Source organism: Haliotis cracherodii, unplaced genomic scaffold, assembly GCF_022045235.1.
Source record: "Haliotis cracherodii isolate W230 unplaced genomic scaffold, xgHalCrac1.p SCAF_1, whole genome shotgun sequence".
NCBI lineage: Eukaryota > Metazoa > Mollusca > Gastropoda > Lepetellida > Haliotidae > Haliotis > Haliotis cracherodii.
Genome location: NW_027266264.1, coordinates 64850169 through 64988237, shown reverse-complemented (window position 1 = coordinate 64988237; position 138069 = coordinate 64850169). Strand labels below are relative to the sequence as shown.

The 138069-nt window shown below is 39.4% G+C and overlaps 2 protein-coding genes across 6 annotated transcripts in view; one reads left to right on the top strand and one right to left on the bottom strand.

Annotated features, from left to right (window-relative positions):
• Positions 1-46700: 46700 nt before the first annotated feature.
• On the bottom strand, positions 46701-127097 carry LOC139457661 (sodium/potassium/calcium exchanger 2-like). Of its 4 annotated transcripts, XM_071239049.1 has the most exons (9): positions 127027-127097; positions 126095-126146; positions 77690-78650; positions 66025-66130; positions 59828-60168; positions 59146-59280; positions 51585-51704; positions 51209-51345; positions 46701-50104 (listed from the first exon to the last, which is right to left on the bottom strand). In XM_071239049.1, the coding sequence occupies exons 3-9, from the start codon at positions 78491-78493 to the stop codon at positions 49855-49857; spliced, it is 1893 nt and encodes a 630-aa protein (XP_071095150.1). In that variant the 5' UTR covers positions 78494-78650; positions 126095-126146; positions 127027-127097; the 3' UTR covers positions 46701-49854. The 4 variants fall into 4 exon arrangements, with proteins under 4 accessions (XP_071095150.1, XP_071095214.1, XP_071095345.1 ...); XM_071239113.1 differs by lacking the exons at positions 126095-126146; positions 127027-127097 and adding an exon at positions 102307-102492; XM_071239244.1 differs by lacking the exons at positions 126095-126146; positions 127027-127097 and adding an exon at positions 102189-102267.
• A 1932-nt stretch (positions 127098-129029) lies between these two features.
• Positions 129030-138069, top strand: part of LOC139467349 (integrator complex subunit 14-like) — a 26812-nt gene continuing 17772 nt past the window's right edge. For both annotated transcript variants that reach the window (XM_071248929.1, XM_071248928.1), the window contains exon 1: positions 129030-129128. The gene's annotated coding sequence lies outside the window, so the exon portion shown is untranslated. The remainder of the gene's footprint in view (positions 129129-138069) is intronic.

Sequence of the window (138069 nt, the reverse complement as noted above, 5' to 3'; positions counted from 1 at the left end):
TGCATGTTACATATAATTGCCATTTTTATTCTGGTTACAAATATACTCAAAGTTCATTGAAATATAATTCCTGCATGTTTTTTTCTTCCATATATACACCGAATGAAGGCGTAATGTTCGAGACAGGGAGGCCTAATGTTCGAGACAGGGACGCGTAATGTTCGAGACAAGGAGGCCTAATTTGCGAGACAGGGACGCGTAATGTTCGAGAGAGGGAGGCCTAATGTGCGAGACAGGGAGGCCTAATGTGCGAGACAGGGACGCGTAATGTTCGATACAGGGACGCCTAATGTTCGAGACAGGGACGCCTAATGTTCGATACAGGGACGCGTAATGTTCGAGACAGGGAGGTCTAATGTGCGAGACAGGGACGCCTAATGTTCGTGACAGGGACGCGTAATGTTCGAGACAGGGACGCGTAATTTTCGATACAGGGACGCGTAATGTTCGAGACAGGGAGGTCTAATGTGCGAGACAGGGACGCCTAATGTTCGTGACAGGGACGCGTAATGTTCGAGACAGGAAGGCCTAATGTTCGAGACAGAAAGGCCTAATGTTGTGGACAGGGACCCATAATGTTCAGTACCGGGAGATGTAATGTTCAAGAGCGGGAGGCGTAATGTTCGAGACCGGTACACAGAATGTCCGAGACCGGAAAGCATAATGTTTCAGACCGAGACGTGTAATGTTCAATACCGGGACGCATTATGGTCGAGGCCGAGACGCCTAGTGTTCTCTGTCCGGTCGCTAACGATGATTTGTTTAGAATAGTAGTCTTTATATTTGTCTGCAAGGGTGAGTGAGTGGATCGATAGCCTTATTCCGCAGTTAATAACTGAACTATGCTAGATTAGGTCGACAAGTATACATGACATACATGGGGTTTGTTTTGACCATGTACATGTATGTCGTCACTCGGTGTGAAACGACGCTGATTCTGTCGAGTTCATGTAGGAACCAGAATGTGCACAGCTCAACAGGAACTAGTATGTCTTACCTATAAAGGTGAAGTGATGTTGTACATGCAGTGGACGGAGGGAGAGTTTGCTATGACGCAGTAGTTGCAATATTGCTAAAAGCGGCATTAAACCTTACTGGTATATTCCTGTTTTATTCATTTGAATGAAATAGAGGATACAACTTAATACAATCTACGCACTTTCGGTTCAAATGCATTTTTGTTCTGTACATTAGTGTACCTATGGGGGCGACCGGGTAGCCTAGTGGTTAAAGCGTTCGCTCGTCACGCCGAAGACCCGTGTTCGATTCCCGACATGGGGACAATGTGTGAAGCCCATTTCTTGTGTACAGAGTTGCGTCCCTTTTATACAAGGAACTGGTTCTCGGTTCCCCACGAATGAGCCTTGGTCTGGCAGCAACATACGTGAGCTCGTAGGTTTAACCAAAGTGGCCGACGTCAGTACGATCTGTCTCATCTATGTCTGTCCCTAAACATTTAACTGGAACGCAGAGATATAACTAAGAGACTGTTCAATATGTTATCCGTTAGATCCGCGAAGATCCAGTGTAGAATAGGTCTTAAGCAACCCATGCCTGCCGTAAAAGGCGACTATGCTTGTCGTAAGAGGCGACTAATGGGATCGGGTGGTCAGGCTCGCTGACTTGGTTCATGCAAGTCATCGTATCCCAATTGCGTGGATCGATGCCCATGTTGTCAATCACTGGATTGTCAGGTCCAGACTCGATCATTTACAGAAAGCCGTCTTATAGCCGTACTATTGCTGAGTGCGGCGTTAAACAACAACAAAAAAACAAGCAAACAAAATCTAAAACAAAATGGTATCACAACAGCACTCTCACTCACTTTAAATCGATGTGTGGGTTTGAGCTGATATTCGTGTCGCTTAGAATATACAAGGGACTAAGCTGACTTCGTAACCCATCAACCTATCACCGTAAAATATCGCATAATATTTACGTTCATCATCCACCACAAAAACATGAGTATGGAGAAGGTTGAAGAAATATTGAAAAATGGACCCGGTTTACGTCATCTGTGCCACACTTCCGCCATGATCGATGGCTTTCTTTATACTTCATTTCTTAAAAATGTTCTCTTGCATAATTCAACACAGAGATTCTTTGAACACGATTTACAGTTTTGGGCTCTAAGTAATTCAACAAAACGCAATCCTCCATGGAGACAAACATGTATATACTGACTCTTCCCGAGGCAAGCGTGTCCACTAGCCCATATCAAATCATAGTTTCTACTGTGGAAACAAGACTTTGATTAAAAGGCTAGTGGACGCTCTATATACTTAAGAAATAAAGTTGCTCTAACCCCATGTGTTGCCCTGAACTATTATAGTTAAAACACGAGGACCCTATAATAATTCAGGGCAAAACTGGGATGTTGTTTTATTTAAAAAGGTTACATAATCCGTTCAGTGAAGTGTTATCCATAAGCGGGTGGAGCATTAAGTAGGATTTGTAAATTTAAGCTTTATATTAATTTGCTTCAATTTATTCACATGAATCGAAACATACCACAAGTGCACTATGGTGCCAAGCTGAGTAATGTGGACAAAGCCGAAGTTCAATGCTGCTGATTATTGTGAGTTGAGACGTTTATGTTTCTGCCGTACAAGTTGCAACGTGTTCGAATCTCCAGAAATGACGTCCTCGTGGTTTATTCTCCCTGAGGGGCGGTCGGGTAGCCTGGAGGTTAAAGCGTTCGCTCGTCACGCCCAAGACCCGGTTTCGATTCCCGACATGGGTACAATGTGTGAAGCCCATTTCTGGTGTCCCCTGAATATTGCTGGAACATTGCTACAAGCGGCGTAAACCATACTCACTCACTCATTATTCTCCCTGCAGTGTTTTATTGTACGAAAAACAACTCCCACTCGTCGTTTATTTCTTAGATAAACCACCCTTCGTTCTTCATTGTTCTTAGCGATTTATCGCGTAGCTATCTTACATTGCAGGGTAAAGTACAGTCGGCGCCTTGTAACAACACGTCTCGTTGTTCAGGAATAAAGGTTTATTACTGGAAGTACAAAATGGCCCTGGCTCTCACTCGGGACCTTTTCACTGTGTGCTGCTGTTGATGTTTGCCTTTCTCGGAAAAATACACTCCTCTGAATGGCCTAGCTGCCTTGACTAAATATACCACGATGAAGATCTATCATTGCGTAAAACATGTTAAGGGATACTAATAGTTATACATTTACGTAATTTTTACCAGCGGAAGTTTTCTGTGCAGAATGCATGTTGTCACTAACTAAAACGGGTTAAGTTGTATCAGAGATATTAACATTGTCAGCTTCCCGTAGGAGGAAAAATAATAATTTGTTAGTTTTTTTGTTGTTCAACACCGCACTCAGCAATATTCCAGCTATATGACGGCGGTCTGAAATAATCCAATCTGGACCAGGCAATCCAGTGATTGATATCATGAGCATGGGATACGATGACATGCATCAACCAAGTCAGCGAGCCTGACCACCCGATCCCATTAATCGCCTTTTACGACAAGCATAGTCGCCTTTTACGGCAAGCATGGGTTGCTGAAGACCTATTGCGCACCGGATCTTCACGGGTCACCCTCTTAGTTTGTGTAATGACCGCTCGTTTCTCGGTTCTCTCATCCCATTTGTCGGACGACCCCATCATCCGACAGACCAGTCTGGTATGACCAGTGTAACTGCCTGGTCTTACATGTACCTTCTAATTAATGAGCTGCTCCCAACTGTGGGCAGAGTAAGCTACTACAACTCGTTAATGATACAGATTAACCAGATTATGATTGTGTTTATAAGTTGCGTTTGCGTTTCGGATTGCGTGTATTTTATTAGCAAAGATTTATAGTAGTTTTCCCACTGCTTCAGAACATAGAATATTCGGTGAAGATTAATAAAAATATTTTAACCGTTGAGTTTGTTTTGAAATATTTTCATTACTATACAAAATTTGAACTCATTTAGTAGATTAAGCTTCTCCATAACCTGAGTATAATCTCATTGTACTATAGGTACCGTACTATATCACATGAAGTCAAAGTCAGTGAGGTATCACCACCATGGCTGGTACACGCAGAGTTGAGTACATTGAATCTCAGAGAGGAACCCCACAAGTATTCTTTGATGGGTTCACCTCCTCTAAGAACTGAACCAGAGACAAGACCACGCACTATATATGTATCACCAAGACATACCGATGGAAACGTTCCACTGTTGGGGACTTCCTTAAAGATGCCTCGGACCACTGCCATTCCATCTACCCGTAAAAGTCCGGTTTCCACCGTTGCCGACCTAGGCTGGGTTGCTGGGCTCGATCGTAGCGCCGCCAGTGGCTATTACGAGTTATGTCCCTTCTATATTCCTCCTATTGACCATTCAGATGCCACCTCTGATATCACTTGCATTTGATTCAAAACAAAATGGCAGCGCCTACTGAAGACGTTCTGATCGATAATCAAGATCTAAAGTGCATCCAATCACGTGAACGCCTTGACTTTTATATTCAGTTAACTCCCTTGCCTCAGGAAAATGCTGCCATCTACATAGAGATCCGATTCATGTCAAGTTTGTCAGTACTTTGAGGAAACGGACTAGGGAAGACACCCGTCCATGCTATCTATAATGCAGAAGTAGGCCGCCAGTCTCCAGAGGACGTTCCACATATTCCTTCCTTCCACAGCTTGAAGAGTTCCCTGTATCGACATCGCCGTACAACAATACCTGTCCTGCCACAGACCAGAGCTGATGTTCACCTTGAGGGGCTGTGGACCACTAGCAGGGATGGCAGAAGATGGATGCGACACCTGAGGTGGCAAGGTCCGAAGATTTCAACGATTACATGGTGACAACATGGGTTGTCGACGAGGCCCGTTTCCGACTCTCCCTATGCAATTTCTGGTAAATACTTCAAAATGTGTGATTATGATATCACACATGTATGTTCATTCTTTATATTTTGTATATAGTGTATTTTTAATGATGCGATAATCTTATGAAAAATGATAACATTTCTGATGTATATAAGTGTTAACAGTGAAATATGTTCCACATTTAAGTTGAATTAATATATCCTGTAAATAATTCAAAATATGTGATTTCTGGTGAATATTGCAAAATGTGTGATTTCTGGTATGATTTGATAATTAAAAGTGCTCAATAAATCTATCCTGTAAATTCCTCAAAATGTGTGTTTTCTGATCTGTTCTTTAATGAAAGGTAAACAGGTATCTATTGCTTGACTAATCCTTGTATGAGATGTCTGACAACAGGGGCGTCTGACAATTGGGAGGTTACCGCGTGAACAACCACTTGACTGTCGGTCGTTATCACCTTTTGGGCAAACAAGTTGATTAACCTATTCATTGTGTAATGTATGTTCGTTTACACCACTTGACTCTTAAGAGGTCAATATATCCGTTTGTGCAAACAAGGTAATTAACATATTTATATAGGCCAGTAACCTCATTAAGTATGTGTTACAGAAGTCATTGTTGACCGACCCTCGGCTGGACAGCCATGTTACACCTTTTAGCTAAGCATCTTAGAATAGCGGATACATCACTGACTATCATGGGGAATAATACATACATGCAAACAAACAAAGAAAGAATTTGCAACAGAACAATATATTGATGTCAATGAAACATAATTTCATCATGACGGTGTCAATACATGGTGTCTGTGAACGTCATCTCAGGGACCGCTCCGTTGTCTAGTGGTAGAGTGTTCGCTCGGAGGGCAAAAAGTGTGGGATTCGAGGCGACTAACGGGATCGGGTGGTCAGGCTCGCTGACGGCTGAAGCATGTCATCGTATCCCAATTACGTGGATCGATGCTCAAGGCATCAACCACTGCATTGTCTGTTCCAGATTCGATTATTTACAGACCGCCGTCATATATCTGAGTTCGGCGTAAACCACAAACAAACAAACAAAACCAAGGGACTGTGGGAATGTTCTGTTTTCCAATGACGTGATAATTACAACGTGAGGACGTGAATTGCCCTGATGTAAAGTGACGTGACGTCCATGGGTCTGAAGGAACGGGAGGGCGGATAATTTACGGAACGGACACGGTACCATACTCCTGCCAAATTGCCGTCGATGGCCATTAGAGGGGTCCTGTGATGTAATCCCCTCACAATTACGCTCCCACTGCCGAATGCAGAACGTTGAACAACATACGATTCAACGTAACGTACCACCCCACGTTGATAAACACGCTGACGGCTATTCCTGCTGTCAAGATGAAACTTGGACTCATATCATATGTGAAGTGGACTAACCTCTCAGTCCTGTAACTTGAACGTAACTTTTCTTGACCACGTCATGTGTTGAATTCGATGCAGCAAAATCTGGACGTACAGCTTGACATTGTGATCGGATGTTATACTCACGTAATATAGATTCCTCACAGTCCTTCGCTGAGAAAAAGTCTAGTATTGAATTCTAATAACTTAAGTTAATTAGTAACAACGGCTAAAAGGTTAGTAAACAGCGAATTGAAACATTCAAACACATTTAACATGTTTAATAAAGTGCTTATCCTCAAGCTATAAGTCAAACACGGATGACATGTATAATGTCTTTGATTTGTTTGTTTTGCAATATTCCAGCTATATGACGGCAGTCTGTAAATAATCGAGTCTACACAAGACAATCATGTGATTAACATCATGGGCATCGATCCACGAAATTGGGATACAATAACATGCATAAACCAAGCCAGCGAGTCTGGCCACCCGATCCCGGTAGTCGCCTCTTACAAGCATAGTCACCTTTTACGACAAGAGTGGGTTGGTGAAGACCTGTTCTACCCCGGATCTTCACGGGTCACGGGTCTTTGAAAGGCATTTAGAAGTGACACACATAAGGAAGAGAACGTGAAGATGACATCCATATATTCTCTTCCTGACAAGTATAATATGCATGTATATCATCTTCCCGAGGCAAGAGAGTTAACTGACTTTAAAAGTCCAGTTTCCACCCTTGCCGAACTTGGCAGGAATTACTGGGCTCGATCGTAGCGCCATCAGTGGCTATTACCATTTATGTCCCTTCTAAGCCTCTCCTATGGACCAATCAGATTCCACCTCTCGTATCACTTGCGTTTGTATCACACAAAATGGTGGCGCCGAGTCAGGACGATCTGATCGATAATCAAGATCTATATTGTGATAAAACAGGTCTTACATCGCGAAATGCACCAAAATCACGTGAGCACCCTGATTAAAACATGAAAAGATTTGGAAAGTATCTGCTGACAACGAGTTGGCGGTGCACATGTTTGCAAATCCTGAAATCGACCGAAATCTGCACGGCAGTTTACGAACCGGATTTCGATTTCGGTGCGCAATTTTGATTGGACTATGCATAGACTCGTTAGTCCAGCCGAAATGTAACTCCATAATACCAGCCTAGTTCGGCAAGGGTGGAAACTGGACTTTTATAGTCAGTTAACTCCCTTGCCTCGGGAAGATGGTATATTGAAATGAGATGTTCAACTGAGACTCACAGACACTTGATAACACCTACTCAAAAAGAAATATTAACATGATTGTACACATAAAGTAAGAGCATGGTGACTTGGAAACCCGTGAAGATCCTGGTTGGAACAGGTCTTCAGCAACCCATGCTTGCCGTAAAAGGTGAATATGCTTGTCGCAAGAGACGACTAATGGGATCGGGTGGTCAAAGCTTGCTGACTTGGTTGATGCATGTCATCGTATCCCAATTGATTGGATCGATGCTCGTGAGGTCAATCACTAGGTTGTCTGGTCCAGATTCGATTCATTACAGAGTGCGGCGTTAAACAACAAACAAACAAACAAACACGGTGACTTGGACAATTAACACTTGTGACGACAACAGTTTCCCGAGCAAAGGTATTAGCGTGACTGACTGTAAATCAAGAGGTTGCAAGTTCGAATCCCACCGAGGTTTAACATTCTCGTGTTCATCAATGTGTTGTTACTGTTTGCCGAACAGTATTTCTTGCCTTTAAGAGGCGACTATACTTATCGTAATAGGCGACTAACGGGATCAGGTGGTCAGGTTCGCTGACTTGGTTGATGCATGTCATCGTATCCCATGCTCATGATATCAATCACTGGATTGCCTGGTCCAGATTGGATTATTTCAGACCGCCGTCATATAGCTGGAATATTGCTGAGTGCGGTGTTGAACAACAAAAAAACTAACAAATTATTATTTTTCCTCCTACGGGAAGCTGACAATGTTAATATCTCTGATACAACTTAACCCGTTTTAGTTAGTGACAACATGCATTCTGCACAGAAAACTTCCGCTGGTAAAAATTACGTAAATGTTTAACTATTAGTATCCCTTAACATGTTTTACGCAATGATAGATCTTCATCGTGGTATATTTAGTCAAGGCAGCTAGGCCATTCAGAGGAGTGTATTTTTCTTAACTGACCTGAGTGTTCTATCCATGACAACCGAAACATAAATATTGTCATTGAGTGCGTGTGTCTGTTAAGTCATTTATACATGAAGGATCTAGCTAAACACCACTCAGTAAAACTACCCAGAATCAATATGCTTTTAGATCAAACATTTTCCATTACTCTACACCTTTCACAATGAATAAATATTAAACTCACAATTTCAATCTTTAAGCATATTTTGTTAGCCGTTTCATGTCAAAGCACACGTTTGTTTAGTCATCCCCAAGATTCAGAGTAAATGGAATATCCATATGCAGATGTAGAACGCACGTTTTTCATGTCACGGTGTTTATTCTGTTATTTGAATGTTTGCTGTCGATTTTGCTTAAGGCAAACATGGAAATGGAGTAAGATGTAAGATGATTTCATAATGAGATAACGAGGCTTCTTACAGATCGAGTAACTGGTTCCCGCAGCAGAATACGTAAACGCCTGTATGGACGCGATAGGGTCACTTCAGTCAGTATGTGCGTGTCAGACTCTAATCACTTCAGTGCATATAGTCTATGCATGCAGGAAACTTTGTATTAAAAATAGTTATTATTCCTCGAGGACGTCGTTGTAGATGTAAGAAGTAGTAGTCGTAGAAGTAGTAGTCGTAGAAGTAGTAGTAGTAGCATTTGTGGTATATATAGCTGTAGTAGCACCAGCAGCAGTAGTAGTAGTATTAGTTAAAGCAGCAGCATCCACAACAGTAGTAGTAGCAACAGTAGTAGTAGTAGTAGTCGTCGTCGTCGTCGTCGTCGTCGTCGTCGTAGTAGTAGTAGTAGTAGTAGTAGTAATAATAATAATAATAATAGGTTTAGCATGCACAACAGCAGTAGTTGCAGAATCAGTAGTAGCAGTAGTAGTAGTAGTAGCAGCAGCGGTCGTAGGAGTAGTGGTAGTAGCAGTAGTTAATAGTCGTAGCAGCAGTAGTAGTAGTAGTAGTAATAGTAGCAGCAGGCGTAGGAGTAGTGGTAGTAGCAGTAGTTAATAGTCGTAGCAGAAGTAGTAGTAGTAGTAGTAGTAATAGTAGCAGCAGGCGTAGGAGTAGTGGTAGTAGCAGTAGTTAATAGTAGTAGCAGTTGTACTAGCAGTAGTAGCAGTAGTAGTAGTAGTAGTAGCAGAAGTAGTAGTAGCAGTAGTTACTAGTAGTAGCAGTTGTACTAGTAGTAGTAGTAGTAGTAGTAGTAGTAGTAGTAGCAGCAGCAGCAGTAGTAGTAGTAGTAGTAGTAGTAGTAGTAGTAGCAGCAGCAGCAGTAGTAGTAGAAGTAGTAGTAGCGGCAGCAACAACAGCATTAGTAGTAAAATACGTAGTAGTTGTAGCTGTAGTAGTTGCTGGTGAAAAGCCCCAATGATACGTGTCTCAGATGTTTACCACTTTGGTGAAACTAATGAGCAAGGGTATGACAAACCCCGACACATAATCGACCATCGTGTTTCTGGTACGACTAAGGGACGCAACTCTCCACGGAGAATTACGACGCCTTGATACCCAGGTCACATAAACATTTTCTCACGTAAGTAATTCTGCACATATGTAACTATAGCTACGTGTGTATATGTAAATTTACTATGTGTTTACATGAACAATGACAAAGGTGTGTGGAATAAAGTATATAAATAATGTACGACATACATATTTATCAGTCTGTTCACGCCTCTCAACATGAGTGAGTGAATATGGTTTTACGCCGCTTTTAGCAATATTCCAGCAATATCACGGCGGGGGACACCAGAAATGGGCTTCACACATTGTACCCATGTCGGGATTCGAACCCGGGTCTTGGGCGTGACGAGCGAACACTTTAACCACTAGGCTAGCCGACCGCCCCTCCTCTCAACATGAGAAATGTCGAATGAGAAAAGAGTTACAACATCAGTCTTCGCAACATGAGCTTAATTTAATCTGTAAACAACGTTTTGACTCCATGAAACCCAAAGAAAACTTTGTCCGCCCAGCTCAGGATGTCTGCATAAAAGTTGGTAGTGCTGTACACAAAATAGCGTCAACTTCCGAAAACAGAACCGCTGCCACTTTGTTGGTGTTGGCAAATCAACAGATACATTAATTAGATCATCCCCTGGCGTTAGCATAACAGTTCACATGACAACATAGCACATACAGTGCAAATGTGCACATGTGTAAATTTACATTTGCACCTGCTCCAGACATTTGCCACTGGTGTAAATACATATACACACTTCGGAAAACGCGTTTGTGATAAGTATACTGACGTGTGTATATTTACAGACGTATGCAAATATATACACATATAGAGGTGCATGTGAACAGGGTAATATAGAAGACTGGGTCACCCATGCCTTGTTTGTGCACGGAGTCTCAGTCTCAGTCTCTGATGGCTAGTGAGGTGAGGTGAGGTGAAATTGGGTTTAACGTCGCGTCCAAGATTATTGCACTTATATAGCGACGTGCATGCACGTATGTTTGCGTGTGTATGTGGCTGCTTGTACTAGTCCGGACTGATGCCGATTTATCTAGCTCACTGAGATACCATGACGCAGTTTAACATGAATACCCAACACAGCCACAGTATACTGACTCCGAGCCGACCAGTCCTTGTTTTAGCCCCTTAATGCCGACCAGTCCTTGTTTTAGCCCCTTAATGCCGACCAGTCCTTGTTTTAGCCCCTTAATGCCGACCAGTCCTTGTTTTAGCCCCTTAATGCCGACCAGTCCTTGTTTTAGCCCCTTAATGCCGACCAGTCCTTGTTTTAGCCCCTTAATGCCGACCAGTCCTTGTTGTAGCCCCTTAATGCCGACCAGTCCTTGTTTTAGCCCCTTAATGCCGACCAGTCCTTGTTTTAGCCCCTTAATGCCGACCAGTCCTTGTTTTAGCCCCTTAATGCCGAGCGCCAGACAGGGTAACAACAACTACAATCTTTAAACGTCTTTTTTGTATGACGCGGCCGGGGATCGAACCCCGGACCTTCCGCTCTCCGGGCGGACGCTCTACCTCAAGTTCACGGGGGCGGTCTAATGGCTAGTCGTAATTGGATGCTATAGTAGAAGATGGCATGGTAAACCACATTAGGCACACATATGCTTTCAATGCGCGTGTGAAATGTTCGGGGGATACAAGTAGCAAGATCACTCTAGAAAATTGCACTGACATTAACACATACTGTATATTAACACAACTTCATGACGTGGCCAGTGTACGCTGTCCCATCGCATCTATATCTAAATGTTTAATAAAAAGGCCCTGATTGACGAGAAGAAGACAAGCCATTACATATACGGCTGCGTAGACAGATAAACAATGTGGCACTAATTACTTGGCCTAATGACAGGGTGGTGGTCACGAGTGCTGGAACGCTGTATTCATCTTGGTGCGCGATCGAGGCACTCTACCTTTGCCATCGATAATTGCCAAGTGTCCTGGTGGTCCTGGCCCGAGTGACAGAGTGTTAATAACCTGTCAGTCACAACGACGTGTCCTTATATGGATATGAACAATGCCCTTCATGAAACACATTGAGCGAGATATTAACCGGTGTCCCCAAGTGCAGAAACGCATCATGATAATTCGAACATACATTTGTCGTTCCCAAAGCGTATACTAACACTGTGTTCTGTGTTCTGTGTTCTTTGGATGTAGTGCGTCAGATCGCGGGGTCCATGATTGCCCGAGCTCACACATAAAGTGCACACACAGGTTCAAAGTACAAACGAATACGCCCCACAATTAACAGAGCAGAGGTAACTAGTTCTTTGTCATGTATGGTGTAAACTGTCATCTAAGTGCAGCCTGGTGTGGAGTCATCCCATAGATGACATCCTTAGCTTAGTCATGTGGACAAGGCGTCCGGCCTCAGATAAGAAGGTCCGTGGTTCGAATCCCAGCATGGGACTCGGAAACTTTACGGCCATTACACTGGCGCCGAACGTACAGGGCTGAACACGTTTATAGCAAATTTGATCAAAATTCGTCTAAGTAGCCTACGGTGCGGCCCGGGACGTTCCTTCTGTTGACGGGGGAGTATGTTGCAGGGCGTGGAGTCATCCAATAGATGACATCCTTATCTTGTCAGCTTGCAGACTGGGTTATCCTCTTTGGTTATGTGGACAGTGCGTCCGACCTCAGATAAGAAGGTCTGTGGTTCTAATCCAATCACGGGACTGGGACATTTTATGAATGCTTCATAAGGAACACGAACTATTCTGTAAAAATATTCACGGACTTTCTAGACCCACATCTTCCGTAGTCCGAAGTTCCTACCCGTGAAGATTTGGGTTAGAATAGGTCTTCAGCAACCCATGCTTGTCGTAAGAGGCGATAACGGGATCGGGTGGTCAGGCTCGCTGACTTCGTCATCGTATCACTGGATTGTCTGGTCCAGACTCAAACTCATTAAAATCAGATCTTAGTTCTCTCGGTAACATCACTGCTATATTACAATAATCTTGAAATTTGCCCTCTTACCCCAAATGTAGTTTATATCTTTGCTTATGTCTTTGGGAATGCCTTTACGACTGACCAGATTTCCCAGATGAATTTACCTTTTTCTATTTTTAATCGGATTGGTTCGAGATTGCAGACAAACGGAAAAACACCAAACTTCCAACTTACACTCCTACTAGTATATCAGTTACTTATAGTTGAAATGAAATAGAAATTCAAATTGATAAACAAAGAAAATAATTTAGTTAGTGTGAGAGTATTCGGCATCGCGGAAGTCATCACTTAGTAAACATAACGGTCAGTCGGTTGCGAGTTCAACTCCAAGCATGGTTATGACCACCTATCACTGTGGGGAGTTTTGACTTGTGTCAATTTTAAGAGCTCCGCGAATGGGCTGTCGCTGTGAGAAGCTTGTTTCCGACGGCCACATCACTTACCTCCTGACGTAACAGATATTGATGCGCACATTCAAGGAAAACTTGGCAGTTTATGTGCAAGCCTCGCATGAGAAAAGCCGTTTTTCCAATTAATTTGACCAAACAAGCTAATTAACAGGAAATTTGTAAACACTATCAAAATAAACTCCTTGGTGAAAACAATATTGTGGATAATTACTTATTTAATACTCTTCTCATGTCACGTGAACGTTTCCCAAGCAACGCGTGTGGAATAACACAACAATGATTGTTGCGTAATATTTATTGGTGGCATATCGGCAGAGTGCCTGACATCATATATCGGCAGAGTATCTGACGTCACATATAGGCAGAGTATCTGACATCACATATCGGCAGAGTATCTGACATCACATATCGGCAGATTATCTGACATCACATATCGGCAGATTATCTGACGTTACATAGCGGCAGAGTATTTGACGTCACATATCGGCAGAGTATCTGACATCACATATCGGCAGAGTATCTGAAATCACATATCGGCAGAGTATCTGACATCACATATCGGCAGAGCATCTGACAACACATATCGGCAGAGTATCTGACATCACATATCGGCAGAGTATCTGACATCACATATCGGCAGAGTGCCTGACGTCACATATCGGCAGATTATCTGACGTCACATATCGGCAGAGTATCTGACATCACATATCGGCAGAGTATCTGACATCACATATCGGCAGAGTATCTCACGTCACATATCGGCAGAGTATCTCACGTCACATATCGGCAGAGTATCTCACATCACATATCGGCAGAGTATCTCACGTCACATATCGGCAGATTATCTGACATCACATATCGGCAGAGTATCTGACATCACATATCGGCAGAGTATCTCACGTCACATATCGGCAGAGTATCTCACGTCACATATCGGCAGAGTATCTCACATCACATATCGGCAGAGTATCTCACGTCACATATCGGCAGAGTATCTGACATCACATATCGGCAGAGTATCTGACATCACATATCGGCAGAGTATCTCACGACACATATCGGCAGAGTATCTGACAACACATATCGGCAGAGTATCTCACGTCACATATCGGCAGAGTATCTCACGTCACATATCGGCAGAGTATCTCACATCACATATCGGCAGAGTATCTCACATCACATATCGGCAGAGTATCTCACATCACATATCGGCAGAGTATCTGACGTCACATATCGGCAGAGTATCTCACATCACATATCGGCAGAGTGTCTGACATCACATATCGGCAGAGTATCTCACATCACATATCGGCAGAGTATCTGACGTCACATATCGGCAGAGTATCTCACGTCACATATCGGCAGAGTATCTGACATCACATATCGGCAGAGTATCAAATAACACGGTCACTTAAAATGTCACCACAATGAACATATTGACACAACCATTCAAACACTTTCTACGTATACAAGCCTGATGTAACGTTAGCATGGGGTATATGCAAGCATTGGAACGGAATAAGATGTAACTGTCAGGCTAAGTAAGAATCAAGTCATTTGCAAACACAACTCTAGAGGTCAAGAGTTTTCAGCTTATTGTCTACTGAGTGAGTGGGGTTTAATTCTGGAGTTCGGTTATATTGCGGCGCGCAGACTTATCGGTTAGACCATCCATATTTTTATGTGTTTCTCATCTCCAACCTCAAGGAGCAAGAGAGCGATGGAGCGAAAAAAACGCCCCCAAGCCAACCTGGTTTATTTTTCATTATTGCGTATATTTTATAATTTAGAGCCCTTGGTAATAGTCTTTAAATAAATGTATGATCTAGATCTAGTCGCTTTGCTTCAAAAACGAATTGTTAATAAATAAAGCTGAATAAATATATTTTTTAATGAATGTGCAATGCTGTAGGAGGTTTTTGTTATCACACGGGGCACACCGCCTATACTGCAAACTTACATATTTATAACAAATTATGTCTGACGAGACCAGATCATAAAGACTGAATAACTGGCAAAATATTCAAACAAATTGGTAAAGAACGAAAACAAATCTGCATCTGACTAGATTAGTGTACGAGTTCTGTCCTGCGGAATTCTGCGCCATTCTTCTTGTAACGCTTTGGCCAGTTGTGGGAGTGTCTGCGGCGTGTTCTGACGTTGACGTACACGTGGATCGAGTTCATCCCAGAGAAGTTCGATTGGGTTGAGGTCTGGAGATCTCGACGACCAGGGCAGGGCTTTGATGGTGGCATTATGAAGGTAGTTTACCGTGACGAGCTGTGTGCGGTGGAGCGTTGTCCTGTTGAAACAGCTCCCCCTTGCGGTCAATGATGGGAAGAAAGTGTGGTTGAAGAATTTGATTCATGTAGCAATTTGCTGTCAAATTTCCTTTAACCGCAACCAAGTCAGATCTCGTGGTGTAGGACATGGCATGGCATGGCTCTGAATCTCGGCATTTTCGAACTTGAAAAATGTTGACAATTGAATGACAAATTATTTGCTTATGCTTGCCTTTTTATAGCTACTACCAAGAGTTACGAATGCCTTAAATTGCACGTGCATTTTGCTTTACTGTTTCCTCCGTGACATTTTTGAACAAGTGTGAAAACAATGCTGTTTTCAGACATTGCAAATCGACAATGGCTGCGTTTTGACGAACTGTTTGTCGAATATCAGGACACCAACATTTTCCAATAACATATCTCCAATTTACACACAGGAATATTCGTGAATATATTCAATGAACTACATACCACCTCTACGTTTCCTTTTTCGAAGGGGGTGGTCGGGGAGCCTAGTGGTTAAAGCATTCGCTCGTCACGCTGTAGACCCGGGTTCGATTCCCGACATGGGTACAGTGTGTGAAGCCCATTTCTGGTGTCCCCCGCCGTGATACTGCTGGAATAGTGCTAAAGGCGGTGTAAAATCAAACTCACTCACTCACTCACTCACTATTCTCCCTGCAGTGTTTTTATTGTATGATAAACAACCTCGAGGTAAGTTATTTTCCTCTTGTCTGGTGTCTTCCGAACAGGCTCCATTTTGTTAGTTAGTTTGTTTGTTTGTTTAAGTTCTTTGATACATTATTTATATGATATTATAATAACTTGGAGACGCTCCAGTTATGACCAATAAGATGAAAATTCCCTGGACTATATTCTTGGTATTGGGTCTGTGTAGATAATTGAATTTATCAGATAGTGGGTATGTTTCTCGGCAGGTTAAGGCCAACGTGAAAAACGACATCCGTTGGTGTCATATGCAAATATCAAAGGTCAAGTAGGGACTACTTTCAATGTTTACAAAGGAACCATTCGTGACCAACTCGTGTTATTCCGGGACAAGCCGAATAGCGACTCGTGCCCCTCTCGTGGCCGTTTTGCGACTTGGTTCCGTCTAAGAGCAAACAGGCATAGGTAAAAGAATATATAGTTGACTTTTTACGTAATAATTCACGAATATTTCCCCCACTTAAAACATATTCCACATGCTATTTGAAATACATCGGGACTTACAGTATTATACAGTATGATTTGAACACATTTAACTGTATCTTTGGTACATTTTTAAATGCTAGATATATGTAAAATGAAAAATTATTTCTGAGTAATTCTTTTACTGCAGTACTTGAAGTCATACGTGCATGTGTGGCCGAGTTGGGTTTAACGCTGCTATAAATGTATTTGGGAAGCATGACGTGGGAAGAAAGTCCGAAGTGATGCAGGTCTTATATGTTTACCATTTTGCGCAACCCCAGAGCCAGAGTTTGGTGCTGGCAACTTCGCAAGGAACAATCAGAGCGAATCTGGTATTCCAACATATGACCATAGGTTTCTGATACGCCTGGGGAACGCAACCCTGGTCAGCTTGGCTTGGCCCTTAAAGCTCAACAAAGAGACACGTGACCACACTCGCTCATATGTGATAAATCCTCGTCACTCTCATTCCAATATGAAATCCGTTCTGCATGGACGCTAAGTAATCAATTTATTAAAGTAATAGCTTCTCTCGGGCGAATCATTCAAAGCAAACTCTTCGACTCCTTGTATAAAATTAAATCTATATTGCTTTGCCAAATCTCTTTTTCATATATGATAAACAATTCGACTCCTTGTATTAATGTCATATATACCGACTGTAGTTAGTGCACAGAGGTTTACTAATGGCAATGTAATATATTTCATTACAGTATCAACAAAAGCTACATTTATAAAGAACCAGGAACATCGGCCTTTCTTCCATCCATGATTTATAGTGTCGGTGTATATATAGACTATATTTCATTGTGTGCGAGCGCCTATATCCCACGTGGGGTATTAATGTAGGTCCTACATATCGATTTCCTCTGAATTAGCAAAGTAACACTGTTCTCAGTCTGAAAGATACATGTTTAATTTCCTGTCTCCTGAGATTGTACTGGGGCCCTTAGACTTCCATCACATTCCGTGTCCATTGACATCAGGGAAAGGAATGGTTTAATTATTGTAATGAGTTTACTGATTAGTGACGATGTTAATTTGGCAACGACAAACAGAAAACAACAGCGGAATATTTTGTCACTCCAGAAGTATAAATTCTTAACTTTTGAAACCCCTCTAGCCCGGAAACCCCTCTATTCAGGCAATTACTGTCCGGGAAAAGCTACGTAATCCTGTTTCGTTAAGCTGGACAAGGTTAATCGGGGCGTCCAGGTTAACGAGGTTAAGTAGTTTTTTTTCATACGCAGTGTTAGTATCGTCAACTTTGGTTACAGTGAAAATATTTAAACAGTTTAGAACTTTGATTTGATTCGTTCGTTTGTAGGAAGTCTTCACGCTGGTGTAGGAATTCAGCTATGTTTGTGTGTAGGAAGTCATTACGTTGGTGTAGGAATTCAGCGGATATGTTCGGATGTAGGCCGTTTTCACGCTGGTATAAGAATTTAGGGGATGTGTCCGTGTGTAGGAAGTCATTACGCAGGTGTAGGAATTCAGCCGATATGTTCGGGTACAAAAAGTCTTCATGCTGGTATAGGAATTCAGGGGATATGTTCGTACATAGGAAGCCTTCACGCTGATATAGGAATTCAGGGGATATGTTCGTACATAGGAAGTGTTTACGCTGCCGTAGGAATTCAGGGGGGTGTTCGTACATAGGAAGTCTTCACGCTGGTTTTAGGAATTGAGGGGATATGTTCGTACATAGGAAGTGTTTACGCAGGCATAGGAATTCAGGGGATATGTTCGTACATAGGAAGTCTTCACGCTGGCATAGGAATTCAGCGGATATGTTGGGGTACAGAAAATCTTCAGGCTGGTAACGATGTGTCTGCCATCTCAAATTTTGAATTATGAATATGAATTTAGCCGTTAATAAAGAAAATCACAATGAAAATACTTCATCTCACACATGATATTGCTTGCAATTTCTTGACCATTGTTGGTATTAAGCGCAAAGTCCCCTTTAATGAAGTAAGCGTTGTTTGTTTGTTTGTGTGCGTGTTATCTAACGCCGCACAATACCATAGAGACTGACACTTAATCCCAATTTATTCCCTTTACACGCCATGTAGCAGGCACTGGGGACTTACTGCCGGACCCGGAATCTCCGCATGGTGTCGTAGGAAAATTGGGTCGGATAAAGGTTGTCATAGTTTGTTTATTGTTTAACGTTGCGCTCAGCAATATTCCAGCTTTATGACGGCAGTCTGTAAATAATCTAGTCTGGACCAGACAATCCAGCGATTGACATCATAAGCATGGATCCACGCAGTTGGGATACGATAACATGCATCAACCAATTCAGCGAGTCTGACCACCCGATCCCGATAGTCGCCTCTTACGACAAGTATGGATTTGCTGAAGACCTATTCTAACCCGGATCTTCACGTGTATAATATAGTAATTGGCTAGGCAGGACCTCATATATCTTTTTATGCAGTGTTTATTTGAGAAAGAATGAGGCATTTGTAACAAAAACGTCAAAAATGTCATATTCAATAACGTTATCTACATAAACGACATAGTGTCAATAAAGTTTTCAACATGTCTTCTATATATTGATTCCAAATTGAAATACGAATTGGGATTTTTACAAACAATTTTTTAGAACGAAAGTTTGTTGGTTGTTCCATCATTACAAAATGCTGTCTCTATGAATCGTTACACTCCTGGTGACCTGCGAAGATCCGGGGTAGAATAGGCCGTAAAAGGCGACTATCCATGTCGTAAGAGACGACGAACGGGATCGGCTGGTCAGACTCGCTGACTTGGTTGATGCATGTCATCGACCCCAATTGCGTGGGTCGATGCTCATGAGGTGAATCACTGGACTGTCCGGTCCAGACTCGATTATTTTACAGACCGACGTCATATAGCTGGACTACTGATGAATGCGGCGTTAAACAATAAACAAAACATTCGGATCCTGATATAAGTTACGAAAGAAAGTTGGACAATGGGATGCCCATGTCGCTCTGGAAATAGCTAGCGGCCCGCCTTACATGACTTATCTCATTCACCAACCGTTCCACATCTAATATATTGGTAGGATGTAATTTACAAAGGATCTGCTCATGTTACAACGGAAATGTATAAGAACCATTGTGGTTTGCGGCTATACGGCTCTCAAGGTAATCATGATCCGTGATGAGCTGCTCTTTCAATCAAGACACTAGACGTATATAACCACCATGGTGTCACTGGATCCTACAAACGCCAAGGGCACTCACTATATTCACTGTAGCGCCCGTGATAGCCACGTGCGAGGGCAGACATCCACTGATTCCAGTTTGTGTATGTCTTTACTGATTTCCCAACATTTACCTCCGCCAGTTATCACCAAACAAAGGTAATCTAATACCATTTCAGTTGAAAATCACACCAATTTCTAGTTAGCAAAAAGATGTAACCGCTATGGTAATATCAACACCGTGTAGCATGCGCGCAGTTGCCCTTATTAAGTCAGCAGATTAATTATGCTATGCTATGCTATGCGTTAATGTCGCCGTGAGTCAAACGGGAAGGCCATTTTGGCAACTCCACAAAGACTCTAAGGAATAACGACATGGAGAATTTGACTACATGTGGTTGCAGAAAAAGTATTCTGTTTGTTCAAGAAATGAGGAATAATTGATCTAGACGTCACCCCGGAACCGATCTGTACGGCGGTTGAAATGAATTGTTCGCATCAGTGGATGGGTGTTGGGAAATGTGTTTACCACAAGCTCTGTATCCAAGGCTGATGACCATTCGCTACGCAAAACATCTAAAAGCTTTTACAAATTTACTTTCAAATCGATATCGGCAGAAGTAGCTTCGGTAAACACGTAAACCATATCGCGCCACAATGGCCGTCGGCATCGTATTTGTTCCACAGCAATTATTTGCCCTTTTCGGCCAATCAGGGAACCGCTCTCACTGATGAAACAAGAGGGGAAGGTCGACTCATTTACCGTTTCTTGTTCTGTGCGGTGCCAGTAATTACCTGACATAAAATGGCCCACTTTCAATTCTCCGTTTTAAATGCATGCTATACGTGTTGGCGGTTTTTTTTGTTGCCTCACTGACACATTTAATCCCGCCACTTAATTTGCTGTTATTGTTAATTGCAAAGTGGAATGGAATTGTACATAGCCGTGTGAACTCTGTGATGGTTGCAGGTTTCTCCTGTAAAGCGTGTTGGGTTCCCCTGGGAGGCATTATAACGCATGACAATTACAAAAACGTATTTTCTCGTTGTGTGTTGTGAGGCTAAATTGCATAGCAAGGACGAATAAAAAACTGGATTTTAAATTGTTGGGGTTGATTTGAATTATTAGCGGTTGAACAGATTCGTAAAAGCTTAAATGTGTTGGGAATAAATGTCCAAATTTAACGCTAGTTTTAAACATATTCAGGTAAATCATGTGAGGATGAATTTGATTCCGGCTATCTGGTGTACACGTATATAGTACGGGGCGACATGGCAGGGAAATACTTTATAGCAATAGCCTCGAGAAATGTCTCAAGATAGAGACTAACATGGGTTACATTTGGGGTTCACCCTGTACAGGCAACACACACACACACACACACACAGAGAGAGAGAGAGAGAGAGAGAGAGAGAGAGAGAGAGAGAGAGAGAGAGACAGAGAGAGACAGAGACAGAGAGAGACAGAGAGAGACGTGCGCAAGTGTACATGAGTACTCTTGGTAGGACAGACACGACACATACAGGTAGACGGGCGACGGAAAGGTATGCAGGGACAAATATACGTACGTACGCACGAACAGGTACTGTCAAACGTGCGTCATGGAGGGAGCGAGGGACAGATATACGCACTACGCACAAACGGGCACTGTCAAACGTGCGGAGAAGGGAGGGAGCGAGAGACAGATATACGCACGTACGTACACGCATGTGCGCACAAACGGGTACTGTAACACGTGCGGACATGGAGGGAGCGAGAGACAGGTACACGCATGTGCGCACAAACGGGTACTGTCACGCGTGCGTCATGGAGGGGAGCGAGAGACAGATATACGCACGTACGTACACGCATGTGCACACAGACAGTTACTGTAACATGTGCGGATCTGGCTCCAGGAGCGAGAGACAGATACAAGCATGTGCGCACAAACGGGTACTGTAGCACGTGCGGACCTGGAGGGAGAGGTGGGGGAATTTCACAGTTTGAATCGCAAGCCCGAACAGCCAGATGCAAAGACATGTATGGAAACAGGCATGTGAGTGGCAAGGTAGCCATACACGCGAATAGGTAGATGAATACACACGGCGGGGACACGGTAAGCAGTTGCAGTGAGTGAGTTAACGCCGCTTGAACAGTTTTCCAGTTAAATCACGACATGTCAGCTTAATGTGGGAGGAAAACCCTCAGTGATGTAGGTCTCACTTTGGTGACACCAATGAGCACGGGTATGGTGCTAACAAACCTAGAGACATAATCTTGGCGAACCGGGATTTGAATCCGAGGTAGGTGAATATACAACGCAGACACACAGGTAAACATGCACTGAGTGAGTCGACAAAGAAATACCCGACCGTGTGTGTAAACGTACATCAATGAGTAGACAGGTAGGTAAACGGATCGGGCACGTAGGTAAGTATACACGTAGGAGCAGGCAGGTAAATAGACAACGCGGAGACATAGGTAAATATACACTAACGAGCAGGCAGGTGAATAGACAACGCGGACACACAGGTAAATATGCACTAACGAGCAGGCAGGTAAATAGACAACGCGGACACACAGGTAAACATGCACTAACGGGCAGGCGGGTGAATAGACAACGCAGACACACAGGTAAACATGCACTAACGAGCAGACAGGTAAATAGACAACGCGGACACACAGGTAAGCATACACTAACGAGCAGGCTGGTAAATAGACAACGCGGACCACTGGTTAACATACACCCACAAGTAGGCAGGTAAATAGACAACGCGGACACACAGGTAAATTTACACCCACGAGAAGCCAGGTGAATAACAACGCGGACACACAGGTAAACATACACTAACGAGCAGGCTGGTAAATAGACAACGCGGACCACTGGTTAACATACACCCACAAGTAGGCAGGTAAATAGACAACGCGGACACACAGGTAAACATACACTAACGAGCAGGCTGGTAAATAGACAACGCGGACCACTGGTAAACATACACCCACAAGTAGGCAGGTAAATAGACAACGCGGACACACAGGTAAACATAAACCCACGAGCAGGCAGGTAAATAGACAACGCGGACACACAGGTAAATTTACACCCACGAGAAGCCAGGTGAATAACAACGCGGAAACACAGGTAAACATACACTAACGAGCAGGCTGGTAAATAGACAACGCGGACCACTGGTTAACATACACCCACAAGTAGGCAGGTAAATAGACAACGCGGACACACAGGTAAATTTACACCCACGAGAAACCAGGTGAATAACAACGCGGAAACACAGGTAAACATACACTTTCGAGTAAGCAGCGAATAACAACTTGGCCACACAGGTAAACATACACCCACGAAAAGGCAGGTAAATAGATAACGCGGACTCACAGGTAAACATACACCAACGAGTAGGCATGTGGATATTTCGAGTGAGCAGACAAGTAATTGTATGTACGTATTTAGGTAAACGTGTACATGGTAGAATTTTAGGTGGTAGATACACGGTTTGTAAACCAAATTGAGTTAAAGTCATATCCCACCATAAGCACAATGTCCATTTGTCGCCAAATATTTCGGTTACAACACACATAGTGCTTATGAAACACAAAGAAACCACCTACGATTTTGTCAAAGTAATGCCTGCTCAAGCATACGGTATTCGGTTTACGGAAATCGGATTAAGGAACAACGGCACAATGAATACATTAGCTGTGATTCCAGATCTGCAGTTGTGAGTCAATGCGACTGTATACAATATTCAGGGTAAATGTGTCCATGATGTGGAACACCCCGAATAGTCTGCGTGGCTCCGTGCCAGGGGTTTCAGTACACCTCGGAATGGTCGATAGGCACTGAGACCATTTGCAAGGTTTTACTGCACGCTGACTCTGGAGATCAATATAGGGCTGAAACAGCCCTGTTAATAAACTGCGTAACACGGGCAAGTTTCTATAGACACCAGAGTAAATAGGCATAGATAGGTGCAGTACGAAGAGCGGAGAAACTTCTCCAGTCTATAAACACATAAAGATGATCCTACCAAAAAGGGTAGACTCAAACTGGCATCACATGTCGTACATTTACATGGTCTTCACTGTACACTCCCAGGCAAAAGAAAGTTACCATTTGAAAATTGTATTTGAGCAAAGATTTACTAACGTTAGGCTGAAAAAAAGCCTCTTGCGTATGATGCGTGTGATATCAACTGATATTCATTTCACACTTACCATCGAATAACAATGTCTAGTTTGTTTCACTTTTACCATCTTCCCGAGGCAAGGGCGTTAACTGACTTTACAAGTCGAGTTTCCACCCTTGCCGAACTAGCCTGGAATTCCTGAACTCAATCGTAGCGCCACCAGTGGCTATTACGAGTTATGCCTCTCCCATAAGGACCAATCAGATTCCACCTTTGGTATCACATGCATTTGCTTCAAACAAAATGGTGGCGCCCAGTCAAGACGATCTGATCGATAATCAAGATCTATTTTGTGATAAAACGATTCTTACTTCGCGAAGTACATCAAATCATGTGAGCACCTTGATTAAAAACATGAAAAGGTTTGGAAAATATCTGTTGACAACGAGTTGGCGATGCACATACTTTGCAAATCTTGCAATCGACCGAACTCTGCATGACAATTTAGGAACCGGATTTCGATTTCGGTGCTCGATTTTGATTGGACTATGCATAGACTCGTTAGTCCAGCCAAAATGTAACTCCATTATCCCAGCCTAGTTCGGCAAGGGTGGAAACTGGACTTTTATAGTCAGTTAACTCTCTTGCCTCGGAAAGATGACTTTTACCCACCATCAAACAAACATGACTGTATACTTTCTTTTGGTCGCCAGTTTATGCGTAGTTATAGTCTACCACAACAACTAACATACTACATACATGGAACAAAGGGTGGCCCAGTGGTCTAAGGTGCCATAATCCGCTCTTTAAGGCTTGCCAGATTCGTGGGTTCGAATCCGGGTCGCCCTGATTATGTTGCCAGCCATTACACCAATGCTCGTGGATTTAAAAAAAGTGGAAAATGCACATTAAAATCTAAATTATTTTCTTCCCACGCCAAACTGACACGTCAGAAATAAATGCCGGGGAAAGTATACACCCATGTTTGATGGTGGCTAAAAATGAAACAAACTATGGTGATGTATTTGATACGGGTATCATGGTGCTTGTTTTGGAACTTAAGTTTGTAGTGTTTCGGCGATTTTTTCCAGCCCAGTAACGTTTTGATAACGTTTGTAATGTTTTGGTCAAATGCAATTTTCAAGTGTATACTTTCTTTTGTTAAGGGTTGGAACTAACAGGTCTGGACCAACGTTGTTCGAACTCAATGTTCTTGAATAACGGAGTTGGAACTAGCGGGTCAGGACTATAGCGGTTCGAACTAAAGGGTCTTGACTAACGGAGTTGGAACTAGCGGGTCTGGACTATCGTGGTTCGAACTAAAGGGTCTGGACTAGGGGTTCAAACAAGCGTGTCTGGACTAACGGGGTTAGAATTAACGAAGCTAGGTTGTATGTATTGATACAAGAAGCAAAGCATATTTAACATGAGGTGCGTGAGTATGGCTTTAAGACACAATTCAAACAGTATCGCAGCAACACCCGTTATTGCCATATGGGATGTTGATCTTTCACGGCTTGGCGCTACCATTCGTTTACTTCGAATTCAATATGGAGACAAGATCACATATTGCATGTGTTTCTAGATGTGTTATACCCACTCCGACTCGACGCATCCTCTGTGCAGACCTAAATCTATTACTATTATCCATTTTGTTAAAAATACAATAATAAAATCCTTAAGAATCACATGTGTCATCACGATTTCACGCGCTCTACATTGTTGACTTTATGTTCTGACCATTGTGGGAAACTAGAGTCAGCAGCGATGGCATACATATAGATCACTAAACATGTCTCGGTTAGATACCGTTTTTATTAAAAACAGTGTATTTCCAAACGTTACATACGCTTTGAAATACACGAGTTGTAACCCTGTAATAAAAAAAGTATCCAAAGGAGACGACTGAATTAATTTATTTATGACTCGCCTAAACTTTGCACTTTATCTAAAATCAACTTTGAAAGAAGACGCCGCTTCTATAATGGTGGCGTATGAATACATCCGTAGCTGATGAGTCGACCGTAGACTCCTCTCAAAGCCTAATCTGACATTAAAGTGCGCAGCTTTCTCCAAGATCGATAATAAGAAACAATAAAGTACCAGTAAAAGATCTAATATGAAATAACATATAGTCAACATGACATGACTTTGTATGTCGATTGTCTCGCGGGCTAGTCTAGTTTAAAGCTTGATTCTAAACTGTTCAGATCTCAGCGACGTCGTGCACAAGATCATAATTATGTATTATCGGTTTAGTGCGTGCAGCTTATCTCCCCTTGAATCTGAAAAATGGAAGAGTGGTGCGGACGTTTTAGCTCGGTATATAAACGCAGGTTGAATTGATTTGCGCAGCGCCTATGTTTTTAAGCTTTAAAGTAGAGAGGAGAATACGAGATCCGGAGTTCATGTTTTAAGATTTATGGCAATTTTCATGTCAGTTTTAAAATTAATGTCCATTAAGTCATTGAACAACAAATCAGTAATCAATTTTGTAATTTTTCCTCGAATGTCGTTATCGTTGTAGTAACAACAATATGATGACACTTGAAATTAGTTTCAGTCAAACACAAATTAATGTTTGTCAAGCGTTTCAAAGATCGCCGTCTTCATGCCCCCTATGTAATTGTTTCTTGCAAATAAATTTCAGTCCAATGATTAATCTGTCAGTATAAATACAGTTTCTATAGGGACGCATGGCTGCAGATTTATAACAAAATTACGTCCTGATTGATAATGCTGATATCCGGAGTCAGTTGAAAGATCTAGCGTTCGTTGAATGTTAATCATATGACCTGTGCCTATACCGGATGTATAGCCCGTGACCTACCAATGACCTTTGTTACATTCCGAGAACATGGTTACGCATGAAAGTACTAAAAAAAGAACGAGAATCTGTACTTTACAAAGAAAGTGTTATCCCAAATATATCAAAATAGTATGTTACATTTGACCACTTTCTGAAAGGCATTGTGTGTTCATAGCTTTCGGCCATAGGAGCCGTGTCAGTTTATACTTGTCAGAGGGGTACACAAAGTACTTTACCCAGAAAGAGTTCTCCCAAATATAACATGAGTTGTTAAATAGAGCTTGTAATTACAATTTAAATAAATCAACAGTTTCTACTCGGATTGGCCAAATCTAAACAAGCAAATTTAGCCAAGAATTAGAACTTAAGCTTCAGGTATATCGATAATCTGTTATCTAGAACTTAAGCTTCAGGCATATCGATAACCTGTTATCTAGAACTTAAGCGTCAGGCCTATCGATAACCTGTTACCTAGAACTTAAGCTTCAGGCATATCGATAACCTGTTATCTAGAACTTAAGCTTCAGGCATATCGATAACCTGTTATCTAGAACTTAAGCGTCAGGTCTATCGCTAACCTGTTATCTAGAACTTAAGCTTCAGGTATATCGATAACCTGTTATCTAGAACTTAAGCGTCAGGTCTATCGCTAACCTGTTATCTAGAACGTAAGCTTCAGGCATATCGATAACCTGTTATCTAGAACTTAAGCGTCAGGTCTATCGATAACCTGTTACCTAGAACTTAAGCTTCAGGCATATCGATAAGCTGTTATCTAGAACTTAAGCGTCTATCGATAATCTGTTATCGTGCTATAATGGTCAAATAGCCATTACACACGGACCCCTCCATCTGTCCTTTGATGCAGGAAACGTCACTAAACAAAACGACGTTGGCGAAGCCACGGATGATGTGAACGACACCACTACAGCCGTTGTAGTCAGTAGATGGAATAACACCAGCGTAGGAACTTTTTGTTCGGATTCCGACAGGTCGGACGGTTATGCCCAGTCTGTGCAGATATGGGACGTGGGCTAGAATTTGGTGTTGCAGTGGACGTTGAAGTGAATGTCCTGTTTCCAAGGTGAATAACCCGGATTTAGCGAGTCTGGGCTGCTGCGGCGTTGTGGAGTCTCCCTCATCTTGGACGATCTCTAGTGGCGCCATGTTGCCGACCTCGTGCCCAAATTTGGTAAACGTTCTCTGGTCAACGTTCGAATACCAGATCAAAGATTGCCAATAGCGCTAACTGATTTCGTTTAGTTTATGATTCTTGACAACGGCATTCATATGTGTACATATGTCTGGACGCAGGTAGGACATTTCAGTCAATGTCAACTCATAAAAACTGTCTGAGTGTCTGCTGTCTGGCCTCCCCCCCCCCCCCCCCACTCTCTCTCTCTCTCTCTCTCTCTCTCTCTCTCTCTCTCTCTCTCTCTCTCCCGCTCTCTCTCTCCCTCTCTCTTTCTCACACCCCTCTTTTTCTTTCTCTCTTTGTGATGATCTGAAGAAAACTGTTTTATGTTACTCGATGTAGGTCAGTCGTTGAACCATTGACGTACAGCCGGCTATTTCTACAACTGGGCAATACTTATAGAAATCAATTATACAGCAGAACACGATTCCGTCCGTTCTAATATCCAGCCTTTCGGGTTTGAGGCTATATGGGTTCTGGGAACTTCAGGTACAGGGGACGGAGAAGGATATTACCAGCGAAGGCTTATTGGTCTGTCGAGGTAATCACACGGCGTCACCTTGGGCAAAGGATATACATGCAGTCGGACAATGTACCATAGCCCTCTCTGACCTTTACATTTTTCTTTTGTGCTTCGGGGTTTAACAATAATCCACAAACTGGACACATGTCAAGTGTAGATCGATAATTTAGTTGCCAAATAATCATAGTCACTTACACAAAGCTGACAACTTGTCCCCGTTCCTGAACTCCGACGTCGACCTTATCAACCCCTGTGAACTGTAAAAACGAGCGGTGAAGATCCGGGTTAGAATAGGTCTTCAGCAACCCATGCTTGCCGTAAGAGCTGACTAACGGGATCGGGTGGTCAGACTCGCTGACAACGTTGATGCATGTCATTGTATCCAATCTGCGTGGATCGATGCTCATGATATCAACTACTGAATTGTCTGGTCCAGACTTGATTATTTACAGACTGCCGTCATTTGGCTAGAATATTGCAACGTGCAACGTTAACAAACTATAAAAACCTTTATCCGACCCAATTTTCCTCCGACACCATGCGGAGATTGCGGGTCCGACAGTATGTCCACAGTGCTGATACATGGCGTGTAAAGAGAATCAATGGGGATTAAGTGTCAGTCTCTATGGGGATAAGGCAGCCAGGCTCTATTGAGATTAGGTGGTATGTTGCTATGGGGATTAGGCGGTCAGGCTCTACTGGGATTAGGTGGTCTGTTGCTATGGGGATTAGGTGGTCTGTTGCTATGGGGATTAGGTGGTCTGTTGCTATGGGGATTAGGCGGTCAGGCTCTACTGGGATTAGATGGTCTGTTGCTATGAGGATTAGGCGGCCAGGCTCTATTGGGATTAGGTGGTCTGTTGCTATGAGGATTGGGCGGTCAGGCTCTATTGGGATTAGGTGGTATGTTGCTATGGGGCTTAGACGGTCAGGCTCTATTGGGATTAGGTGGTCTGTTGCTATGGGGATTAGGCGGTCAGACTGTATTGGGATTAGGTGGTCTGTTGCCATGGGGATTAGGCGGTCAGGCTGTATTGGGATAAGGTGGTCTGTTGCTATGGGGATTAGGCGGTCAGGCTGTATTGGGATTGGGTGGTCTGTTGCTATGGGGATTAGGCGGTCAGGCTCTATTGGGATTAGGTGGTCTGTTGCTATGAGGATTGGGCGGTCAGGCTCTATTGGGATTAGGTGGTCTGTTGCTATGGGGCTTAGACGGTCAGGCTCTATTGGGATTAGGTGGTCTGTTGCTATGGGGATTAGGCGGTCAGGCTGTATTGGGATTAGGTGGTCTGTTGCCATGGGGATTAGGCGGTCAGGCTGTATTGGGATAAGGTGGTCTGTTGCTATGGGGATTAGGCGGTCAGGCTGTATTGGGATTGGGTGGTCTGTTGCTATGGGGATTAGGCGGTCATGCTCTATTGGGATTAAGCAGTTATTCTGTAGTGGAGAAATCATGAGAATATGTTGCTTCTACGTTCGGAATCAACGGATTCGAGTGATGTCTCCGATTTTAACCATGCCATGGTTGATATGTAATATCTGTAATTTTGCTTTATGACCAATAGTTGCGTCAGGTGTACTTGTTAAAGACGCAGGTTCAGAATGGTCGGTGAGATCCAGTATCAACAGCAAGATCAATAGCGTGACGTCATCATAATGGTTTAACCATTGATAAGCCACGCACACTCTCGCGGCAAACGTATACGTAGTTTGCAAGAAAATGCTTCCATGTTCTAAAACATGTCAATACAATGAAGGTGTTAGCATTACATATGGAATAGTGAGTGCATGAAAACAACATGATTATAATTTTCGTTTCTGTCACGGCGTGTTAGATGACGAAGGAAACCCCGGAAGTTATCACTTTTTGTGAAACCCACGACCAGGGGTCATAATCCGTCGAACCCACAATCAGCGATCACATTTGCACAGCGGCTTGCAGCGCCTGAGGCCATTGGGTCGCCCGTTACTGTCGTACCAAGAACTGTTATTAACAAGTACATCGTGTTTATACGTATTACTGTAACAATAATGGGGATCCTCTCTGGCATGTAATAGATCAAAACAAACACCAGTACCATTTAATACTTCCTGGTTTGGGTGTCAGTGACATACATACCGTGGCTTTTGTTTATTGTTTATATTATTTAACGCATCGGGGACATTCAAGCTATTTCATAATGGTTTGTGAATAGTCGAGCGTGGTCCAGATTAACCAATGATAAATATGATAAGTAGGGCAATACTCAGTCCGTGAACAATGGCATGCCATCAGTCTAGTTTTTACGAACCAATTTAGACGTCGCAGTGTGTTTTCTTTATTTTCTGTTTATTTGTACTAAAACAATAAATGTTCCCATAACGCATATTCCAGGTTAAGCTGACTGGGTTCCTGATTACCATGTTACATTTGCATGCCGACTGTGTCAAAATACAATCACTGGATACCATGTGAAGACACTGTACAATGGAGCGTGTCCGCTTCCTTGCCGACAGCTTGCGTTGGCTTACCACGTTGCCGATAGTGGGGAACGACATGTCGAGGTGGTCGTCCGGTAGGTGTCGCGACAGCCGTCTAGTGAGCCAACTCGCCTCCAGGGGGCGAGCCTTCATCAATACTATATTAAACCGCTATAAATATTACATCGTAGTTAACAGTGAGTCAGACGAAGGTCGAATGAACTGCAACAGAACAGACTTTGGTATTCATTTACCGTCGTCATTATTGTTTTTAGCTCAATTTTGTAGTGATGATTTGGTTAACTTTCTGGAGTTTTATGGTGCGGAAGTGTAAATGGGCAACGCATGGCCTAGCCAAATTGTTCCAATAAAACATTCATGTCAAACTTGACGCGGCATCTTTTTAAACTTATTTTAGAACCGATAAGCGTTGGTCATACTGAGATTTTTTGTGAAAAGGGATTATTGGGTTTGTCATAAAGGTGAATAATTGACATGCCTTTGCATGTATTTGTGACGGGTGCTACGGGAGGGGCAGGATACGGTCCACTGTTCGCAAACACCTGGTATCATCACTTTTTGATTGTGATTCATAAACACATGCCTATGCTATAGCCGGAATGACAAACAGACTGCTTTATTGAGATTTCTTATAATTGTGCACATGTTTTGTCGCTTTTTATATAGAACGTTTTATGGGAACTTTCCTATCATTTTAACATTTGCAAATCTGTTATCCAAGTTGATTCCCTAGGGAAGTGTACATTAGAGAGAGGGAGACAACGTTTTTCATGATCAAATCATCTCGGCATCCTATCATTCACCTGATAAAGGAGTAAGCATACACTCCGAAAACATGTGTTCCTCATAATAAAGAAGTTGACATCCATTAATACTCGGGGCGGTCGGGTAGCCTAGTGGTTAAAGCGTTCGTTCGTCACGCCGAAGACCCGGGTTCGATTCCCGACATGGGTACAATGCGTGAAGCCCATTTCTGGTGTCCCCCGCCGTGATATTGCTGGAATATTGCTAAAAGCGGCGTAAAACCAAACTCACTCACTCACTCACTCACTCACTCCATTTATACTCTCGTGTGTGTGTCACGTCTAATAGTCAGACGCTCTTGGCATGACTTAGAAGCGTGTGGTAGTGTAGTCTACAAAGACTCATAGACATGTGCTACTGATATTACCCATTTCTCTCAGTTTGTGTGGAAAGATCTGTTTCGGCCTCGGACTTCGTCGCGAACAGTTGCTAACATGAATGTGAGTACAATGCAGCTGGGGTCGATGCTCATAATATCAGTCACTGGATTGTCTGGTCTAGACTTGATTATTTTACAGACCGCCGTCATATAACTAGAATATTGCTTAGCGCGGCGTTAAACAACAAACAAACAAACAAACAAAAATGCAGCTGATGTAGGGGGTGGAATGCAGTCAATTGCTCTACCTTTCTTAGAGAATAAGTCTTTGTGTGCCTCATCAACTCATCAGTATCAATGGCATCAGTATCAACTGTTCGAATCAAAATCCTATCATGATAGACATGTGCAAAAAGAGTATTGTGGCAGTGTCTTCATCTGAACATGGATGCAGATCATTGACAGCATCTGACCCTTTGTAACATAGCATCTGTTTACTGTAAGAGTGTATAGTTTGTTTATCCCCACATTCTAATGAAATAACTTGTTCAGCCAAGAACTTAAACAGTTCTGCATGGTTCTCGTCAATTCTCAGATACGCCCTACATATACATGAACAGAGGAGAAGTGTTCAACAAACATTCTGAAGACAGGTCCAGTCACTTTGTTATGTGTTTGAGGATATGGTTAACTCATCTCCGTAGGAACGCCGTAAGCTATTGGTGTTAGAATGAATGACATCGTTGCAAATACTACCGTAGACACAATTCAGGCAGAACAATGTGGAGCAAGACAGTTCAACAACTTTGAAAAGGAAAATCTCCATCAGAAAACTTGGGGCCTTTATGAAACAAAGAACAAACTTTCATCAAGGAGTCACTACTAAAACCAAACAAGTAACCTACCGTCAGTCCACCATACGTCTAAACGTTTGGCAGACTACATTCTGGCAATAAAAGCGATCTCACAACATGTTTAGAAACACTTTCTACAAGGACAAATACTCGCCCAGAGATTATGCCCCTACTCTTAGATACTGAACACGCCAAGACCTAGTAGGACAGGGATGAATTTTGAAGATTATTCAAAAGACAACATTACCACAAGCATCTGAGTCACTTCTGAGGGCTTCTGAGATGTAGTTGTAAGTCTGAGAGGGGATGCAGAGCAAGATGTGACTGTGCTGTGGCACATGTAATTGTTACACCGGTTTGCAAATGTGGTGGCAACTGTGGTAACATTTGATTGTCCATAACCAACCCAAACCATTAACCATTTAAAGCATATTTTAATGAAAACAAATTTTGTTCTTTAAATACTCTGTGGTTGTCATTGATTCACTATATGAGTATACAATATTTCGTTTCTTTGATGATTAATGTTTTACGTTTTCAGTCATCCCTGGAACCATGTCGTTGTCGTTGTGGCAATAGCTTCGTACACTAATCACTAATATACGGAGTATTGTTCTTTCATTTCTTTTGAATATATTATAAATTGATTTCATAGTAAGGCTTAAACAATTATTTGCCTGCCTATCCTAAACCAGAGAGAACGATAGATAACTCCACTCCACTCCAACGGACAAATGTATCAGAGAAGGTAATGTTTAATCATTAGTGTCCAAAGAAGGATTTTAATTAACGGTGGTAACCATAATTTGTTCCAAGCACCTACGGTATTGGGTAATAACATCAACAGTTTAAATCATCAGTCCCAAGCACGAGAATCTGATGACACACAAGTTCAGTAGCGTGTATGGTCACCATATGCGTTGACAACTGCCACACAACGCCTCCGCATGGACCTTGTGATGCTTGTGAACACATAATTGGGAAGACGACGCAATTGTTGCTGCAAAATGGTGCCAAGATCATGCAAATTCTGTGGTTGGTTCTGGAGAGTGCGCAGACTTCTGCCAAGGGCATCCCAGACAAATCGATGGGATTGAGGTCGGGAGACCTTGACGGCCAGTCCATGACGTTGACTCCCGCATTCTGAAAAAAAATTGGCATTGTCGTGTTGGAAGATCAAACCGGGTCCATGTGCTGCCATAAAAGGCAGAAGTTCTGGTGCCAGTACCTGGTCGCGGTAAGCAGCAGCTGGGCGTAACGTTCATGACGGCGCCTCCACACCCACGCCCTACCATCAGCAAATCGAAGTTTAAATCGGGATTCATCACTGAAGACGACTTGATTCCAATTCCTCTGAGTCCATCGTAAGTGTCGCTGTGCCCACAATTGACGTTGACGTCTGTGTAATTGAGTCGTAATTGAGTCAGAATCGGCCCGCAGTATGGCCGTCGTGCTTGAAGGTGAGCAGTTCTCAGACGGTTTCGAACAGTTTGCGCACTCAGTCTACCCCTAAACAGTTCATTTCTGGTTGATGTAGCCGTCAAAAATCGGTTACGGAGGTGACAAGACAATCTGACGATCCTCTGCATGTGACGTCACACGTGGTCGACCTGGCCGAGGGCGACCAGAGGTAGTATCCGTTTGCTGCAGACGCGTCTGTAAATCATAAACAGTCCGTCGACTACAACCCATCGTCCTTGCGACTTCAGCTACGGACGTTCCCGTCTGCAACATGCCGATGGCACGTTCACGTTGCACATTTGAAAGACGTGGCATGACAAATGGCCGTAAAGACTTTTGTTTTCTTGTGTTTTTCTTTTTTTGTTAATGACTGCTAACAAGTATGGCTGAAAACACGTGCGGTATTATGGCCACGTGACCAGTTGCACGTGAAAAACCACTTTTGCCACTATAGTGCTGTGCACATGATTTTGATCGATTCACCTGCACAAAAACGGGTGTTATCTGAAGACAATACGTGGCCATTAGTAACGCGAGTGGTCACGAACACCCAAACAGATCTCGGGAACAGGCCTGGCCAATCATAGGCAAGTAATCAATGTACCTTTGTCGAAGCCTTGAACAATGACTCATAATAACGTCTGAAGCATTAACTGTTAAGAAAGTTAAATAGTTTATAATGTAACGGGCATATTAAACCACGGTTCCCTGTGGATGGTTCTGTAACTGCCAACTGATCAATTATAAACAAGGTTGAACCTTGGTGTATATAATTTGGCTTCCAACTTCGGTACAACGGGGAGAATATGATTCGTTAGTGTCGCATTGCTTTATACATAATAGTTAATGGCATATAATCAAGAACGTCTTTGATGAGAAATTAATGGTTCTCCAAAACATTGTTTGTTGTTGCGTAAAGAAAATCTTTAAACACTGCTGGCAAAACGCCAAATGGTCCATAACGGTGCCGCCTGCTGCTTTATGCATTGCATGTATTTCCGGTTGGTACAGACTCCCGCGGCTTGAAGCAGGCTAGAGTATCTCGATTACCAAACACTTGTCGTTAAGTGCTACTGAAGTTTGGGATCAGGTGACCATCGTGACTGGTGAGCAAGCAAGCAAGGTTTTATGCAGCTGTTATTCCTAGTCCAGGAGTATCGGAGCGGTGGACACCAGAAATGGGCTTCACACTTTGTCCTCGTAGGGAGAATTGTACAGAGTTGCGTTCCCTATCGTTACACAGGTGCTCATGTAGTACGGCGTACCGCAACGCGTTGTATAGAGTAGCGTCCCCTATCGTTACACGGGTGCTCATGTAGTACGACGTACCGCAACGCGTTGTACAGAGTTGCGTCACTTACATGTTGCACGGATAACCAGTGGTATGACGCAACTCGTTCAAATTCTCCGAGATTATGATCCTTGATTTGCCAACACCATACCTATTCCCCCCCCCCCCCCCCCCCCCCCCACACACACACACAGTCCATACAATAAATTTTATGGTGTCTGCTCCACCTTACAATGACATGTTCCCTGGGCGATATGTACCTCATGAAAATAGCTTCAGTTAGGGGAAATTACGTCACTCTCTACCGCCTCCGTGGTCTAATGGTAGAGCGTCCGCCCGGAGAGCGGAAGGTCCGGGGTTCGATCCCCAGCCGCGTCATACCAAAAGACGTTAAAAGATGGTACTTGTTGTTACCCTGTCTGGCGCTCGGCATTAAGGGGCTAAAACAAGGACTGGTCGGCTCAGAGTCAGTATAGTGTGTCTGAGTGGGGTATTCATGTTAAACTGCGGCATGGTATCTCAGTGTGCTAGCACTATAAATCGGCATCAGTCCGGACTAGTACAAGCAGCCACACACACACACACACACACACACACATACACGTGCATGCACGTCGCTATATAAGTGCAATAATCTTGGATGCGACGTTAAACCCCATTTCACCTCACCTCACCTCACCTACGTCACTCTCTCAGCAACCGCCCACAGAATTCCTCTTGCACACGAGTGTAAATTATTGGAAGGCTATTTTAAGTGTCGGGGCATTCAAATCGGACACCAACCAAAGCCATTCGTGACCAACTCGTGTTATTCCGGGACAAGCCGAATAGCAGGTTACGGAAAGGGGCGAGTGGTGACGAAATCAAACGAAGCCACAGTACGAACTGATTCCAGGGGTTTTATCATTGTGGACTGGAGACTGAATAATCTACTGGATAATCGAAGATGCATAATGACATGCAGGGGGTACATTCTGTTTTCCTTCAGAGTTTTAAGTAAGGAGATGAAGCAGCAATTGGCTGTGCAGAATTGGGTCACAACGCGCCAGAAACCTGTCATCGTTGGTTCGAATCCCAGATAGGCCCTGATTATGATTTCATGACGTTTTCCGGCACCATACCCGTGCTCGTGGATTTCACCAAATCTGTAAACGCCTAAGACCTGCATCACTTGGGAATTTCATCACACATCAAGCTGACAATCTGTTCAATGCTGTTCAAAGCGGCGTTAAACCCAACTAATTAACTCACAATTAATGTGAAGAAAGCCAAACTTACTACAATAATGGCCAACATTTGTTAAACTCAAAGATACTCAGGGTACATTATAGTGCGGATATCAATATAGCAACACATGCTATATAGAGCATCTACTGGTATTTGTTCCCGTCTGCAAGGACGTATCACATTATCAACATCCTTCATCGTAATCAAGAAGTCCACAGAATAAATACTGGTACAATATGCCCTTGACTAGACGTGGGAAATGCTAGCAGCAATATTGTGTCAGGAATACATGTGTTCGATATCGGCATACCTACGACAAAGGCGGAAATGCTGTCGTGGGATTCTGGGTTAGAATTGGTACTTGCAACCGTTGCTGGTCGTTAGAGGAGATGGGGAGGTCAGGCTCGATGGCCTGGTTGATTGCATGTCATCATACCCCGACGGCATGAGGTTTTGTTCATAATATCAATCACTGGATTTATCTGGGCCAGCCTCGATTATTTACAGGCTATTCCCTATGCAGATGTGGAATAGAGCTAGCTTGAGTTGGCTAGACTTGCTTTTGTATGCATTTCTAGATTATGTTTTTTTCATAAAATAAATATATTCCACGGTCATGGTGCAGGACTAGACCAGCATATACACGTATTGCTGAGACCCCCAGCCCCTGAACCACACCATTTTCCTTTCCGCCCAACCTTTACTCCACCGGATGTCCCACGGGTTCTGAATCTGCCATCTCACTGGGGCTCCTTTACATATATAGAGTTGCGGTTTTCTCTCAACATTATTAATTTTCAGAGACCAAGTGTTAGTCAAGTTGTTTGGGGCCTATTCTAACCAGGAATCCACAGGTGCAAAGTACGTATTTAAATGGAAACATTCCATACATGGCCCAATGCACGTGAGGGCCAAACAAGCTCCGATGTTCATACAGTTTGGCCCTCACTCTATGAAGGTTCATACTCCAATGAACTCACACAAAGTGGACAGTTCACACAAACATGGCCCAATGGACTTACCTGTTCATAATCACTGCCAAAGTGCGTCTTATTAATACCCTACCACCATGACCTTTCATACGCGGTTACAAGCTTGTGCTTTCTTTTATTAATAGAAACAGGGCAATTACTCTGGGAATGTATATTACAGCCTGGCATGGCATGATGACGCTTTAACATCGACTTCAGAGGACAGACGAACTCTCTACTGTACAATAATTACATTCAATATATCACAAATGCTATCGCGCCCACTCCTCTAAATGGTCTGACGGCGACTGTCTTTCAAGTCTTGATAGGTATACCTGAAATAAATGTGTATGTCATTTCTTACTGTCCGGCCCGGGAGACTCATAGTCATACGACACATGTGGTTCGCGGAAACGGCTTTGAAAATACCCAGCCAAACCTGCTTCCATACTTTCTGCTTTACTTTACTTTACTGCTTGGGTAAAGGATGTTCGGAAGAGCACTGATTGACATATGTTTCCTGTCATGCGTCCTGAACATTGATATATGGCTGACTGACTGACTGAGTATGGTTTTACGCCGCTTTTAGCAATTTTCCAGCAATATCACGGCGGGGGACACCAGAAATGGGCTTCACACATTGTACCCATGTCGGGAATCGAACCCGGGTCTTCGGCGTGACGAGCGAACGCTTTAACCACTAGGCTACCCGACCGCCCCCATTGATATAAGGAAAGTTAATACAGTAAACTTTGTTTATTACGAACAGGCTTATAACGAACTGACCGATATAACGAACCTATTTTTAGTCCCGACTATTCGTTGTAAAAATGCTGTATAGATGATTATAACGAACTGGGTTATTACGAACTAAAATTAGTGGTCCCTTTGAGTTCGTTATAACCATAGTTTACTTGTTTACTTGTAAGATATATACAGATAATTAACGTAGATTTTGTTTTCTTGTTGTTTACATACTTGTTTGATTTGTGTATGTAAAGTAGTTCAACGGTTAAATTACGTTTATATTGATCTTAAAGTGAGTGAGTGAGTTTCACAAGAAAGCCCAAAGTGATGCAGGTTTAGACTTTTACCTCTTCCCATGAACCCCCTCTTCTGGCTGACAAGCGTCAAAACATAATCAGAGGGAAATTTGTGATTCGAACGAGGTGAGCATGTTTCGGTCATGCAATGCTGCACAGCAATTTGCCGCTCCTGAGACTGGGTGCCCTGTACCTTCAAATGGTGTTACGGTAGACATGTTGAGATTTCAATCCTAATGATGCCCGATGCAATTCCCTATTTTGGCTTGCAGTATGTTCCTGTTTGTTCAGGTGAACATTGGGGGGTTGGGATAGCCTAGTGGTCAAAACATTCGCTTGTCATGCTGGGTTTGACCTGGGTCACTCACTCACTTACTCAGGCGAACATTTGACTTGCCTTTGCATGTGTTTGTGATGGGTGCCACCGTTTAGGCAGGATTGCTCACCTTTTGGAAACACCTGGTGTCTTCAATGATTGATAGTGATACAGAAACATGTGTTTATTACATAGTCGAATTTGTTCCATACCCTATGCCTTTAGCAGAGTTTTGTCATGATTATTGTAAGTGTTTTGGGTTTTTTATTCCTTTCGTTGGTTTAAGGAAATTAGGTTCGGGTGCACTGGGTCATAACATGTTCAGTTGACGACGTTAAAACACCAACTTGTCTGCACATCCAAATGTATCAAGTCCACAGTATGATTATACAGACAAGGCACTAGCTTCAACATCTAGACTTCAACTGAAAATGAACAACTGAGTATGGTGTACACACAGTACAAAATGTGACACGTTCCATGGATTACAAAACATTGGAAACTATGGTTTCCAAGACAGTACATTTCTGGAAATTCCACCCTAGGGGACCGACCATGTGATATACTGGAGGAGCCTGGGACTTTGTATCAAGATTAGATATTTGTTCAGCTACAACTACAAAAACGGATATATTTTGCAAAACTATGAGCCTGAATTCTTTAAGAAAAACACCCTGCAATAATATAATTTTTGTGTCAGCCAATATTTTTGTTAGCAGCCTGAAGCATTATTATTTTTTTCAAGAATTTTTGGGGACACCCCTTTTATCAAATTGTTGGTACCTTAACAGTAAACTCTGCTACCATACATTGTAATACTTCAAAGCTCATATACTCCATATTCCGACATCACATTAACATGAATGTCAGCTTCTATATCCTTGGTACTCTGGTTAAAAAAGCACATGAGTATACATAGCTTTAGACTTTTATTCAAACAAGAAATATGTATTATGTACATTATAAGCGCAACAACAATGAATAAATATATCTATACATGTATAGCCTCTGGTGGAGGTCTGCTTCTAGACCACACACAGAGACAGTGTGACATACATCATATCGTTGGGACGGAAGGTTTACTCTGTCAACGTGCAAAAACTTGGAAAAAGGACAACTAGAATAAATGCAAAACACATTCATCATTTCCCATATGGACGGAGAATCCTGCTTGAACACCAAGATGAACTTTGGGATGATGAATGTGTTGATTAACATCAACTGGTAATATGGGGGATCTAGAAAGTAGATTGGGACAAACAGAAGAAACAGACGACTTGATAAACCAAAACCTGCAGATTGATGCAGAGACATAAGATGTTAATCATAGTTAATATGCAAACAACTGTGTTCAACAAAGATTACAGGTTCAACTACATGGGATTACCACAAAGTGTCAGGGACGGTTTGGCAAACATCATTGATGGCTAACAGATACCTTCTGTCTATTAATTACATCTGTTTCTCTGAACACATAAGAACATTGCAGCAAGAGGGTAGGTAGATTTGAAACCTGGATGTATTATACTTGTTTAATAGGAACGTTACTGATTTCAAAATGAAATTATGTTTTGAAAAGGTTAGGCAAAATAAGCACAGATTTGACATCAAAATGTGGATAGAGTTGAATTCACATTTTCTTGTACAAGTTTTACAAACACTGACAATTCCAACATCTGATTGAGTTTCTTCTCCAAATGTTTTCTTCTATTGGGCGAAAGAAAGTAATGCATGTGCTTCAGCTAACATCACTCTCCAGAAGGTAGGTTAAGAAAGTACTGTACCTTTGGAAGTAAATGTTATCAGAAGGACAAGTACTTGCTTTGCTTACCTCATCAACACAAATGTTAAAAGTGTGGAAAGTTTGAAACAGGTGATCGAATGGTTGTTTTTATCCTGTGAGAACTAGATGTGATACGTGGAATGGTTGAGGAGAGGTACAGTTGGAGGAAGTGGTTGTTTTTATCCTGTGAGAACTAGATGTGATACGTGGAATGGTTGAGGGGAGGTACAGTTGGAGGAAGTGGTTGTTTTTATCCTGTGAGAACTAGATGTGATATGTGGAATGGTTGAGGAGAGGTACAGTCGGAGGAAGTGGTTGTTTTTATCCTGTGAGAACTAGATGTGATATGTGGAATGGTTGAGGGGAGGTACAGTCGGAGGAAGTGGTTGTTTTTATCCTGTGAGAACTAGATGTGATACATGGAAAGGTTGAGGGGAGGTACAGTCGGAGGAAGTGGTTGTTTTTATCCTGTGAGAACTAGATGTGATACGTGGAATGGTTGAGGGGAGGTACAGTCGGAGGAAGTGGTTGTTTTTATCCTGTGAGAACTAGATGTGATACGTGGAATGGTTGAGGAGAGGTACAGTTGGAGGAAGTGGTTGTTTTTATCCTGTGAGAACTAGATGTGATACGTGGAATGGTTGAGGGGAGGTACAGTCGGAGGAAGTGGTTGTTTTTATCCTGTGAGAACTAGATGTGATACGTGGAATGGTTGAGGAGAGGTACAGTCAGAGGAAATGAGAAGATATAAGTCTAAGGCACAATCACATTCACCACAAGTTGACACACACAGTTGGGTGAAGTATCTAGGATGGGTTCTAATGTCACAAGTTGACAGACACAGAGTAAGGTGAAGTTTCTAGACTGGAGTCTAATGTATAAAAAGGTAATTGTTGCACTTATTTTCAAAACTAGAAGTACTAGAAGAAACAAAAACAATACTTGCAAACAACCTCTTACTACCCTTCTCTGACAATTCTGTAACCACTAAAATGCACTCACTATAGATATTGAGGTGGCATTTTAACTTTGCTAGAACATTTGGGCGTTTATAGTAATATTTGAAACATCTGATTCTCTTCTATTATAATTGGAAAAGACTCTGACAACCAGTCTTATAACGATTCAGACAAAAACACAGAGTGACACTTGACATGCAATTATGGCGGGAGATTTAATAAAGAAAAGTGATAAAGTAAAATGATAAAATATGACATATGGTAAGTATATTATTGACTCCAAGATCAAGAATGTGCAACATGCAATGATAATTGTAAACATGATTAGTTGTCAAGGAAATATTTGCAAAATATACAATCAGAATAATGGCTACAATGTGAAGCAACTGCAATTTGTTTGGTAAAAATAGATTTTGTAGAATATCATGTTTAAACATGTCGTCATGGTAACACATTGAGATCACAAGAAAAGTGTATAACCAAGAGGCAAATTAAAAGTATGTAGGCCACTGACATCTTTAGTATACCAAGAGGAATGCATGTGAGATCAAACACATAAACTAGACAATATGAGTAGAAAAATAAGTGTGTTCTACCAGAGAGAAATATGGAATTTACACAGGCACAATAATAAGATGATTTACACAAGCAGTCTAAATATGCTACTTACAAATTCATACTTTTACTTACAATGCCACTTTTATGATGTGAAGAAACAAAAGAGTTCTTGTCAAAGCACAACTATTTACATTGTCTCCTTGTCTATTTCAAAAGACAATCAAATCAATTACATATGTTACATATTGGCAATTTGATATGTGTAGATTAAGACCTGTCCAATCATTTGGGATTAACTATCTTAAACCAGCAAAAACAGTTTCTCTGACAACATTCACAACCATAACTTTATACATACTTGCATCACAGATTGTTTTTTTTCCAAGAAGACTGAATAAAAAGATGTCTACATAAGGTTACATGAAATAGATTATTTTGTTTGAAAAAATAGATTTAAAATTGAATAGGGGATATACATGGCTTTCGTATCTAAAGATTAGATACATTTGTAAGATAAGACAAGACAGAGAATTGATGAATTGCATATTCAGTTCCTGTGTTCCTAGCTGTTAGTATACATGAGCAAAACTACATGCCCAATTATGTGTGAGCTGCTATGACTGTAAAATGGGATACAGAATTTTAAATGCACTGATTTTAAGTGAAGTGAAACATATGGGATGGGCTAAATCTTTGATGTCATAACGAACATACACTCTGGAATGTGTACCGGTATACATGATACGCACCCACTGAGAACTAACAGAAATACAAGAGTGAGTGAGTGATTTGGGTTTAACGCCGCTTTTAACAGTATTCCAGTTATATCACAGCGTGTCAGCTTAATGTGGGAGGAAAGCCCGAAGTGATGCAGGTCTCAGATGTTTACCACTTCGGTGAAACCCACGAGCACGGGTATGGTGCTGACAAACCTAGAAACATAATTGGGGCGAACCGGGATTCGAACCCACAATCATAAGTTTCTGGGGTGCCCAAGGGACGCAACTCTGCACAGCGAATCGGGGCGCCTTAGACGACTGGGCCAAGAAATACAAGAAGGACTTATGAAAAGTTATTGTCACACATATTCAAACCATTAAACTAGCCAATTATCTACAGTATTTACAGTTGATATCAAAATTGACACTCCAATAATTTAATCGGAATCTGCATGATGTATCTATACAACATTTTACAGCGAATTTCTTTTCATTCAGAATGGAGGACTAATTACTATAAGATCTAGTCATACTAATATTATATCATACTGCTGTGGAATCGTCATTTTTAACTTATTTCAAGTGTAAAATAAATCTTATCTAGATGTTCTCTCTGGAGTTTAAAAATAGAATGGAATACATCAGTATTCTATCAAACGATGAGTAGGATATTCAAAATATATGTAAATTGATTTTGGCAAGTGAAATCATTGCAGAGGCGGTAAAGCTTCCAGACCATACACTTATCTTAAATCTTAAAACGAATAGGTGTGTGCGTGCTGCAGTCTGATTGGTTGACAAATGTTGTTAAATGGGGTTTGAAACCTGATAATCTGAGCTAGTCACTGTGTAGGAGTACTTTTCATGGGTATCATGTGTCAATTATGAAAACGCACTTCTAGGCATGTGAGCAAGTCGACTGCTCCCTTCCATTAATGTTGGGTTTGATTAAGTCATGTCCAAACACAATAAATTCCAACTTAGTTGATTTTTGCTTGCCCTCTGCCACGATGTATTCATTTGTCACGGAAGCATACATCATCCTCTGTATCATGATGTCATAGTGTTCAGTAATGTAACCATATATGTCTAACAGCTATTTGAGTACACACAGAAAGAGTGCAGGAGAAAGTATTGATGACAACATCATGTGTCTTGAGAAAATACAGGTTTTATTGAGAATTCCATGCCTGGAAATGAAAAAATGAAAAATATAATTTCCGGGCATTGAATACTCAAAAATGCCTCAAAAATCTCAAAACATGATGTTGATCTCCTCAGTCATTAGGACATTTTAGTAACATTTTAAATCAAACTTTCTTGCTACCATGTTTTAGTAAATATGCACGCTGGTTAAATTTTATTGTCAGTGATCGATTTAGTTGAAACATTGATAAAGACTTTTTTGATGATACTGCTGCATTTCTGGTAGTATATCCGTTGTATACACATTATCATCAGTACACTTATGAAGATTAAATACAGATTTATTTAGAAGTGTGTCAGTGGGCTCTTATTGGAGCGGGGTGCTTAATGTGGCATATCCTACATGAATTCCATACAATATTCACTTCTTCCCAGCTTTGCTGCAACATAACACTACGCTCGACTGACTGCTGCTGTTTTTAGGATAAAGAGTTACTATTAACTATTCAGTATTCCTAATGTCATAGTTGAAACTGAAAAAGATAAAAACGATAATCTTCAGAATTATTTTTCTAGGACTGTGTGACCTTTAGGAATAGGACGGCCGTATCATTTATTATACATGTCAGCCAACTAGTATTGTTATGAGGCACTCATTCAAACGCTGTTTCCAAGACATCAACACCACAAGCCACTCAGGTCAATAGCATGATGAATGTTTTTAAAGCTAACAGTCTGAAAGGAATTTGGCAAATATTATAAGTAGTTTGAAATAATGTTCCATGTTTATTAAATAACTTAAATGTTATTTCTTATTTGAATCATTTAAAAAATTCTTGAAATCAATTCCAATAGCCTCTGTGTCTTAACTTGTGAGACACAGAAACTCATGATGTCGAAGACTGGCAGACCGAACATATGATTCTGTGTCCTTTATGGAATGTTCTATCTCATTGAAATCAGATCTAATTTCTCGCTTCCACTGACCCATGAAGATGCGGGATAGAATAGGTCTTCAGCAACCCATGTTTGCCTTAAATGGTGACTATACTTGTCGTCAGAGGCGACTAAGGGGATCGGGTGGTCAGGCTCGCTGACTTGGATGATGCATGTCATTGATCCCAATTGCATGGATCAATGCTCATGATATTAATCACTGGATTGTCTGGTCGAGACTCGATTATTTACAGAACGCCGCCATATAGATGGAACATTGCTGAGTGCTGCGTTAAACAACAAACCAACCAACCAACTCACTTCCACTAAACAAAGATCTGCGGACATCTCATCACGGGTTACATCAGAACGAGCCTTCGCAAACTTTGACTTACCACTGGAATGACTAACAAGAAGCCTACATCAGCCAATTAGAAAGCAGCTTTCTCGATTTACGACACTCGTTTCAACCTGGTGACTTCCATTACAGACTACGCTTGAAAAATATGTTGACATAGTTCTCGATTAAAATTTGAAAGCTGAACAAATGAACATTCCGGAATGTCTAATTTATGGTTGAGATTTTATGGCAGTGCTTCCCACATACTGTGCAACGCCACTTCCGTTCAATGTTCATCCCATGACAGCGAGGGATAGGCGATAATTTGGATGGAATCGGTTGTACGGGCCTTAATTGTTGTTCGGAATATCCCATGTTAACGTTTTCGAGGTTGCATGATTAGAAAACACATTCCGACTGTCACTTTCATGATCTGGTAAGCGATGCTTTGATTGGCCGGATGAAAGGTCGTTCTGACGTGACCCGTAATGGGATGTCCTCAGATCTTTGTTTAGCGATAGCGAGAACTAAGATCTGATTTTAATGAGATTGTGGAATGTTAGAACATTGAAAACAGTATTTCAGTACAATAATCTCTCAGATGTAAAACATTGTAAACATTTGTAGTGATGAATACAGGGACTATATAGTGTATAGAAGTGTACAGACTGTCAGTTGGCAGTATTTGTTTGTTTATCTGGTGATTGCAGCGGGACCTATCTGAGACTTTGTGTCAACTTCAGCAATTTTTCAACAATGTAGGGGACCGGTCATTTATCATAGGGTTGGGTGGGTCAGAGGGAATCAGGGTAGGGGTGGGTGGGTCAGATGGAATCAGGGTAGGGGTGGGTGGGTCAGAGGGAATCAGGGTAGGGGTGGGTGGGTCAGAGGGAATCAGGGTAGGGGTGGGTGGGTCAGAAACAATCAGGGTAGGGGTGGGTGGGTCAGAGGGAATCAGGGTAGGGGTGGGTGGGTCAGAAAGAATCAGGGTAGGGGTGGGTGGGTCAGAAACAATCAGGTTAGGGGTGGGTGGGTCAGAAACAATCAGGGTAGGGGTGGATGGGTCAGAGGGAATCAGGGTGGGATGGGTGGGTCAGAAACAATCACGGTAGGGGTGAGTTGGTCAGAAATAATCAGGGTAGGGGTGGGTGGGTCAGAGGGAATCAGGGTAGGGGTGGGCGGGTCAGCGGGAATCAGGGTAGGGGTGGGTAGGTCAGAGGGAATCAGGGTAGGGGTGGGTGGGTCAGAAGGAATCAGGGTAGGGGTGGGTGGGTAAAAGGGAATCAGAGTAGCGTCATGACAAAATATGACAGTCCCTATGGGAGGGTCATAAAATACATATTCATAATGCTTTTACATTTGTCTTTTCAGAGAGGGTCATCCAGAAATATGTTAATATGATGAACGTTAAGGAGGGCCATTATTTTCTGTACATTACATTTATAAAAAATCTCTGCCCCTTATTGTGAGAACAAGTAATTAGATAATGTTGTCTACTTGTGTTTATCACAGGGTATTGTTAACACAGTGACTAGTTGGTCTGCATTTACTACAGGGTACAGACTGACTTAGGTTGAAATGTACAAAGTTGAAAGACAATAAACGATCTGCAAGACTTCCAATGGACCATGCTGATCTCTTGAAGAAACCGACTGCATGAAACCACAAACACAAACTGATCATTAGAAAACATTGACAAAACGTATCACAGATGCTACCTATACAGTACTCATTACTGTGTTGAATTGACCAATACAAATATTCCTTGTATTTTGTTTGGACATACTTAAAGAATGTACTTTACTTATATTCATATTGATATAACTGTTCTTTATTGCAAGTCTCCATGACAAAAGTCAACTGCCATAATATGTCTGTCATACTCCTGTTGAATACAAAGACTTTGGTGATAAAATATGCTTTCTCTTATCACAGAATAAGACATTAAATATTTATATGATAACAATAAACAAATCTTATGAAACAGATTAAAAACAAGTATTCAAACATTTGGTCATGGGGAAATGGCAAAAACATATTTCTGTCATCTCATAAAATTCAAACTATACAGGAAAATATTCAACAAAAAAGATTGCTCACCATCTTGCTGTTTGTATGGTTGCCATAGCAACAAGGTAATTATCAAAGTCTTATGTACATGTACATACTTGCATGTTCACACCAGATGTGGCCAATCCGTACCATCCTGTCTTGAATAAAGCACTACATGTATATGAGATAGTTATATGGGTGAACCTATATACAATGGTGGCACCCATTAACATGGCTAGTCTCTATAGGCACGGATGTAGACTGAATGGATGTTGGACAATGCCAAACATACTTCCTTTGCATCAGTCTGTTGTGAGATAACAATCCTTTGAAAGATTTATTATATCAGATAATTGTTTGTCCCTCCTCGTGAGAGTTTGTTATACTGTCCACCCTAATGGACATTCTACTGAGTTTCGCCAACACTGTCTGTGACTGACACCTCTCTCACCAACACCGTCTCTCATTGAAACTGTTCCTGATTGACACCGTCTCTCATTGAAACTGTTCCTGATTGACACCGTCTCTCATTGAAACTGTTCCTGATTGACACCGTCTCTCATTGAAACTGTTCCTGATTGACACCGTCTCTCATTGAAACTGTTCCTGATTGACACCGTCTCTCACTGAAACTGTTCCTGATTGACACTGTCTCTCATTGAAACTGTTTCTGATTGACACCGTCTCTCACCAACATCGGCTGTCATGGACAGTCTCTCACCTACACCGTCTCTCATTGAAACTGTTCCTGATTGACACCGTCTCTCATTGAAACTGTTCCTGATTGACACCGTCTCTCATTGAAACTGTTCCTGATTGACACTGTCTCTCATTGAAACTGTTCCTGATTGACACCGTCTCTCATTGAAACTGTTTCTGATTGACACCGTCTCTCACCAACATCGGCTGTCACGGACAGTCTCTCACCTACACCGTCTCTCATTGAAACTGTTCCTCACCAACATCGTCTCTCATGGACAGTTTCTCACCTACACTGTCTCTCATATGGACAGTCTCTTACCCACACCGACTCTCTCACTGAAAATGTCCTTTAAGGACATTATTCCGTTTGACACAGTTTCAGTCTCTCATGGACAGTGTCTCTCATGGACACTCTCTGGCATCTCTCTCCCATGGACATTGTCTCTTCGACACCATCTCTCATGGACATTGTCTCTTTGACACCATCTCTCATGGACACTGTCTCTCACTGGCATCTCTCTCTCATAGACATTGTTTCTCATGAACACCATCTCTCATGGACACTGTCATCTCTCTTTTAATGGACATTGTTTCTCATTGACACCATCTCTCATGGACATCACTCTCTTCTTGTCAATCAGTGTCCATGCAGAGTGCTACATCTAGCTTGCCAGACTGGCTGGAACAATTTTCCAAAAGGTTCCTCTTTTCTGCTTCATGAAAAAGTTAATCTCAGAAATGCTGAACCTTCCATTTTTTCAATATTGAGGTACTCTTCCAAACACTGTCAGGCACCATGGAGGTTTCATATGTAGTAAGGCATCACCCAGTCACAACACTGATGCAGGTTAATCACCACAGAGGAGAACTAGCAATGAAGCAAAAGGTCAGCTTGAATGCTCAGCAGGCTGGGTCAACTCAACTGGCAGCTGGTCAACACATCTTTAATATACCACATGCAGGAACAGAGTCTTCATCCCATATCACATTTGAATGCAGGCAGCTCCACAGAAAGCATCAGTGGGAGCAAGCAGATGACCCAGTGTTCAGTTGTCAGGCTTTCTCCTATGTATTCCTCTTAGTCTACAGATTAGGAATAGGAGAGTAGCTCAAACTCTCTGCTGTTGGCAGGTATATAGGAATAAGAAATTAATTCAATCAATATTTATGTTATTTGGTCTTCAGATCTTCTTATATCTGTTCCTACAATAAAACAATATCAAAACAAAAAAAACAAGTCAATCCAACTCTGCCAGAAAGTCCATGACAAGATCTGGTACCATGTGGCTGGCATTCGGGATCGGGCTATTATTTTGTATCCGGGCACGTGATAATGCCGATCTCCAGTAGGACACTGAGGGTGATGAAGACGATGTAGAGTAAAAACATGATACCGCCCAGTGTCCGGCTCATCTTCCACTTGCTGACAGCGATGGTGACAATGACAGCCAGCAGCATGATGAACAAGAGGACTATAGAACACAACAGGCCCTTGCTGCTGACGTTGATGGCAGCACCATTTTGGGTAGCACTCCAAAGCAACCAGGGAATTGGCAATCTGAAATGAAATATACTTGTTCTTAATTCACGTTAACCTCATTGAAACATGCGAGAGAGTTGTTTCCCTTTGTCATGTGACCTCGGAACTAATACTTCTGCCCTTTCAGAAAATACTGCATGAGGGTAAATCTTTGACAGTATTTGGCTACCCAAATTCTTCAACCAAGCAGTGTATACAGTGACAGGGGTCACTGGAGGCACTTGAGCTCTTATATTTATTTGTATGTTGTTTAACGCTGCACTCAGCAACACCTATATGATGGCGGTCTGTGAATATTCAACTCTGGACCAGACAATCCAGTGATTGATACTGTGAGCAACAATCCATGCTGTCAGGGTACGATGACATGCAATCAACCAATTCATCGAGTCTAACCACCTAATCCATTAGGTCGACTCTTACAACTAGCATAGGCTGCTAGGTCCTTGTCTAAACTGGAATCCTAACAGGGGGTCACTCTTGTAAAAGCACCAACAGTGTGAGTGATCAGTAAATGTTATTGATAGTGTATTGTAGCATCAATGTTAACTGATATTCTTACTTGTCAATGACAACTGTGATGTAACAAATGTCATATTTGGGATAATACTTTCTGAATAAAGTACAGATTCTCGTACTCCCATCCGGGATTCGAACCCACACTGCCAGAGAGAGGCACCTAATTGCCAGCACACAAAGTCAGCGATCTAACCCACTCAGCCACCGAGGCTTCCACAAAAATGAAAGTCCGACAACTGGTAGTCTACATCACATACTTTGTGTACCCCTCTGTCAAGTGTAAATTTGGTGCGGCTCCCATGGCTGAAAACTATGAACACAATGCCATTTAGAAGGAAAATTTATATCTGGCATTATGTGTTGACAACTGTGATGTAAACTATAATGAGATGAATCTTTGAACCTCTGACCATCAATCATCCTGCAAGGACATCCTACATCTGTTGCAAAGAATCAATACTCAATATCTCAAACACGATAACCTAAAAAATAAAACTTTTGGGGATGGATGGTACACTCCAGAAAACAAAGATCAGACCAGAAACAAACTGTGGATTACATGCAAAATCTATCCAAACATCTGTGTGATGAGAGGGAACCTACCCCACAGTGATGTCAAAGATGTTACTCCCGACAGAACTTGAAACGGCCATGTCACCATACCCCTTCTTGGCAACGATGACGCTAGTGATGAGATCCGGGATGCTGGTGCCAGCTGCCAGAAAGGTTAGTCCCATCACCTGCACAGAGGGACAAATTCAGGTCAAAGTCAAACAAATTGATACCATAGTTCTAATGCCAAAGAAAGATATTGTCAAGGTCAAGGCAAGCATCTTCACGCTCAGCCGAAAGAAGAGATCGCACATAGTGATTTTGGTTGTCTGAAGTTTAGGCTTAAAGCATGTTATTATAAGTCATATTTCCCTGTTGTGTTTTGAGAGACAGCCATGAAGCTAATATTCCCAATGTGTCTGCCTACCTCTGGCTCGATGCCGGCTGTAGTTCCAGTCTCACTGGCCCACCACACCATCAAGTAAGAGAAGATTGCGATCGACAAAATACTCCCAATAAACGTGCACAAAAACCACTTCTTCTTTTCCTGAAAGTAAAGGCATATATCATATAATAGTCTCTAAAGGTCTGCTAAAATGCAGTAATTCACTAGTTATATTCACTTCATTAATTCACTGGTTATATTCACTTCATTAATTCACTGGGTATAGAGAAATTTCAGTAATTCACTGGGTATATTCACTTCATTAATTCACTGGGTATATTCACTTCATTAATTCACTGGGTATATTCACGTCAGTAATTCACTAGGTATATTCACTTCAGTAATTCACTGGGTATATTCACTTCAGTAATTCACTGGGTATATTCACTTCATTAATTCACTGGGTATAGAGATGCTCCAATAATTCACTGGGTATATTCACTTCAGTAATTCACTGGGTATAGAGACACTTCAGTTATTCACTGGGTATAGAGACACTTCAGTTATTCACTGGGTATAGAGACACTTCACTAATTCACTGGGTATATTCACTTCAGTAATTCACTGGGTATAGAGACACTTCAGTTATTCACTGGGTATAGAGACACTTCAGTTATTCACTGGGTATAGAGACACTTCAGTAATTCACTGGGTATATTCACTTCAGGAATTCACTGGGTATATGCACTTCAGTAATTCACTGGGTATATTCACTTTATCAATTCACAAAGTATAGAGGCACTTCAGTAATTCACTTGGTATATTCACTTCCGTGCTGTTTTAGACGTAATCAATATGTGCATAGGATCATAATGATTGGGGGAATAGACGACGTTGTGATTCGATCTAATTGACCCTGACAAACACAGCCTTGATTATTAAGCTGTATGACGTCTCCATTCTCATACACCCTGGAACCATTCAGCTCTTTTTTGAGTTTGGTTGAAATGACTAAAAAATAGACGTCTAACCGACTTATTCTGTTCTTAATTGATACAAGAGGCATTATAAAATAATAGATAACTTGACTTTTGCATGCCACCTCAAAGACAAAAGATTTCTCTTACCTGTCTTATAGTACAGACCAAATCAAATTTTCCAGATAAAAGTTATTTATGAAAGTTTTCTGATTTGATTATATACTAAACCAAATAATTTAGGGATAATGAATGTTTTGGGGGATATTTGTAGAAAAATGTCTTCTCAGTCTTCAATACAAATATTCATGATCCCTAACAGGGATTCATGGTTCGATATATATATTGAAAATTTGCTCAGACATGGCAATTTTGAATATAGATCTATGTCAAATTTACATTCAGATGAGGCATATTGACTAATTGTTAGTTCCAATCTGACAAGCAGGAGTTATGCTCTGTTAGTTGATACTGTGTTGATGACATCACTTCTGACACAAAGCTGTGAATGGGTCCAGGGTATTTATCCAACAGAATGGAGATATATAACCCTGGATGACCAAGGATGTGACAAGAAAATTTCTCATGTATATACAAAATTTAAAGCCCTTGATTTCAACTGCCACTGCTTAATGACTTCAGTTGAATCTAGAAGTGTTCCCTTAAATTTGATCCAGTGTCTCAAAAGTGCTTTACAAGGCAACAACACGGTCCTCTGGAGTGGAAATAAACAAAAGACAACAAAGTCTACCCTACTTTGCTACTTCATGAAATTGACATGATTGATACTCTATGAATTCATTGCAGTCATGACAAAAGCTTAAGTGATTATTTCTTGAATATATATGAGCAAATACCTATATTGATTACTTATGACAGCACAGTCCCACCAACTATACTTGAGAAATGCCATTGTCGGCCATATTGCTGTGTCAGCTTCAGTAGACACACACAAGCCCCATTATTGATCTGGTATTGATCGATTTATTTCAAAATGGCCTTAGTTTCCATATCACCAATTCAATACATAGTTAACAATGTCGCGATATATGTTCAGGACCGGTCTGATGACTGATTAATTCTGTTATATACACTGGGAGGTGGTCTATATTTTCTATTTCATCTCAAGGTTGTTGTTCTTTTCATCAAAATGGGTGATCTTATGTAAGCACCAAGAGTTATGTAACAACAGTTATGTAAAAGGAAATATTCATGATCTTGATTATTTGAATAATACTGCTTGGTGGTAACCATGTATTTGAAGTCTGTAACAAAAACAAACCATTAGGATTCCCTTGTTCCAAACAAACTAATAGTGGAGGAGTGAGTGAGTGACTATGGTTTTACGCCGCTTTTAGCAATATTCCAGCAATATCACGGCGGGGGACACCGGAAATGGGCTTCACACATTGTACCCATGTCGGGAATAGAACCCGGGTCTTCGGCATGACGAGTGAATGCTTTAACCACTAGGCTACCTGACCGCCCCAATAATGGAGGAAATGTAGGCAAGAGCGTCCGAGGCAAGAGCGTCCACTAGTCTTGTTTCCACCCTTGCCACATCAAGCCCACTTTCCTGAGCTAAATATGATTAAACTATCGCACATATCAGTAGTCCAATCAGAGAATGTTTAACAAAATCAACATCCATGACTGGTACCCTTTCGTATGAAACTGATTTACCGCTGCTGTCTTTGATGACAAATCTCTTTCATCTTTTACACCCTCCAATGATTACCTATGTTTTTGTGTCAGGGATGAAATCGCAAATATATTCGGTATCTGATCAACTGGGTTGTTGCTATGGTAGTCGCCATCTTTGTGAAGCTATACGAGATATGAACAGCGATCTGATTGGATATCACATTTTCATTACAAGGGGCACAACTCATGATCTATGTGAGGTGGCGCCAGGGTCGAAAAGTGGCCTTGATGTGGCAAGGGTACAAACTAGGCTTTGATTAAGGCTAGTGGACACACTTGCCGCGGGAAGATGGACTAAACCAGGTGGCACTCATATATGTAACTATTAACTATACTGGCAGTCGTATATCCTATAGTTATGGCAGATTTAATTTTAGATATTGTATTTAGATCACCAACATTGATACTGGTCTTTCTAACTAAATCTGACACGCTTCCACAAACAGTACCACTGCCAGTGTGACTGCATGACATACCGTATTTTCTTGAGTATAGTGCGCACCCATGTATAATGCGCACCCCCCTCTAGCGGGTTCAATATTTTGGAAAAAAAGAAATTTGAATATTATGCGCAGAAAAAATTTACACCGTACCCTTTCAGCGAAGTCCGGCAAACGAACGGGTGCTGAGAAACTTCGTCAGTACAAATTCGAAATTTGAGATAAAAAATCACCAGACATGTTTATTTACCGTTTAAATAGTATTTATAGTTCTGCTAGGCATTGTTTTATATCTAGGGATTAAGATTACCTTGTGTATTTTCTCGTAAACTAAGCCGGAAACAGCAATCAGCTGTACACACGTTTTCTTGGAATCGACCGGTGATTCGGTCAAGACACACCCAGTGATATAACTTTATAGGATTTTTAATGCAAGGATCGGCAACAATTGTATCTGAAACTATTTTATTTATCAGGAATAATATATTCCATTATTTTCTTAATTATATGCAGCCTTTACTAAACATATTTAAAATAATAATAACCCTAAGCGAAGCAGCTGATCGCTATTCCCAGGTATTATTTTTTACATGGAACATGTCTGACCAGTCACCGTCAAGGCTCACGCGCACGTGAGCACGTGAGCGCGAGAATTTCATGTTGACATAGAATCGTCAAACAAAAACAAATATGACTTTTAACGAGTCAAAGTATGTCATTTATGATATATGTATCCATTCTCTGTCAACTAAAGTTCGTTTCAAGGCGTCAATAGCGGTATTCTGACCGTGGTTGCTGTTAATAACGGTGAGTTGTGCGATCTTCCGATCGCTTCACACACGATTTCGCCGAAATTAATAAAAACAATATTATAAGGAATTTTGAATAAAATTAATGAAGTAAGTTACAAACATAAGTCCAGAAATACAAAGAACACTTTTATAGACAGACAGTGTAATTACATAATTATTTTGCGTACTTCAGTATGGATTTGTTGACATGGTATTTCCGGTGTTTCGTGCTCACGGTACGTAATGTCTTTCCATGGGAGGAAAAAACATCCAAACTCATAATTCGTGTATAATGCGCACCCCCTTCTACACAGCTGTGTTTTTCCGAAAAAAAGTGCGCACTATACTCAAGAAAATACGGTATTATATATAAAATGTTGACATGCTCCGGGTGAATATACAAATAAATAACAAGTTTGATTTTTCAATATCAGGCATCACTAGTGCATGTTTTCTATAGTTAAATCAAGCCCTGACACACCATCATGAATACTCTCACATATCAAAGATAAACAGAAACCTTGCCCCCTAGGATTTGACTGAATTTCCTATTATTTGTTTATTTGTTGTTTAATGCTGCACTCTGCAATATTCCAGCTGTATGACAGCAGTCTGTAAATAATCGAGTCTGGACCAGACAATCCAGTGACTGACATGAGCATCTGCCCACGCAATTGGGACACAAAGACATGCATCAACCAAGTCAGCGAGTCTGACCACCCGATCCTGTTAGTCGCCTTTTACGTCAAGCATAGTTGCCTTTTACGTCAAGCATGGGTTGCTGAAGACCTATTCTAACCCGGGCCTTCATGGGTCTAAGGTAATAGACACATATATATATATACTATATGCTCATTTTTGCCACTTTTGCACAACAGTTTAACACATAACACACCAAAATTCAATTATTGCAGTGCACCATAATTGTAATGTACTAGTTAAACTGCACACACAATTCCCCCACAGTGACTTCTCTTTCTCTTCAAGTAATGTAACAATGTGCGAACAAACTTTAAACGGCATCCTACACAACAGACCTTTTATAAACATAACAAAACATCATAAAAATATACAGCCACCTGAATCCAAAGGAATGAAGCCATATGTTACAAAGGTCAAAATGTCTTGATCAATATATTCAGTGGGATCCATGAATTATGGAGGGCCTAGACAGAATGCTGGCAGCCATCAGTGTGTATCTAATTCCTAAGTTTAATATTATAGTGATGAGTTCACATTTCCCAGCCCATCTGGTAATATCCAGGGTGCCATTGTACACAGTGATCTTAGCGCTAAGGTGATGGTAACTTCCATACCTTAACATAGACTTGTGACAGTCATAGTGCTAAGGTTGTTTTGAACAGCGGCACCCAGTTATGGAGTTTTTGTTGTTTGAAGTTTTGAAAAGGTTGACAAATGGAGAACCTCACCAGCCAGTTATCAAGTATATCAACACCACTTCATAAAAGTTTGAATTTCCAAAGCTTGTTGAGGAGTTTTAAACCTTTGTAGCCAAGTGTTGATATATTTGATCTCAAAAGTCACGAAAGTAAGATTCTATTTATCATACAAAGTCATGCTTCCTATTTTTTTTAGTTAGTAAACAGTAAAAACCAATGTCTTGGTGCAATAAGTACAGTTTACCAGCTTCAGTGGCAAAGGTCATGTCATTTGATTGTGAGTCATACTAAAAAATGATGCAATCTCACTAAAATCAGACCGTAGTTCTCGCTACCGCTGAACAAAGATCTGAGGACATCCCATTAGTGGTCACGTCAGAACGACCTTTCATCCGACCAATCAGAGCGTCGCTTACCAGATCATGAAAGTGACAGTTGGAATGTGATTTCTAATCATGCAGTCTCGACAACGTTAAAACGGGGTATTCCGAACGATAGTTACAGGCTTAACGACTGAATCTATACAATCTAGACCATATATTAGTCATTCTAGAATGTGCTTTTGTTCAGGTTTCAAATTTTTAAGCGAGAATTTGTCAAAATATGTTTGGGAGCGTAGAGGCCAATTTGAAATTAGTGCCGTAAAGCACGAGAAAGCTGCCTTCTGATTGGCTAATGTCGACTTCTTGTCAGTAGTTCCATTGGTCGGTCAGAGTTTGCAAAAGGTCCGTTTGACGTGACCCGTAATGGGATGTCCTCAGATCTTTGTTTAGCGGCAGCAAGAACTAAGATCTGATTTTAATGAGATTGAAAAATGATGTCACAATGGTCTGCAAAGCATCGTGATGCAATTTCATTGTAGAGATATCTCCCAGGAAATATTGCTCGGTCTCACACAAGAATTATCTCCTGTGGAAACCAGATTTGGGTGATAAAGTTACCAAACCTAAAGACACATAGAACTAACAGAAGCTTCGACTCAATAATCTTACACACTCTGTACATTGCATTACACGTTCATATATAAATATCTCATGAGGCCACAACTTTAAAATTTTATGTTTCATGCATTTATTCCAGCTTTTCCATACAATAGGTAGAAACAAAATTAAAATAAATAGTTATGTCAATCATTTATTTATTTATACGAAGGTCATTCTGCCGTGGAGTAAACACTGCAGCTGGCTTCTTGAATCACTGATAGTGATGTAGACATGGAATTTATATGTAACAATTTCTATTGTATAAGAGCGTCTATATTACTGAGTGGAAGACAATAGAAATTAATATTTTTATGTTTAATTCATTTCTTTTCCAGCTGCTTTACAGTAGGGGCGGCAGGCCCTTGAAAACAAAAAATAAAACTGGTGTGGCCTAAAGGCACCGATGACAATTTCCAGTGCTCAAACTATCCAAAGGTCTCCCATGTCAGAATTGAGGCAACACATCTATCAGTTCATTCTCTGGGCAACTAGTTTTCTGCAATGATAGTAGACACAATCATGACACAGTTTATCCTCACTGTGCCAGCTGCTTTTGGGGGGATTATCGGACAGAGCTTGAAAGTATGTTTGAGGGCGGTGTGAAAGGTATTAACGCCCGTTAATCTGTTAGGGACTGTCCGTGAACTGTTCTCGTTGGGGATAGCAGATGAATTTGAGACTTGAAGTGTGTTCACTCAATTAACAACTAAATTATTGCTTTATTGTTAGTTTGTTGTTTAACGCCGCACTCAGCAATATTCCAGCTATATGATGGCGGGCTGTAAATAATTGAGTCTGGACCAGACATTCCAGTTGATGCATCAACCAAGACAGCAAGCTTGACCACCCGATCCCATGAGTTGCCTCTAATGACAAGCATTGATACGTCTTACTGCAAGCATGGATTGCTGAAGAACTAACCAGTATCTTTACAGGACTAGTATCAATGCAAAAAGTTATATACATATTAAAGAAAAATCAATGGATTTTTTACATATATTGTATGGATGCGCTGTATGTAAATAAAAACCAAAAATATCAACATCTTTTTCAATGTGTTTTCCAATATATATCTATGTCCACATCAATGGATTTTTTACATATATTGTATAGATGCGCTGTATGTAAATAAATACCAAAAATATCAACATCTTTTTCCCAGTGTTACCCAGTATATAGCTATGTCCATATCTATATCTTGAGATGACTCCTGCAGTCTACTATTGTCTAAGAACTAAGTGAGGAGACTCACATGACACAGAAGTGTTGACAATACTTGATGACATTCAGTATTTGTTTGCATCTCACCTTTCGTCTGACATCAGGCAGAAATAACCACAGTGGGAACACAATGGGCGCCAGGAAAATGTAGGTGCAACGTTTACGACAAGTGTCTGGCCAGCTCATGTCAAGCGGCTCTTCTTCCTCCTCCCATCCTGGGGTCTGTAAGAGCAGATAACTCTGAATCATCATAATGTACAAGGGAGAAAACTCTAAAAAAGGAAACATAACTCTGTACAGATTATACTAAGCTTACCAACAGTTCCCTTCAAATGTTAATCTAATATTTATAAAAGTAAACAAGGAGAGTAGGAACTGACCATCTAATATTTAGAAGGGAGTGGAAGGGGGAACATGATTTATGTTCAGTAAAACAATTCTCAGCAACATCTAGTCTGTCTTACAGACCCTGATACTGATATATATCAAACACAGACCGTGCAAGTCTATAATGTTTGGCAAGTCTAGATTACAGCAGTATCTGAAAATGAAGAGAGTCTCTGGGCTCCCTCTTATCATATTTTTACTAAGATAATTGAAAAACTATTTTTTTCTGTACGATATGTTCATTTCAGAGACTAGATGTTAGTCTTGGTAACCTCCAACCCGTCCAATATTTCTGTTTATGTATATTGTATTAAATCCAGCCCCAGCCCCTAGAATATGAAATGGTGGTCAGTCCATGGTAGCAATGTAGCAAGTACCTTACCTCCGATTTTGAATCATTACTACTTTGTGCCTCATCTTCGCCTTCCTGTTTTCCATCGACAGCAACGTTGACATCTCGTCGGGTCACTTTACCATTCTGATCTGGTTCCTGGTCCACCATTGTTAAGGCAGTTTCCTGACTCACACAAGGGCTACCTTTTCTTAATGACCCTGTAGACTCGTAAGCAGGTGACACCTTGCCATTTGAGATGACATTAACTTGCATATTGTTGTCCTGGTCCACATTGCCGTTCTGCTTGGCACCATCTTTGGAATCCATGTTGATCATAAGCTGTAGGCTAGCCATTGCATGCAGAGCCACTGCTTTGTCTTGTACTTTCTCTGCAAACAAAGTTGGGTGTGGTTTCACAACTGGGACATCTAATCTTATTTACAATTTTATATAAGTCACCATTTTGTTCATCAGCGTGACGAGCAACCGCTTTAGCCACTTGTACTTCATATACATATACCTTAAGGTTTGCGTTGCTGTGAAAGGGACCCGTGAAGATCCGGGTTAGAATAGGTCTTCAGCAACCCATGCTTGCTGTTAAAGCGACTATGCTTGTCGTAAGAGGCAACTAACAGGATCAGGTGGTCAGACTCGCTGACTTGATTGATGCATGTCATCGTATCCCAATTGGATCCATGCTCATGATGAGAATCACTGGATTGTCTGGTCCAGGCTCAATTATGTACAGACAGCCGTCATATAGCTGAAATATTGCTGAGTGCGGCGTTAAACAACAAACAGACAGAGACATTTTCTAGCTCCAAGTTTATACAATGTTTTGGTATCATGCATAGAATGCTTGTCAGTATAAATATTCCTCTCCGGACACAACCAATGGGTTGACAGTGATCTACACATTCTGAACACCCAATCATATGCCTATGACAATCACAGAGAGTATGTGAAAATCAAGAAATCTAATACCCCTGCCTTAGCCCTGGCTCCATAGATCTCTCCTGTTTACACCCACTGCCTGTCATAGTCCATTAGACAGCAGGTCAATTTCGGCCAGATTTTTCAAGGAAATACAAGACATTTGTGATGCCAAAGTTTCTCTAATACTTGCTTTGAACCAGGGCCCTGTTCCACAAACTGATCTTTGCGCTGAGACGATCGTAACTCCCATACATAAACTTACGACAATCGTAGCGCTAAGGTAAATTTGTGGCAAGGGATCCAGATCTGTTTGTTTATAGTCTTATGGTCCTGTTGGTGTCAAACCCTGGTAAAGGTGAGATACTCTGGAGTGCTGACCACCTGTTACTGACCTGCTGACAGTTTAATTACAAAACAAGATCCTTCACAATGGGGACACTATTGCACTGGAGTAGTCAGCAGTCAGCTCCCATATCTTATTTAATTGACACAGTGAAATAAATGTCACAACTTAATATGAAAATAAAAGAAGACACTAAACTGATTAATACATTTACATCATCTAAATTTCCCATTTGGTACTAGAGACAAATCCCCCATGCCACGGTTCTTAAAAAGATAAATTCCACACACATATATTTGACAATAAAATATGATGTGCAAATAATAATTTTGAAGATGCCTAACCATTATTTTTGATGATGGAAAACCTATCCTTTCACATCTTCTTGTTGATTTAAACCAACAGCTTCTCCTTCATATTGACAACACTACTAAAATCCAGTATCTTCCTGAGCATTAAGATAATCATCTTAATGATAAGGAAATTATTGGAGGTCTTTCCATGCATTTCCATCTTTCACAAATAAATTAACGACCTTGCTGATGAGGTTATCTACTATTCCTAATTACAGGTCCAGAGTATGTTCCTCTGATTGGCAGTCTGAATGCTGCAGTAATTCCTTGAATTTCAGGTAATAATTGCTATTCTCTAGGCATACATTAGAGCACATTGTCAGTCTCAAGGTTCTCAGCACGATCCTCATCAGTCCGGCTTAGTGTACTGGCTGACGTCTCCAGATTGCAATTCATTAACGTGTCAATAAAGATTTCCACAAGGACCTCTTTTGATTATACAATTGGTTGCCTGTGCTTGCTCAAAAGTTGTTTGATCAGGGATACAACATTCAAGGCCACTGTAAAACTTTCAAAATGTTTTATGGTAGACATGTGAAGGACATTTCCAAATTTGACAAATCAGTGACAAAAATATTTCCAATGCAATTACCTATTTTGACTTGTACCATATGTTATCAGGTGAACAATTGACTTGCCTTTGCATGTGTTTGTGATGGGTGACACCGGTGGGGCAGGATACGCTCACCTTTTCGCGAACACCTGGTATTCTCATTATTTAATAGTGATTCATAAACACATGCTTATGATATAGTCGGAATAGTACAATTGACTCTGCTTTTTCTCAGAGATTTCTTATGATTATGGAACAGGTTTTATCACTTTTATTTAGATAAAGTCATCAGAACACTCCCATACACAACAGTTTGAGCCAGGCAGTGATAACAAAATCATACCAGCAGACATCCGTAGGGTTCCCAAACAACACAGTACATCAAGCCACAGATAGGTTGGTGGACATTAAAAAACTAATGACTGTGAGACCAATCAGAGAAGACCCCTATGCACCATTACAGATCTGTCAAACGAGTACTGTGTGTTAATCTTCATTTGGTTTATGATATTGATGGTATCTGGATGGTAATAAGATCTATCTGGTGATCAGGTGACTGTGGAGGACAAGATTACATAGTGGCGAGTGAGATGGGCCCCCTGATGGTCAATAGGACAGGTGAGTCTAATACGTTAACGAGCCAAAGTATGGCATTTAATTACAAAAGGAATTTCTTATTGTGTTGGTTTACTGGAAGATGAACGCTTTGAACTGTGTGAGTTAAAATCACGTAAAAACGCCTGAACTGACAAATAAGTTGGCTTCACACATTGTACCAATATGGGGGATTGGACCCGTGTCTTCGTGTCCTCCTGTCTTCGGCCTGACGAGCAAACGCTTTAACCAGTAGGCTACCCTACTGTCCTTGCATCGAGAGGGTTAATGTAAATAAGTGATTCAATGAAACCTTGTGTGAAAAAGAAATGTTTTTTTATTGCCCAATTTTGCCGATCCTCAAAATCGTGGTAATTAAGCTGAGGAGACAACAGAGAAATGTTCAACTCGGGCATTCCCAATTAAAAGTAGTTCCGATAAAAAAATGTGTAAAAGTTTATACTTTGTAAACGTCACTCTTTGAAGTTTGTTGAAAAATGAATGGGTCGTGTGAGCGGCAAAGGAACCAATCACATCACCGAAATCCCTTACACTTACAAATAAAAATTAATGATATTTTAAGAAGATGAATCTATTGAACATGTAAGGATAAGAGTTTATGGATGAACAACTTCTTAATTACAATTAAGAGCGACATTTCGGTGTAGGTTCTAACATCGTTGTCAAGCAAGTGATACCGAAATGTCGCTCTTACTTGCAATAAAGAAGTTGTTCATCCATAAATTCTTATCCTTACTTAGTACTCCAACTTCTAAATGCCTATCAAGCTATTGAATATGCACAGTTTACCAGTAAACAATGACATGTATGGAATTACCCAACGTTTTAACAAAATCCGTGGAATTGCAAAGGTCATCACAGACTATGCTGAGTCACAAGTACACACTTACTAGCTAAAGGGATCCCTACCCACTTTTGAGACAACATGGAGGGGGAGGCAGAAGATGAATCTATTGAATCTGCACAGTTTACCAGTACCAGGCACCACAAACAGCTTGCAAACTTGCATAGTTGGAACCATTAGGATCAAACAAATTCATAGTATCAAATATGATTCTGTGTTGTGGTTTGCTGTGTTCACAAAGTTTGACGGGTGATCAATCAAACCATACAGGCCACATACAACTGTACCCTAATATTCAGCATTCAGGTACACAGCTATTTGACCTTTCACACCCAATGGGATTTGTTTCGGCAGACAATCGAGACTGATTACTCTCTGGTGTTGACGTTTTATATTTCTCAATAAATTCATCAATCTAAAAAAATCAGACCTTAGTTCTCGCTACCGCTAAACAAAGATCTGAAGACATCCCATTAGGGGTCACATCAGAACGACCTTTCATCAGACCAATCAGAGCGTCGCTTACCAGATCATGAAAGTGACAGTCGGAATGTGATTTCCAATCATGCAACCTCGAAAACTTTAACACGGGGTATTCAAAACGATAGTTACAGGTTTAACGACTGAATCCATATGATCTAGACCATCTATTACCCATTCCAGAATGTTCTTTTATTTAGGTTATAAATTTGTAATCGAGAATTTGTCAAAATATGTTTTGATGCGTAGTCGCCAATTTGAAATTAGTGCCGTAAATCTGTTTGCGAAAAACACAGACCCAAGTTTCCCCCGAACTGCCCAGATATCCCCTGACAACCGACCAGGAATCAGGCATCCACTGACAACAGACCATCAGTCACGCTTGCCTCAGAACATAACCTGCATGGAGCCAGGAGCATATGACTTCCATTGATCCTGTAAATCTCTCAGTTAAAACTTTCGCACAAGTAGGATCCATATCAATATATCTTAACAACTGTAGTTTCAACCTTGACTCGTTCAATATATAGTTTCATAACACCCCAGCCAGGGGCATTGACACTGTGGCAGTTGGAGCCCTTCTCCAGGCCAGGATCAATGAATACAGCTGTATCTACATTTATGCCGAGACAGCAATAGAGGGAGGCTGGATTATCTGCAGAGCTTATATACATAGATATAATGGTGCCCTTCCTGGCCTACAAGTCAATGACCTTTGGGAATTTAATGCTTTTTCTTCGATGAGCTCGATAAATTTTTAGGGTAAATCTCAGATTTGAATCAGTTCTTGTTAACTAATATTGCTGGAGAAGAAAACCAATTAATAATTTTATACTCTCATACTGATAACTTGACATATCAAAACTATGCGTAAAAGCAATAGCAGACAAAGGTCAAACTATCCATGCACTGCAGTAGTTGATGACAAGTCAGAATAGCTGACATCAATGCCATGATAAACTGAAAAATGATAATGATAGACTAATGCAGTGATTATATACTCTTCTCATATTTCTTAAAATAAACCTTGTTTTAACAGACATGTGAGTATCCATTCAGAATTAGACAATAATCAGAGATACTGTCCTCATTTCACCAACAACTGCAGAATGATAATGAATAATAAATTCCGATATTTTTCAAAACATGGGGGTAACAAATCTGTGGATTCGCAAAAATTGAAATGTAAAAATCAACAACAGGGATTTACTCCTCTGACCAGAAAAAAAAGTTACATGTTTAAAAAAACATTTACTGTCGTTATCAGTATAAATTATTTGAAATACTATAATGAAAACCTGTTGAAAATTTATATTAAACTCTACCACCCCAACTTTATTTTGTAAATAATATTTTTTCCACCTTATTAACATTGAGGAAATACCAAAATATATTTAATATTGGAATTTTCTATTTAATTTTTTTTTTAACCTACCAATCTGAATTTGTGGGCCAAAAATCAGCATACCAATAGTTGTAAAATGTCTGGCTTAAAAGGGAATCCATTGCAACAGTTATATCACATTCAGAAGTTCAACAGGCCCGACTTTTTTAATCTAAATTTACAGATGTTTTGTTGTACTCATCAGAAGTCGGACAAAACGAAATAAAAACATTTAAATTAATATTTTTTTGGTTCCTTAAAAAATATGGAAATGTTTCCATGTATGCAGTGTCAGATATGTGAAGCTTGTCTTGTGATGTTACCTATTTGAGTTAAAGCTATCATGTACAATTTGTCTGTAGTGAACAAATGCTCGTTTGCGGTGAACAACTAGGTTTGCTTTCAGAGGGGAAATGGGCTTTACATACATATTTTTTCACTTTTCATCTCTTATGGTCCTTGGTAATCCAATTTCTTTTAAATGGCTGACCCAGGGATTCTGGGTTAGTAGAATTCCCTATCAACCTATGCTGGTCGCGAGAAGAGACTTAACGTACAAGGTGGTCAGGTTTGGTGACTTGGTTGGATCATTGCTCACAATATCAATCACTGGATTGTATGGCCCAGATTTGATTATTTACAGGAAACAGACAAAAAGTTAAAACAAAGCTAAGTGTGGTATTAAATTTTGTTAAAAAAATACAAACGTCCATCTTCGAGATAAATGAATGCCTTACCAGGTCCGAGAGGGTCAATTGTATGAATCATCAGTTGCAGGACGCCATGGCGGAAGCGACTGCTTCCTGCATGAAGAATCGGCAAACTGCATCGCCGCTCACCTTTCTGGAAAGCAAACAAACAGAACATACAGTCAGCGAGTGAGTGAATTTGAAGTATCATCTTCCCCAGGTCTCCAGTCACAGGACAGGGTGTGACACCGCCCTTCAGGATAGGTTGAAGTGATCCAGGTTCCTGATATTGATATCAGTTTCTTGGGTCCATAAAACATGACATTGCCCTCCTGAATGGTCAATAACTGATAATCATACAAGGCTGTACACAGCTGGTTGAGATTACAACCCCAAACAATAAGTCATATCATTCAAGTCATTATTGACTAACAGACATGTGCACAATTATATATATACCTTATTCGACGTAATAAGCGTCGAGGGCACTTTCAAAATTAGAAATAGGGGGCTCTTATTAGAATATTATTTTGGTGAAAATAAAACAGAGTTGAAAGATCATAAATTTCGTGGTTTATGCTCACAGCCTGAAATGGTTATATACGACAGATATATTTTTCCAGAATTTAATTGGCCATGATTGAGGGTGCATATAACACACGAGTGCGTATTATACACGAATAAATAAGTCTTGTGTATATTGATCAATCGGAAGGGGTGCTGATTGGGATTATTCACTAGCCAATATATAAGCAAAAATAGCCGTGGGCGCTTTTTAGAGCAGGGCGCTTATTATGTCGAAAACGGTGTATATATATTTTGATACATTGGGATATTTAAAAAGAGAGGCTGAGAGATCTGACTATGAAAAGATGGATCGGGTACATCCTACAAACATCTGACATCAATGTTTCCAATGGTTTTGCAGGACAGATTGGCATACAGTTTGTATTCTTCACTACTACCTTCAGAGGCAGCGGCCTTATTGATATTTTAAAAAACCCGAATCTACTTAGCTGTGTCCCTGGACATTAAGAACATTGATATGTTCAGTTGTCATGAAGAGAAAGAGTTTTAATTTCAGTGTAACAATGGATGGACGAAAACTCATGACATAAGCACAAGTTGATGTTTGTTTGTTTGTTTGTTGTTTAACGCCGCACTCAGCAATATTCCAGCTGTATGACGGCAGTCTGTAAAAAATCAAGTCTGGACCAGACAATCCAGTCATTGACGTCATGAGCATCGATCCATGCAGTTGGAATACGATGTAATGCATCAACCAAGTCAGTGAGCCTGACCACCCGATCCCGTTAGTCACCTCTCACGACAAGCATAATCGCCTTTTATGGCAAACATGGGTTGCTGAAGACCTATTCTACCCCGGATCTTCACGGGTCATGATAATGCGACAGTGTCAAGGGAACTAAAATGAATAGTAATTGTCATGGACAGATGGACAATGGATGGAAATCCATGACACAAGGTCACTTGGACGATGTGAAGGTGAGCTGATAAAACTGATGGAATATTCATTAATAGAAATAACAGGCGTTCAAAATATCAGCCAAGTAATGGGGCAATTTTAATAAGCATAATCATTTTCAGTTTCTGGAAATCATTAAAAAAATATATATATTGTACTGACATGATGGCAGAAATTCAAAATATATTATGGCCATCTGAACCTGAGTTTCCAGCAAGTCCTTTTCAGCCTGTTTGATTTGCAGGTCCTACTGAAGGAAGTGATACACATATCTCTGTAATATAATGAGAGATAATCCTGAATTCCTGGCTATCTCACAGCTGATGTTTGCACAATATCTGTCTTGGTTTCTATGGCAACAATGAACAATGCTTATTAGGGGTGTAGTGTGATTGATGTAGGTATCAATGCAGGGGTCCGGAAAATTTAAAATCCCAATCGGACATTTACATTTATGCCACGCCCCCTTCAAACAGCGTGTTTTAGTACGACTTTTTACACACAAATTACAAGTTGTTACGTATTCATAATATGATGAATTATGAATTGTTTCAATTTAAATTGTTTAAATCACCGGACAATTAATAACAAATAATATCATTTTAGATATATATGGAAAACATTCGTTTGTTTCTGTTATAATAACGATCTGTCAACGTTGTGAACGGTCTAATTAATATTCATGAGTCTGCTAGAGTGTACGCGTTGTAACATTTGGATCAAGACTATTATCCCATATTTGGTTATCACGTGACCTCACGGGAAAAGTTTGTTTCTTTAAACTAAAGATTATTTAAAACAAGACAGATAATATAATCCTAAATCCTAAACTATCGTTGATAGCAGTAGTTATTTGAATACTTTTTCATCTGTACTTAATTATTGACCATAAATTTTTTTGTTATCGATCGTCACAGAAAGCAAAATGGCGGTCAATCAAGATTCAATATACGACTAGCTACTGAAAACAATAAAATCTGCAAATCCTCGTTGTATGTCAACCAAGTGAAAGTCGTTAGCCACGACTTACAAAATGATCATTCAGACTTTGAGGGTTTGGCAGATCCGCTCGACTGATCTGCATCGGTCGACTGGCTGTCGTCACGCTTTCGCTTCTTGACTGAGGTTACGTATCGTAGCATTGTGAGGATAATGAGGTACATCGATGATGCAAGGTATTTATGTACAGTTGTAAATACATTTTACTCAAATTAACAAGATGTTCTCAGTAATAAATCCTCGATTAATCAGTGTCAACTCAGTTTATTGCCTATTACAGTGATTGACCGATTGGACTATCATTCTAGGTACGATGTATTTACAGCAATCAAAACAAACAAAGCTTGTCAGTGTAGATAATCTTCATTGTGTTACAACTGCAGACAGAAATTGCTCAGTCCTAACTGTTGATCATGTCCGGTCAAAATTTAAGAATGTCCGGACAATACTTTTTAAAATGTCCGGACAGAAAAATTTAAATGTCCGGTAAGCAATATTTTAGACCGGACATTTGAGATTCCCAATCGGACATGTCCGGCGCATATGACGGTTTCCGGACCCCTGTATCAATGTATTGCAGTTATCCATGGCCAAATGGCAATACACCAATAACCCATAAACCGTATGTATGACAGTTGCCACGAGTTGAGCTACCATCAGGTGTTAAATGTGTATATGAAAATAATGAAAATCAGCACCTCTAGTAATATATGGTCAAGAAGCACTGTACTATTTGTTTTCATCCTTGGCCAAGGTCAGTCTTGATACTCCTGGGGCAGTTGTGTAGTCTAGTGGTTAATGATTGTGGGTTAAAATCCCAGTTCGCCAAGATTATGTTTCTAGGTTTGTTAGCACCATACCTGTGCTTGTGGGTTTCACCGAAGAGGTAAACGTCTGAGACCTGCATAACTTCAGGCTTTCCTCTCACATTAAGCTGACATGCCGTGATATAACTGGAATACTGTTAAAAGCTGTGTAACACCCAACTCACTCACTACAATGCTCCAGAAAGATTCTTAATACACTTTAAAGCATCTTGTTATCAGTCTGCTTGTCTTCAACAATAACAAATAAAAACTGTGAACGTTTCCTTACTTACAGCCCAACATCTGCACACCTGAGTACATGGCATCTTCCCAAGGCAAGGGAGTTAACTGACCATAAAAGTCCAGTTTCCATCGAAGCCTAAATAGGCTGGACTATAGGTTTAGGCATAGTCCAATTAAAATCGCGTAACAAAATCGACATCGGGTTCGTAAACTGCCGTGCAGATTTCGGTCAGATTTGCAAAGCATGTGTTCCAACAATATAGTGTCACCATATATATTCCAAAATCTCTTCACGTTTTCATCAAGGTGCTCACATGATTTGATGCACTTCACGAAGTAAGACCCGTTTCGTTACAATAAAGATCTTGATTATCGATCAGATCGTCTTGACTGGGCGCCACCATTTTGTTGGAAGTAAATGAAAGCAATATGAGAGGTGGAATCTGATTGGTCAATAGGACGGACATAGAAGGGACATAACTTGTAATAGCCACTGATGTCGCAACGATCGAGCCCAGAAATTCCAGCCTAGTTCAGCAAGGGTGAAACTGGACTTTTACAGTCAGTTAACTCCCTTGCATCAGGTAGAGATGACCATTAGGACCGCCATTTTTCCATTAAAGACACTTTTAGCAGAGAGGTTGACATGAAGTAATTGTATCACATGCATCAAAGCCCAGACATATAGGTGCATTTAAACTACCTCATTCCTTCCCAATCAAGCAGCATCCGTCTATACTAAGCCCTTTTTTAACTACCCAATTGCAACCAATTTCATTTGCAATTTGTAGAGCTTCATGCCATCGATTGTCCAACTACCTGTGGGTGGGAATACGGAGCACTCATGGCAGCACTGAAAACAATGGTATTTTCTACCAAGACTGGTTGCATTATTTAAAGTCTTTTTATCGATGATTTCGGCCTTACCAGGCAGCAACTAAGACTCTTTTTTGCTGTCATGGCAATTTCAAGCCTTTGCCAAACAACTCAATATGAAAGACAAAAAAACTTTCTTTGAACTACTGGGAGGCATGTCAATATTATAATGATGTAATATTGAACATTATGTTTACGGAGCACCTCACTGTGTCATATCATGCCACTGATCAATAGTTCTGGAGAAATTAATATGTTTTCTAGATAAATAATTGTTGCTGCCTGGCAAGAAGCTTGGATGGACCGCCTCCGTGGTCTAATGGTAGAGCGTCTGAGTGGAGAGTGGAAGGTCCGGGGTTCGATCCCCGGCCGCGTCATATCAAAAGATGTTAAAATATGGTACTTGTTGTTACCCTGTCTGGCGCTCGGCATTAAGGGGCTAAAACAAGGAATGGTTGGCTCGGAGTCAGTATACTGTGTCTGAGTGGGGTATTCATGTTAAACTGCCGCATGGTATCTCAGTGAACTGGCACTATAAATCGGCATCAGTCCGTATAGTACAAGCAGCCACACACACACACACGTGCATGCACGTCGCTATATAAGTGCAATAATCTTGGACACGATGTTAAACTTCATTTCACCTCACCAGAAGCTTAGATCTTGGCCTTTTACATGGAACAGCAATACCCTGCTTTTTCTCGGCCAAAGATTAGTTTAATTAAGACTGACTTCAACATTTTTTATAAATGTATAAACGTAAAAAAGGTGTGCACATTGTGTACACGAAGTGAGCACACTGTTTTTCACATTTATAACTCCATAAACTTTAAAACATTTTGAAGTCCATTATTACACCGTTAACACATAAACACTGGAGACAACAATACAAAATCATTCAGTGCAATAAAGCAGCACAAGTCCCGCCCATTGTATGATCAGCCTCACAGGAAACAATAGTCCGCTTGAGGACCTGGCCTAAATGTCTTATGGTTTATGCCACATATACTGTTACAATATGATTTTTAAAATAAAAAATTAACCGAAAATGAGAAACTAAAGAAATGAAGAACCTTGTAAAAGTGTCCAGAGCAATTGCTGTGAGTATTCCATTAATGTTGCAAAGTGAAAATAAAAAATATAATAAAAAAATCAACAGCAGAGAATAAAAGCCTTGATTTTCCATCGAAACAGATTTCATTGGGCGGAAAAGGCAGAACCGTGAAAATTATATGAATGGATTACAGAAAATCAGTGATGACGCCAGGTGTTCACGTCTGGCCCTCATGGCAGCACACGCCACTAACACAATTTATATTAAAAAAATATTTTGTGTTGCCTGACCATAATGCTATGTTCAGTTGAACACATACTTACTTCTAACCCATACTTGTTATAAATTATCTTTAATTGAACTGGAATAGTTCAAGATTCTTTTTGATCATACAGTTCCACTAAACTGTGTGGCATTTTTAGAAGTTAATAAGTAACAGTAAACATAAACTTCTTTATTCTGTTATGATCAGACAATTGTTGTTATTGTTAATCCCTTTCATAGATAATCTTATGTTGTCTTTGTTAATCCTTATTAGATGCATATAACCATGTACTGTGCTGTGTGCTTGACATTATAAAGACCTATACAGAAACATTGCCTTGTCATTGAATAAAGAAGTTAAAATTGTCATCCATACAATATCTTGTTTTTACAATTCTTCTGAACAAAACACAAGAAATGATGTCAAGAAACCTTTTACATCTGTATCTCTGAATACTGCAAATAAGCACGAAACATAGAGCGGGCTAAAAAGAAAATCATTCTGTCATTAATCAGTATTTAGTGTCCACTCCATCAACAATCAGATGAATGTCCTCCAGAGTGCTGCTATCAAACAAGGGAGCTGCTATCACAGTGCTTTGTTTCTCATTAATGCCCCTGCAGTATCCTGTCAGACAAGCCTGATACCCTGGGACCTAAGGTGTGACTGTGCACTAACGAGAAAATGGAGTTTATTGACTGAGTGTAGATTTGGGTGGGCTGGAATCCTCAGGAAATAAATGAATTAACTCACCTAATAAAAGGATACATCTGGTCCTTATTACGGCATGTTGTCCTAGAGTCTCAGGGGACGGGGATATTTTACACAGCACTAGATATAATGATTGATGCTTGATAATGTAATATGGCAAGAAATGGAATTTGTTATTTTTCACATTGACATAATTTGTGTGTCATTGGTACCATCATGAAATGAGTGTGTGCCACAATTGAAATGGTTGACAAACATTGTTAGATTTCAAGGGAATACAGGGTATCTGTTGCATGGAAAAGTTGAACTATTGTTCCTGACGTTATTTTCCGAATAACACCTGAAAAACGGAAAACACAAAACGTTTACCTCCCAATTCTTACTGCGTATTTTTTTATTTTGGTTTGTTGTTTAACGCCGCACTCAGCAATATTCCAGCTATATGACGGCGGTTTGTAAATAATGTCTGGACCAGACAATCGTGATTAATATCATGAGCATCGATCCACGCATTTGGGATTGATGACATGCATGAACCAAGTCAGCGAGCCTGACCACCCAATCCTGTTCAAATAAGTCACCTTTTACAACAAGCATAGTCACTTTTTATGGCAAGCATGGGTTGCTGAAGACCTATTCTACCCCAGAATGTTCATGGGTCTCTTACTGTGTATACCACATAAGTCTAAAAGTTAAAATGAAGAACATTTGTTCATTGTGTTAAATTTCATTTGGTTTAACATTGTCTTGCTTGTCAGTTTAGCAAAGGATGTTAGTAAGATGTTAACATGCTAAGTCTTTGTAGAACGGTATGAAACAGAGAAAAAAGACAAGCTATGAACAATTCTGGTGGCACGAGATCAAGCCAACAATTCATCATCTTCACAATGTCGTTTATGACAAAGCAAAAGTTAACATCACCCACTTTAACATATGTTGCCATGGTTACACGTTATTAAAAAAATCAATGCCATTTACTGGAAATTGAGATAAATAATTATCCTGCCTGGCCTGAATACTGACTGGGCACTGAACGACCCTGGTGACACATGTGAAGGTGACCTCTAAGTGCGACGGTAGAAACTGTTGTTGTCATTATATGGTTACCGATGGTTGTTGGTATCCAAGTTCACTTACCATTTAGTACAATCAATACTTTCCACTTGATCAAAGATTTGTGTTGTTTAGTCTCCTCGGTCGGGAAATTGATCCAATGTAATGACGTGACTATATACTGTTCTCCTCATATAAGCAGTAGAGATCTTAAGGAAGAACCCTGGATGCCTGGGTTGTGTCCAGTTACGAAGGAACAAACTTGTGTTTTTGATCATGCTGGTCAGCTTTTGAATGTATGATACTAATGGCAACATGATGTTACACAAAGTACAAATTTCCCATTTGTCTGAGTTGATTGTTAAAGAAATGCATATTTTCCCATTCATCTGCAAAAAGTTTGAATTTTTTTATTAATAAATTTTGAATTCATGACCATGATAAAAAAAGGGAATATAGTCTGGTGATTGTTATTATTCCATTGATCCACAACTGAAGTCTTTCACCCTGTTTACAAGTGAGACATATTGTCTAACTACTGCACTTGCTAATACCTCCATGATGTCCCGTAGTGTCTTCCTTTCTCTCTTTTAAAAAAAAATTATTTTAACAATTTTGTAATTATAATTATGATATAATACTGGTAAAAAAAAAAAGAATATAATTTATTTTCAAGCAATGACAACTGCAAACTTTGAAGCAAGTGTTCTCTTGATGTAGGGACCAATGGAAGATCTGAGGTAGAATAGGTCTTCAGCAACCCATGCTTGTCGTGAAAGGTGACTATGCTTGTCGTAAGAGGCGACTAATGGGATCGGGTGGTCAGGCTTGCTGACTTGGTTGATGCGTGTCATCATATCCCAATTGCGTGGATCGATGCTCATGATGTCAATCACTGGATTGTCTGGTCCAGACTCGATTATTTACAGACTGCCATCCTATAGCTGGAATATTGCTGAGTGCGGCGTTAAACAACAAACAATCAATCAATCTTGATGTAGGAAGGAATTGACCAATTCCTGTTGCTATGTAAGTCTCAGAAACTGTTGTGTAAAGGATTTTGAGTCCCAGGATGAAAACAGGGTGTCAGGGGGACCAGTGCTGACCTCTGTGACCTTTTTTGTCTGCATGTTGTTAAGCGCTGCACTCAGCAATATTCCAGCTATGTAACCTCCTTGAGGTCAACAGGCTAACAACATGTGGCAAACTTCTGGAGCCTTTCATTGTTGGAAACAAGATTATGATCAATGAAAATCAAACATGGCCAGTCTGAACTTCAACCCGACCTACATCTATGCATCATTTGCATTTCTTTACAACTGCATGTGTATGGGAAGCATTGGTTTTTATCATGAAAAGAAATTTGAATGGACTTGGTGCCTGTGAACCCACTACCTTCAGGTGGTGTCAGACCATGTCAAAGTGATGAGAATTGGCCATTTTTAGGGTGCAGTATCGAAGTTCAAAATGTTGCCATTCTTAGCAGGACATGCTTACCCTTTCATTGTGAACACTTTGTCATCACAGATTTTCAGTGATCTATTAATATAATTTGCACTGCTATTTTGTCTTTTACACCTTGTAGAATCTGTTTTGGCAGAAAATCAAGACCAGCTTTACTCTAATGTTGACAATTTATATAGACTTGGTATAGCAACATATTCTCCATGTTCTCTGTTTAGATCGTGAGGTAAGAAACCAATGACATCAAATTTTGACAATCTATCTGTTCACATCATAAATATGATGCAAGGCATAGAGAGCCAGAAACCAGTCCATTCACATGTCGATGCTTCTTTGCAGCATGAGGCACATGTATATGAAACTTTTTAGGAAGCAGATATTGCTGAGAGGAGTTCTGGTTACAGTGTAGTCTGTCTTACAGACCCTGATACAAATATATATCAAATACAGCCCATGAAAGTCTATAATGTTTGGCAAGTCTAGATTACTGCATGAAGAGAGTCACTGGGCTCCCTTTTATTATATTTTTATTAAGATAACTGAACAACTGTTTTTTTCGGTACGATATGTTCACTTCAGAGACTAGATGTTAGTCTAGTTACACTAGTGTACACACAAAACTACAAAGATATGACGGGTTTCAGTTGTAAGTGTCTGCAGGAAATGTATTTAGTACTGAATTAAACATACTTCCAAGTCATACCCCCGTAATAAGAACCAAGGGTACAGAAGCTCACCTGTATTAGATGGCATGGTATGATTTTTGTAATGTGAGTGAGAGAGTTGGGTTTAACCAGTATTAATTACAGTTATATCACGGTGTGTCAGCTTATTGTGGGAGGAAAGCCCAAAGTAATGCAGGTCTCAGATGTTTACCAGTTCAGTGAAACCCACAGGCACCGGTATGGTGCTGACAAACCTAGAAACATAACTGGAGCGAACTGGGATTTTAACCCACAATCATAGGTTTCTGGCATGCCCAAGGAACGCAACTATGCACAGCGAATTGCGGTGCCTTAGACACCTAGGCCACCCGTGCCCCCAATTTGGAAAGCCCAACATTAGAATCCAATAATCTTGTTCTGCAGGACTACGTTCTGTAATATATTTTCTTAGTGATAACATTTCTTTTCTGAACTACCATTGGAAGCTGATCCATACTACAGTCACAGTTCAGACAACTTTGAATAAAACAGTTTCAACCAAGAGAACTATTGAGGACTGGGTGGTATTAAAGTGTATCTTTGAACACACAATGCCATGTAGAAAGTGGTCAAATGTAACAAATGTTCTATTTGGGATAACACTTTCTTAGTAAAGTATAGATTCTCATACTTTTTGGGGGTTGAGTCCCGTCCTGGATTCAAACCCACACTGCCAGAGTGAGGCACCTATTTGCCAGCACTCAAAGTCAGTGGCCTAACCCACTCAGCCACCAAGGCCTCCACAAAAATGAAAGTCCGACAACTGGTTGTCTGGATCACATACTTTGTGTAACTTGCCTGATATTTGACATTGTATCAAAACAGCATGGAAAGTTGTTCATGCTATCACCCACTAGTCTGCCTTTGACATGCTGTATTCGCTGTAAGAAGCGCTTAGAAAACTTATTAATGAGGTGTTTACTAAAACAATACACAAGTTAAATTTGTTTTCAGTGACTGAGCAGTTATGAACATACGTAGTTCAAACAGTGATGAAAGTAAAAACATTTTTCCATAACAGTTACTGGGCAATTATATGCTTGTTCTGTACTGTTTTCTGTGATATACCCAAGGAAGATGGAAGTCTCATGTAAATGTTTGGCCTTATAAGAGCGCCTATAAAGATTGCTCACAGACTGGTCAATAAGTTGTTCAGGGACGCTGACTGGAGCAGGGTTTTTAATGCTGCGATTACGGTAGTTAGAACATTGCTGATAGCATTCCAAGACATATTTAAGCTCATCCCAAACTGCAAAAATAAACAAACAGCACTAATCAAGTACTTCTTGATAACCTGATATGGTTCGTTTATGAACTGACTTGAAAATTGAAATGTGAAAAAACTAACAAATGAGTAAAATATTTTTTTAAAAACCCAAAAGATCATTTACTTTTGTCATCAGTTTAAAATACCATTATCCAGTTGGATATTTTACTAACTTCACACAACAAATCATGACAAATTGTGACCGATGTACGTCCCTATTCCTCCTTCCCCTACTCTTTTTTCCCCTACTAATTATTTGTTTGTTTTATTTTTCGACCTACCAATTATTTTCTGAATTTTGGGACCAAACAAACTTACAGTAACGCCTCCACCCCCATTTCAGTCTGACCTTATTGTAATATGAAAAATTATTCAAATTTGAATTATAAAGCTGCATATTTTCTTCTGATCAATTCCTGACTATTGCTGCAGTTTAAGGATTAAGCTTAATTTTTCATAAACTTATGGTTTGGGTTGACATTTTCATCTGTCAGTCATATCACAACTTTAATCGCTTGAAAAAGGTCAATATGTCACATAATTAACAATTGACAAGTAACACAATAATAAAAGAATATGTTATCTTATACCTACAGGTATTTTGCCAATTTCATTTTTGGCACTGAAAATAGTGCTTGTGTTGAATTTCGTATTGTTTACAATACAACAATCATATAATGAAAATAGCTTTGAGGAACTGGTGTCTGATCCTATACCCTAGACATGGAACCAAGATGTCTGCAAGTAATGGTTTGACTACAGAACAAGAAGGTATTCCTACTCACCTGTTTGAGTAAAGTGTCTGTGCTTGCAACCTTGTTCATGGACGTCTTCTTTGTACAGCCTTTGACAAATCGCTCAATGTTTTCGTTGAATTTCATGAAAATCACATAGGCAAGATATAAGAAAAACAAAATCAGTGCCTCCCACCATTCAATTACTTCGTTCGAAAAAAATCCAATTAACACAACAAGGTCGATACTATAGAAAGTGACATCTCGAAACAAAGGCCACCAAGTCAACACTAACAGTTGTTTACTAAACACTGCACACATCCCAATAACAAAAAGAATATTAAAAACAGCAGATCCCACTATAGTTCCAATACCGACATTACTCTTTGCCAGAAAAACACCGATAATGCTTGTGAAGAATTCTGGAGCACTTCCACCTGCCGCCATAAATGTTGCTCCAGCCACGTCTTCAGAGATGTCATACTTCTCTATAATGACTCCCAAAGCAGGCACAAAGAATTCATCACAGACAATAGCAAGTGCCACAAACATGTACACCATTCCAAACACATGGAGGATAACGGCACCCTGGCGCATCTGTTCCAACGTAAACAGTGAGGGCGGGTATATTCCTTCATCCGTTGTCGAGTTATCCGACAACAGATGTCGATGAATAAAAGGATGGTTGGTATCAGAGTAAGGAATCGGTACGTCATACTTGGGGAAAGACTGAGGATTCCGGACGGACACATAGTTAACTGACAAAAAGCCAATGGCGAAGACGCCGAGGAGAAACACAAGACGATACCCACGGGTCCGCCGCGACATGTACTTCTTCAGTTGAAGAAACGACATGGCTTTTGTTCTATACTTGTAGTTACGGTCCTATGGTTTTCAATCTGATCTGCTTCATCTGAGATGAGTGTCGAGAAAATGTTCTTGAAAACAATGTACCATCGCTTCAACCCTGGCGGTCTCACAATCTCGGGTCATTAATCACTTGTCTTGAAATCTAGAAAAAACAAAATATATTGTTAATTCAACTGATTATTTGAAATGAAATGGTAATATTTTCAAAGTATTCCATGAAAAATAAAACAAATAGTATTTCCCATATTCAATTCATCAAGAAAATATATTCAAATGACATAATACAACATGAATTGAAACAAGATTATCCAAAACCATTTTTAAAAATTCAAAATAAAATCATCAAAATTAGACAAATCTTGCTGAAGACAGACAAAAAGAAATTACTCATTAAAGACCCTGTGAAACACAAGGTATTAGAATACCCTAGGTTACAGTCACAACAAGGTTGAAATACTCCATTCCAAAATCCCTATGACAATCCACCATCTTGAGAAGCTGTTCCATGCTTGTAGTGCATACTCAGCACACCGATACATGACAATATCCAACGCTGGATTGTCAACATTCAAGGACATATCCAGAACCACTGACATAGATCCTCCACGTAATTGCCGAAACGAACATGTCCAACAGTCAGTATAACACAACCAAATTTGGCCACAAAACACACTAACCATAAGTACCATCATCGTATCCATTGCTGTCATCGTGTTGGCAGGTGAAGCAATAACTCACATGAAATTCAATACCTTTGCCATCAATTAGCAGTCAATCATTACAGACATTCTGATTGGCAGAACGAAATGTGATGAAACTGACGTTCATTGGATGATATTAATGTTGCATCTGGTGACATAAACAAGCATAGAGGTGTTAATGAAGAAATATTCTTGTGCAAGTCCCATGGTAACAGGAGTATACACAAGACTTGTATTTAGAAGGATTGAGGCCATGCTTGTCACATGAAGGCTGGCACACCTTGAATGTCAACGGTGGTATATTGATTGAAAACTGTTGTCACCATGGTTGCTCCCTGGCTCTGCTCATAAATAAACAAGTACAGTCTAAGATATAGATATCTCCACCAAGTTCTACTTTGGGTTGTTGCAGAACCATTTAACCAATATTTAAAAACGTATTAATCTGATTTAAAGTTTGAATTCTCATAACCAATCTTGAAAGTTCATAGTTCTCAGGAATTCTTAGATTCAAGATATATTTTTGCTTCAAAATAAACCATAAGGCATTTTATTGATGTTCCTACTTGAAGGTAAGAGAAAAGTGTTTATTGAGATGTGCTTAGTTTCTAAATAAATATGTCATTGAAACTTAATATATTTTCTTATTGTTTTTTTTTTTATCAGAAACTAATAAAAATCAGAATAAACCCATTAAAACATTTTTGGACTGAATAAAATATTCTTTGATGAGTTCAACTGAAAGTCTTTAACCATCCTACAAGGCAATCAAGTTGATTTCATATTTATAATATCTTGTGCATCAAGAAAATAATAATATTTTTTGTCTTTAATTTCGTATCAAGTTCAGAAAAATGTTAATATTTATCTAAAGCACTGAACAATTTGACTGTCAGTTATGTAGTTTTAGATAACTTAAATTCAAATGTTTATCGCATGAAAGGCATGAAGTGAATTTGGATTTTGAGGACCAGAAAAAATATTCTGTTGAAAAGGGTTGTCCAATTTAAACGTTACACTTTCATGAAACTATTTTACTGTTTATCATAGTGTGTACTTGAGTATAAATGGTTTTGTGTGTTTGTTATTTAACGCCACACTCAACCTGGTCTTAGTCCAACTGGTTCCAATCAAAACCCCTGATATGAATGCAAGTTAAAATACAAAAGTTATTTTTAAGCCCAAGATTAATATTAACACACTCATAAAGAAAGATTTAATGTTTTTGCACTGATAACTGAAAATAACCCATTCCCAAAGAGCGTCAGTGTCCAAATGGTTAACAAGGAAATTCCACGAAAATGAAAATATAACATGTTCTGAAGTTGCAAAACGCACAAACTAACCACTTTTTTTAAACACACAAAAAAGATTTCATGGCGAAATTTTGGTTTTGCAGAAACAGTGGATGTGTTTGGTTTAATGTCGTTTTGAACAATATTTCAGTTATATCTACTTCAGTCTGGGTGCTTGGGTAAGCCTAGTGGTTAAAGCCTTCGCTCGTCATGCCAAAGACCCGGGTTCGATTCCTGACATGGGTACAATGTGTGAAACCCATTTCTGGTGTCCCCTGTCGTGATATTGCTGGAATATTGCTAAAAGCGGCGTAAAACCTTACTCACTCACTCAATCACTCACTCACTCACATCAGTCCTTGATCTATGGGGCTTTTGTTACAAAATGTGGTTAACCACATATACAGTTACAAATCTATCTCCAGAGGTTCAGGACAGTTTGTCAAAAACGGAAGCAAATACCATCTGAAGTTTACTGAGAAAACAGTAGGACTGGGACGATACAGCAACTGTGCGATCCGATGCGTATCACGATACTTGCATGTTCACTTATCTGTGGTGTGTAAGCCATCTTTTTCATAGACAGGATGACCAAATACCTGGCACACTGATGATTTACAGTTGGCAGTGTCAGGTATGGTAAATTGGATGAAAATATGTATGTTTTCACTACTCATTTTCACTAGTAGTTAGTGTTTGTTGTTACAATTTTTCAAGAAAACATTTAAGGTAAGATTTGATACTTTTTACTTAGTGAGCGACTGTGATCAATAATTGTATCGGGAAGTAAAAAATCGTGATCCACCGATACATTGGTGTATCGTCCAAATGCTGGAAAATAGTATGTCAAATGTTGGGTAAGAGTTGGGGGCAAGAGTTGGGGCAAGAGTTGGGGCAAGAGATGGGGGCAAGAGCTAGGCATGCTCACTGGCACCAATTGTGCTCCCCTTCTTGCTGATCTGTTTCTTAACGCATATGAATTGGAATTTCTGCTTGGATCGGCAAAGTCAAAACAAGGTAATTTGACCGAGAAGTTTAACTTAAGCTTGAATCAAGTATATCAGTATCTGATATCGTTCAATGACCAACGAATTGCCAGTTCCCTTCCTCTGATGTACCCCCCTGAACTAGAAATAAAAGACACGAGTGATACCACCTGATCAGTTTAATATTTAGATCTATCCATAACGATTCAGAGTGACAAAACACTCTCCACAAGACTGTGTGACAAGAGGGATGACTTCAACTTTCCAATAGTCAACCATCCCTCTATGTCGAGCAATATTCCAACAGCTCCAGCCTTTGGTGTTTACATTTCACAACTTTTGAGGTACAATCAAGCATACTCTGTTTTTCAAAGAGCTTCATACAAAGCCTCAGTAAAACTTTCAAAAACATTTCCCAATTTCACGCATCCGTGACAAAAATGATGTCCGATGCAATTCCCTATTTTAACTTGTACCAATCTGTTCCCATGTTTTTTCAGGTAAACAACTGACTTGCCCTTTGCATGTGTTTGTGATGGTTGACACCAGTGGGACAGGATAAATTCATCTTTCCTGGTATAGGGTATAAGGTTCCTGGTATAATCACTATTTGATAGTGATTCATACGCACATGTTCATGATTCAGTCAGAATAGTACTTTCAACTCTGCTTTTAGCAGAGATTTCCCGTTGCTATGGAAAGGGTTTTGTCACTGTTATTTGTATCTTGGCATGTCAGATGGATGTGGGAGGACAGCACGAGGTGATGCAGGTCGTAGTCAGACATACAGGATGCGTTTCCTTATAGTTGTCATAGCAACTGATTTACGACAACCATTTTCTGAATGGACATTTAATTCCAAAGGCTAATTACCATGGAGCCATGCCATCTATATGCACTGAAACACTTCACTGCCGTTATCTATAAGATGCTAATCCCAATTGTTGATCCCCATTGCATTGTACATCGACTGTCTGCCATCATGAACACGATGTGCAAGTATGTCACTGATGAATTACTGTTGTTCATATTTATGACTTACTAAATGTCAGGTGACCTTGGCTATATAAGCCTTGGTCCAGAGATGAAAATCAAAGAGAGAGGGAGGAAGAGTGATAAGAAAGGCTTAGGGTTAGGCTGGGTGCTCTGGGGCACCAAGACAACAACCACTACCACTGACCTGACCTGACCTGCTGACCTGGCAGCGGTCGGTCACCTTTTCACAATTTGATAATGTTGATAGTGAAGTGTCGAAGTTTTACTAAAGCATCAATGGTTCTTGTTTCTATTTCCTTATCCTAGGGCTTGTTGCCCTAAACACAAGAAAAATATTAATTGTAGTCATTTAAGAATTGACTTTCACCGAGTTTATTGGAGGATGAACTTTCACAGAGTTTGGATCAAACTACAAGGCATTGGATATATATGTAATACCTGTAATATTCACTTGCAAATGGTGTGCCAAAATTAGATGATACTTTGCTACAGTACCAGAATCATAAAACTAAAAATCCAGCACTCATATGAATGTAAGTTTGGCAGTATTTTCACAGATAATGCTGATTACAGACAATTTCAAAGAAGGATATTAAAAAAAACATCTTGTGATTTCCTATTACAAACTTGTCAAGCGACAAAATACCACTCGTGTATCAGCACAGTTACCATTGGTTTACATTGGCAATGGGTGATAGCAACTTTCTCTATAATTTAGGAAACTTTCTCGATAATTTAGCATACCAGTAACGACCCATAGTTGCATCAGTTTAACTTGTTTAAATTTTGATCAGAATCGCCAGTGGATTCTTGGCTCCGAATCATCAACGGCATTACGTCATCATAATGGTTTAACAATAAAAAAATCGTTGTAAACACACTGGTATAAACCCACAGTGCAGGTTCCTGAGCGTCATAATTCTATTCAAAGAAAATAATAATTCCATATTGAAAATATAATTGGACCTGAATAATCACTGCAATTGATGGATACAGTTTGCACAAAGAACAGGCCACATGTGCCTGACAACATCAAATTTATAATCAACCCGACCAAGGTGGGGCTAAAATAACATGTTAATGCGCATTTAAGCCAGTTGTCAAGGCACCAACTTCCTAAGGAGAATAGACGAAGAGAATCTATACCACTTATCTACAATCTAAAACAGTATTGCTGCAATTACTTCAAGGGGGAATAGTCCAACATGATCAGCAGGGATTTGGGTGATTAGGGTGAGTAAATATTTGATGTCCTCCTCTTTGTTTCAACGTTCAGGGAGTGTGCAAATCTAATCAAATAATTCAGTAATAAGTGCTGGTTGAGGAAGACAGGTAATTAGTAAGTGAGACAAATGAAGCATAGAATCTTGTTTGTTCCATGCAATTGGAAATCTTGCCTAAGGCTGAGTCAGTAATTAGTCTCTACACTTCCCCGTGTGAATGTGTGTGGGTGTGACATATACCTGGCACTCCATTCTGTTTATTTCAGATTGATTAGATCATTTTTGGACAAAGTTGAAGTTTTTTTTCTTAGTGTCCTCCATTATCCAGTGTATCATATCGCCATCAATTAACCCATTCACTGCCATTCAAATTGTTCAGGAAGTGATGTTATCAGATTCATCTCTCTGAGGGGGCACAGGTGGTCACATCAGTCGTCTAAGGTGCCGCAGTTCATTGTGCAGAGTGGTGTGATCGCATCCCTTGGGAACACTAGGAACCCTAAGATTGTGGATTTGAATCTCGGTTCATCATGATTGTGTTTTTAGGTTTGTCAGCACCATACCCATGCTCGTAAATTTCACAATCGTGGTAAATGTCTGAGACCTGCATCACTTCAGGCTTTCCACCAACATGAAACTGAAGTGATATATCTGAAATACTGTTCAAAGCAGTCATTCACTCGCTCACTCACTCTTTTAAGCAACTTCCCACAGTACCTCTCACAAATGGGTTTGAAATCAACAATCAGACAAAATAACACTTTTGAAAGTAAGGATGGCCTCATACATTTTTAATGTGAAAGAGAAGACTTAACTTTACACTGGAAAATATAACTTACTAATATTCAGACAGGGAGATGAAGATTCTCATGTTGTCCAGCATTCAAAACAGTATTTACCATAATGTGAGAGTGAGTGAGTGAGTTGGGTTTAACGCCGCTTTTAACAGTATTCCAGTTATATCACGGCGTGTCAGCTTAATGTGGGAGGAAAGCCCGAAAGTGATGCAGGTCTCAGACGTTTACCACTTCGGTGAAAACCATGAGCACGGGTATGGTACTGACAAACCTAGAAACATAATCGTGGGGAACCGGGATTCAAACCCGCAGAGACCATTATTTTTAAGGAACAGAGAGTTACAAGGATATTCCCCTACGTAAAACACATCTCTACTCTTACACTTTGACAAAACATTACAAAGAGCCATAAAACATGCCTTGATCATCTCATGACGGAGCACATGCAACAGCGGCAGAGAACACAAACAACTCTCCATTCCCTAAAAATAATGGCGCCTTCAAACAACAGAATGACATCCCAGATGTGTTTTAATTATGAAACATTGACAGTTAGTCCTGAACACTGCCAACAAAATACAAATGAAAAGAAAACCACTAAAAAAATCAAACTTTTTGCATGGTGAACATAATGTTGTCAAACAAAGGCATATCGCAGAGAGTCTACCCACCGGCAGAGGCAGAAATATCCCAGTGTTGACACTGTTGCACAGGACATTTTCACATAACAGTGATTGAATCACTGCACCAGCACATGTACATAGCTATCAATCATAACCAACCACCATCAATACCCTGATAGAAGCACTGTAGGACCTCACTGACTGGCAGACAGGATATTGGAGTAGAGTGAGGAAGGAAATTAGCAATCATCACCAGAGAAAGAAGGAGATGGCTGTTTATCCACACCCACTGCGAAACACATAGAATTGTTGTCAGTGGGACTACACAGCTGCTGATGACAGGTGATGGTGTGCCATGGTAACAATGTATCACCTGTACTTCAAAATAACAAATCCATGTTAAGTAACTGACATCACATCTCTGGCAAGAGGCCAACAAGTTGGTACTATTAGAACTTTCAAACTTACACAATGGTATCTTTTGGCAAAGAACTGATATGAGTTGTAAATTTGATGTATAATGTGCATGCATGATCATGTTTTTGTATGTATTTCGGGGCGGAGGCCTTTAACTGAATAAAACTGTCTGTCTGTTTGAATTTTGTTATCTGAATTGATATCACTGTAGCTCTGACATGAAGAACTGATATCAGTATATGAACTGATATCTACACAGCCTATGTGCAGAACTGATACTAATGTATGAAATTAGTGGAAACTGACTAGAGGGCCTGGGGTTTTAAAATTTGTTCCTGACAAGAATTGTCATCCCTTCGCTCGGCGTAAATACTCACTCACTCACTCACTCACTCAATTACAGTAGGGAAAAACCCCTTTGTTGTTTTAATTAATCGTACAAGTTTGGGCATGTAGACCTTTGGGAGATAAACACTGTTTGCATTGTAAGGAATCAACCATTTAATATTCTGGGTGGGACATATCTAATAGACTAAATATAAATATTAATGTTAAGGGTGGGGCATATCTAATAGACAAAATATAAATATAAATATTCTGGGTGGGACATATCTAATGGACAAAATATAAACATAAATAATCTGGGTGGGATATATCTAATAGACAAAATATAAACATAAATATTCTGGGTGGGACATATCTAATAGACAAAATATAAATATGAATAATCTGGGTGGGATATATCTAATAGACTAAATATAAATATAAATATTCTGGGTGGGACATATCTAATAGACAAAATATAAATATAAATAATCTGGGTGGGACATATCTAATAGACTAAATATAAATATAAATATTCTAGGTGGGACATATCTAATGGACAAAATATAAATATAAATAATCTGGGTGGGATATGTCTAATAGACTAAATATAAATATAAATATTCTGGGTGGGACATATCTAACAGGCTAAATATAAATATAAATATTCTAGGTGGGACATATCTAATGGACAAAATATAAATATAAATATTCTGGGTGGGACATATCTAATGGACAAAATATAAACATAAATAATCTGGGTGGGACATATCTAATAGACTAAATATAAATATAAATATTCTGGGTGGAATACGTCTAATAGACTAAATATAAATATAAATATTCTGGGTGGGACATATCTAATAGACTAAATATAAATATAAATATTCTGGGTGGGACATATCTAATAGACTAAATATAAATATAAATATTCTGGGTGGGACATATCTAATGGACTAAATATAAATATAAATAATCTGGGTGGGATATGTCTAATAGACTAAATATAAATATAAATAATCTGGGTGGGATATATCTAATAGACAAAATATATATATTCTGGGTGGGATATGTCTAAAAGACTAAATATAAATATAAATATTCTGGGGGGGACATATCTAATAGACTAAATATAAACATAAATAATCTGGGTGGGACATATCTAATAGACTAAATATAAATATAAATATTCTGGGTGGGACATATCTAATATACTAAATATAAATATAAATATTCTGGGTGGGACATATCTAATAGACTAAATATAGATATAAATATTCTGGGTGGGATATGTCTAATAGAATAAATATAAATATAAATATTCTGGGTGGGATATGTCTAATAGACTAAATATAAATATAAATATTCTGGGTGGGACATATCTAATAGACTAAATATAAATATAAATATTCTGGGTGGGACATATCTAATAGACTAAATATAAATATAAATATTCTGGGTGGGACATATCTAATGGACTAAATATAAATATAAATAATCTGGGTGGGATATGTCTAATAGACTAAATATAAATATAAATAAACTGGGTGGGATATATCTAATAGACAAAATATAAATATTCTGGGTGGGATATGTCTAATAGAATAAATATAAATATAAATATTCTGGGTGGGATATGTCTAATAGACTAAATATAAATATAAATATTCTGGGTGGGACATATCTAATAGACTAAATATAAATATAAATATTCTGGGTGGGACATATCTAATAGACTAAATATAAATATAAATATTCTGGGGGGGACATATCTAATAGACTAAATATAAACATAAATAATCTGGGTGGGACATATCTAATAGACTAAATATAAATATAAATATTCTGGGTGGGACATATCTAATATACTAAATATAAATATAAATATTCTGGGTGGGACATATCTAATAGACTAAATATAGATATAAATATTCTGGGTGGGATATGTCTAATAGAATAAATATAAATATAAATATTCTGGGTGGGATATGTCTAATAGACTAAATATAAATATAAATATTCTGAGTGGAATACATCTAATAGACTAAATATAAATATAAATATTCTGGGTGGGACATATCTAATAGACTAAATATAAATATAAATAATCTGGGTTGGACATATCTAATAGACTAAATATAAATATAAATATTCTGGGTGGGACATATTTAATAGACTAAATATAAACATAAATAATTTGGGTGGGACATATCTAATAGACTAAATATAAATATAAATATTCTGGGTGGGATATATCTAATAGACAAAATATGAATATAAATATACTGGGTGGGATATGTCTAATAGACTAAATATAAATATAAATATTCTGGGTGGAATACGTCTAATAGACTAAATATAAATATAAATATTCTGGGTGGGACATATCTAATAGACTAAATATAAATATAAATATTCTGGGTGGGACATATCTAATAGACTAAATATAAATATAAATATTCTGGGTGGGACATATCTAACAGACTAAATATAAATATAAATATTCTGGGTGGGACATATCTAATGGACAAAATATAAATATAAATAATCTGGGTGGGATATGTCTAATAGACTAAATATAAATATAAATATTCTGGGTGGAATATATCAGATAGACAAAATATAAATATAAATATTCTGGGTTGGTTATGCATGTCTAATAGACTAAATATAAATATAAATATTTTGGGTGGAATGCGTCTAATAGACTAAATATAAATATAAATATTCTGGGTGGGACATATCTAATGGACAAAATATAAATATAAATAATCTGGGTGGGACATATCTAATGGACAAAATATAAATATAAATAATCTGGGTGGGATATATCTAATAGACAAAATATAAATATTCTGGGTGGGATATGTCTAAAAGACTAAATATAGATATAAATATTCTGGGTGGGATATGTCTAATAGAATAAATATAAATATTAATGTTAAGGGTGGGATATGTCTAATAGACTAAATATATGTATTAATGTTAAGGATGGGGCATATCTAATGTACAAAATATAAATATCAATATTCTGCATGGGGTATATCTAATAGACTAAATATAAATATCAATATTCTGGATGGGATATATCTAATAGACAAAATATATATGTAAAAATTCTGGGTGGGATATATCTAATAGACAAAATATCTTCTTTTTCAAGATATGTTTCAAGACATAAAATTCCTGTGAAAGGTTGAGCCACATATTTATAGATTTTTTCACCAAACCTCATTGATTCATTTCCACATTACAGACATAGTAAAATATTTAATTACAAAATGATAATCAATCACAACAATGGATCAATTAAAAAAATATCGCCATTATATCTGAACAAGATACTTAAGATGACATTAAAAAAGTCATCTATCATAATGGTATTTTTGCAGCCACAACTTTGATCAGCACTCAATGCTACACTTTAATGCTCAGCCTTGTGTTACAACTGCCAGAAAACAGCACCTATAACGCAGGTACCATGGTTATACAGGATGTCATCCATTTGGGAAGTTTTAACCAAACACTGCCGCCTCAGGTTATAAGGTGTATTGCCTCCCTTGCTAAGCTGTATGGCAGCTTTATCCTGATTGGTACTAATTAAGCTATTCAAAGCAACTTACCTTCACAATAAGGTCATAATTTGTGTGATTTAAATACATAAAGATGAAAAAAGTATGCCAAACTTACAAATATCTAAAAAATTCAAGCAACGCTTGTTTTAGCCTATTTTAATCGTACTCTGAGCCACAGATTATCAAGGTATATTCTGGAAAGGATAAATGTGTATTATTGTATCAAGCTTAAGTCAAAACATTTTTGATACTATTCATTAGTGTTTATACATATTACTGATGTGCAAAGGTCGTTAAGTCCTTGACATAATGAACCATTAACGCTTTGAGTTTTTCTTTTTCCAGCATAATATTTGCATGTAAATGTATCATTACAGAACATCTACACATCCAACCTCATGAAAATCAGATTTGGACTCCGATATCACACCCAATGACAGCTCAATGGGAGGTCGTGTCAGGTGAGCTTCCTATCAGCAACTCTGCATTGAAGCTTCTATAGTCTTGGTATGAGCGAATAATGGACAATCATATCTGATTTCTGTATTTTGAAAACAAATAAAAATGCAAGTTCTGAATGCAAACAATAAAGCTGTATTGTATTGTGGATGGTGTGTACATCCTTGGATGGGACGGGTAACTCAGGTACTCGTGTCGGGTGGGTAATGAGTAGGACCTGGGTACCCACATGACTACCCGGACCCGCGGTTAGTCATGTGATATATTGTTTCATGACAAAAATTCACTATGTAACTACATGGTTACACGACAATTTTAAGTTTCTAATGTTCGCATTTCTTCATGACTATGAACACGTTCCTTCTGACTTATGTATGTTTGAACATAGCTAGAACTTCAGTCAACTTCAGTGTATGCATGACCACATCGTTTTATACGTGTATCTAAATACATTCTGCCAGGGCTACAGTCAAACTATTCCCAATCGTATATTATGTACCTATCTCTTGACACCAACAGCAGGTAACCGGGTAGGGTCAGGTAAAAGGGGTGTGGGGTACCCGGGTAGTAAATTTGGACTCGTCCCAGCCGTAGGATATCTTGTCATTTCTGATCGCCATTGCAACACCACTCAAAAGGCACGGATTATCAAGGGTATATCTGTGGCCGGTTGCCTTTGCTATTACCGATCAAAATGTCTGAATGCTCCTTTACCCCTATGAATTTAGAATGGGCAGCCAATGTTCATTCAGGGTTTGTTGACCTGACCCGACCTTCTATGAGGGTGGTGATAGATCCTCACACAGATAGTTATATTATCAGAATCAAACATTTGAAGGAGACTGCTCACATTCCAGTAAGCTCAGACATCTTTGTGAGGAACAAAAGATATATAATGTCTGTTTAATTTTTAATTATTCGCCCCTCACAAACCAAGAATTTCACAAAAATCTTAAAAACATGACCAGCGTGTTCTAAGAGCCGTTAATTCTAGTTTGACCATTACAGTATGATAGTTCATAATTATTTTACAAACATTTGAACGGCAACATAAATACTGCTTAAACCCTCTCACAGCACAAGACTGCTTCATGTACAGTGTATTACCCATGGCCAAAGAAGGGATATGACAAGATGTCCTCCTGTACTGGAGGTCTGGGCAATGGGTTGAGGTACCTACCCTCTATGGCAGTTTATGTGTAGGATAAAGCACGTCCAAGGGTTTTTATGATATTTAAAACCCGCATCCACGTGATAAAACCGAGGGATGTTAGCCCCTAAGTTTTGTCCCAAAGAGAAGTGTTTTATCTAACCTTTAAACTAAAAAAAAGAAACCCAAAACAACATTTTATGTTCAAACATACTTTCCATGAACCTTAGGAAAGAGGCGTAAAATATCTGTTTCTGGTGTATCGTAGTTGAAAAATACATTCTTAATAGCATTGTGATTTAACAGCGCCTAGTGGTACACTCATTGGGCTACAGATATGAAGATTACATGTTTGATCCTTGGGAATATAAAGAAAACATTTTTCATTTGATTTTACATTTCATTACATTGTGTTCAAATACAAAATATATTTCTCACAAGAAACATTCATATGTTACAATGTAAATGGAAGCTGTATTAATAAAATCCCTGGGGATAATATAACAAATTACATAGCACATATGCCAAGGATATCCTATTATAACATCTCTGTTTGTGAGATTTAACCCGACTGGAGAACAATAGGATGACGTCACTGGAGGTTTATAAGTATGAGTAAGCTTGGGGAACATGAACTGATATCAAGGGAACATGAACTGATATCGAGGGAACATGAACTGATATCGAGGGTACATGAACTGATATCAAGGGAACATGAACTGATATCGAAGGTATATGAACTGATATCGAAGGTACATGATCTGATATCGAGGGTACATGATCTGATATCGAGGGTACCAGGGTTAGAAATTGGCACTAGTCCTGTAGTCCTTGCCAAACTACCCAATAGTAAATGTATCCTAAGGACTAGTAGAAATTTGCCATTGTTTAGGGTTTTTCTATATGTTATCATTATAAGGACTAGTGGACTGAAACTGTTAGTTTCTACAGCTGGGGTACATGAACTGATATCAAGGGTACATGAACTGATATCAAGGGTACATGAACTGATATCGAGGGTACATGAACCCATGTTACTCGAGGGGCTGGTGGACAATAAATTTATCTTTTGCACACCTTATTATATTGCACTCAGGTACCGTATTCGACAAAATAAGCGCCCAGGGTGCTCTAAAAATTAGGGGGGCTCTTAGTAGAATATTTTTTTGAGTTGAAAGATTGTAAATTTTGTGGTTTATGCTGACAGCCTGAAATGTTTACATACAACAGATATATTTTTCCAGGATTTAATTGCCCATAATTAAGGGTGCATATAACATAGGAGTGCGTATTATACACAAATAAATAAGTCTTGTGTACATTAATCAATTCGAAGGGGTGCTAACTGAGATTGTTTACTAGCCAATATATTAGCAAATATCGCCGTGGGCGCTTATTAGAGCAGGGCGCTTATTACATCGAATACGGTATGTCTTATGCATGCATTGGTTCAAATAGGTAGGAATACCACAGTCAGACATTTTTCAACTTTGTTCATTTTTCACATTCATAAAAAAAAAACAGACAACATAAAACAAACTATGAACTATTCCCCGAGATCAATTTCATTCGAAAAATATTGTAAACTTCCAGAGAATGTTGTCTTACATCATTAATTCAGTATACGATTAGACCTATGAAATGTAGCGGGGCACATTGAAATAATATGAATGGGTCAGCCAATCAGAATCCAGCATCCAGTGTGAGGTAAGATAATGTCCCATACCTGTAACTACACATTGTAAAAGATTCCATGAATCAGAGAAGATTATCCTCAAATGAATTTGACAGTTTAGGGATTTGAATAAAACTTTCCAGGATTTCCAACTGTCCAGTCCCGTTTAGTAATGTCTAGATATTGTTGTCAAAGCACGACCTGTTTGTGACCAGTGCCCCCTGAAGACCTGGTGTCATCACTTTTTGATAGTGATTCACAAACACATGCTCATGACTGACTGACTGACTGAGTATGGTTTTACGCCGCTTTTAGCAATATTCCAGCAATATCACGGCGGGGGACACCAGAAATGGGCTTCACGCATTGTACCCATGTCGGGAATCGAACCCGGGTCTTCGGCGTGACGAGCGAACGCTTTAACCACTAGGCTACCCGACCGCCCCACATGCTCATGATACATTCGGAATGGTACAATGGACAGATTGCCTATGGTTATTGAAATGTTTGTCGCTTTATTTATACTTTATTCAAATAGGAAATGATGGAACCATTAACCAGGGATACATAAGATCAGGGGGAGGTCAACTGAACAGCGCCATGACGTCAGCCCATTACAGCGTTACTCAAAGGGGTTCTTTATAACAGGACAAAGCACTATTGGAGCCTTTGATCCTTAGCGAAGCATCTTAGAATGTACATTCCATTATGATAGGAGCACTTACTAACTATTTCGCCAACCTCTCACGGTACAATTGAGGTCCATATGGAAATCTTTCACAGTGTTAACAGTGTTGCATAAAGGTAAAATCATTCAACTTTTTTAACACAAATGAATAAACCTTTGTCTGTATTCTAAAGAAACATCACAATTTCTATGTAAGGTGCTAACTTACTAACAAATAAAACAAAAAACATGCATATTTGTGCAGTGAACACAAATACCTAACAACAGATGTCCCAACTACAATGTGAAGATATAGTGTGAGATTATGAATCATTTGTCTGATCAAATCTTACAAATGTCAGCAAATTAAAAATTCCTATTTTCTAAGGCTAAACAGTCACACCCTTAGATCTGTCAACAAATCATATATTTCATTAAAGACTTGACTGTAATGACAGACGAGTCGGAGAGATAAATAACATGAATGTGACTGTGAGAGAAGATATATATCAATTCCAGATTACTTTCTGTAAACATCAATAACAATTCCATGAATCTTATATTAATACAGAAAATATCATACAATACAATATAATGAAACATATTTACAAAACCAACAACCATCACTGATGTGTTTCTGAAATTTGAAAAACTTGGATGCTTTCATATTTTAAAGATAATCTGTCATGCCATATATGCCACTAAAAAGAAATTAAAGTACACCCAATCCTTTCATATCAATATAGATAACTTGTCATATCATGTCAGATTAGCTATAATACAATCTCATTAAAATCAGATCTTAGTTCTCGCTACCGCTAAACAAAGATCTGAAGACATCCCATTAGGGGTCACGTCAGAACAAACTTTCATCCAACTAATCAGAGCTTCGCTTACCAGATTATGAAAGTGACAGTCGGAATGTGATCATGCAACCTCGAAAACTTTAACAAGGGGTATTCTGAACGATGGTTAAGGGTTAAACAACAGAATCCATACACTCTCGACCATCTATTAGCTATTCCAGAATGTTCTTTTGTTCAGGTTTCAAATTTGTAATCGAGAATTTGTCAAACCAGCGTTAGAAATTGGCACTAGTCCTGTAGTCCTTACCAAACTGCCCAATAGTAAAGGTACCCTAAGGACTAGTAGAAATTGGCCCATTTTAAGGGTTTTGCTATATGTTATCATTAAAAGGACTAGTGGACAAAAAATGTTAGTTTCTAACCCTGCAAACTATGTTTCAAAGGGTAGTGGCCAATTTGAAATTAGTGCCGTAAAGCACGAAAAAGCTCCCTTCTGATTAGTCAATCCATTTGCCGGTCAAAGTTCGCGCAAGGTCAGTCTGAAGTGACCCGTAATGGGATGTCCTCAGATCTTTGTTTAGCGGAAGCGAGAACTAAGATTTGATTTTAATGAGATTGGCTATAAAAATATGAAAGAACTGGGTGTTCTTCAACGTCTTTTGAGTAGTATATAAAATTGAAAATGAAACTACCCTCTTATAGTAAAGGAGTAACACCCTCACAGATGAAAATATAATTTTGAATGTTTTAAGGGATATTAATTTGGAAATTGGTTTTGAAATCTGTTTATTCTCTTTACACAAGGTCAGACCAAATTAGTTTCACGTTTTCTTTGTCATTTGACCCAATGATGGAGACAAAATATAGAACATCATAAAAACTACTTCAAGGTTAATTTCCTAAAAATGCCTTTTTGAAAATAAAAGTTTTGTAACAACAATAAAATCACAATAAGAATCTAAAACATTATATGTTCAATCAAACATTTTTGTTATTCAAATCAAATTTTATAATTTGATTAATCATTGGAATAATGTCCCTCCAATGAAGTCGAACATATACACTACAACTAATTTCCATAAAAAATTCAAAGCCTTCATACTGCATTGTTCAAAGACAACATATTCATGACTCACTATCAAGTATTTACACAGAAATATTGACCAATAAACATAAAACACACCAGGGAATAATGACAGCATAAACACGCACTGAAACGTTTCAATTAATGTCAAGTACCCACAAAACACACACATATCAGGACCATATTTCCACTCCAGCAGTGAAAGGACACTTGATAACTTGAGAAAACATTATAAAACCTTGATCAGCGGCGGTACTAAGAACCAACATAAATATGTGTTTCACGGGTACAGCTATTCAGCACTGTGACGGAGCATAAAACACCACAAGACCAGGGTTATTATGCTCAAGTGTTAATGTAATCGATTCTCATCACCAAATCCTGGCTTTGTGGCTGCACCGTGTTATGTAGGTAATGAACATACTGCATACCGACCATACAGGGATTAAGGCCAGAGCTTCATGTGCGAAACAACATCAGATCCGCAGTAAATGGCTTTCTTGGACATTGATTGGCTGAGATCTTATTCTAATGTTTGAATAATAAATAGGCTGGCTGGAGTTTGTCATGTGAGCCAATTACTCAGAGAGCCCTTGAACAGGCCCCTGTAACACACAGGCCAGGTGAAGTAGGAGTTATTACTTCGGCCATAAAAATGAGAGTCATTATTCGTTATGATTCTTGCTGCTGCCAAAACAGTCAAGGGAATATAAGAATCTTATCTGTATCCGATCAATTTTGTAGAGAAACGGTAATATACTTGCAGGAAATTAAATGTAAACTTTTCAGGTGGGATTGTGCCAATGGTTGGGAGAAAACAATTTCAACAACTCGGATCGGGCGCAATATTATTTAGTGAACTAAACTACATAAACTATGTACTAGTTTAATAATAGTGGGATGCTGATGCAAGGCGATACATCACTTTGGCAAAGTGTGCAGCATGAAATGTAATAAATGATAATACGTAAGAAACTCCCCATACAACAAACAAGGAGTATAAGACATGTATATGATGTACCTCGGCAAAGTAAAAAGAGGCAAACGTGGCATCAGGTGCAGACGCACGGCAGTTAAACACCTTGACAAACTTTACAGAGCATGAAATATGATGGATTGATAATACATGAATAACTTTCCATACAGCAAACATGGAATGCATGACTTGTGCATGGTGTATCAAGCCAAATGAAAATGAGACAAACATGACACGAGGCAATCAAAACCCAATTTTTGGGCAGAGTAGAAAGGCTACTGTGGCTGCTGAAAAACTCTCTAAGTTCCTGCTGCGTGTGCAACATCCCCCCCAACCCCTGACCGGAACACATAACATTTACCTTCACTCATGGGCAAGGAAGTGCCAATCAATCCATTTTTGTCTTCTTCCTTTTTTCAAAAACAAGAGCATATCTGTCATCCAAGCCAAAATCGGTTTATCTAGTTAAGATTGTTGACTGACCATTTTGTTTTGAAGAATGTAAGTGAGTGACCTTGGATTAATGCTGTTTCGAACTGTATCTGAACAAAATCATAGCTTCGAGTATTTCTGAGAAATTTATATCATGGAGGTAAGAAAAAAGGTAGATATATAAAGGGCACCTAACCAGCAGGTAAGGAATTAAATGACATTTTTAACAATACAGTTTTCCCTAAAAATGATACAGGATAAGTAAGTTGGAAGGTTAGGGATGAGCACAATAGGAGTTGAATTCTTCCATGCGATTCATCAACAAAGTAATTACGTCCGTGGCACGATCATGTATGCTGCTTAGTGGTGTAGGACTTGCACTTCAGTTGATTAACTATTATTATGATATTAATTTGACATTCATTTATATTTTGTTGCCATGCAACATATTTTCACTAATTTCTAACTGACTTTTGATATTATGAGGCCATATCGTTTTTTTGTATTCCAAGTTCAATTCTTTGTATAAATGCAGACAATATGAAGTTAAAATGTGCACAATGCAATGCAAAGTTGTCTTACATCCTTTATTATACTGTCATCCAACGTTTGAATTTATGCCAGTACTGACGATGTTTTTTTTACCATGTATTTCAACATAGTGTCTTCTTATGAATATTGATATCTTGCTACAATGTCATTTCAATAAGTAGTTTTAACGATATGTACATTAGCAATCATAAAACTGCCACTTAATGTTACACCACACCACAGACCTAAATAATTTAGGTCCTTGGCCTCACAAAGTACATATCTGCAGTTACTTCAAATGAAGTCATAAAGACACATATAAATTCATTGATGTCAATATATAAATATTCCAATAAAGAGAAAACTTTGTAAGTAAAGCACTATCAAATCCTATAATGTTTTTTGTCAACAAGATATGTTTACAAAAACAAAACAAATTCCTTAAATCCAAGAAAAGGGGAATAAAAGGAAGATTATCCAGTAACAGTCTGAGATCATAGAGTAAAAGGTAGATCATCCAGTAACAGTCTGAGATCACAGAGTAAAAGGTAGATCATCCAGTAACAGTCTGAGATCACAGAGTAAAAGCTAGATCATCCAGTAACAGTCTGAGATCATAGAGTAAAAGGTAGATCATCTAGTAACAGTCTGAGATCACAGAATAAAAGGAAGATTATCCAGTAACAGTCTGAGATCACAGAATAAAAGGAAGATTATCCAGTAACAGTCTGAGATCACAGAGTAAAAGGTAGATTATCCAGTAACAGTCTGAGATCACAGAGTAAAAGGTAGATTATCCAGTAACAGTCTGAGATCATAGAGTAAAAGGTATATCATCCAGTAACAGTCTGAGATCACAGAGTAAAAGGTAGATTATCCAGTAACAGTCTGAGATCATAGAGTAAAAGGTAGATTATCCAGTAACAGTCTGAGGTCACAGAGTAAAAGGTAGATTATCCAGTAACAGTCTGAGATCACAGAGTAAAAGGTAGATTATCCAGTAACAGTCTGAGATCACAGAGTAATAGGTAGATTATCCAGTAACAGTCTGAGATCACAGAGTAAAAGGTAGATTATCCAGTAACAGTCTGAGATCACAGAGTAATAGGTAGATTATCCAGTAACAGTCTGAGATCACAGAGCATATAAGTCCTGACCCAGTGACGGTCTGTCTATGTTACCCACCTGGGATGGGGGAATGCCCAGCAGCAGCAGCAGCAGCATGGACTACAAGAGGGACGGCACGCACTGTGGCCATAAGTATGCTCCATTAGTTGTCCTCCACAACACTACACAGAGTGCTGCAGATACCGTGAAGAGATCATATTGGACGTGATAAGATTTACCAACCAGTATTGATTTCCAAGTCAATCTTCTTTCCTTTTTTCAACAATTGCTTTTGTATCACGACAGAGAGCAACCAGAGGGTGAATGACTCCTGCCTTTGACGTCACACACTCCATACATAAGGATTTTGATTGTTTGTTTGTTGTTTAACGCACTCAGCAATATTCCAGCTATATGACGGCGGTCTGTAAATAATTGAGTCTGGACCAGACAATGCAGTGATTGATATCACGAGCATTGATCAACACAGTTTGGATACAATGACATGCATCAACCAAGTCAGCGAGCCTGACCACCCGATCCCGTAAGTCGCCTCTTGCGACAAGCATGGGTTGCTGAAGACCTATTCTAACCCGGATGAAATTATGAACAGAATCAGGTAATAATGTGTGCTGTTGCTTGTACTGTAGATCATAGATAACCATGTATATTTTTGTTTTGTAACTACTTAATGCGTTCAGTTTAATAAAGAGTTAACACAAAATTATTTCTTTCATAAAGTTCAAATTAATCTGTTGGCAATTTTTCATTTGCACAGTCATACATGTCATTTCATAAGAAGATAATCATGATAATAGGAACTAACAAGTTGTGTTTTTAAAAAAATCTGTATGAAGGATAATTACATTTATATTGTATACAAACAAATCATTCTAGTGAGTGAGTGAGTGAGTGAGTATGGTTTTGACACCGCTTTTAGCAATATTCCAGCAATATCACGGCGGGGGACACCAGAAATGGGCTTCCCACATTGTACCCATTTCGGGAATCGAACCCTAGTCTTCAGCGTGACAAGCGAACGCTTTAACCACTAAGCTACCCGACTGCCCCCAAATAATTCTATAACTAATATGTATTGAAAAAGTTAACAGCAGCTTTTGAAGAAATAATAATCAATGCTTTCCTATCGGTGTTTGCTGTTTGCTATTTATTTATTACAATATATTTTCTATACATATTAAACAGTAATCATGATCTTCCAACAATGAACATACCTGGACATAGAGATTTAGTTAGATTCTACAAGAAAGAAGGAAACTCATTATGGTCAAGGTAATGCCCTTTTTTAAATTGCAAACTATTTTTTTCAAATTTTCAAGGTTAAGTATTAACGAAAGAATGATCACCGCATCACCATGTATCACTCAAATGCAAAAAAAAGTTATGGCCAAAAGAAGACTGTTACAAAAATGATGCAAAACAGATGAAGGGGATTTGTCATCTATCCAAGAAACAGGTTATAAAGAAACAATAACTAGAGATTCTGTACTCTCGTCTTGCTAGGATATGCTATGAAGACATTCTATTATCAAGTCTTTTTGTCCATAATTCACACAGGAAACATTGCTATATTAATTCGGTCCAAGGGCATACAGTTAGATACCTGTTTCATATATTGTGAGGGGCGGTCGGGTAGCCTAGTGGTTAGAGCGTTCAATTGTCATGCCGAAGACCCGGGTTCGATTCCCGACATGGGTACAATGTGTGAAGCCCATTTCTGGTGTCCCCCGTCATGATATTGCTGGAATATTGCTAAAAGCGGCGTTAAACCATACTCACTCACTCACTCACTCATATATTGTGACTGGACACCATACAAAATACCTGAACTATTGTTGTGGGGTCTTGAGAAAAAAAACATTTTATCAAATAATTACTTAATCCTGCAGGATACAACATACCACAGACTGATGCCATCCGTGCAAAATAGTGAATAATAAGCAAACCATCTATATTTACAAGATCTATTGTTACCCTTCATTAAACCTGCCTCTATGTAGAGGTTTCATATTTTTCTTTGTAACATTTAAAAAAAGATGTGTTTGATGCTGTTATAGCATAGGGGAAAGCATTTGTCTTTGCTTACATTCCGCAAATTACCTTTTCGACGTAATAAGCGCCCCGTTCTAATAAGCAGCCCACGGCGATATTTGCTAATATATTGGCTAATGAACAATCCAAATTAGCACCCCTTCCGATTGATCAATGTACACAAGACTTATCTATTCGTGTATAATACGCACTCGTGTGTTATATGCACCCTTAATTATGGGCAATTAAATTCTGGAAAATATATGTCGTATATAAACAGTTCAGGCTGTCAGCATTTTACATCGAATACAGTATTGCAAGTTTTAGATTATCCTGTTCATTATCCTGATTTCCTATCTTTCTTTCAGAGATAAATGTAAGATTCTCAAATATATTAGAATAAATAAAACAAATGGTGTCTAAAAACTCTTATGTTTGATACCTTAACAGATTGAACAATCATACAGACGAACATAATCTTTCAACATTGAGTTATTGTTATAGATAGTTATTGGCTATCCCTAACAACAACCTCAGTTGTTAAGGAACCAGTACCTACAGGAGGAGCTGAAATGTATGGAAGGTTTACATAAACATAGGGAGTAGTGAATAAAATAGGTTTAAATCTAGATACGTATAACATGTGGATTTAATGTGTAACGTATAAGTAAGTTTGTGAGATTAGAGAAAAATTAACAGAGAATATTGTCTCTTAGATTTTTTATTTTAAGACGTTTTCCCACTTATATATGGCAAACATTTACAATGATAGGTGCTGAAATACTTGCCCAGGGAACTAGGTCTGGTTTTTGTTGTTGTACATTTGTCTTATTGCACAATACAAATCTGGTGTTGAGCAGTGGGCTAACTAATACTACCCATGCATCTGATGTTATTCATCATGCAAACGCATGCACGCACTCATGCACACACTCACATACGCACTGACGTACACACTCACGCACGCACACACACTAGCCATGCGAGTCCATAACAACTATTGTTTATCACAAGCAATTGTGGGATCTCAATATCACGAAAGTTACAGCTGACTTTTCTTTATTTGCAGATATTTCTCTGAAAAATTCTGGTCAGTACCGGTACATGGGCCAAAAAAAGCAAAATGTAAAAAGACAATTCAGATTAATTATTTAATTAATTTTTTTTTAAAGTTATATGAACAGTTTTATATAGGTTTGTTGATCTTAATATATTGTACCCCAAAAGTATTGTGGTGATCATATCAATTTTCATTCACCAAAATTAAGATCAAGACTGCTTTTGGATGCTGTTTCCACTTTTCAACATTTTAGGGTTAGTGGAAAGCATGATCCAGTTTTTTTAAAATCAATTCCTTACAATCATTAAATCTGTCTCATCTCAACATCATGTCACAAAGTTTAAACAGCACATGCTTACAAAGCTTGAAAGAAGAATTTAAACTGAAGACAGTTACACAACTGGGTTCTCCAAAATCAACTGGGACATTAAAAGTCATAAAACATGGCCCAACAGTTCCCACTGTGGCAGATTTTAGACAAGGAACTGTTCCAGTTATTAATCCACATTCCTAAAAATAGAACTATTCATAACAACAAAACATGAAAAGGAAGAGTTGGAATAACTCATTCTGCAGGAAATCAAATAATGAAATTCTGTGGAAATGATTAAATAATATTTAGTCCATAAAAACTCATTCCAAGGGATTAAAAAATATAAATGTCACAAGATCATAGTAAATGTCAGGAACATAGTAAGGCACTATTTCAAATTCCGAAACCACGGAGATCCTGATTAAACCTACCTGCAGGTAGCATTGTCAACAATACGGACAGCTGTGCGTACGTATTCCCTGAATCCACGGCTCTGTACACTGACCCGAGTACCTCCGCCACTGTTTACATGACAAGAATAATACTTACATCAGTAAGTCTGTCCAATACTTCTACACTTGCCAACCAGGTTGCACGACTGATCACTTAGTGAAGTATTCCTGGCTACAAGGCGCTCTGAGAAGACAGTCCCACAATGCATCAGACATATATCTATATATATATCGACTGATAGAACAATGGCGCAGGTGATCAAAAATTTATTTATTTTTTAGAGGAAAGGAATTATTCCTGAAATAATATCCCCTATTGTAGATAGTGGGTAGGTTTATATCCTTTCTACAATGTACCTGCCTGTATGGCTGGTAACAGTCACTCTTCATCATCAACTTTCAAGGTGAATCAATATCTGTGTGCATGTACCTGTTATTGGTTGGCATAGAGACGAGTCATTGGTCTGCCTGGTGCTATGTGTTTGTCACAACTTCCAAAGGCTGGGACATTACCTCAGACAGATCAATTCCCACTGAATACTAGCCATACCGTAACTTGAAAATAGTTAATCATTATGACCAGGCCATTTTCAGTGACAAACTGCCATGTCAGGCATTGAGGACATGTTAAGCTAAGGACATGACACAGAAACTGGAGGCAAAAGGCTTCAGTATATACATGCTTCGAGCAAGGGTAATGCATGGATTGTTGTCATAGACTTTAAGTACATGTAAACATAAATGGGCAAGCCTTTGGCGTGTGGTCTTTAGAGAGTAGATAACTTATAAAGATAGTGTTTTGTTTGTTTGTTTGTTGTTTAATGCCACATTCAGCATTATTCCAGCTATGTGATGCTGAACTGTATAGTCTGGAAGGTAATTTAGGGTACCGACGTTTACTACAATATCTGAAGAAAATTGGACCTACTCCCAGTCAAAGTTGGTATGAGATTATTAAACAGTCATACATAACTGGATATTACATTTAAAGACAATCGGTGCATGAATAAAAAATCTGTCTATTTAGCTATCACTATATTTCATCAACAACCAGACCTGTTCGTCACGGGTGGAACGAGCATTCATTGAAACAGCCATCTGCTGGTGCTACCCCTGCGTCACAGGGCCATATGACACAGTTGAACCAATCAACTCAACTCGAAAGGGTGCACGGTAATCACGCAAGTTGAGACGCCCAACGCTAACAACGTATTCGTGCGTTCGTGCGTGATTCCTGTGCACCCTTTCGAGTTGAGTTGATTGGTTCAACTGTGTCAAATGGCCCTGTGACACCCTGTGAAAGGAAGGATGAAGGCAACACATTTGTGATGAAGGGAATTGAAGGTTCGAGAGCGGAGGGTTGAGGGGAGGTTGAAAATGTATGAGTGGATGAGGGTGAAATATGATGAGGGGTGAGCTGGGGATGAGTGAGTGAGTGAATGTGGTTCAGTGAGTCAGCAATATTCCATTTACAGGACAACTGAGTACAGTCAAGTCCCGTTAATCCAACATTGTTGGTTGCATATGATTATGTCAGATAAACAATATCAAGTAGTATCAACGTGCATGATCGAAAATCGGACAACTACACGATAGATAACAATACAAACACGTAATAAAAAATATAAATGAAATACCAGTATTCATATTGTTAAGTTACATTGTTAACGGAATATGTTTTCTAATCATGCAACTTCTAAAGCTCAAAACAAAACAACTGTTACGGACTGTATGACTTATTCAAAATACTTTTAAAAGCATAGTCTGGAATGGAAGTCCCAAGTTAGAAACTGGTACCGCAAAGCTAAGAAAGCTGCTTTCAAAGTGGCTAATGTTAACTTCCTGTTAGTTATTTCATTTGTCGGTCATAGTTCGCAAAAGGTTGTTCTGATGTTACCACGTGCACCTGTAATGGGATGTCCTCAGCGATAGCGAGAACTTGTATCTGAATTTTAATGAGATTGAGGTCATCTAAGCATGTGATTAATCCTGTTTTCTTTATTTAAACTTCAATTGTTTATTGTTAAGCAAGTTTATCTCTGCAGACGTTGTAATATGCAGCTACCAGCCGACTCGTCTTGCACCATAACACAGGCTGTGTACTCGCGGGCAGATGACCACAGATCACTGTGTCGAATTAACGAGACTGATTAATGAGCGATTTCGGTAATTCGTTGCAAATAAGGTGTGTCGGAGTCGGAGTCAGACTGCGAGACTGTCGGATTAAAGGGTCTAAATAGCACTGATTTAATCGGTTCTCATCATTAGTGTCGGATAAAGCCGATCGTCGGGATTAACGAGACTTGACTGTATAAGACCAGGAAGAAAAAAGGCAAAGCACAAATGTTAGTGACAAGGATGACTATGGAGCAGAGGACAAAAGAAGAGCATAAACATTGAAGAGATCAAGGATGAAGGTGATGAAGAAGGTTAAAAGGGATAAGATCGGGGAAGATAGAGGCAGACAGTAAGAATAAAGGGGATGCTGAGAAAGGAAGGATTGGGGATGAGTTCAGGGCAGAAAACAAAGCTGACACCAAGGATGAAGGAACTGAAGAGATGCTGATGAGTTGGATTGAGTTGAGGTCAAGGAAGATGAAGGAAGAACATCAATGTGGCTGACATCAACATTGAAGGTGATGAATAGAAGGAATGGAGATTAGGTCAGTGGATAAAGGGCACAAAATTACCAACCAATCAGGGACACTTGAACAGTTCACAGTCTAGTGTCATATAAAGTGAGTGAGTGAGTTGAATTTAACGCCGCTTTTAAGAGTATTCCAGTTATATCGCGGCATGTCAGCTTCATGTGGGAGGAAAGCCCGAAGTGATGCAGGTCTCAGACGTTAACCACTTCGGTGAAACCCACGAACACGGGTATGGTGCTGACAAACCTAGAAACATAATCGGGGGTGTCATATAAAGAAATAACTTTCATATACAACATGATGGACAGCTCTACGGAAATATTTATTGCTTATCATTTTTTTTAGGGGAGCATCTGCCAGAGATTATCAGTCTTGGTTATTTGCCAAATCAGATTCCAAAGGGAAAATAGAAGCGAAAAATACATGAATGGATCACTAAAAATCATTGATGACACCAGGTGTTCGCAAAAAGGCTAAGGAATCCATATTGGATCGAGTGTTTATTAGGGATGATATGGTACAGCCACAGACTAGTTATTGTTTGTCTGAAAACCCCTGGGTATTGACTAAACATTGTCTGTTATCCTGAGTATCTTATCTCCAAGAGGTACATTATGCATGGACTCAGAGACAGGATATATGCCAGTCATAATTTCAGTAATTGCCCGATCCTCCCAACAGGACAATTGAAAAGCGATTGCAATAATGATAAAATGTGTTCCAGGATCATTGATAGTCTCTTAAACATATCGTTTTCCCAGCAGTGGCAGCCGCATGGTTCCGCGGCAGAACATGATCAACCCTCTTGTCGTACTCTATAGGATGATAAATGCTCCCGTGTGGGACAACGCAATTCACTTACTCTGGCGTTTAATCATTATTTCAGCTGAGTCACTGTTTGTCTTTTTTCTCGTCTGTCATCAGTGTTGCTGCTGTCTTTAATCTGATCTTTTGTCAAGGGATTCAGTATTAACAAAAGGACAATGTAGCTACCCACTGCATCGCGTTCTGCATCAGTACATTTGCTAATCAAATATTTCCTACTGTTTCATGAAAGACATATACATTGTGTAAAAATAAAAAGCAATGAAATTTGTAAAGCCTGTATTATTACAGTCTATGAAATCTGATTGGTCAGTGGCAATCTTGTCAATCAGTTATTATTAATCTGTATGAAATCTGATTGGTCAGTTGCAATCTTGCAAATCAGTTATTATTAATCTGTATGAAATCTGATTGGTCAGTGACAATCATGTAAATCAGTTATTATTTATCTGTATGAAATCTTATTGGTCAGTTGCAGTCTTGTAAATAAGTTATTATTACACTGTATGAAATCTGATTGGTCAGTTGAAGTCATGTAAATCAGTTATTATTACACTGTATGAAATCTGATTGGTCAGTGGCAGTTATGAACATCAGTTATTATTAATCTGTATGAAATCTGATTGGCAGTCATGTAAATCAGTTAGAATTAATCTGTTTGAAATCTGATTGGTCAGTGGCAGTCATGTAAATAAGTTATTATTACACAGTATGAAATCTGATTGGTCAGTGGCAGTCATGTACATCAGTTATTATTACACTGTATGAAATCTGATTGGTCAGTGGCAGTCATGTAAATCAGTTATTATCATGCTTTATTACATCTATCAGAGTAGCATGGTTAGCCATCTGCCAGTCACCAATACACTTCCTGTTCGCAGGTCTGTACAGTTGTGAGTGTTGATGCGACAAGACCTTTACCATGTTTACTTATGGTGTGAAAAATGTTCAGAAGGCCTGGGTGAGCATGCTGTAGTCAAAGGTCATAATATGAAAGGCTTAACATTGATCCACTGTAATGATACATGTAGCCATTATATAAGATAAACATGACACACACGAATGTAGTCCTTTCTTTATCATCCACACAAAATAAACACCAGTGGGAATGAAGAAATGTCTTCTGTACAGAGTGAGTGAGTGAGTGAGTGAGTGAGTTAATATTTAATGTCACATCGGCAGTATTTCAGCCATATCGTGATGATCTGTACAGAGAAATGTGCAGGGAAGCTAACAATGTCCACATCATGTCAACAGTCATGCGCTGTCATCATATACTGTACTTAAACTATATTGAGAATCTCACCCTCATGTCTTTTTATGTCAAATTTATCGAAACTCATTAAATAAAAGTTTAGAATACCAAGGCTTGATGAGTCTTAAAACATTTATCGATATATGTCATATCAAAAGACATGAGGGTGAGATTCTATTTATCATCCCAAATCCAATCTCCAATCAGATCTTTGGCTGAACAAAGATCTGAGGACATCCCATAAGGGGTCACATCAGAACGACATAAGTCCACATAAGCCAATCAGAAAGCAGTATCTTCAATTTTTACAACACTAGTATCAAACCGGTGACTGCCATTCCACGGGGCACAGGTGAGCCAGTCCTCAAAGGTGCTGCAATTGCTGTGCAGAGTTGCGTCCCTTGGGCAAGCTAGAAACCTATGACTGTGCCTTCAACTCCTGGTTTGCCCCGATTATGTTTGTCAGCACCATACCCATGTTTGTGGGTTTCACCACTTCGTGCTTTCCTTGACATTAAGCAGTCAAGCCATGACATAAATGGAACAAAGCGGCGTTAACACAACTCCATTCCTGACAATGCTTTGATCAATATAGTTCAGGTGTGACAGGTAATTAGATGTCCTCAGGTCTTTGGTCAGCGCTGGCGAGAACTAAGATCTGATTTTAATGAGATTCATCCAAAATCATTCTTCCGACTTTTTCTGTTTGTAAACAGTAATAAGTAGTGTCATGAGTTGCAAAAGCACAGATTAATGATGTAATTGCATTGTTTCATCATTGTAACCAATGACGTCATAATGGTCTGCAAAGCATCAATCCAACCACCAATCAGGGCATTATAAACACCACCAATCGAGGCACCCTCACAGCATCAATCCCACCACCATTCACGGCATTATAAACACCACCATTCGAGGCACCCTCACAGCATCAATCCCACCAGCATTCATGGCATTATAAACACCACCAATCAAGGCACCCTCACAGCATCGATCCCACCACCATTCACGGCATTAAAAACACAACCAATCAAGGCACCCTCACAGCATCAATCCCACCATCATTCACGGCATTAAAAACACAACCAATCAAGGCACCCTCACAGCATCAATCCCACCACCATTCACGGCATTATAAACACCACCATTCGAGGCACCCTCACAGCATCAATCCCACCATCATTCACGGCATTAAAAACACAACCAATCAAGGCACCCTCACAGCATCAATCCCACCACCATTCACGGCATTATAAACACCACCATTCGAGGCACCCCTACGACACCAATCCCACCACTTTTCACGGTATCAATCCCGGCACCATTCCCGGCACCTTTCACGGCATCAATCCTGGCATCATTCCCGGCATCATTATATGTATAACACCAGCATATCTCCAGGCATTCTTCCCACACTAAGGCTACAGGCAGTGATAGTACTGAAATACCAATATGAAAGGGACAGATCACTCACAAACTTGGAAGGACCATCTCAGCAGTATGTAGCAGTATGCATATGATTATCTACAGTATCAATTCATTATGCTGTCAACAAACAAATTCTATCAAAGGATGAGAGATGACAAAGTCATATGACCACACATCCAGGTGATGAACTTAAAATAAGAAATTAACCCGACCCAAATACCTGGTAACTCATTGAAGCTCTAATTACAATTTTTTTTTATCATATATTGGTTTATTGTTTACTGTTTCATATATTCCTTTACCTTGGCCTGCCCACAAAGAGGCTTACAAAATGGTTGTTTCAACATGGCAGACCAATCCCCAGCCTCAAGGTGTTGGTAGGTAAAGCAGCTTAGCCTGGATTGGGTTTAATCTGAAAAAGTAGTTCAATCTCTTCCAAACATATTTCGAGTGAGTGAGTGAGTGAGTGAGTGAGTGAGTGAGCAAGCGAGCGAGTGTGTTGTGTTGTGTTGTGTTGTGTTGTGTTGTGTTGTGTTGTGTTGTGTTGTGTTGTGTTGTGTTGCGTTATGTAAACACTCCAGTGAGCAAAATTCCAGCTGTGTCATGACATCAACAAGCAAGTCAGACAAACCAGTGATTGATAGGAGTAACACTGTCTGGGTACAATGACAAAATCTTAGGAGGGATTATTTCTAGTGATAGTCAGTGGCACGATTACATGATTACGATTTTGACAATGTTCAGCCAAAATATAACTGCATAATTCCAGCTTAGTTCATCAAGGGTGAAATTGGACTTTAAAAGTCAGTTTTCTCCCTAGCCTCAGAAAGGTGACATATGGACCTACAGTGTTAATTTGTAGCTTTGTGGAGTGGCCTAGGCATGTTTCAATTAGAAGGATTTTTAAAGATGCCGCAAATGCCCGAGTGAATCAAACATACTCAAGTGCTCCATTTACCAATCTGCACTGGAAATGTAACTGGTAGAGTTACCTCCCATGGCTGTTGTAGACAAACACAGCCATCTCCATAGGTTGAGAAATTTCGGGATATGACAGTGTGTAGAAGGCTGGCTGTACCTTATGATAATAAGAGCAAGACAAGGGCGATTCATGACCTTTTATGACCTGACTTGCATCTTATCTATGTGTGAAGTGTGGACAGGATGCCTATCTGAAACATCTGATCTGAATTCCTGCCGAGCTTCAAAACAATTCTGGGTTCAAGACTTGCCTCTTTCAAGACATACAACAGTAACAAAGTTTGGACAGTCCTGAGTGCACTGATTTCTGTTATAGGGTCATTCCGAAATCTGGCAGTGGCAGATTGATCTAGGAATGGGAAGACAGAGACAGACAGGTCAATCACCCTTATCCTGTTTAGATTAGGACGGGTGTACCACTACAAAAACCATGATGAGATGACAATAAATTTGAATAGTTCCTTGTGTGTCAAATTCTACTTACATTTTTTTATTTCTTTGGTATACTTTTTTTCTGTAAATTTTATACTAAATCCTATCGTAAAACTATCATAAACCATTGCTGTTTTTAGAATACTGTTGGGGCAATTGGCTTGCCATTAAAGTTGTTTGGACCAACAGATTCCCTGATTTAAATAAATATTAATTATAATGACACTTAATATATATATTTGTCATGTGAGTGTCTACCACTGAACATGAGACAAATGTAAATGGAGGACAGGTCAATTTTGCTACCAGGGAAGAGACAATAAGAACAGGAAGGCCCACAAAAGTCCTGAATGAACCTTAGTCTACAACAACATTTCTATGAGTGATGAACAGCTTGTAAGAAAAACACATTTTCCAACTAGAATATTAGTATCTGCCTCATATACATCCAACCTTCCCAGTGAGACAGTGTAATGTCATACAGCTGTCAGCCCAATTCCAGCAACATCATGGCTGGGGACACTGCAATGTGTTTTACATTACACCCATGAGGGAAATCTCCAGACCACTCCACCAATAACACATTACCTGCCATTGATGGACCTACTTCTCAAAATTCTCCAGACCACTCCACCAATAACACATGACCTGCCATTGATGGACCCACTTCTCAAAATTCTCCAGACCACTCCACCAATAACACATTACCTGCCACTGAACGACCCACTTCTCAAAATTCTCCAGATCACTCCACCAATAACACATGACCTGCCATTGATGGACCCACTTCTCAAAATTCTCCAGACCACTCTACCAATAACACATGACCTGCCATTGAACGACCCACTTCTCAAAATTCTCCAGACCACTCTACCAATAACACATGACTTGCTTTTGTACATTGTATGTCTACATACCTGTTATCAGGGATATCACCCAGGCCGAAACTCTTTCTATTTTCAACTCCTATTTAAAACAAACCATATAAAAACTATAACAAAGTACTTCTAATTTGTTAACAGAAGTCGACCTAAAACTAGTCGAGCAGTTGCGGGTTCATCAAGATTATGTGTGGTGAAAGAAAGGTATTCTCCTTTATGGGTTTTCCATGGGCACAAAGAGGCTTACCATACTCCTTATTACACAAGCTGACTGAGAGCTTACACACCAGTCTGAGACCAGGTCGATTCTAGCTTATACAATGAACTTTGAATCAGTGCATTAATGAAGCATTAACAACATCAATAATCCACTGGAGTTAGGCTGCTTTACTGATTAGACACAATAAATAATTATTACGTTAAGAAGACATGAATATTCTCTTGGTAAAGTGTTCATAAAGTAATTGATTTTATCTATGAAAAAGTCTGTTTAATAGTTGATGCCATATTATGGGAAACATTGCCATTTTTTGCACTAATTAAGTAATGGAGTACACGGCTAAATGAAGCTATTGACATCTTTAAGTAAAACCTTAATGATCTAGGAACAAGCAGTTATTATCTAAAAGGTTTGAGATGAAAGCTAAGTGATGTTAACATTAGTTGAAATTTCAATAAATTCTAAATCACAGTCGTTTTTACAAGACTGAATAAGAGTTAGGCGAGTGAGAAATCAGAATGACTACTCAGAATATTCTGTAGCTATGGTTACCATATATTTGTAGTAAATACTGCAGCAGAGGATTCAGCAGAGATGAATAGTCTGCAGATTGTAGAACACTGTACACACAAAATGCATAATTAGAAAAATAATTTATTGTGTGTTCTGATTTGTCCAACAGTGGCCGGATGGATCCTTGATAAAACTGTGAAATCGGTGCTTACAGAGAAACTAAATGAAGAGATAAATAAATAAATAATAATTGACTCTTGCAATGCTACTGAGGCCTACTGAGAATCAAATCATGAATGTTTCATATCTGTTGAAATACTAGTATGGAATGTGCTGTACCGTATAAGCTGTATTAAGTGACCCACAAAAAAAGTATTAAAGGGGAAGTGTACACGCAAAAATCACTTTCTTTCTTTTTCTAAACAAAACTCAATTTTAGAATTAGTTAGTATCTGTGTTTGAAAATATACACTCATTTTTTTTCACAGTGAAAGTAGGAAGCTCACAACAGTACGAAAGTGATATGCCGTTATGAGGCCTTCGTTTTACGAGCAAAATAGGCCTGAGTTATCCCCCTTGGATTATGACGTAATTGGTGCCAATTCAACTGGGTGCCTGTCTATTCTCAACGCAAAAGATATCAAGGACCAGTTTGCGGTAAAACAACATGGTCTACGACACACTCCGGCGCAGTGGTGACTCAGCATAACACAATTCTGGCTGGCATCTGAGATGCTAGAATCACAAAACTGTACCTACACCACGTGAAGCGGCTCTAACAAAGCATGATGACGTCATAATGTTTATCAATTGGCACCAATGACGTCATATTGCAAGGGACATAAGCCATGGTGTTTTTGTTATGGAAATAGAACACTTGGTAAATGTGAAAAATATAAATCGTTTTAGTGCAATAAATATGTTAATTAAATATGATGTTTTTATATTTTTGTCTATGACACTTCTATGTTAACACTTTTAATGTGGAAAAAGTACAAGAAAAAATGGTTCATTTCCATGTGAACTTGCCCTTTAACATGATGCTGTATGAAATAATTATCTTTTTGGAAGAAAGGACAAATAATTAACTTTGGGAGTTGTCTGTGTCCCATACAGGTGATACTGTCAGAGGGCGTCAGGGACATTAAGACTTTAGTACCTGGGAGGTGTTTTCATCTATCATGGAATATGGCAACCATTAAATTTAAATGTCACTTTACAATAGCTTAGTACCACAATGGTAAATTCTCCTCATCCATGTTCAATTAACATGCTTTCTGGGCCTTTATTTATGGAACAAACAAGCAATGTGAGAGAATATTAATTTGAAGAACAAAAAAAGAACAAATAAAAAGGATATAATAATAAAAAGAACAAAATAATTACTGAATGTAGATAACGTCTGAGATTTATATCTTTCTTAGTATTTATGTTTTTCGGTTTAAAATTACGACAGATGAACCATATTGTCAGTTAATAATGAATACGTACCTATACACACACACAAAGTATTTTTGATTGAACCATGTATCCTTTGGCCTGTATGATACATCTGGCACCGTGGTACCAATCTGACCAATCTTCCAGGTTGACCCAGTCTTATGCACTTTGGTTAAAATGTGCCACAGAAAAATCAAGTGTGTTTATCCTGACGCAACATAACTGCACCTAATTTCATTCAAATATAGTGTTTTTTTCTGTCTGTGGTATTGAAATCTGTTAATGGTCTGACTACTTTGCTTCATAAATTTCCTAAAGATTTAGGCCACAATTCACGAATGAAAGAGCCGCGCTGCTTTCCTTGACCTTTCTGACCTTGCCATGTATGAATCTCATTGGTTGACTAATACCGTTGTGGGCAAATAAGATTGGCGATCTGGGACACTTGCTAACTTTTTGCCAATCAATTGTTTAAAAAAATCACATGATACATTCTCTACTGGCCTTACTTGCACCAACTAGCCATCCTGTGACCCTGCTAGCACTCAACTAGCCATCCTGTGACCTTACTAGCTCCATTAGCCATCCTGTGACCTTACTAGCACCAACTAGCCATCCTGTGACCTTACTAGCACCAACTAGCCATCCTGTGACCTTACTAGCACCAACTAGCCATTCTGTGACCTTACTAGCACCAACTAGCCATCCTGTGACCTTACTAGCACCAACCAGCCATTCTGTGACCTTACTAGCACCAACTAGCCATCCTGTGAACTTACTTGAACCAACTAGCCATCAAGTGACCTTACTAGCTCCATTAGCCATCCTGTGACCTTATTAGCACCAATTAGCCATCCTGTGACCTTACTAGCACCAACTAGCCATTCTGTGACCTTACTAGCACCAACTAGCCATTCTGTGACCTTACTAGCACCAACTAGCCATCCTGTGACCTTACTTGCACCAACTAGCCATCCTGTGACCTTACTTGCACCAACTAGCCATCCTGTGACCTTACTAGCACCAACTGGCCATCCTGTGACCTTACTAGCACCAACTAGCCATTCTGTGACCTTACTAGCACCATCTAGCAATCCCGTGACCCATTATGCACCTGTCTCAGAAGAACTTGTGCTATTGGTGTGATGACTAATCAAACTGTCAACTCATTTGTGACAAATGTCTTATTCCCTCAGTGGCACAAGCCAACAATCTCCCTGTCAGCATCCCCCCTGTCACTGATTCTGATACTCTTTAGCCATGATCTTATCAGTTGTTCTCCTGCTCCAGTGAAGCAGGCATGGGCAAGCTGGTCCGAGTTTGTTTACTTTAGGCCACTGATGGCATGGGCCAGCTTGACACTCAAGGATTGGAACATAACACTCCAAGACAAAACAGTGAAACTACAGTGACCAAATCAACTCTTTTGAGAAAAAGGTTTGGAAGTAATAACTGATAAAGTGTCTTTTCACTGGAAACTGTCATCCCTTAAACAATGTTTGAGTTAGGTTCAATATGGTAAGCATTTATATATAGCAATTAGGCAATTCATTCACCATTACTAATGATAGTAGTTTTGGGTTAGGCTAATACTTAGGTATGTTAGTAGACTAACGCTTAGTCTCTGAAAATATATAATTATGATAGAAACCAATAACTCCAATAAATTGAAAAAGAGCCACACTAAGATGAGAGAAACAGCTTTTGGAAAATTTTAGACTCGCTTCATTTTTTGGGGCTATTGCATTACAGTAAGGGGATAGCAGAAAAAAACTAATAAGGTTCAGGTTCTGTGTGTGGCAGACTAGTGTTTTAGTAGTATTTTGTTTAACTTGCTCTTTTAGTGAAAAATTGAAAAAGGATTTATACCTGGAGCAAATTTTTAATATGTTTGCCACTACAAATAATGTTTAAAACTGTTTGACTGCCGCTCCATATTATTAAATGGAGATTTGTGCCACAATAACTTCCACAAAATCCAACGTAGACATGTAAAATGGTTTCCTCTAACCTTTTTGAGAATAATATGACGTGTAAAATGTTAAACTTTATAGTTAGTGGGTTTTATAGGTAGCGAACAGAGTTTTGTGGGGATTGGGGTGCATTTAGCTGTTCCTCACTTTGAGGATTTCAGTGCCCCTTGTATCACTAATACCCCGTTCAGATGCACCTGTTTACATATGTGTGTATCATTACACACATGTGTGTATCCTTGTCATGTGAACGCGTTTACACATGTGTGTATATTTACCCCAGGAGCAAATTTGCATCATGTCTTGACCAGGTGCAAAAGTTAAATTGCACATGTGTTAATTTGCACTGTATGTAAATCTTTTCATGTGAACGCATAGCAAAATATACACATGTGCATTTACTTGTAAAAAGGGACAGAGCTGATGATTAATTCTTACACACTTGTTACATTACACCGGAAATCCTCCAGACATCAGCGTCATCATTTCTATTTAAAGCCCAGATGTCTGCAGACCATCTCACTTGGTTTTTTAAGCTTCTCATTTGAGTGGTAAGTGTGACAGCTCGAAGATGCTGAAGAGACGAGGGATGTCATGGGATGATGATGAAACTATGGCGCTTTTGAATATTTGGCAAGAACTTCATGCGTAAGTTGTCATACCATTCCCTTTCATCATCGGATGTCCCACCAAGGGACTGACGATCATTTGTGCAGAGAAACCAATGACGCTTGAGAAACCAATGATGAAAGTCGCACACAATTTGTATGGCAGCTCTCTTCTCATATGCTTTCGATAATAGAGTAACCTGTCCATCTTGAACCTCGTGAAGTGAGTGATGGATTTATTAAAAGTACAGATTCTAGTATTTTTGGGGTTGAGTCCCATCCTGGATTCAATTCTTCAAAATGTTGATAAACATCAAGCGAAGACAAAATCCGGGAAATCAGGACACTCTGATTGAAAGACTTGGGCATTCAAATGGAAAGCCCGGGATTTCAAGGACCTTCACTACCTTAGAGTTTTATCAACAAAATAAAGGCCCCCAAAAATAGGACATGATGACGTCACTACAGGTTTATAGATCTGGTCTAATCCACTATCAGAGAGCATGACCAGTGTATATAATAGTGAAACCATTCACTGATTATTAACAGCTGAACACTCCAACCGTCCAAAAACTGTCACATTACCCATTAATACTGACAGAAGACTTCATTAGCATAACAATTGGGCATCCATAATCACACAGAATTATTGACAAAATATTGGAAGTTACTATTTCTGATCTACAAGAATGGTTCCTGAATAAAGATGAGATATAGACTATGCATAATGAAGTAATTAGTAATTCTGTCAGTTAGCTGTGAGTGAGTGAGTGAGTGAGTGAGTGAGTGGCTGGGTGGGTGTTTGGGTGTTTGGGTTTTGGGTGTTTGAGTGTTTGAGAGTGAGTGATTGAGTGTATGAGTGTTTGAGTGTATGAGTGTTTGAGTGAGTGAGTGTTTGAGTGTTTGAGTGAGTGAGTGTGTGAGTGAGTGAGTGAGTGTTTGAGTGAGTGAGTGAGTGTTTGAGTGAGTGAGTGTTTGAGCGAGTGAGTGTTTGAGTGAGTGAGTGAGTGTTTGAGTGAGTGAGTGTTTGAGAGTGATTGTTTAAGTGGGTGTGGATGTGTGGGTGTTTGAGTGTGTGTGGATGTGTGAGTGTTTGAGTGTGTGTGGATGTGTGGGTGTTTGAGTGTGTGGATGTGTGAGTGTTTGAGAGTGTGTGGATGTGTGGGTGTTTGAGTGTGTGTGGATGTGTGGGTGTTTGAGTGTGTGTGGATGTGTGGGTGTTTGAGTGTGTGTGGATGTGTGGGTGTTTGAGTGTGTGTGGATGTGTGGGTGTTTGAGTGTGTGTGGATGTGTGGATGTGTGGGCCGTCATGCAAGTGAGTGACTTGCGCTATAGTACTCACACACTGCTGTAGCTCGCAGTATTGGAGCAGCCTGCAATAAGCCAACGTGGACCAAGCAGACACATGAATGATAGCAAGCGTACCAATTAACCTTTCAGAATGCAATCACCTTTGCCCAGCCAAATCACACTTTATAATTCATACTCTATCAGCCCTTTCGACTATTGGGCATTTTCTCTAATTCCAGTGGTAAAATTAAGATGGGATGTCATTCACCATTTATAACAGATCTGATTGGCTTTTTTTTTACATAAAATGGCAAATTTGTTTTGTCATGACCAGTGGTAGTATATATCTTCAGCAACCCATGCTTGCCGTAAAAGCCGACTGTGCTTGTCGTAAGACGCGACTAACAGGATCAGGTGGTTAGGCTTGCTGACTTGGTTGATGCATGTCATCAATCCAAATTGCGTGGATCAATGCTCATGATATCAATCACTGGATTGTCTGGTCCAATCTCAATTATTTACAGACAACCGTCATATAGGTGGAATATTGCTGAGTGTGGGGTAAAAACAACAAAACAACCAGCCAGGATAGGGAACCCATTGAACTCATGTATAGGGAACCCTTTTTACACCAGGATAGGGAGATCCATTGTACTCCAGGATAGGGAGATCCATTGTACTCCAGGATAGGGAACCCTTTGTACCACAGGATAGGGAGATCCATTGTACTACAGGATAGGGAACCCTTTGTACTACAGGATAGGGAGATCCATTGTACTACAGGATAGAGAACCCATTGTACTCCAGGATAGGGAGATCCATTGTACTACAGGATAGGGAGATCCATTGTACTACAGGATAGGGAACCCTTTGTACTACAGGATAAGGAGATCCATTGTACTACAGGATAGGGAACCCTTTGTACTACAGGATAGGGAGATCCATTATACTCCAAGATAGGGAACCCTTTGTACTACAGGATAGGGAGATCCATTGTACTACAGGACAGGGAGATCCATTGTACTCCAGGATAGGGAGATCCATTGTACTCCAGGATGGGGAGGTCCATTGTACTCCAGGATGGAGAGATCCATTGTACTCCAGGGTAGGGAGATCCATTGTACTCCAGGATAGGGAACCCTTTGTACTACAGGATAGGGAGATCCATTGTACTCCAGGATGGGGAGATCCATTGTACTCCAGGGTAGGAAACCCATTGTACTCCAGGATAGGGAACCCATTGTACTCCAGGATAGGGAGATCCATTGTACTCCAGGGTAGGGAACCCATTGTACTCCAGGATAGGGAACCCATTGTACTCCAGGGTAGGGAACCCATTGTACTCCAGGATAGGGAACCCATTGTACTCCAGGATAGGGAGATCCATTGTACACCAGGATAGGGAGATCCATTGTACTCCAGGATAGGGAGATCCATTGTACTCCAGGATAGGGAACCCTTTGTACCACAGGATAGGGAGATCCATTGTACTACAGGATAGGGAACCCTTTGTACTACAGGATAGGGAGATCCATTGTACTACAGGATAGAGAACCCATTGTACTCCAGGATAGGGAGATCCATTGTACTACAGGATAGGGAGATCCATTGTACTACAGGATAGGGAACCCTTTGTACTACAGGATAAGGAGATCCATTGTACTACAGGATAGGGAACCCTTTGTACTACAGGATAGGGAGATCCATTATACTCCAAGATAGGGAACCCTTTGTACTACAGGATAGGGAGATCCATTGTACTACAGGACAGGGAGATCCATTGTACTCCAGGATAGGGAGATCCATTGTACTCCAGGATAGGGAGATCCATTGTACTCCAGGATGGGGAGATCCATTGTACTCCAGGGTAGGAAACCCATTGTACTCCAGGATAGGGAACCCATTGTACTCCAGGATAGGGAGATCCATTGTACTCCAGGGTAGGGAACCCATTGTACTCCAGGATAGGGAACCCATTGTACTCCAGGGTAGGGAACCCATTGTACTCCAGGATAGGGAACCCATTGTACTCCAGGATAGGGAGATCCATTGTACACCAGGATAGGGAGATCCATTGTACTCCAGGATAGGGAGATCCATTGTACTCCAGGATAGGGAACCCTTTGTACCACAGGATAGGGAGATCCATTGTACTACAGGATAGGGAACCCTTTGTACTACAGGATAGGGAGATCCATTGTACTACAGGATAGAGACTCCATTGTACTCCAGGATAGGGAGATCCATTGTACTACAGGATAGGGAGATCCATTGTACTACAGGATAGGGAACCCTTTGTACTACAGGATAAGGAGATCCATTGTACTACAGGATAGGGAACCCTTTGTACTACATGATAGGGAGATCCATTATACTCCAAGATAGGGAACCCTTTGTACTACAGGATAGGGAGATCCATTGTACTACAGGACAGGGAGATCCATTGTACTCCAGGATAGGGAGATCCATTGTACTCCAGGATGGGGAGGTCCATTGTACTCCAGGATGGAGAGATCCATTGTACTCCAGGGTAGGGAGATCCATTGTACTCCAGGATAGGGAACCCTTTGTACTACAGGATAGGGAGATCCATTGTACTCCAGGATGGGGAGATCCATTGTACTCCAGGGTAGGAAACCCATTGTACTCCAGGATAGGGAACCCATTGTACTCCAGGATAGGGAGATCCATTGTACTCCAGGGTAGGGAACCCATTGTACTCCAGGATAGGGAACCCATTGTACTCCAGGGTAGGGAACCCATTGTACTCCAGGATAGGGAACCCATTGTACTCCAGGATAGGGAGATCCATTGTACTACAGGATAGGGAGATCCATTGTACTCGAAGATAGGGAACCCTTTGTACTACAGGATAGGGAGATCCATTGTACTACAGGATAGGGAGATCCATTGTACTCCAAGATAGGGAACCCTTTGTACTACAGGATAGGGAGATCCATTGTACTACAGGATAGGGAGATCCATTTTACTCCAGGGTAGGGAACCCATGGTATTCCAGGATGGGGAGATCCATTGTACTCCAGGATGGGGAGATCCATTGTACTCCAGGGTAGGGAACCCATTGTACTCCAGGATGGGGAGATCCATTGTACTCCAGTATAGGGAACCCATTGTACTACAGGATAGGGAACCCATTGTACTCCAGGATAGGGAGATCCTTTGTACTCCAGGATTGGGAGATCCATTGTACTCCAGGATGGGGAGATCCATTGTATTCCAGGATAGGGAGACTGACATTTCAACTCCTTTTAGATGGTTCATAGAAGAGTTAATAGATGGATGGACAAATGGACCTTTGGTCAGATGACCTGAAAATGTTTTTCAAAGACTTAAAGTGTACTGATGTTCAATTAAGCAGAATATGCTCTATTGAGATTGTTTTTCACAAAATTACATTGAAAATAATTCAAAATATAACTTCAAATTCTGCCTGGCAATTTAATAATTCTTTGCACAAGTTTTTGTGAAATGTTTTTCATTCCCATTAGAGATGTCCATTCGTTTGAAGGAGAGAAGTTTACGACTTTCTGTTGTGACCCCAATGTGCAGCAATACTGCATACACTGCACATAAATGCACAATAACACTGATCAGTCTGTGAAACAATATTATCCAAATCATCATTAATTTTTTTTAAAAACTTCAGTAATCAATATATCTGTAACACCCCTGTTACTCTTGTCTTTGAACACACAACAAAACCTATAATACTCTGATATCACTGTCAGAAATAACAATTACAACAGCCATTCAAACATTGCATAAACTTCATGTCAATAATCCTTACACAATTTAAAACACTACTTTACCATATCCCTTCACGCCAGCTCTATATGAAAACACAAGGGCATTATGACAGATTTCATAACGCTGTAACAGGCTTACACTCCACTCCTTACTATGTGACCAAGCGAGGATAAACCAAATACATATCCCTTAACAGAACAATGGAGATTTCCACAGCTATTGTTACTGGACCTTACACTGTATGGTACCACTGTAGTCAGGCATGTCCAAAGCAACAGGGATATATATGACTGTAATATTTCACAGGTGTTATGGCAGCAACTGTTGCCATACTGCTTCTATTATTAAACTGATTTCAGAAGAAAAAGGTATTTGGTTAAAATCCTGAACATATATTTCATGTTTATGACCAATGTTTTTATGTCTGATTTTACAGATTTGTTCACTTAACCATGGTTAGTACATGGGGAAATATAAAAACATAAAAAACATCATTTAGATTTATTATTTAAACTTTAAATTTGAATATATTGCCATGGCAGTAGTGTCAGTTAGGCAGAACTCACCAAATGTATTCAAAATTTCCTGAATAAATAAAACTGTTATTTATATTTGTTTTTCTCCTTCAAATATATGTAAACAATTTGAAATTAAACATGTCTTCATAAACAGAAAAGATCATTCCTATATAGAGTGCAGTGTAACAAATATTACCCTTGACTTTAAATGAAGGTGATCAGTAGAGAATTATATTTTTTTTAATAAAAGTTATCCAAGGTGCAAGATTTTTGCACTTTTAATTCTTCAAGGCCAATATCTTTCCGTATATATCCTTCTCCAAAGACGTGCCAATAACTCCACCCTTGATTCCATGTATTGTTAGTGTGACCGTCTCGTCAGACAACCAGAGAGTGAGTTTAGTCAACTAAACATATGTTCTGTCTCCATGTGACAATACATGTGGTGATAGTTTCAAGTTGAGAAAGTCTGGTTGTTATTGGCGCTATTTGTCGTACATTAATTATCTGTATAATGTAGTCTCACTGATCTCAGCTGACAGTATGGCATAACTGGTATATACAAAGTCATTTTTAATAACAGAAACCACCCAAAAAACCATCCCATATTAGGCTATTGAGAGTGATAGCAGGTCTTTGAAAGACATTTAGAAGGGATACACATAAGGAAGAGAATATATGGAGGTCAACTTCTTTAATATGAGGAACACAACGTTTTGGAGAATATGCTTACTGTGACGTGATGAAGGAATAAGCATACACTCCGAAATATCACCTGATGAAGGAGTAAGCATATACTCCGAAACGTTGTGTTCCTCATAATAAAGAAGTTGATATCCATATACATGTATTCTCTTCCTTGAGAGTGATATTGCTCATGATCTTTTTCTCAGTCAAGTTCATTTTTTCTCTAAAATAGAGAAACAACTAAATGCAGTAATGCTGTTGTACGTGGCCTACGGTTTATGCCCTGTGGTTTCTGAGAAGGACATTTCCATAATTTGAACTTGTTTGATTCAATATGTATACAACATTGATTTAAATGTCATGATGTTAATGTCATGATGTTAATCACAAGCATTAACAGACGAATGGTGACAAACGGGTAGCCACATGATCATATCACTCACTCCAACTGTCAGCCTTTACTCCACATGTACTTAATGCATTTGATATTTCAGAAGGCACGATCATATAGCTTCTAGTCCTCTTGTTGAGTTGTTTCGGCAGGGTGTCTTTGGTTTAGTTGTATACAATAGAGACAATAGGGTTGGCGGATTAAATGGTTAGGGTCTGATAACTTGAAACATGTAACATCTATGGGCACATCAGCTGAGAGAATAGAGTTCATTGTCTGCTCCAGACATGCACTGAAAACATTCTCACCCCACAGGCGTGTATGTTACAGTCAATGTGTCAAGTCAGTCAATATGTAACATGTGATTCACTCAGGCAGTTTACAAAATGTCTAAATATTTAAGTCATTTTATAAATTGACTGACAAATATGTCCATTTATTTGACTGCGACTAAAAATTATTAACGGGTAATAAGATCAAAAGGGCCTAAGAACATCAAAACAGATTAATTATGTCCTGATTAGAACTACCAAAATAAAACAAACATGCATTGACTTTCATTTTCTCTTAATCTCATCATTGGGTGATGAAAGGCAACATACAAATGTTGGCAATTCATTATCATAATAAAATAAATGGAAAATAATTGTGAAATGACTAAAACATTCAGGTGTTTTGTATATTGCCTCAGGGAAAATTTCATTCATTTTATACACTGACTCTCACATGTATAGATGATTCATTGGTAACTAAGTAAGTCAAGGGTGCCAATGACATTATTATCTATGTAATGACATGGTTCAAGGTCTTGGGCTCTGTAGGGAACACAAAGAAATCATGTTTATTTTAAAAAAAGGACTTGATGTATTCTTCTTGGTGGAATTATAAATTTAATCCCAATAACACACCTATACAGATGTCTTTGTACTGGTGTCACACTTGGAGATATAGAGAATCTCACCCAAGTGTCTTTTGATATCAAATATATCAACACAAGTTGATAAAAGTGGGAAAACTCCGAGGCTTGCCGAGGATTTTTGCCACTTTTATCAACGAGTGTTGATATATTTGATATCAAAAGACACGAGGGTGAGATTTTATTTATCATCCAACGTCATTCTTTCAACTTTTTCAATTTGTAGACAGTAATTAGCAGTGTCTTCAGTGTAAAAAGTACTGAAAACAGCTTCAGTAGCAGAGCCATTAGTGATGTCATTTGATTGTGACGTCATGGTAACCAGTGACGTCACAATGGTCTGCAAACCATTGTGATGTAATTTCATTGGAGCGATATCTACAGTGTAGATATCGCTTGATCTCATCCAAGCGATATCTCCTGTGGGAGCCAGTTTTGGATGATAAAAGACATTTCTACCCCAGCATTTTGTATAGTACATATTGTGGGGCAAATTGTATTACTGTATTCATTTATCTTAGATCATATCAGGTGATTTAGAAATAATACAGACAAATGTTTCATTATAAAAGACGTCCATTTTTCCATCTGAGAACATATCATAGAAGTGATTATGGAATGAAAATTATTTAAACAATTGTTACTGTATTTGATGTAATACGAGCGGAGGGCACTGTCAAAATTATTAATAGGGGGCCCTTATTAAAATAAAATTTTGATGGAAAAAAAAAAGAGCTTAAAGATTGTAAATTTCATGGTTCATGCTGACAGCCTAAACTGATACAAAAGAAAAGTCTGTGCGTATTATACACAACAGATATATTTTTCCAGAATTTAATTGCCCATAATTAAGGGTGCATATAACACACAAGGGCGTATTATACACAAATAAATAAGTCTTCTGTATATTGATCAATAGGAAGGGGTGCTAATTGGGATTGTTAACTAGCCAGTGTATTAGCAAATATCGCCGTGGGCGCTTATTAGAGCGGGATGCTTATTACGTCGAACACGGTATACCAAAATGACAGTTTTAGCAGGAAACTCTTCATCATGATCCTTATGTCAACATGTCACATGATCACTCAGTGTTTCCTCCCAGATATATACGAATTAAATTATAAAGATGAGTGTATGTTTTTTTGCACCACAATCAGCACTATTCCAATAAAAGTCGGAATAATATGCCTAGTTCAGCAATGGATCCATGATTATTGAACAGATGTGTATTAATTCCCACACCACTGTTTTATGTACTCAAATCTACTAAATATGTTTAAACTTGTGTCAAATCTGCATACACTATTGTGTACCGTCTCACGACCTTACTATCAAGGTATGTATCATATCACAACACAGTGTACACAAACACAAACAAGCTGGAGAAACTGACATGGCAATGATATATCTAGACCTGATTACAGACATCTGGACATATTGGGTCCTACGGCTGCAGCTATTAAGGAAAAATTCCCAAAGAGGAATTAAACATTTCCTATAACATATCTATAACTATAACTATAACTGAGGATTTAACGTGCGCTTTCCACATGTGGAGATGTAAAATGATATATTCTGCGTTTCACACACAGGGTTGCACTTATACTATTGGGGGGAAAAAAGCGTTAAGAATAATTAAAGAAGTGCAACCAAAAACAATATAAACGTTCACTGTACCTAATCTAAAAAAGCTAGGGGGAGGGGGGGTTTGGCTGAGTGGGATTGGGGTATAATAAAACATATAATAATATGGAAAAATTTGGGCTTGGGTTGGAGGGGGGGCAAGCGTTTCACAGATAATAGGAGTCAGGACAATTATAGAGGAAGGACCTTTAATTCCTCGTTTGACAATATTGCACTGAATGCAATGCTAAAATTCAATGTTAAAATACCTCTGAAGTAAGGTAAGTAATAACTTTTAAATAATCTCCATTTTGAACACAGTAAAAACTTTTTACTAATTTGCCAACCAAGGGCACTCAGTTTGAAATGTTTTAAACCCTGCATGGCTTCACATGGAAGGTGTCGCCAGCCCTCCTCTCGCCCTCACCTCCACATCCACAACTTGAACTCTTTGTACAGTTTCAACTGGCTTCTTCCGTACCGTCATGAAATGTTAGGTATCAGCTAAATTCTCTGAGTCATGGTATCTGGGGCTATAACTTCATTGGAATGATTCTATTTCACCACCGAACATAGTTTTTCTTCAAATGAAAATTACTTATATGAGAAAACCTATATTTCTTTTGTAGCCATACAAAGCCAATGTATACCTGTTTGGTCTTTAGCAAATGACCTTGGAGAGAGTGATCACTAACGAACAGACTGTATTCATGAAAGTTTGCGTCGGCAACCTAGACCAAAATAAATAACTAATCAAGAATCCCTCTAGTGTTGGCCGAGAATCTGATAAGTTTGATTTATACACAGTTAAACAGTCACAGTGTTAATGCATAGCAGAATTCCATTATTCCCACCAGGTCTTATTCAAGCAGAATATAAACATGTTTCATATTACAAACCTTCAAAAATATCAAAAATATAATATTTGTATATAATCACGACATCAAAAATATAACTGAGAACCTCAAGAGCAATTAATTGTACAGAAATGTAAAAATAGTTCTTATAACATTTTTCACTGATAACATCAAATTGCATACAGACCACACAAAAATGAATATAGCTCAAAATAACAAACCTTGTCACACTTCCAAGCCTCATTTAATGTTACTGATGATTCGTTACTGATTATTCGTTCAACAGTTTTTGCACAAGTTCAGCCATACACAAGCATGTATCTCCAGCGTGCCTCAATATCTCCCTTGCCCGTCCCCAGCCGAGGTACAAGCTCCCTGTAGGCTGTGTTATCCTGGTCCAGTCTTCACTAATCTAACAATGCTGTCAAGAGATTTGCCAGATTACCACTTATAGCGGATTTATCTGCTTATGACGCAGGTACCTTTTTTCTGAGTGGCCTATCTGAGGCTTGCCCTCATAGGGCAACCAGGGGATTGTTGGGGGGATTTCGCCAAGTAATCTCTACCTGACAAACATGTCAAAAGAATTCATGAGGAAGCATAAAAAAAGTGTACCCATTTCGGTACTCACTGTTATTGTCTGTGTTACAGATGACGAGCTTGGACAATGTTGCTTGTCAAGGCTGAAAATATAATAATACTTTCCTTGTACAGTCATGTGGGGTTTGCAAATCTTATTTAATTTTCAATCTTTTAAATTCGATATTAAGAATTCATTGATCTCAGTATAAAAAATGGGAAAAACTGTGAATTGGATGCAATGAATGTTGTTTTATGCCAGCAATGTTCCAGATATGTTTGGTGGGTGAGTGAGTAAGTTAGGTTTAATGCTGCTTTCAAAAATAGTTCACTTATATTTTTCATGTCATCTAAAGGAGTGACTACAGAACAGGGTGATGCAGGTGACAGACTCACAGGTAACAGACAGGAATGGTGGTGACAAATCAAGAATAATAAAGAGGGCAAATCTGTGAAATCAGTGGATCCTGGCACAACTAAGGGATGCAACTCTGCACAGGGAATTGTAGTACCTAATTGGCCACAGAAGTATTAATTTTAACACCTTTTGACAGAGATTGAGACTTCAGAACATCAGATTTAGTAAAATTTTATCCCATGCAAGAATAGGTTTAATAATCGTAACTGTTAATAGAAAAATCTGCAACATCTTACATGTCTTAGGTAGTTTATTAATTACTTTATACAGAATTATTCTACAAATTGTGATAGATCTATATATGGGAATAGGATTAATAAATTATTTCAAGTGGACTATGAAAAAATAAATAAATATATAAATATATAAAAAAGACGATAAGGAAATATACTTTGATTTTTCGAAGCAGACAGACCACACACTGGCAATACGCTGGTAAATGCGATGTGTGTCACTTTAATAGGCGACTGTTCGTAGGGGGCCGATTTACACCTGCTACCGGCGTTCAGCTGGTCCGATGTGTAAGCCATATATTAACGCTAAAATAAAGAATATTGTCCACTTACAATTTTATAACTGACGGTCCATCAAAGACAAACGTTACAATCCGGAAAGTCACGGAAATCACAATTCAAGCCCCTGACCACTTGGTTGCTGAGGAAGCTGCTGCTAGGTTGATATGCAAATTAGCATCATCGCGACCTACTTCCGTTTGGACGTAAGGCAGGATATACCATTTAATATCATTGTGAATTAAAAGGAACAAGTCTCTCGGAATCGAACATGTTTATTATTTCGTATATTCAAATGAAAAAGGATTTTTCTATTTATCGCGCTTCGATAATTAGCACAAAAACATTAATTCCGGTAATTTAGAGAAACAGTTACTCCCTTGTGAAAAATATGATGGGAAATATAACACGAAATATGATTCTTTACAATCGCCAAAGTAATGGGCACGATAATAGTATGACTTTTATAACAGAATACCCTTATACCCTTAATGATGTTTCAAAAATCCAAGAAGTTCCCGGTGTAAAGGCTCTGAATCCTGAAGCGGGGAAGCGTGAAAATATTCAGGATTTTATTATCTCCGAGGAATCAGAAGATGGTGCGGAAGGTCTCAAGTAACTGTTTCTACGATGAAACTTCGGGGAACGTACTTTAAGAAAACTACCGATATACAATCCCGGCACCGACGATGCTGTTCCAGAGGGGGGGGGGGGGGGGGGGGGGGGGGGGGGGGCACGGGTGGCCTTGTTGTCTAAGGTGCGTCCCTTGGGCACGCCAGAAACCTATGATGGTGGGTTCGAATCCCGATTATGTTTCTAGGTTTGTCAGCACCGTGCTCGTGGGTTTCACCGAAGTGGTAAGCGTCTAAGTCCTGCATCACTTCGGGCTTTGCTCTCACATGAAGCTGACACGCGGTGATGTAACTGGAATACTGTTAAAGGCAGCGTTAAACCCAACCCACTCCAGAGGAAAAATGATACAAGTAATCCAGAGAAAGCACATTGATCATAGAAAGTCTGCCGCTAAATAATATATGAATCTATACGACGTTTAGTGCTATAGGAATTGCCAATTATTAATATTATATAATAATCTGCCATCGATCTGATTTTGCGCCTTTATCTGCCTCATATGTGGGAGATCATAGATCTGAGAATTCGCCACGGATCAGAGTCGTTCCATAGATCTAAGTCCAACATATATGTAATATTTCTTCATGCTCCCACCCCTCAAATATATGTAAAAATGCATTGTATAGAACTGTCACTTTTTCATGAGCCCCGCCCCCCTGTGGTTATGATAAAATTTGGCGACCCCCCTCTTTCACTGTGTCATTTATTTATTCATCTATTATTAACTGTATAAAAATCAAATTTATCAGAGGTGAGGTGGGGTGAAATGGGGTTTAACGTCGCATCCAAGATTATTGCACTTACATAGCGACGTGCATGCACGTGTGTGTGTGTGAGGCTGCTTGTACTAGTCCGGACTGATGCCGATTTATAGTGCTAGCCTACTGAAATACTATGTAGCAGTTTAACATGAACACTCCACTCAGACACAGTATATATACTGATTCCAAGCCGACCAGTCCTTGTTTTAGCCCCTTAATGCCGAGCGCCAGACAGGGTAACAACAAGTACCATCTTTCAACCAAATTTATAAGAACATCCAGCACGATTTATTTCTTGAGGTAAAACCTGGAGGACAGATTATTTCTTTCGAGACTTTTCGGGGACAGATTAGTTTTTTTTTAAAATCATCGACCCGACCATCTCCTAGTAAGAAACCAAAACGTCAGCATGGAAGAAAATAAACTGCAAAAAATCCAAAGACGCAACGGACAATCATCATTACCCCCAACCCTGCCTACCCCAACAAATATTTTGTTGCCCTTATAATCACCTCCTTGTCGCGTTCGTGGTTAATCAGGTTCCGCGTTCCCACTAAAGTATCTTCTCTGTGATTTGATCACACCCGCCGTGTTTATCAAAAAATCTTCCGCCGTTAACGCTTGGTTCTCTATTTTAGTATTCACAATGGCGGGAGAAGTTAGTTCATCATTTTAGTCACATGTGGTAAACAAAAGTGATTGTTTACACTAATGTTTGATTTAAGGTTTTTCATTTCAAATCCTTCGACGTCGTGACATTGGGTAAGATTACCACTGTTTCTATAGTTCTAGTGCAGGGGTTTTCTGGAAATAATTGTGTGATCTGTGGGGTTCACTCTCTGTTCGCGCTTCAAAACAGATATTGTCCAGTTTTCGATCACGTAGAGTAACACTAAATAAAAAAATAATGGTGAGACTGCACAGGGGTCCGCGATATAACTGGTACACACATTGCAATACGCCCATTGTGTATCGATATTTCCCGTCCAGTCCTATTGATGTATTATGTAAATAATCATGTTGATGTATTATGTCAATTAAGTTTGACTAAAGAATGTAACTGTACTTCCTAGCGATCAGTTATGGCTGAGGACCAATTATTGCCAACACGCATGTTATCGCATCTCACTTTGTGGGAGTAGTGCACTTTACCGGGCGCACTTTTTCAGATCCAATTAGCGCTGTGGGGGCTCGAACACGCTTCGCCGGCTCACCGGCTCTGCTAATTAATGCGTTAATTAGCCGACGCTCTACCACTGGACCACAGGCGCTATCACATGTAATCAGTGCTCGTTTAACAGGTCATTAGAATCACCATTGACGTGCATGCGTAATTCAGTAAACAATGAATTGCGCATGCGTGTGACGTCACTGCCCGCTCTCCCATTCATCTTTTCTTGAAACCACACCCGCAATTGTTTATGTCAACATGACCGACCAATGGGATTAACTGGATTAACGCTTGAAAAGGTAAGAATTTATGGCTAACCCTTGCCCAAAGCCAGCTGACCCTAATGACCGAAAAGGGGTTTTGGATCGTAAAGACGTGTAAGTTTCCCTAAGACCGAAAAACGGGTGTTGGATCGTAAAGTTGTGTAAGTTTCCCTAAGACCTAGAACGGGTGTTTGATCGTAAAGATGTGTAAGTTTCCCTATGACCGGGAACGGGTGTTTGATTGTAAAGATGTGTAAGTTTCCCTCAGACCGAAAACGGGTGTTGGATCGTGAAGCGAGAGTCACCAGAGCGTGAGGCACGGTAACGGTATAACGAGACAGCGATGGCACTATAGCGCGGTAATTGAGAGGATGGTAGAGCTCGGGCTGCGCCCGGTAAACTGCATTTTTGCCCACTTTGTTTTTGCTCATTTTCATTAGAAGAGAGAAATATTTATCCAAAAATGATGAATAAAACTGATTCTTGTGGGGAAATATTAAAACAACACACCATATATAGTACCTTGCTCAAATACAACTTTAGAAAAGACATGCAGGCAGGGTGTCAAGTGACTAATCACAACAGATGACGCACATTCAGTTTTGTCTTAGCTTAATTACTATCTGTCATTTCTTCCCCAAATACAATTCGGAAACCTACTTGAGCTATTTTTCCAAAAATGCATAACCCTGTATATTTTGCAAAATCTATAGTACTTACATCATATGGTACATAGTGTGGAGTATAAGCATGTGTAAATTGAATTTGGGGAATATTGGTTTACGTCAGTTTGCAGACACCAAATTGAAAAAATAATTTTGTCATGAATATAAAAATTTAGTGCAACACCAAAGAAAATAGAAAATGTTATATGTATAACTGAAGCGGGGTGTGTGATCACATGGAACATATTGTTGAGATGATGATGATAACTGGTACAATTGGTCGATGGGAATTTTCTATTTCCACTGTTTTGATTCCTTATTGTCGCATTATAACAGAAATCTACTGAAACTATTTCTATTGATAGAAATACACGCATTTGCTCTAGGGCTAAGACAATACACCAACTGTGCGATCCGATACGTATCGCGATACCTTGTTCACGATTTGATACGTATCACGTTACTTGTATGTTCTCTTATCTCTGGTGCGTAAGCATCTTTTTCAAAGACAGGATAGTCAAATACCTGGCACACTGAGATTTACAGTTGCCAGTGTCAGGTATGGCGCAATGGATGAAAATATTTACTTTTCACTACTAATTAGTGTTTGGTTTAACAGCCATTAAAGCAAACATTTAAGGTAAGAATCAATATTGTTTAGTTAGTGTGTGACTGTGATATGTAAAATATTTCCAACTAAAAGTGAAACAGCATTGTGATAATGGTGATATCTGGTTGGCGAGAAGTTGTCTCTTCTCCTTCTCATGGGCATGGTCAAGATCTTCTCCTTGGGTGGCATCAAACTATGTGGATTGTGACCTGCAGCCTGTCATTGAATTTGTATAGATTTGGATGCCACCCCTCGATACGATTTGTTGACGTGGACTCGCTGCTCAGTGACATTATTGTGCTTCATGACAAAGTCATCTTTGGTGTTAACATGGTTAATGGTGGTTGGGCATCCTTTAGGGGAATCTTTCCAATGAATGGATGTTTGAAGTCCGGTCTTAATCAAGAACGGCAAAAGCAGTGTTGGAAATTGGCACTAGTCCTGTAGTCCTTACCAAACTGCCCAATGGTAAAGGTATCCTAAGGACTAGTAGAAATTGGCACATTTTAAGGGTTTTGCTATATGTCATCATTATAAGGACTAGTGGACAAAAACTGTTAGTTTCTAACCCTGAAAAGCCAAGTGCCAATCTCTTTTAGATTTGGAAATAATCTGTATATCAACCTGCGCATTTGCCCCATTAGAATACTGAATCTTGTCTGTAATTACTTTTATAGCCCAAATCGTACTAAATGATTAATATGTTCAGTCACGCATTGATATATTTGTTAAAAGTTGTCACACAGTACAGTGTGTGTGAATATAGTTTACCAGTTAGCTGTGTCATATGTGAGATGCCCTTCAATCCCCTTTTGATTGTCTTTCTTGTCTCCACGCTTGGGTGATTTTGTACCTATGACAATAGAGGCAAGCAGACTAGGCACCGACCCAATCGTTGAACCCATCGAACTCTGGGAACCCGTTTTAGCCTCCAGTAAGGGGAATCCCCGCAGTGGAGGAAAATTTTGTATGGGGACAATTGCACCTTAAGTGTTTTGTTTTATGTTTTACGCTATTTCAGTTTTTCAAATTGAATTTTGGTCAAGTATTTGCTATTAGGTATGTCCTAAAGTATTAAAATCTACAAAGTTGTAATGATGACTTTATTTGTCCTTTGAACAATGACCATTTGTACACTGTACTTTCCTTCAGATGAGTGGAATTAAAGGATTAAAATATACTCCTTTCAACAGTGGAAATGTGATAAAGGCCATTTAATCACTACTTGATTTCACTATTTGGTGAGAAAATGATGTGTGAGCCAAGCTGTTCCTTTGATTCTTATATTGTTCATGGTTTGGTACTTTCATTTATTTTCTTGTGAGATGTTTCTGTGTTTAAAATGATGCAGCATCGATCATACTTTTTTCGGTATCGTCAGCTCAAATTGTTCATATTCATAACTTGCTGATATGAACTCTGACAGTGACAAAAGTTTTCGAGTTATCATGGAATGTGAATGTTTCTCGGAAGATGAGTGAGTGAGTGAGTTTGGTTTTACGCCGCTTTTAGCAATATTCCAGCAATATCACGGCGGGGACACCAGAAATGGGCTTCACACATTGTACCCATGTCGGGAATAGAACCTGGGTCTTCGGCGTGATGAGAGAACGCTTTAACCACTAGGCTACCCGACCGCCCTTCGGAAGATGAATTGGTACAAGTGAAGCCCTGCACATTTGAACCTGTGACCGCCAGTAGTGATGAAGATAACCAGGATGATCTCCATCTTGGAAGCATGGATCACAAGTAGTTCCAAAACACAGATGGGTTAATCTGTTTGGTATATCTCCTCCACATGTCACAGACGCTGTGAAACTGTGTCACTTGCTGATGTGTAACATAACACTATACACATGGCTGAGAGATTTGTGATATCAGGAATGACTGCTGGCGTACATTATGCAATGATCTACTGTAAGTCAGGCACAGGTTGTGAGATGAGTGACTCTATGCATACCGGTACTCTATATCTCCAGGGTAGCAATTCGGTAAACCAACACTTGCCCTTGATCCATTCCCATGGTTCTCGCAATTTCAAATTACCTGCCCTTGATTTCCATTTGCCAATTTGATTAGCTACGTTCTTGGTCTAACGTACCAATCAGAATCCGAGTTACAAACCAGCCTCTATGTTGGGTTGGCTATATAGTCCCATTGATTATGATCAAGGTTAAAAAACTGACCGACATGCAAAACAAAGCCCTCGAAATTGTTTTTGAAGGTAAGGATGTCTTCAAGTCCATTAAAACTGGCAGTGGCTTTGGTTTCTAGGTAAGGTTATCTCCCTTACCCTTTCCCAATCCCTGATGTCTACATTTGATTGGTCAGTACAATGTTTAGGAAAATCATAGGCGGGTAATTTGCAATATCAAAAACCACAGAAATGGATCCAAGATGCTAAAGGTGAGACAAATACTGTTGTGGTTAATGGTAAAATTGTATGTTTGATGTTTATCTCAAGGTTACTTGACATGCTGTCATAAGCCATGCTCTTGACATACATGGAATCCATACCAGTAATATATACAATACTAGTCTCCCCACAACTAATGAAACGATCGCGTATATTCTGTACCCGGCTGGTGGTGATACCCAATCAGCTTGCAGGCGTAGCTTGACGTACTAATAAAACCTCCACCCCTCGTTAACTTTTAATGATTTCTTTGGGTTCTTACAAATACAGACCTAAAAATACATACTTTTAATTAAGCACAACAGTGCTAAGTTTACATTTACACACTGTTTTTCTCTATCATCGTATTGTGCATCATACTGGCTATATACTTATGTAAGAAAAATCTATTGCTATTTTTCATGATATTTGCACTTTAAAATGGCTGAACATTTTGTAAGGATATTATGTTTGAATATTTCCTGCTGCAAGAAACGCAACATTTACATGTGCTTATCATGCTTAATGGATCTATACTTGCATATGATAAAATTTGGAATGAATTAGAATTATTCTTATTGATTGTTATTTCTGTGACAAAAACAATAAGAATAAGAATATGTTGCCTGGAAATTGTCTTATTTCAATTTTCTCTTGAAGCTAACCTTGAAGTTTTTTCCAGGTGGGTGTAACCTTGCTCCAATTGGAAAATAAACATGAATGATGTAGCCGTTTGTTTACAACCTTTACAATATCTACTATAAATTCATATTCCTTAATAATATGCATTATACATTTTGATAAAGGAAGACATAGATTTCTGTATGGAGGGCATGTTGTAATTTTGCTGTCAATTATGAGACAAGTTGTATTACACTGTCACTATTCCCATGACATATTTCTTTCAACACCCAGCTTATTATGGTTTTAACATTGTCTATAAATGCGACCAGTTAAAAAACTATTCTTGTTTCTCAGGATGTTTTTCAAGACTTCCAGGGCAGGGAATTATATTTTATGTTGGCCCCACTCCCTGCAGTACGAAGAGATGGACCTGCCAGTTTACACTTGCCTTTGGTACTCCGTGTTTCTGTCCAGTTATGAATTTACCAGTTCACTGGATCAGCAGCACTTGAAAATACTGGTACATTCGATATTTTGCCAACCCAAGAAGATCCGGGTTAGAATAGGTTGTCAACAACCCCTCCTTGCCGTAAAAGGTGGCTATACTTGTCGTTCAAGGCGACTAACGGGATCGGGTGGTCAGGCTCGCTGACTTGGTCATCATATCCAGATTGCGTGGATTGATGCTCATGGTATCAATCACTGGATTGTCTGGTCCAGACTCAATTATTTACAGACAACCGTCATATAGCTAGAATATTGCTACGTGCAGCGTTAAACAACAAACAAACAGTCCTATCAATAAACTATCGTGGCTAAGTTTGGCTAAATATAGAATTGGAATGTCCCAGTCAATAACATACACGCGTTTGTAATGTTTACTTTAATGTATAGAAAATAGTATCTGCATGTTCAACCAGAGTAAATTAATGTCAAATATTTCAACTCTCAGCATATCACAAAATCATTTTGCAATAATATCGCAGTTATCTTTTTTTGCCAATGCAGTCCGACTTGTGACAAGTTGAGATATTGGTACACAGGTACTGGGTCTTATATCCCCTGGTCCCCTGAGTCTTATGTCTTAAAGAGTATTAGATAATAAATGTACTGCTTCTGTTGATAACACAGAACAAGAGGATTATGCTTTACGTAATGGTCAGAATGGTGATATAACACACTATGACAAGAGCATGCACTGTTGCAGCCTTGAAATGTTCAGTCATTATTCTGCACAAAAATATTACTGGTCACCGACCAGTTATCGCCATTTTATTCATGTTATTTCTGAAATATTCCATGTACAATGTTAACTGCTCAAATAACTTGATTTGTGTGAAACTATGAGCAAATGCGCTTATTTCTGTCCGTGGAAAAGAACCAGTAGATTTCTGTTTTTACGGGATGACAGGGAATGGAAAGCAGTGGAAATAGAGTGAGTGAGTGAGTGAGTATGGTTTTACACAGCTTTTAGCAATATTCCAGCAATATCACGAAGGGGGACACCAGAAATGGGCTTCACACATTGTACCCATGTCGGGAATCGAACCCGGGTCTTCGGTGTGAAGAATGAACGCTTTAACCACTAGGCTACCCGACCGCCCAGTGGAAGTAGAAATTTCCCGTCTACCAACTGTACCAGCTGTCGCCATCATCTAAACAACATGCTCCATGTGATCAAGTACACTGCTTCATTTATACAAATTTCATTTTCTTTTTTCTCTGGTATCGCACTCTATTTTTATAATCATTACAATTTATAAATGCTTTTTTCTTTAGTGTCTGCAAACTGACGTAAACCAATATCCCCCAAATTCAATTTACACATGCTTATCCTCAACACTTTTTACTATGGATTTTGCGATATATACAGGGTTATGCATTTTTGGAAAAATAACTCAAATAGGTTTTAGAATTGTAATTTAGGAAGAAATGACAGACAGATAGTAAGCTATGACAGAACTGAAGGTGCATCATCGTGTTGTTTGATTTTTGTTTAAGCGTAAATTAGTCACATGACACCTCCGGCGTGTCTCATCTAAAGTTGAATTTGAACAAGGTGATTATATGGTTTGTTTTTTGATATTTCCTTACAAGAGTCAGTTTTGTCGCGGACCTATACAAGTCCGTGGTTTTGTTCATCATATTTGGATAAATATTTCTCTCTTCTAATGAAACCGAGCAAAAGTAAAACGAGATGCAATCATGTGCGCGCGATAAAGCAGACTTTGCGATAATTGGTGCTCTGCGATAACTTGTCGCTAGCCAGTAGTAATTATTTAAGGTTAAATTCAAAACAAGTTTAATGACCAAAGGGCAAGTGAATTTAAAAGAAATTAAAATTTCTCCAAATTTCGAAAGTATGAAATCCCAAGCAGCTGTACTGTTGTACCCGAGTGTTTATGTTGTGAAAACAAACACTCGTTTTGCCAATCGGGGTCAACAATGTTTCATGCTCTGCCATTGTAGCTGATGACAGATCGTGTGATATAATACACTATATAGCAATAATGCTCATTTGTTGCACATGTTTTCATTTGAGACACCATTTTTTTCTTTTCTTTTGTGGTATGTTTGATGATCTCTGGTCCAAACATCAATGCACGATAAACACAATTTACTTCATAATTTTTTATGTAAAATCCTGTCGTATTTATATTTTTGTTTATTGAATAAATTAAAGCATGCGAGATAGTGAGTGAGTATGGTTTTACACTGCTTTTTAGCAATATTCCAGCAATATCACGGCGGGGAACACCAGATTGTACCCATGTCGAGAATCGAACCCGAACCCGAGGCCTGACTAGCGAATGCTTTAATCACGAGGCTACCCGATCGCCCCCATGTGAGACAGTGAAATTTATAAGCAAACAATTTGTGGTCATTCAGAACCTGACTTTAAAACGTTTTGGATAAATGGAAAGAAATTTCAAAGGTATATGACTTTTAGTGATGGTTGCAAAGACGCATAAGACTAGGTAACTGTTGAAGATGTAATTCATATTTAAAAACTACAGATAGCTTTTAGAAAAAAATCAAATTATACAGGTGTATTCAGAAGTATCTCACAACTTGAGACTTAAAAATTATTCATTAGAGCTTTAGTTCATGAGGAGAGAACACTTTTTAACAAACTGTTGTACGTTGCGGTGCTGTTCAGATTAATTCAGCAGCCTATTGGTTCAGAGGTTGTGTCATTTTATCTGCACACATTGTAAACAAATCAACAGTGTCGTGGGTGTGTTTACCATGATTGCAATTATCTTATAGTACCTATAATGTAGTCTGAACCATTTTGTCCCGCTTCCATCTAGCCCTTGCTAATGCTATAGCCTTAAATGAAGCAAGTCTAGATTTTCCTCAGGTTTTGAATCTCCCATCTCTCTTGGGCTCCTTTTCAATTTAAATGTAGTTGCTTGTTTCAATCAAAAGTAATTTTCAGAGACTAAGTGTTAGTCTAAGAGAAAAGGCTATATAACTTAAAATTCTCTAAAGAAATTTTCTTTTTTTTTGTACTGAATGTGTTTACTTTTAGGATTTTATTTTTATGTTTCAAATATGTTTTTGATAGCAGATTGTTTGTTTTATTGTTTATTGTTTAAGGTAAACACTACTGCATTTTGTTAGAAATTTATACAATATTTTTATGAAAACATCCTGTGAGGATCTAAAAATAGATCCCAGCAGCCGTTGCTTGTTGTCAGGGGCAACCGAATGGACTGGGTCAGGTCAGTCCTGGTAACTTGGTTGATTTTGTATCATCGTAACCAAGGCCGAAGTTAACTTTTTTTTGACAGGGGGGGTCAAATATTTGTACAAGTATCACTTGTCACCAACTTGTATTTTCATGATTCAAATAAAACTGTTTCCCCACCCCACCCCCCTCTCTCTCTCTTCCACCCCCCTCCTCCTCCTCCCCCCCTCCTCCTTTCTCTCTTCTCTCCTTCCTCCCTCCCCTCTCCCTCCCCCCCTCCC

Excerpts from the sequence above, each read along its gene's own strand:
- LOC139457661 (XM_071239049.1), bottom strand. The coding sequence starts at position 78,493 with ATGTCGTTTCTTCAACTGAAGAAGTACATGTCGCGGCGGACCCGTGGG. Across the intron at positions 60,169-66,024 it reads AATTGACCCTCTCGGACCTG|AGAAAGTACAAGACAAAGCA; the intron begins GTAAGGCATTCA and ends CTTTGTTTGCAG. Across the intron at positions 51,346-51,584 it reads CAGCCGGCATCGAGCCAGAG|GTGATGGGACTAACCTTTCT; the intron begins GTAGGCAGACAC and ends CCCTCTGTGCAG.